Source organism: Oncorhynchus keta, chromosome 34 (genome assembly GCF_023373465.1).
Source record: "Oncorhynchus keta strain PuntledgeMale-10-30-2019 chromosome 34, Oket_V2, whole genome shotgun sequence".
NCBI classification, from domain to species: domain Eukaryota; kingdom Metazoa; phylum Chordata; class Actinopteri; order Salmoniformes; family Salmonidae; genus Oncorhynchus; species Oncorhynchus keta.
The window spans coordinates 55,784,935-55,926,343 of NC_068454.1; the positions used below are offsets into that span (position 1 = coordinate 55,784,935).

General features: G+C 43.1%; 9 protein-coding genes and 1 long non-coding RNA gene across 18 annotated transcripts; 4 read left to right on the forward strand and 6 right to left on the reverse strand.

Moving 5' to 3' along the window:
• Positions 1-5,936: 5,936 nt before the first annotated feature.
• Positions 5,937-7,808, forward strand: LOC118367307 (nuclear receptor subfamily 0 group B member 2-like). The gene is made up of 2 exons (XM_035750632.2): positions 5,937-6,786; positions 7,048-7,808. Exons 1-2 carry the CDS (start codon positions 6,255-6,257, stop codon positions 7,287-7,289), a joined length of 774 nt encoding a protein of 257 aa, XP_035606525.1. The 5' UTR covers positions 5,937-6,254; the 3' UTR covers positions 7,290-7,808.
• Positions 7,809-13,649: 5,841 nt separating this feature from the next.
• Positions 13,650-19,842, reverse strand: LOC118367309 (keratinocyte differentiation factor 1-like). Its single transcript, XM_035750633.2, has 4 exons — positions 19,541-19,842; positions 17,887-19,007; positions 17,472-17,549; positions 13,650-14,520 (listed from the first exon to the last, which is right to left on the reverse strand). Exons 2-4 carry the CDS (start codon positions 18,986-18,988, stop codon positions 14,432-14,434), a joined length of 1,269 nt encoding a protein of 422 aa, XP_035606526.1. The 5' UTR covers positions 18,989-19,007; positions 19,541-19,842; the 3' UTR covers positions 13,650-14,431.
• Positions 19,843-32,286: 12,444 nt separating this feature from the next.
• LOC118366527 (trophoblast glycoprotein-like) lies at positions 32,287-36,305 on the reverse strand. Its single transcript, XM_035749145.2, has 2 exons — positions 35,098-36,305; positions 32,287-34,361 (listed from the first exon to the last, which is right to left on the reverse strand). The coding sequence occupies exons 1-2, from the start codon at positions 35,355-35,357 to the stop codon at positions 33,347-33,349; spliced, it is 1,275 nt and encodes a 424-aa protein (XP_035605038.2). The 5' UTR covers positions 35,358-36,305; the 3' UTR covers positions 32,287-33,346.
• A 498-nt stretch (positions 36,306-36,803) lies between these two features.
• Positions 36,804-40,085, reverse strand: LOC118367310 (transmembrane protein 222-like). 2 transcript variants are annotated; one of them, XM_035750635.2, is made up of 6 exons: positions 39,697-40,085; positions 39,354-39,438; positions 39,202-39,233; positions 38,985-39,081; positions 38,619-38,749; positions 36,804-37,227 (listed from the first exon to the last, which is right to left on the reverse strand). In XM_035750635.2, exons 1-6 carry the CDS (start codon positions 39,807-39,809, stop codon positions 37,140-37,142), a joined length of 546 nt encoding a protein of 181 aa, XP_035606528.1. In that variant the 5' UTR covers positions 39,810-40,085; the 3' UTR covers positions 36,804-37,139. The 2 variants fall into 2 exon arrangements, with proteins under 2 accessions (XP_035606528.1, XP_035606527.1); XM_035750634.2 differs by having other exon boundaries at positions 39,354-39,474; positions 39,697-40,046.
• Positions 40,086-41,030: 945 nt separating this feature from the next.
• Positions 41,031-56,130, reverse strand: LOC118367312 (WD and tetratricopeptide repeats protein 1-like). 4 transcript variants are annotated; one of them, XM_035750639.2, is made up of 16 exons: positions 55,987-56,130; positions 52,516-52,651; positions 52,218-52,301; positions 52,054-52,100; positions 51,841-51,952; positions 51,546-51,733; positions 50,569-50,751; positions 50,010-50,104; positions 49,646-49,761; positions 49,356-49,428; positions 48,877-48,970; positions 48,534-48,704; positions 48,051-48,286; positions 47,615-47,783; positions 43,588-43,780; positions 41,031-43,108 (listed from the first exon to the last, which is right to left on the reverse strand). In XM_035750639.2, the coding sequence occupies exons 2-16, from the start codon at positions 52,579-52,581 to the stop codon at positions 42,905-42,907; spliced, it is 2,031 nt and encodes a 676-aa protein (XP_035606532.1). In that variant the 5' UTR covers positions 52,582-52,651; positions 55,987-56,130; the 3' UTR covers positions 41,031-42,904. The 4 variants fall into 4 exon arrangements, with proteins under 4 accessions (XP_035606532.1, XP_035606534.1, XP_035606533.1 ...); XM_035750641.2 differs by lacking the exon at positions 55,987-56,130 and adding an exon at positions 53,458-53,635; XM_035750640.2 differs by lacking the exon at positions 55,987-56,130 and adding an exon at positions 53,394-53,441.
• Positions 56,131-56,744: 614 nt separating this feature from the next.
• Positions 56,745-74,296, forward strand: LOC118367311 (centrosomal protein of 85 kDa-like). 2 transcript variants are annotated; one of them, XM_052494112.1, is made up of 13 exons: positions 56,745-56,894; positions 58,752-58,883; positions 63,707-64,509; positions 67,943-68,076; positions 68,519-68,636; positions 68,782-68,967; positions 69,143-69,295; positions 69,563-69,717; positions 69,933-70,048; positions 70,185-70,237; positions 71,641-71,748; positions 72,056-72,299; positions 72,767-74,296. In XM_052494112.1, exons 2-13 carry the CDS (start codon positions 58,766-58,768, stop codon positions 72,928-72,930), a joined length of 2,352 nt encoding a protein of 783 aa, XP_052350072.1. In that variant the 5' UTR covers positions 56,745-56,894; positions 58,752-58,765; the 3' UTR covers positions 72,931-74,296. The 2 variants fall into 2 exon arrangements, with proteins under 2 accessions (XP_052350072.1, XP_052350073.1); XM_052494113.1 differs by lacking the exons at positions 56,745-56,894; positions 58,752-58,883 and adding an exon at positions 60,832-61,067.
• Positions 74,297-93,266: 18,970 nt separating this feature from the next.
• LOC127915145 (uncharacterized) lies at positions 93,267-96,865 on the forward strand. The gene is made up of 3 exons (XR_008090334.1): positions 93,267-93,406; positions 93,602-93,628; positions 96,567-96,865. It is a non-coding gene; the product is annotated as an uncharacterized LOC127915145 (long non-coding RNA).
• Positions 96,866-114,148: 17,283 nt separating this feature from the next.
• Positions 114,149-121,231, forward strand: LOC127915146 (PILR alpha-associated neural protein-like). Of its 3 annotated transcripts, none has more exons than XM_052494114.1 (7): positions 114,149-114,239; positions 114,817-114,875; positions 115,167-115,582; positions 116,188-116,266; positions 118,675-118,818; positions 119,228-119,328; positions 119,661-121,231. In XM_052494114.1, the coding sequence occupies exons 2-6, from the start codon at positions 114,865-114,867 to the stop codon at positions 119,286-119,288; spliced, it is 711 nt and encodes a 236-aa protein (XP_052350074.1). In that variant the 5' UTR covers positions 114,149-114,239; positions 114,817-114,864; the 3' UTR covers positions 119,289-119,328; positions 119,661-121,231. The 3 variants fall into 3 exon arrangements, with proteins under 3 accessions (XP_052350074.1, XP_052350075.1, XP_052350076.1); XM_052494115.1 differs by having other exon boundaries at positions 119,254-119,328; XM_052494116.1 differs by lacking the exon at positions 119,228-119,328 and having other exon boundaries at positions 114,152-114,239.
• A 1,914-nt stretch (positions 121,232-123,145) lies between these two features.
• Positions 123,146-134,010, reverse strand: LOC118367315 (COP9 signalosome complex subunit 7a-like). 2 transcript variants are annotated; one of them, XM_035750643.2, is made up of 8 exons: positions 133,842-134,010; positions 132,382-132,504; positions 132,121-132,196; positions 131,025-131,113; positions 128,854-129,056; positions 128,431-128,536; positions 127,466-127,635; positions 123,146-123,723 (listed from the first exon to the last, which is right to left on the reverse strand). In XM_035750643.2, the coding sequence occupies exons 2-8, from the start codon at positions 132,502-132,504 to the stop codon at positions 123,684-123,686; spliced, it is 807 nt and encodes a 268-aa protein (XP_035606536.1). In that variant the 5' UTR covers positions 133,842-134,010; the 3' UTR covers positions 123,146-123,683. The 2 variants fall into 2 exon arrangements, with proteins under 2 accessions (XP_035606536.1, XP_035606537.1); XM_035750644.2 differs by having other exon boundaries at positions 132,382-132,553; positions 133,842-133,985.
• Positions 134,011-136,770: 2,760 nt separating this feature from the next.
• LOC118367577 (C-type lectin domain family 4 member E-like) lies at positions 136,771-140,998 on the reverse strand. Its single transcript, XM_052494117.1, has 6 exons — positions 140,671-140,998; positions 139,815-139,925; positions 139,223-139,354; positions 138,445-138,596; positions 138,105-138,226; positions 136,771-137,606 (listed from the first exon to the last, which is right to left on the reverse strand). The coding sequence occupies exons 1-6, from the start codon at positions 140,756-140,758 to the stop codon at positions 137,444-137,446; spliced, it is 768 nt and encodes a 255-aa protein (XP_052350077.1). The 5' UTR covers positions 140,759-140,998; the 3' UTR covers positions 136,771-137,443.
• Between the last annotated feature and the right edge of the window lie 411 nt (positions 140,999-141,409).

Consider the following 141,409-nt stretch of genomic DNA (forward strand, 5'->3'; position numbering starts at 1 on the left):
ATCGCTGATTTGCGATCAAATGTCCAGGTGTTTCAGATCAGTGCAGAAATTGAGATGAGAAGAGGACCCCACTTAGGCTTTTAGGCTGCATCCCAAATTCCCTACCCAGAACCCTGAGCAGTCTTGATGAGATGGTCATATTTGACAGGTTTTGTCCCTCCAACGTAGACTTTGGAACAACGGGTTACTTGCTTATTTGAATCGATGAATCACAACCTTATTTTCCACAAGGAAGCTCTGTGTAAAACGTAACAACATATGTCATGCAATGCTGTGAAAATCAATCTCTTTCTGAGTTCCTTTGTTACTACTGTCTTGCCCTCGACACAACTATTGTAGAATAGCTGTAGGTTATCACAGTTCAGCAACCTGGAGATGACAAAGAGGAAGGCCTCTCCTTGGCCTTGAACTCTGCTTTTATGGCAGTATTTTTGAATTGGAGACAATAAAGTGAGAAATATAGGTGGCTTCTGGGTGCTGACACACCAAGTGACACAATTCCACTTCAGCCTGAAAAGTCTAGATAATGGGGCTGATGAAATGCACAAGGGTCTCTCAACTTTGAATTCAGAACCCTTCAGTAAGAGTTTAGGATACAGGTCAAATTAAAATAGAGTTGGAGAAATAAAATGGTGGCAACGTATACGTCTCCAAAACTACAGCAAACTCTTGAGGAATTGAAACAAATATTTGTATTTCCCATAAAACTGAATTAATAGTGAAAATAAGAAAAAGCACACGAAAAAGACTAGTCATCCAAACAGTGAAGCAATGAAAATCACATCCTTTTGTAAGCGTCATGATATACACATACTAGACGGTGTCAGAGGAAGGCCAAAAACTACCAAAAGACTCCAGTCACCCAAGTCATAGACAGTACTCTCTGCTACCGCACGGCAAGCGGTACCAGAGCGACAAGTCTAGGTCCAATAGGTTCCTTAACAGCTTCTACCCCCCCTCCCCTGTATATATCCTAATTATTGTTATTATTATTATTATTTTGTAAATATTTTATTTAACTCTATTGTCTTAGAACTGTATTGTTGGTAAGGTCTACCTGTTGTATTCAACGCGTGTGACAAATACAGTGTGATTTGATTTGATATTGGCCTCCTGTACACATTTGAGGGAGCTCCACGTCCAGTTGGGAGTTCGACATGCTGTCACGAGGAGGCGACGTCACCGACCGGGTCTGGTGCCCACAAGAACGTTGACTCGTGAACCTTTGTGACATGTATAGTAGATCAAGGCCAATAAGAGTTGTGCCCGTACACACACCGAGTTAGACAGGAAGGTAATTCCCCGCTCTAGAACTCAATGACCGTGGTAGCAGAGAGGAGAGATGCTGCAGTTTACTATCTATTCCTGTGCTTAGTACGTGATGTTGTTCAGGGGAATTGAATATGACAAAGAAATATACCACGATAATTACAGTTGTATAGTATGGCAATAATTAAATTCTTGGTGGAACTGCGCAATAAACTTCCTCACGGGAAAAGTTCCAGTAATGATTGCTATCAAATGTTTCTGTTTTTCCAACACAGTATAAACAGTGTAACAAGCTGAAAGTAGAGGCATTAGACATTGGCTGGGGTGTATTAAAAGCAGTGTGAAAGCAATAAAGCATGTCAACAACTTGTTGCAAGGACGTCACCGCAGGTGACAGCGATGGCCATTGCGTCATACGCCTCAGAGCAAATGTAGCACTTTAGGGGTCTTGTTCTCCAAAGATCGAAGAATGCAGCCCTTACGACATTCTTCCAGAATGAAGGACAGTGTTTGCTTTTTTTTTTTTTTACTATCTCTACGGTGATAAGCGTCTGTCCTCCGTGCCCGTCTCAGACTGCTCCTCGCCTCAATAAAAAAAACAGCCTTATCAAAGGCATTTACAACTGCCAGCATGCCTCACGATTTACAATACCTGGATACTTGGCCTGGGAAGTGGAGACCTGCATGTCTGACTATATCCCTGTAGAGAATGTATCTGGCAAAATATCCCCATGTTTCCGTTAAACTAGCTAGTTACACCCTTGAGAATACAGATGCATTACAAAAGAGCCCTAGGAGACGACGCAATACCGATCTCACACCTCCCTGTGCAGACCGTAACAGGTTATTGCCAGAGAAATGTTGTCTGTCTTAAATTCAGTTGCCTTTTTAGCCAGTTTGCCTCTTCCTCCTTACTCAATAAGGGATTTATATCTGAAATTATGGATTTCAAGTCAGACGCACACCAATTATGCACACCACTCCACCAATGTATTTCAGCAAACCACATCTTGCATCAACCACATGTTGCGTGAGCGCTGGCCTCCTGTGAGCTACTCAATTTGTTATGGGGGAGAGGTTGAGGTGTTTGGCCTAGTGCGAGTGGCTGAACCAGGCCGGATCCTATTTCCACACCTTCCTCCAAAATCCCCCCAGCCAAGTCCATGGGCCTGTCACACCCTGACCATAGTTTGCTTTGTATGTTTCTATGTTTTGTTTGGTCAGGGTGTGATCTGAGTGGGCATGCTATGTTATATGTCTAGTTTGTCTAGTTCTATGTTTGGCCTGATATGGTTCTCAATCAGAGGCAGGTGTTAGTCATTGTCTCTGATTGGGAACCATGTTTAGGTAGCCTGGTTTGTGTTGGGTTTTGTGAGTGGTTGTCTCCTGTGTCAGTGTTTGTACCACATGGGACTGTTTCAGGTTTTCACGTTTCTTGTTTTTGTAGTTTATTCATGTATGGTTTCATTATTAAAGAACCATGAATTATAACCACGCTGCATTTTGGTCTGCCTCTCCTTCACCGGAAGAAAACCGTTACGGGGCCAAATCCCCTCCCCTTCTGAAATTCAGGTCGAGGTGTACCCCAACAAAATCGGGATTCATCCAAATAATGATGCAAACAGTGATGAAAAAAAAACAGCACACCAGTAGAATAGTTCTTCATAACCCTCATATCCCACAGATGTAGCATGTTGATGTTTTTCCATCTGTTAGGAGAAACTACTCAAAATACACCAATGGGCACCGTCTCATGTCAGAATTGTGTGACTAAAAGTGGAAGTCATGCAAGCATTCAGGGGACTGGTGATGCCATCGGCGACCTGCACCTGCAATATCTGTATTGCAGTAGTTCAGCTTATGACCTTGACCGTGACAACTTTTAGCAGGAAATCTCTGATTTAGACATTTTGATAGCTATGAAACTGTATTTGACAGCTGAAAAAGTGTATCAAAGACTCTAGCTTGATAAAATATTCTAAAAAGCATAAAAGATATTGAAGCAATAGTGTTGTGGTAACCAGGGTCCCCCTTACTACGCCTCCTTACCCAAACACATGCAGTGCATTTGGAAAGTACTCAGACCCCTTGAATTTTTCAAAAAAAAGTTTACATTACAGCCTTATTCTAAACTGGATTACATATTTTTACCTACACACAATACCCCATAATGACAAAGCAAAAAAAGTTTATTAGAAATGGATGCTTATTTATTAAAAAAACAGAAATACCTTATTTACATAAGTGTTCAGACCCTTTGCTATGAGACTCAAAATTTGAGCTCAAGTGCATCCTGTTTTCGTTTATCATACCTGAGATGTTTCTACAACTTGACTGGAGTCTACCTGTGGTAAATTCAATTGATTGGACGTGATTTGATATATAAGGTCCCACAGTTGACAGTGCGTGTCTGAGCAAAAACCAAGCCACGAGGTCGAAGGAATTTTCCGTAGAGCTCCGAGACAGGATTGTGAGGCCCAGATCTGGGGAAGGGTACCAAAAAAATGTCTGCAGCATTGAAGGTCCTCAAGAACACAGTGTCCTCCATCACTCTTAAATGGAAGAAGTTTGGAATTTAAGCACTGCATCACGTATGGAGGAAATCTGGCACCATCCCTACGGTGAATCACGGCGGTGGCAGCATCATGCTGTGGGGATGTTTTTCAGCTGCAGGGACTGGGAGTCTAGTCAGGATCGAGGGAAAGATGAACAGAGCAATGTACAGAGAGATCCTTTATGAAAGCTGCTCCAGAGCTCTCAAAACCTGAGACTGGGGCGACGGCTCACCTTCCAACAGGACAACAACCCTAAGCACACAGCCAAGACAATGCAGAAGTGGCTTCGGGACAAGTATCTGAATGTCCTTGAGTGGTCAGCCAGAGCCCGGACTTCAACCCGATCGAACATCTCTGGAGAGACCTGAAAATAGATGTGCAGCGACGCTCCCCATCCAACCTGACAGAGCTTGAGAGGATCTGTAGAGAAGAATGGGAGAAACTCCCCAAATACACGTGTGCCAAGCTTGTAGCGTCATACCCAATAGAACTTGTGGCTGTAATCGCTACCAAAGATTCTTCAACAAAGTACTGAGTAAAGGGTTTTGAATTTTTTTATGCATATGCAAACATTTCTAAAAATCTGTTTTTGCTTTGTCTTTATGGGGTATTGTGTGTAGATTGACGAGGAAGAAACAAATGAATCCATTTTAGAACAAGGGTGTAACGTAACAAAATGAGGAACAATTCAAGGGGTGTGAATGTATGACACATGCTCACATCCTGTCAATTTATCAGACTAATAAAGTAATCCGCTTATCTGGTTCAAACCTCTGTACTAGGCACTGCAAAGATAACAAACCATATCCACCAATTTTTCACATTTGTGTTTTTTCACAAATTAAATCATGGCATGGAGTTGTTCAATGACAGACGTATAAAATCGATCACTTGATTGTTTAAGTCCAGAGAGGCAAATTTCCCGCTAATCCTGTTTTTTTTTTGCAAAGCTCTTTAAATATATTTACATACTTTAAATGGTTGGGTTAGTTGGAACCAGAGACGGGATCTTGTTGTCTTGGTCTTGAGATCACATGACGCCACGTATGGTAAATGTGTGAATGGTCTTTTCACTGGGTCTGGATCCCAGCATCAATGTTCAGGTCTAGGTTGGGACCTCAGTTCATGGTCCCAGACCATAGTTTGTCTCTCGACTCATGTGGTCAAGATATCTCCTGTCAAAGTTACAGTATGTGACTAAAAGTAGTGACACAACACAAACGTGTCAGGGCACCTTGCTTTTTGTGGGAGCTGGGTCTCGTTTTGTGGTCTTGCTCTGGGTCTCGTTCTGGATCTTGTTTTTTTCCCCCCACATTTGAACTGGTCTTGGGCTTGTCAGGCTCTCGATACACTTGGTCTGGGTTTCAGTCTCAAGAGTTTGGTTCTTGGTGTGTGTGTGTGTGTGTGTGTGTGTGTGTGTGTGTGTGTGTGTGTGTGTGTGTGTGTGTGTGTGTGTGTGTGTGTGTGTGTGTGTGTGTGTGTGTGTGTGTGTGTGTGTGTGTGTGTGTGTGTGTGTGTGTCTCAAAAGGTTGTGTATTGGTTTGGTCTGGGTCTGGTATTAATTTGAGTCTGGGTATCGAGAAGTCTGCCGGCCAGATTTGCCCAGAAAATTCACATTGATGAGACAAGCTTCTGAGTCAGTGTGGAATATATGGTGGGGACACATGGGTGGGATCAGAGTTTAGGGCAGAAGGGCTGTAGCTTCCAAATCCTCACTGAATTACAATATGTTTCATTATTATTTTTCTTCACTAATTCCGTCTGTCATTCCTGGCATTGTACAAAACACATTTTTTAAGCTTTTGTTCAATGTAAGACGTAATGTAACATTTTTATCCTAGAAATCCATTCGGTTATGCAGGCCTATTGGTTTAGGAATATTTAGCTCTTGTAAGTTTGAACTAAACTTAGTAAAAAAAATAAAAAGTTCTGGTTGGGTACATCGATCAAGGACTTAACTGACAGGTCAGTGCTCCCTTACCTGTTTACGTTGGCCCATGTTCAACTTAGGTGTGAGCTGGCAATGAACGGAGCTATATACAGAGTGCTTGAGTACTCCCACAGTCCTTGGTAGCTTGGTACAGCCTGGGGTAATGACCGAGTCACACAGATTAGGCTCACCCCGCCCAATATGGATATGCTCTTTCCTTTGGTTTCCATTGAGAAAACCTTATCTGCTCTTTAGGGGACGCCGTCAGTCGAGTTGTCTGCTCTTTAGGGGCACTTTGTTTTTCACCGAGGGAGTATTGACAGGTCAAGGTGCACAAGTTTAGCTCAGTGGGATGTCCTTATAAATAGAAGCATGGTGCAAGGCATCTGCACAACCACACACCACCTCAACAAGAGCCTGTCTTGGTAGGACAAGAACATTTGAATGTATTTCAGGTTTTCATCTTGTTTTTGAGAGTTTGTTCTGTATCTCATCAAAAAATGGATAACGTATGTCAATGTACAGATTACAATGATAGGCAGTCAAATGCTATCCTTTACAACATCCTCAATCGAGAAAATGACAAGTCAAGCCACAACAACCCGAACTACAACTTTATGCCTCGTAGATGCAACTGTGAGATGCGACGGACAGTGTGCTTGAAAAGTCCAGCAGAGATTTGCCAAGAGGCATCGGGAGTGTTGGTGAAAACAATTCACTTTATGAGGAACTTACCTGCTTTCAACCAACTCCCACTGAACGATCAACTGTCGCTCCTCCAAAGTTGCTGGGGGCCACTCTTTATTTTGGGTCTGGCCCAGGAAGGCATGAACTTTGACGTCGTCGACACCCCTGCCGATAGCATGCTGAAAAGAATCCTATTGAATTCTCAAGAGAGCTCAGAGACGGAAAGAGAGCAGCCCACCTTGGCCGGTGTGAACAAACTCAAGGCATGCCTCAAAAAGTTCTGGAGTCTGGATTTAAGTCCAAAGGAGTACGCATACCTCAAGGGCACCATGATATTTAACCCAGGTGAGGTTTGCCTTAAAGCTTCAATATTTCAACCAGTCAATGGAAATGCATGTTCGGTAGGGATTTTACCTCCCCGCAGCTGCATGATAATCCAATAAACCTCCCTACATACAGAATTCAAAACATCAAATAACTCCAGCGAATCCAGCTGATCAGTAGGTTTACAAAAAGTCTATTGCAATGTCATATACAACTGAAAAGTACAACGGTGCATAAAGCGTAGCTTGTCCACTCATGATACATTTCTGTCCTCCTCAACAGATGTGAAAGACCTGACGGCAGCTCTATTCGTGGAGGATTTACAGCAGGAGGCCCAGCACGCTCTGAGGGAGGTGGTCCAACCGCTCCACCCCGCGGACCGAGGCCGCTTCGCTGGCATCCTGCTCGCGGCCTCCATGCTCAAGACCATCACACCCAACCTCATCTCCGAGCTCTTCTTCCGTCCTGTCATCGGCCAAGCAGATCTACTGGACTTCCTGGTCGATATGCTCTTCAGTAGGTAGCTTACTGTAGAGCTGATGTACAGAGACCTGATATAGTTTCCCGCTGTGAGGGATATTGAGCCCCCCAGGACTGAGTTGGAGTGCCTGCTCATGTGGTGAAGAGTTTGACAAATAAGTGCTCGTCGTAAGGGGAAACAAAATACACGTGTATTCTTTATTCACAGTAACACTATCGCTGATAGGTTTTCATGTCTGACCAAATAGGAAAATATTTTTTTTCTCAAAAATGTGACAACAGTTTGCTATTGTTTACATCCAACTAATGAATGAGCAACATTTACTGTATATTAGCAACATTTTTGGTAGAAAATTGAGGTCACAATGTATAACAGACATTTTACTGGTTATATCAGACAGGATACACTCCAGTCTACAATACACATTCCTTAAAACCATGGATATTGTGCAGAATACTGTTTAGATACATTGTTTGTTTTGTGTAATGATTGCATGAGTAATGTAAATCACTTCTGGGACTGCCCCCAGAATATTCTTTCTAAATATATTTTTATACAATTACTGTGTTATGTCTTTACAATTTGGAATATGGTTTGCGAGATAGGAATACGAACAGAATTAGCCAAGCCAAAGGAGCCAGGGGTCCAGGGCAATGAAGCAGGACTGACGAGACGAGGGACTGGGGACAGGGACCAGAGTCAGAGCGGACAGAACTGTAGCAGAGAGAAAAGCAGAGTCCAGCTAGGGAGAGACAGGCACAACAGGATAACAAGCTCTACGCAGGAACAAACACAGACTGACTGAACAGAGCCTACAAACTGGCAGCGTGGAAGTGGCAAGGTGGAGTATTTGTAGAGTCCTTGATTATGGAACTGTTTGCAGCTTGTGGGGAGCTGCTCTGCCTCCAGCACACCTTTCTCCACTCACACAATCGCATACACACAGACAGAGAGAGAGAGAGAGAGAGAGGGAGAGAGCACTGGGGGAGTGGCGGCAGGTCAGGGAGACAGGACGAGAAGTAGAGGGCGTGGCAGGAGCAGATGTAACACTTGGCTGGTGGGCAGTGACATATTTCAAACCTTACTTATTTAAGTCAGATGTTCATGCCATCCATTGTGTGGATCCTGCTTGAATGCGTTTGGAGGCCACATTTCCAAATGAATGGGAAAGATTGGCACCATCACTCATTCGTTTTGGATTTAGGCCTGCAGATTTCTCCTGATGCAATAGAGGGATCTATTAAACAAATAGTATGCGCTCAAGGTAACTTTTGACTATTCAAATCTGAGCAATATTGAGGTTATGAGGTACTACAAGGTTTTCCACAATATAAACTGAACAAAAATATACATGCAACAATTTCAAAGATTTGAGTCACAGTTCATATAAGGAAATCAGTCAATTGAAATAAATTAATTAGGCCCTAAGCTATGGATTCCACATGACTGGGAATATAGATATACATCTGTTGGTCACAGATACCTTAAAAAAAAGGTAGGGGTGTTGATTTGAAAACCAGTCCGTATCTGGTGTGACCGGATGCCTCATGCAGCGCGACATCTCCTTCATGTGGAGTTGATCGGTCTGTTGATTGTGTCCTGTGGAATGTTGTCCCTCTCCTCTTCAATGGCTGTGCGAGGTTGCTTAATATCGTATGCTGAAACATGAGGTGATGGTGGCAGATGAATGGCACAACAATGGGCCTCAGGATCTCGTCACGGTATCTCTGTACATTCAAATTGCCATCGATAAAATGCAATTGTGTTCGATGTCCGTAGCTTATGCCTGCCCGTACCATAACCCCACCACCACCATAGTGCACTCTGTTCACAACGTTGACATCAGCAAACTGCTCGCCCACACAATGCCATACACACTGTCTGCCATGTGCCCGGTAAAGTTCAAACCGGGATTAATCCGTGAAGAGCACATTTCTCTAGTGTGCCAGCTGCCATCAAAGGTGAGCATTTGCCCACTGAAGTCGGTTACGACGCCAAACTGCAGTCATGTCAAGACCCTGGTGAGGACGATGAGCATGCAGATGAGCTTCTCTGAGACGGTTTCTGAGTGTTTGTGCAGAAATTCTTCAGTTGTCCAAACCCACAGTTGTATCAGGTGTCCGGGTGGCTGGTCTCAGATCATCCCACAAGTGAAGAAGCGGGATGTGGAGGTCCTGGGCTGGCATGGTTACATGTGGTCTGCGGTTGTGAATCCAGCTGGACTTACTGCTAAATTCTATAAAATGGTAGATAAAATAGCATTTGTTTCTGTGGCAACAGCTCTGGTGGACATTCCTGCAGTCAGCATGCCAATTGCACACTCCCTCAAAACTTGAGACATCTGTGACATCGTGTTGTCTGACAAAACGGCACATTTTTTATTATCCCCAGCACAAGGTTCACCTGTGTAATGCTGTTTAATCAGCTTCTTGACATGCCACACCTGTCAGGTGGATGGATTATCTCGGGAAAGGACAAATGCTCCCTAACAGGGATGTAACCACATTTCTGCACAAATTTTGAGATAAATAAGCTTTTTGTCAGTATGGAACATATGAGATAATCTATTTCAGCTCATGAAACATGGGACCAACACTTTACATGTTGCCTTTTTATTTTTGTTCAGTGTACTTTTACACACTGAGGCCCAAATCCTATGAGACAAAAACAACTCTTTCATTGACATCAATGTATGATTTTTTTATACAAAGTTAAGTTAGTGGTCCTTCTGTAGCTCAGTTGGTAGAGCATGGCGCTTGTAACGCCAGGGTAGTGGGTTCGATTCCCGGGACCACCCATACGTAGAATGTTTGCACACATGACTGTAAGTCGCTTTGGATAAAAGCGTCTGCTAAATGGCATATATTATTATTATTATATTAAGTTCATGTAGCTTCCTGAGCCCCAGGCATAAAACCACCTTAGACTGGGTCAGTGGTATTTCCATGCAATCCCACTTGTGGAGCTCAAGTTCAGATATCACCCTGAAAAACAGAGAGCTTGAAATAGCCCATTCCCCCATACAGAATCTTTCCAGATCCTTGATATCCTCGCCCGCGCTTATGGACTGCCCTCTTCAATTCTAAACACAGGTTTTCAATGGGGTTCAAGTCCGGACACTGAGATGGCCATTGCCAAATGTTGATTTTGTGGTCAATTAACCATTTCTTTGTGGATTTTGATGTGTGCTTGGGGTTATTGTCTTGCTTGAAGATCCACTTGCTGCCAAGTTCCAGCCTCCTGGCAGAGGCAACCAGCTTGGTTGAAGCAGAAAGTTCCTGGTACTAAGTCAAGTTTGTGATGCCGTTGGCCTTAAAAAAAGAGACCCAGGACCAGTGGAAGCAAAATAGCCCCAAAAAAACAGTGAAGATCCACCACCATATTTTACAGTAGATATGGGGTTATCTTCTGCATATGCATCTTTCTTTCAATGCCAAATCCACCACTGGTGTGCGTGGCTACGGAGCTCTTATTGTCATGTAATCTGAGCATAGCACAGGTTCCAATTGTCGTTTAGCAAACTCCAGGCATTACCGTTTGTTGTTTTACCTGAAAGTAGAGCTCGTTGGCCACGCACACCAGTGGTGGGTTTAGCGTCAAAAGAAAGGACGTCACGCTTCCTGCTTAGCGAGTACCACTTCCTCCTGATTGGGCTCAAACCGAAGCGCGAACCCAGGACCTCTGATAAAGACTTCACCTCTTTATAAACAATGTTTTTATAGATTAGATGTGTTTATTAGTCACATGCACAGGGTGGCAGATGTAATTGCAACTACGCAGGTCAAAAAGAGAAGTGAACGAAACAATACAAATAATAAATCATATATACACTGAGTATACAGTACCAAACATTAGGAACACCTTGATATTGCTTTGCACTGTGTTGACAAGATATGACCTAAGTGTAATTTTGTATTTATATTTATTATGGATGCCAAAGCAGCAGCTACACTTTCTGGGGTCCCGTCAAAATGAAGGCAGTTATATACAATTCAAAACATTACATTTCACAACGCATTGGTAATAGAAGTGACTGTGTGTGTATGTGTTCACAGAAACATGTATGGAGCCAGCACATGGAGAAACTTCCAAGAGGATTTGACTGACATGCATTGTACGGGCAAGACCTGGCATAAACATTTTACTAGACACAACTTTGAATTGTATTGTCTTTTTTTTAAAATATTATGGAATGTAATGGTATCAGTCAATATGGGGAGGGAGAAACCCTGTGTGTTCTGCACCAGGATCAGGTAACTCCTGTTGTATATACGGAATACCACACAGGAAGGCATGACCACTCCGACAGGCTTGCCAAGGTAGCCCCATTACCACCTGACAAAATTGTCGATAGGCACAGTACCTGTATTGGCTGGGAATGACAACAAAAGATGCACACTTATATTACATTTACATTTAAGTCATTTAGCAGACGCTCTTATCCAGAGCGACTTACAAATTGGTGCATTCACCTTATGACATCCAGTGGAACAGCCACTTTACAATAGTGCATCTAAATCTTTTAAGGGGGGTGAGAAGGATTACTTTATCCTATCATAGGTATTCCTTAAAGAGGTGGGGTTTCAGGTGTCTCCGGAAGGTGGTGATTGACTCCGCTGTCCTGGCGTCGTGAGGGAGTTTGTTCCACCATTGGGGGGCCAGAGCAGCGAACAGTTTTGACTGGGCTGAGCGGGAACTGTACTTCCTCAGTGGTAGGGAGGCGAGCAGGCCAGAGGTGGATGAACGCAGTACCCTTGTTTGGGTGTATATTAGCAGAACACTGCTTCTACGGTATTAGGTAAAGCGTTGTTATTCTACATGGGCCTCTTTTAATACAGTTGAAAGTTATCAAAACACTTAGTTTAGAACATCCACCTAAATTCAGCAATTGCATTCTTCTCATATTACCCTGTAAGCTACTGACCTATCCAAAGCTTCCTCCGGCACCTCACCATACATATGACTGTATTTATTAAAGTCAACCTGCAGGAGGTTTGTTTGCGATTGCGTGGTGAGAAACGGCTACGGTCAAGGTTCTGACAGGTAGGTGTGTCTCGGTGTAGCAAGGACAGACCCGAGAAACACCCGTACCAACTCGCGTTTGGCTTGAGTCATGGCCCGCCACCACCTCTTCAGGAGCAAAGCCAAAAACAAGGCCAGATCAGCAGGTGCATTTCCTCTTTCAGCCTGGAGCAGGGCAACCATTTTCAGTTATTTGTGGTACGCTGCTCCCTCCTGTGGTGGCCATTTAAACTGACACCAGGGCAAGAAGGGTTCGGCTGTCACCTGCATTAGGTTCATGTTTTGAAACACCATACAATTCTTCCAAACAATCATGCGCACATGAATCGAGATAAAACTCCATGACACATCAAATCTGTTATCCACCGCAAACATGGGCTCTGTGTACACTTAGTGAAACACGTTACCACATAAGTCTATTGAAATATGTCAACATCCAAGAGATATTCTCTGTGCCACTCGGTTTAGAGAAGGTACATAATAATGTCATGTGACCGGGGTGTGAGGTGTTAATTGTGAAACCATTATTTCACGATGCCTCACACAGGTAGAACTGGAATGCAGAGGGGGGGGGGCAGAGAGCCAGGGAAAACAGAAATGAATCTCAGAGCCTTCGGGACACAGAGAAATTCTCAAAAGCAGGTTTTCGTAGTGCTCCCCTCTGCAATGAACTACTCAGGACAGACAGCAGGATTTGATATCCTTTCTTTTGTCAAGACCAGTCAAACGAGTTCCTCCTTTTTTTTCCGCTGAGGGCGGAAATAGACTGACGACACACTGACCCGGGGTGGGGGCTGACAACAGTAATGAGAGAGACGGGGAGAAAGAGATAGAGAGGTGCTGGATAAAGTAGCCCAACAACATTGCACAAACATGTTGCTGTGACAGGGAGAGCAGGCAAAACTAGAGTTTAGGAGTAGTTGGTGTTGAAGGAATAAACAGCGATGCCTGTTACCACATTACATGGGAAGATTGAAAGCTTGACAATAAATGACCAGCACAGGCTTTTTAAAAATGTAGTAGACTTACATTAGATCTTTTTAACCTTCTTGCTGCATAGCTGTCCATTAACATATGATCAAATGACAAATTAGAGACGAACCCAACAAACGCACCATCCCTAGTGTTCCTCAATAACACACATCTGTGTAAACATAAGCAGCACAAAGTAATGGAAGACCCAACGGACTGAATCCATCCTTGAGATCTGTGTTTCACTCAAGCGTTGGTGTCAATGGAGATTGTATGCACAGATCAAGTTAGACGCAATTCAATGTGCATACCGAATCCCATACTCTATTAGATTTAACTATATTATCATATATTTTAGATTAACAGAGTTCAATTAAAATAGTAGCAAGTTGGCATAAAAAGGCAAGGGTATTCATTGCTTTTTTTATTTTTATAAAAATGTACCTATACATTGACCAAAAAAATAAAAGTAAAAAAATGCCCCTATTCCAATTTCGAAAGAGATGTTTAGACAAACCAAAAACACAACGTTCACATGGAAAAAAGTTTTGTACAAAGTTGACACTGAAAGTAAAGTATGAAGCTAAACTTGCTACTGGGTCCAAATGGTAGGGTGCCCTAACACACTGTCACACACACACACACACACACACACACACACACACACACACACACAAAAACAGGGACGGTTATGAGTTAGGGTTCAGTCACTTGACTGAGAACGGAGTTAAAAATGCATGGAGTGATTTGTGTCTGCTAGGAGTGGCAAGGCAACAACATAACTGGTATAAAAACGTACAATATAGCATGCAAATACACAAAAGTGTCCATAGTTTCTTTCCCGTAAAAACAAAAAAAATCCCCTTGTTTTTTTTCCAATGTTCAGATATGTGCCAATTGGGCACCTGTAGACTGGTGCCACCATCTCACCCTTCCAAGCAGGCCTCCCTCACAGACGGTTCCATGGTTTGGAAGGACATGCTGATTCCACACCAGAGAAGAGATGACTTCAATAGTCCCACACTTAAGAGCCTCTCTGTCATTATAGGATGTCCTATTAGTTCCAGGGAGGCAAAATGACGGCGTTGGAGGAGCAACATGTCCCACTGTCACACAACAGTCGGCCCCAGTTCGATTGAGGCCCTTGAGAACGTCGTGCCCTGGACGTTGGCGTTGACCTTGTCATGACGTTCAGAGGACGTGCAGCAGTGGGACTCCTGACGAGTCCGCCTCTGTGTCATGCTGGTAGGGAGAGTAGGCTGTAGCTGAGCTGGAGTCAGCTAGGAGGGACAGAAGAGAGAGAGAGAGAGACATTCACCAGTCAGTATTTGAAAATGGACAGAGACTATTAAAAAAAAAAAGGTATAGAAATATTTGAAGTTACCACTTTAAAATGGTTACCGGACCACACAATACCTTATGGACCAGGTTTCCTGAACACTGGTTAAGCTTCATCCTGGATGTAAAAGCTACAGATTCTCCATTGAGTATTTTTATTTACAGGACTAGGTTTAAATGTGTCCGGTAAACTGTCCCTTCATCAAATAAAAGACAGAAATGACATTTTGATAGCTGATATCCTGGCACACTCCCACAGATGCATATGGTGTGAAAACACCGCAATGTTCCTCCATTCAAACGGCACTGTAACAAGACTCCCCCCATCGTACAACAACAAAAAGCTGTAATCAGAGTTACTCCCCAAATTCCATAAAATTTACAGTCACCTGATACGCTGCCCGAGGGGGGCGATATGCACCGCCACTACCACCTACCCAGAGCATATAGGGAAACTGAGGTGGGATGCAAGGGGTGTATAGGGTGGCAGAGGTGGTATAATAGCCAGGGGAAAACAGCACACGGAAAAAGGAGGAATGCGAAAGGCTTTCCTTCTCCAGGAGTCACGTCAAAGCAGTGTGCCACTGGTGATCAGAGAGAAGGTTAGAAAATTCCTGCAGCTGCACTGGGCACTAGAGCTGCGTTGAACAGAGCCCCTCAGCTACCATGACTTAGCGGAACAGTCAGTTAGGCCAGAGGTTAGGCCTACTACCTCTGTTGCCGCATGGAAACCAGGATTGTGTTCATTAGGCCACGCAGACAGAAGCGTTTTGCGACGGAAAATGAGCGTTTCTAATTGGAACAAGTCTAGCTAGTTCTTCCCTGTTCCAGTCACTTTTCTGCTGTTTGGTGCCTAAATGAAGACTGCCCAGGACATGTAAAGAACCATTCCATGAGCCGCAAAAAGGAAAGAATGTGTTATTGTTCTAAAAACATGTATTGGATCAGGTATCAGGTATTTCCAGTGTAGAAAAATTACACAGATGCTACAGAACCCACCGAACTGTAAATAGATGCTGGCTCAGATTCAAGATATACAGTGCATTCAGAAAATATTCAGACCCGTTAAACTTTCCACATTTGTTACGTTGCAGCCTTATTCTAAAATCAATCCGACCTCCCCCCTCAATCTACACACACACACACAAAGTCCAAAATGACAACTGTTTTTTCAGAAATGTTTGCTCATTTATTTAAAAAAATTAAAAAATTAAAATCACATAAGTATTCAGACCCTTTACTCAGTACTGTGTTGAAGCACCTTTGGCAGCGATTACAGCCTCGAGTCTTCTAGGGTATGACGCTGAAAGATTGGCACACCTGTATTTGGAGAATAAATCCCATTCTTCTCCGCAGATTCTCTCAAGCTTTGTCAGGTTGGACGGGGAGCATCGCTGCACAGCTATTTTCAGGTATCTCCAGAGTTGTTCGATCGGGTTGAAGTCTGGGCTCTGGCTGGGCCTCAAGGACATTGAGACTTGTCCCAAAGCCACTCCTGCGTTGTCTTGACTGTGTGCTTAGGGTTGTTGTCCTGTAGGAAAGGTGAACCGTTGCCTAAGTCTGAGGTCCTAAGCGCTCTGGAGCAGGTTTTCATCAAGGATCTCGCTGAACTTCGCTCCGTTCATATTTCCCTCAAGCCTGAATAGTCTCCCAGTCCCCACAGCTGAAAAACATCCCCACAGCATGATGCTGGGACTACCATGCTTCACCGTAGGGATGGTGCCAGGATTCTTCCAGATGTGACTCTTGGCATTCAGGCCAAAGAGTTCAATCTTGGATTCATCAGACCAGAGAATCTCGTTTCTCATGGTCTGCGAGTCTTCAGATGCCATTTGGCAAACACCAAGCAGGCTGTCATGTGCCTTTTACTGAGGAGTAGCTTCTTTCTGGCCACTCTACCATAAAGGCCTGATAGGTGGAGTGCTGCAGAGATGGTTGTCCTTCTGGAAGGTTCTCCCATCTCCACAGAGGAACTGTGGAGCTCTCTCAGTGACCATCGGGTTCTTGGTCACCTTCCTGAGCAAGGCCCTTCTCCCTTGATTGCTCAGTTTGGCTGAGCGGCAAGATCTAGGAAGAGTCTTTGGTGATTCCAAACTTCTTCCATTTAGGAATGATGGAGGCCACTGTGTTCTTGGGGACCTTCAATGCTGCAGACATTTTTTGGTACCCTTCCCCAGACCTGGGCCTCGACACAATCCTGTCTCAGAGCTCTACGAACAACTCCTTCCACCTCATGGCTTGGTTTTTGCTCTGACATGCACATTTCAACTGTGTGACCTTATATAGAGGTGTGAGCCTTTCAAAATCTTGTCCACAGGTGGACTCCAATCAAGTTGAAGAAACATCTCAAGGATGATCAATGGAGACAGGATGCACCCGAGCTCGATGTGGAGTCAAATGGCAAACGGTCTGAATACTTGCGTAAATAAGGTATCTGTTTTTTTGTTTTAATACATTTGCAAAAATATCTAAAAACGTGTTTTTGCTTCGTCATCATGTCGTATTGTGTGTAGGTTGATGAGGAAAAACATTGTATTTAATCCATTTTAGAATAAGGCTGTAAGGTAACAAAATGTGGAGAAAGGGAAGGGGACTGAATACTTTCTAAATGCACTGCATCTTATACAGTACAACATCTATGGTATGGGGAACTACAGGGTCTTGATACAGTAGTAGTCTAAACACTGTAAAATAAGTGGCAAACAATGTTACTGTAGGGGCAGGTTTGGCCTAGTCTAGGGCACGTTTTCAAAAAGCATCTCAGACGAGTGCTGATCTAGGATCAGGTACGCCATGTCCATATAATCTCATTCAGTATGATATAAAATAAAAAACTGATCTTATATCAGCACTCCTACTGTGAGACAGTGAATTCAAGTCCAGAAGTACTTACTTCTTCCACTGTAGTACCTCATCTTCCTGGCTAGTTCGTCCGACTGTGTCAGCTCTGACACTTTCACCTCAGGCTCCACTGTGGTAAAAACACAACAGAGTTACTCAAACATAGATGTATATGAATGAATGAATAGAAAATGGAGACTCAATGATACCGAAGAGGTGAGACAAACAAACACTAGCGCACCAAAAGCATTTCAGCAGAGTAATCTATGGTTTCGGTATGCAACATAAACATGAAGTAAGAATAGGGGAAAACTGGGAGGTTAAATGGGAAAGTAATGTGGAATAGAAATCATTGTTGGATTTTCTGACTTAAATTGAAAGACAAAACTGTCACCCTTTATTCCCTCAATACCTGAAATGCACTAGTTATTTTGAATGGATACAGAAATGTAGTAACCCTCTCTTACTCTCACTGCTGTTAAAGGTGTACGTCATGGTTTCATTGCCACTGTCAGGAAGGAGGGTCCCTCGGTCGTTCCCCTCGTTTGCTCGCGGCTGCTGGTGCACTGGCTCCTGGGCCTTGGAGTTGGAGTTTTTGTTCCTCTTGCCTTTGCGCGTGCTGATGCGGATGACGCCGTGCACCAGCCTGCACTCTGCCTCCTGCTGCTCCAGGTTGTAGTCCTGAGCAATGCTGCAGATCAGCTCGCTGATCTCATTGGTCTTCCTTGAGAACGACGAGTCAGACGTGCACTTGGCCAGTTGGTCGATCTGGTGCAGCGCGTAGAGCTCTAGAAGTTTCTTAGTGATGAGCGAGTCAATGTCCGTGCCGCTGTCTCTCAGGTCGTCCAGATCCAGGTCCTCCCGGGAGTAGATGGTGCTGGTGTTGCTGACGGGACGCTGGCTGTCGCCCTTGCCGCCTGTACGCGTCCGCTTGGGGCCCGACGATGATGTGGGATAGACCACCGTCTGGCCCCCGATGCGGACGTCCTTGTAGCGGAAGCTGTCACTGGGAGGCAGCTTGGAGGGCTGCTTGGAAGGCTTGATGCTGGACTCCAGAGGGATGCCGCAGGTGGGCTTGGACACGGACATGCCGTTGGGGGGGTGGGGCTGCTCAGGGTCGGCCTTGCTGGGGTGTTCCGTGGAGCTCTCGTTGTTGGCAGGCAGACAGAGATCCCGGCTGCTACAGAAGCCACAGGTGAGGACACAGCAAAGGAGCGCCTTGCAGCCACTCCAGCCCATAGAGGCACACGAGCCACATGCATTTGTGCTCTGGGGGGAGTCTGCTGAACCAGGGATGAAGCCCAGTGTCTCTGACCCCCGCCCGTTGATGTGTCGTGTCGAGGGGGCTCCTCTGCGGCCTTGCTGCCCTTCAGAGTGACGGGTGTGGTCGCCATTGTACTGTTCCCGTGTGTTGTGGTCGGCATGGGCGTCCTTGTAGGACTCTTGGCTGGCGGTGCGGTCTCTAGAGATGGTGTGGCCCTGCTTGTAGCCGTCAGCCCTGGTGCCGTGTCCCCTGTGCTGTTTGTCGTAGCGGGACTTCTGAGGAGCCCCTGTGCTGTGGCCAGGCATGGCTCAAAGCTCCCGGGACCTTTCAATGTGATAGGAACAATGGAATATGGGCACTTTATAATAGTCATATCTAAACACAGTAATTATTATGCTTACTAATCAGCTCTTTGCCAGTCACAGTCACATTAATCATTTCCTGTTGCAACAAGTAGACTATTGACGCCAAACATTGAACTAATACTGCATTTTGAGATAGGCTACTTGTAGGCTACTTTAAAGATACATGTTTTAACCATCATGCAACTGGAGAGAATGCCATAGGAAAAAGTCAAATTCTGATATATTTCAAGTAAATCTAAATCGCTTATCAATTTGGCCTGTGGAACTGTCACAACGACTTTGTTATGGATACATTTTCCGTGCGTGCATTCGGTCTATTTTGATCGGGTAGGCAACCTTTGTAGGGTAAAGAAATTGGGAAGTTTTAAATAATGACTTTTCTAAACACAATTAACATGTCATATCTCAGATCACTCTGTCAGGCTTGAGTTTAGCTTGTTCGAAATTAGGATACGCTTCTTCATATGGTGAACATTTAATTAGTCAACTTACCGCATAAATCGCTTGGGTTACTTTTGTTAGCTCTTGACGCCGATAAAATTACGGAAGTCCGTACGGAAAACGTTCTTTCTTCGGATCGAGTTTGTGTGTATCGGTTTCTCAACTCTCCAACTGTGTTTTCTTCACAGCAAAGTCAACCGATTTCAAGACATATAGCTAGCTACCAACCCTAACCACTGAAGACTAAACTCATTTTGGTAAATTCCACAGTGATCTGCTCCTTCGTCTTCCCGTGTAGGTTATTACCTGCGGCTACAGGTAAATCCAAATTCTACAACACCCACCCACAGGGAAGACGTGACGATCAGAAATGTTCATAATAAAAGTCCCCCACGTAATAGTAGAAAAGTGTCAATAACCTGTATTTCTTCATAATATATGAAAATAATTGTCTAAACATGAACAATATTCATATTGTTTCATATATAAATTACATTTGCAATACGTGTGTTTTACAACATGTTCCAATGTCAAATAAATACCCCCAATGCAGAGCACTGGACATGAAATATTATTGGCGTATAAAACAAACTATTCAATGTGCCAGAGGAAAAAATATTGTAGGGAATACTCTATAGGGTCTGTAGAAGGTAGGCTATATATGGTGTCTTTTCATGGGGCGCTAGATAATATAGAATATTGCTGGTCTTTGCTCCAGCCATTCCATTGTTTTCCATTGGAAAACGATTATTTGTGCCGATGTTTCATTTTTAATTTTTGATTTCAGTAATTGTAGTGACCGGATTTCACCAGAATCCCAAAAGTTATTTATGCGTTGTTCAGATAATATGTTTCTCAACACTGGTGTATCTACCTGAGTGGCCAAACAGCGGAGGTGTGCACCTTAAATGCAGCATTATTATGAAATTACAATGCAAATGTCTCCCTCTATGGAGCTAATATATATTAGATATAGATATATATTTATGTTTATATATATATGTCTGAAAATGTATGATGTCAAAAATGTACTACACAGTAAGGATTCTACTCTTGAATCTTTCCTGCAAATAGGCCTACCCATGAGAACGTTTTGAAATGCCTACCATTTCCCTCCGAATGGACCCTCTCCCATTCATTTATGAGTCAATGTAAACACACCATTATCTGGAGTGGTATGCCTGAACCTGAATCTGACAAAACATTTCAGTGTATCCTCGCTTATTTCGACGTCAACCTCTCCCGTGACATGCTGCTCATCTAATTAAGTTTTGTCATAGAGCTTAATATTTCCTCATCTGATAAACCTCTACCACAACTTTCTGTGTGGGTTGCACCAACATGGATTAACTCTTAAACTGGGTTAAATCAAGGTTTATCTATTCATCTTGTTGCACCAAATGTTAAACCTAGTTTTAAATGAATCCTAGTTAAAGTAAATCCTTCCTCTAATCTAAGTTTAGTTTTCACTTTAAACCTAGATTAATTTTAAGCCTGTTGCTCAATGAATCAAAAAATATATATAAACTTAGATTGGAGATAAATTCTAAACTGCCACTTGAGGTGGTTTAACTGATCAAATGACAGCATATCTACTGTGGAGAGTTCCTATTGAATTGGAGTTCATGATATGTCCAACCTTGGTACGAATTATGATTTTATGCAACATGCTGTAACGGGCCTGATAACGGTAAGATTGTAGTGAAGTAGCATTAATGTTAGTTATAATGTATCATTATACACAGTACATTTGAAAGTGTTAAATCAACATGTTAAGTGTTAAATTTAACACTGTCAGTGAGTACATATGGTCCCAATCTACACAGAGTAAAAAGTACACTGAAAAAAGTGTTACATTTCTAGTGTTCATTCAACAAAAAGTTAACACTGCACTACACTACTACACTACTATTCAGCCCCCTTAGCGTTTTTCCTATTTTGTTGCATTGCAACCTGTAATTTAAATAGATTTGTATTTGGATTTCATGTAATGGGCATACACAAAATTGTCCAAATTGGTCATTTTTTATAACTTATTTCAAAATACAAAATAAAAAAACGGAAAAGCATATGCATATGTATTCATCCCTTTGCTATGAAGCCACTAAATAAAATCTGGTACAACCAATTACCTTAAGAAGTCGCATAATTAGTTAAATAAAGTCCACCTGTGTGCAATCTAAGTGTCACATGATCTGTCACATGATCTCAGTATATATACACCTGTTCTGAAAGGCCCCAGAGTCTGCAACACCACTAAGCAAGGCGTACCACCAAGCAAGCGGCACCATGAAGACCAAGGAGCTCTCCAAACAGGTCAGGGACAAAGTTGTGGAGAAGTACAGATCAGGGTTGGGTTTAAAAAAATATTTAAAAGAGCACCATTAAATCCATTATTTAAAAAATGGAAAGAATATGGCACCACAACAAACCTGCCAAGAGAGCCCCCCACCAGGCAAGGAGTGCATTAATCAGAGAGGCAACAAAGAGACCAAAGATATCCCTGAAGGAGCCGCAAAGCTCCACAGCGGAGATTGGAGTATCTGTCCATAGGACCACTTTAAGCCGTACACTACACGGAGCTGGGTTTACAGAAGAGTGGCCAGAAAAAAAGACATTGCTTCCCAACCCACTGGTGGCACCTTTTTTCTTTCATTTGTATTTTTCCATAAATAGGAAGTGCATCCTGCATGACTTCGCTCACATCGGGACCTCGTTCCCTCTTATGTTTAGTTTCATTGTTCACCGAACTATTCACAATATTTACACGGGCCAACTTTATACACACTCTTCCCTTTATCTACTATCGAGCACCTCAACAGTTGAGGACTGTAGCCTAGTTGAAGGGCTCTTCTAACCCCTACCATGAGATTCACCTGTTAGCAGGTAACCCCAAAGTAAAGGAGACAGAAGGCCAATACGCGGATAAGGTCCAGGTCACAGGGCCTTGCCATCAAGAGATGGTGATTATAGCGGGCAAGAAATCCTGTCAACAAGATTAAGTGGCCAGGGCACCACAGAATAATACAAGTGGTTTACCCAAGGTCAGGAAGGCTGAGCAGTAAGGGAGTTTGGATAAGAGGCGCATGCAAGAGGCCACAATAGTGAAAGGGTTCAGAACACAGGACCCCACCATTTAAGAATGGTGATGAGAATACAAGAAAAGTGTAACGCATTGATTGATAACCAAGGTGCAAACAACACTGAAATGGGCTATGTATACCTGATTAAGGGCATAAAAGATTTAAAAAAAAGATAAAGATCAGGTGGAGGCCATGTAATAATGGAGGGCTGTTAAACTACACAGGTCTAACATGCTGACCAGACTGGACATGTCACGTGCGCGAGTGTCGCAAAATAAATGTAGAAATCCAAGTTATTCAATTATTGCACCCACACTGCTGGGCGCACCAACGAGCGTCTGCGATGCCAAGGGCTAAAATAAAACTCCTTTCTATTTCTGGCGCAGATCGTGCTGCAAATCCTGCCTCTCCCATCTCGTCATTGGTTTATAGAAGCAGATACCCTCATTGGTTATACCCACGTGGGTGATTGAAAGATTAACTGTTTTGCCGGTCGTCGTGGTAATACCATGAAAGTGTGGATGCGATCACCATATAAGTTCAAAGATGAAAAAGCCTGGAAGGAGGAGAGATGACTAGAAACGATTCGGTTGGCATTTATATGTGTGGATTAATTGTCGGAGTAGAGGACCGCGTGAATTTCAGGTAAAATAACAACTCAATGTTTATATCCCAGGACAAATTAGCTAGCAACAGCAAGCTAGCTAAATAGTACAATTTAGCTAGCAAGTGCAAGTTAACTATCTAAATTGCCATACACGTTTAATACATTTCGACCTGTCCCCAAATTAATGTAATTGGATATTTTAACCTGAGTGTCGTGATTGCATTTGGTTTAGGGGGACAAAATAAATTTACGCACTATAGCGCACGATGGCGCACACGCGCAGCCGTTTTGGGTTCCGTGTAAGCTACAGGACCTTACCCTCTAGTGCATTGCAAAGTGAGAGGTTAAAGGAGAGATCAGGATGCACTTCCTGATTATAGAAAAAAATAAGCAAACACGTTTGGTGTTTGCCAAAAGGCATGTGGGAGACTCCCCAAACATATGGAAGAAGGTACTTCTTGGTCAGATGAGACTAAAATTGAGCTTTTGGGGAATCAAGGAAAATACTATGTCTGGCATAAACACAAAACCTATCATCACCCCGAGAACACCATGTTTTTCATCGGCAGGGACTGGGAAACTGGTCAGAATTGAAGGAATGATGGATGGCGCTAAATACAGGGAAAGTCTTGAGGGAAACCTGTTTCAGTCTTCCAGAGATTTGAGACTGGGACGGAGGTTCACCTTCCTGCAGATCAATGACCCTTAGCATAGTTATGCATGCTCAAGTTCAGTTTTTTTGTCTTATTTCTTGTTTGTTTCACAATAAAAAAATATTTTGCATCTTCAAAGTGGTAGGCATGTTGTGTAAATAAAATTATACAAACCCCCCAAATATCTATTTTAATTCCAGGTTGTAAGGCAACAAAGTAGGTAAAATGCCAAGGGGGTGAACACTTTCGCAAGACACTGTAAACCATGTTGGTGCAACCCATCCTCTGTCTCTGAGTGGTACTATTCATTCCCAATATCTTGGGTGTCTGAGATTTGATTGAGCTGCACCACTAACACGTCCTTATATGAACTCTTGGCTCTTGGAGGAAAATCAGAAGCAAGTTCATTACCCTCAAAAGTCTATACACTTTGCATATTTAGTTGGCAGTCTGAGGGTCTTCTCTGAGCAGTTGAAATTCGCCTCATTTAAACTCTCCACAGTCAATAGGTTTTGAACCTGAGCCTCATTTACATTCTCTGTTTGTACTATTTTGTTAAATCTCACCTTGTTGTCACTAGCAATAGAATGTATACATGTGTCACAGTCATACAGATATGACAGCCCGTCATTGTTGAAGTCTTTGAAGCAGTTGGCTTCTTAACAAATCGCCTGCTAATAATCAGTATTTGGCACCACCATTAGCGCAAGGCAAGAGTGCATTAAAGTCGTGTATGGAATGGCGTTTTATTTCACGCTAGGGTAAACAACAAAAAAGTGTTAAGGGTTTTGTTTTTCCAACTGATATTCAACACAAAAAAGTAAATTAATTCATTAATTTAACATGCAGGCATTACAACAATAACCAGCAGGCTGTTCGACACAGCCCCCTGAAAACTGAACATATTTGGTTAGTAGAACCCCAACTGGGTATCGACCACCCAAGTTTATCTGAGACAGGTAATAACATTTTCTCCTTACCAGTGTGTGGTCTAGCAATGACTAAGATATGAAATCACATTAATATGCTTTTGGGCCACATACATGGCTGACAGTGACAACATAACATGCTAAAAAGGTAGCTGTCCATGGTGCTGATATATGTCACACTGTTCAAATGTCAACATAAAGCTTCCTAAAGCTTCCTTTAAGGACTGTAGTGAGTAGACTGGACCCTGGTTTGATCAATCATTGTAGAGTGCTATATTTGTACCGTACAGTGTCCAGGCAAACCACATTAAGCTGTTTGACCACAGTAAAAGTCCAGCAATACTCCGTATTATTCAGAGCCCATGAAATGACACCCTATAGATTCTACTGAGCCTGCTAAGTATTCCCTACAGTACTTTTACTGCAGCACCTAGAAAGGTTTTTGCTCTGTAAAGCCAATATGTACTCCATATACAGTGATTTGCATTGTAGTCAATGCAATGGGTGGAGGAAAAGTCCAGTAATACTCCGTATTATTCAGTGCCCCATGAAATGACTCCATACAGTTGAAGTCAGAAGTTTACATACACTTAGGTTGGAGTCATTAAAACTCGTTTTTCAACCACTCCACAAATATCTTGTTAACAAACTATAGTTTTGGCAAGTCGGTTATGACATCTACTTTGTGCATGACACAAGTCATTTTTCCAACAATTGTTTACAGACATTATTTCACTCATAATTCACTGTATCACAATTCCAGTGGGTCAGAAGTTTACATACACTAAGTTGGCTGTGTCTTTAAACAGCTTGGAAAATTCCAGAAAATTATGTCATGGCTTTAGAAGCTTCTGATAGGCTAATTGACATCATTTGAGTCAATTGGAGGTGTAACTGTGGATGTAGGCCGCTCAGCAAGGAAGAAGCCACTGCTCCAAAACCGCCATAAAAAAGCCAGACTACGGTTTGCAACTGCACATGGGGACAAAGATGGTACTTCTTGGAGAAATGTCCTCTGGTCTGATGAAAAAAAATAGAACTGTTTGGCCATAATGATCATCGTTGTGTTTGGAGGAAAAAGTTGGATGTTTGCAAGTCGAAGAACACCATCCCAACATTGAAGCACGGGAGTGGCAACATTATGTTGTGGGGGTGCTTTGCTGCAGGAGGGACTGGTGCACTTCACAAAATAGATGGCATCATGAGGGAGGAAAATTATGTGGATATATTGAAGCAACATCTCAAGACATCAGTCAGGAAGTTAAAGCTTGGTCGCAAATGGGTCTTCCAAATGGACAAGGACCCCAAATATACTTCCAGATTTGTGGCAAAATGGCTTAAGGAGAACAAAGTCAAGGTATTGGAGTGGCCATCATAAAGTCCTGACCTCAATCCTATAGAACATTTGTGGGCAGAACTGAAAATGTGTGTGCAAGCAAGGAGGCCTACAAACCTGACTCAGTTACACCAGCTCTGTCAGGAGGAATGGGCCAAAATTCCCCCAACTTATTGTGAGAAGCTTGTGGAAGACAACCTGAAACATTTGACCCAAGTTAAACAATTTAAAGGCAATGCTACCAAACACTAATTGAGTGTATGTAAACTTCTGACTCACTGGGTATGTGATGAAAGAAATAAAAGCTGAAATAAATCATTCTCTCTACTATTATTCAGACATTTCACATTATTAAAATAAAGTGGTGATGCTATCTGACCTAATAAAGGGAATGTTTACTTGGATTAAATGTCAGGAATTGTGAAAAACTGAGTTTAAATGTATTTGGCTAAGGTGTATGTAAATTTCCGACTTCAACTGTATATACTTTCAACAGATCCTACTGATGATTTCCTACAGTACCTTTCCTGTGGCACCAAGAATAGTTTTTGCTCTATAGGCCAATATGTATTCCATATACAGTGATTCACATTGTGGCCAATGGAATGGGTGGAGTAAAAGGTCATTAAGGTCACTCCGTATTATTCAGAGGCCCATGAAATAACACCATATATAGATTCTACAGACCCTACCGAGTACTCCCGTCCCCACTTTTACATCGGCACAAATAATCGTTTTTCCTTTACAGTGCTTTATATGTACCATATAGTGTCCAGGCACACCATTTTAAGCTGACCATAGTAAAAGTCCAGCAACACTTACTATAACCTACCTGTTTGTTCAAACTCATCTGATTTGTATTCTAGGGACTTTACTTGGTAAGTAGACTGGACCAATCAATCGTTTGTTCTGTACATTGCAATTTGTTTGTACAATACAAAAGAAATACTGTTACTTTTCTTAAACATCACATTTTAAAATTGCATTCTTCAACAATATTACCAGTAAATAAACTAGAATAATACTATAAAAATAATGGTATTTTTATAATTGTAATTGTAGATTTATTTACTAGTAGGCTATTATTATGTTCTTGATATTAATTTACTTAAGCTCCAACCATTTCTCAATGTGCTCCACCTTATAGTTTTCTTTATCTTATATAAAGTAGTAATTCTCTTTAGTTTATATTTTCCTCCATGTAGTTATAATTTTACATTTTGCACTATGCAAAGCTGCAAAAAAACATGGACTGTTATTTTGAAGGCAAAACCAGAAAACCGGAAGTCTAAATGTGGATCGTCTCGGGCTAGTTTTGTTGCCATGATGTTCATCACGGAGTTTCTAAACCCAGAGGTGCAACATTGTGAAGTCAATGAGAGAAGTGAGACATTCTTCCTTAGTTGATAATTTTATTGAAATCTAATGGCACAAACTAGATTTGAGCCAACGTCTGTAGAAGTTGGGCATGTTATTACTCCAACCTCGTGAAAGTGGAAAACTGACACGTTGCCATTTTTGTCAAAAACGACTTTTTATCGAAGGAGTGTCTTTGATTTTTGACGACCTGCACCTGCGCAGTTCGGTGCCAGACGACAGTATAGACCTGATGATGTGATTCTATGCATGAGTTTAGCTAGCCAACATCGCCTACAAGTGTGATCAGGGATTTCTATTAGAGAAGCAGTTTTAGCCCATCTTCATATTGTAGTCTTTGCGCTAATGAGGTGAAGTCCACAGTATATGTCATGATACCCATAGACCTAGCGGTCAAACAGGGAAATGTTTCAATTGTTTTTCCACAATTCACTTTTCCCATAGGGGATTTTATTAACACTTAAAATAAGGGCTGTGTTTCCTGTAGGTTTACCATGGTGTGAAGTTTTGATAACTGTGTAAATCCCTCTAGGACAAGGTTACTTTGATCAATATATTCACCTGTATTTACCTCCCAAAAATTAAATGCTAATTAGCTTCTCATGTGGCTACCATAAACTACAAATGCCATGATGATCTGGACGAGACTGCCGAATCAAGGCAAAGGTAAGAATCTCTGGATGAACTATCTGTTAGCTAAATGTAGTAAAGAATAAATTGTCAACATTTCTTAAAAAAATGTACAATTCTGTGAATTGTCTTGTGCAACTTATAAATTGACACAATACCTGTTAGCAAAGGTGTCAGTTAGAAATGTGCAGGAGCTTGCAAGGATTTGTAGTTTTGCATGATGTGTACTTCGACGCAAATTAGCATTTGAGTCTGAGAGTACAGAAAGCTGAAAATATTGATAAGTCACCTTGTCCAAGGGAGATTTGTACGGTAATCAAAACGTCACGCCAGGGTAAGCCTTCACGAAACACAGCACTCCTTTTAAGCATTTCTAAAATCCCCTATTAGAAAAAATTAACGTGGAAAAATGATTGGAACCCTTTCCCTGTTTTCTGGCTTTCTTTGGCTCCCCTCATGTAATTCTGAGCAAAATAACATTTCAAAAGGATTTGTAGTTTTGCATGATGTGTACTTCGACGCAAATTAGCATTTGAGTCTGAGAGTACAGAAAGCTGAAAATATTGATAAGTCACCTTGTCCAAGGGAGATTTGTACGGTAATCAAAACGTCACGCCAGGGTAAGCCTTCACGAAACACAGCACTCCTTTTAAGCATTTCTAAAATCCCCTATTAGAAAAAATTAACGTGGAAAAATGATTGGAACCCTTTCCCTGTTTTCTGGCTTTCTTTGGCTCCCCTCATGTAATTCTGAGCAAAATAACATTTCAAAAATGTGTGGGGAATTTTCATTGTTGAACATAACACCCTGTAAAAACACCAGGAAATCAGCTCCAAGTGATTTTAACATTTGAAGACACGGGATTGTCTACAAATGTAAGCTAGGTTTGAAATCATGATGTTCTTGCTGTCAATTTGCAGTCTCAAATCATATCTTATTAGTCACATGTGTCGAATACAACAAGTGTAGACCTTACAGTGAAATGCTTACTTACAAGCCCTTAACCAACAATGCAGTTTTAAGAAAATATAACAAAAGAGCAGCAGTAAAACAACAATAGCGAGGCTATATACAGGGGCTACCGGTACAGAGTCAATGTGCGGGGGGCACCGGTTAGTGGAGGTAATTAAGATCACATTATGTCCACTTTATTTCACTGCCCTCGTATTCAAGCTCCAAGTCCGTTTCCGCCGTGTGTTGGCCACCAGGCGGAAATCTATTCATGACATATTTATCATCCAGTAGTCGGCGCAATTTGCAAAGTATTTGACCAGAGATCTGCTGATATGAGTAGCATCAGAGATATGGAACACCCAGTGTCACTTGAAATAAATACATAGCAGTCGAGACATAATTAAACGTGGAAATGAGATAGATAAATAGAAGATGCAACACAAAAATAAATATCCTAGACTGATCAACTGGAAAAGAAATGTTGAAATAGAAAATAAAATACACAAATACATAAATAGATAGATATAATGAGGATTATACATGGAAATAGACTGTTCAATCATTTTATTCATTTCATTTCCTTTTATATTTTATTATATTGAAGGTTTTCCTTATACTATTCTAATCCTAATGCCTCAAACAGTTTTTTTTAGAAGTAATTTAAAACCTCAAATTTAGCACACAATTTAGTGCAAACAAAAAGTATATTTTATTATCAAAAGTCGTATTAAAAAATGTCAAATCAGAATGAATGATGCCCCATATTGGTAATCTAGATAAAATACTATCTAGTATAAAAGGTCTTGAAATTCTGACCCTCGATATCTAAGGCTTTTCAATCATCAGTAGGTTGGTGAGTGACTCCCCTTATTTGTGGGGCCCCTCTTTATGGAGCAATGGGAGGTTGATGCTGGTTTGACTTCCCACTCAACTCTATTCTGCTTCTCCTGTCCATCAAACTCTGACACGTCCAATATCTGAGGAAGTGAAGAAAAACACATGGCTTAAGTCTTGGTTGGAAACAAAACTATATACAAAGTGCAGTTTTTCATTCATCTTGTTGCCCTTCCACTGGGCTCACATGTCAATTTAATGTTGGTTCAACAGAATTTAATTGAAATGAAGTAGAAACAATGTTGATTCAACCAGTGTGTCTCCAGTGGGTTGCTACCTAAGTATTGTGCTATCTTATAGCCTTTCAAAGACTTACTCATACCCCCAGTGCCCTTCACATCACTGTACCAGTAGAAGCCATCTGAAGCTGGTCAGGCCTATGCCACCCAACACGCAGAAGATCTGTCCAAATGTGTGAGCAGAGAGGCCCAAAATACACATCTTTCAGCCTCCTTCCTTCTTTCAACACTCCCATTGGCCTCTCCAACCTTCTTCCTCCAGACAGCTCTGCTCGATCCTGCACTCTCCCCACTCCCAAGCTCAGTTAGTCGGGTAAGAGGTTCTCCAAACATGGCTCCAAACCTGGGTGTATAAGCATCTTTGATGGTATGGCGAGATCTTTATCCGATGGTGGCCTGTGTCATTGTCCAGTGTTTGTAGATATTTCTCAGAGCTGGCTGTGTGTCTATGTTGATAGGAGGGGTGCTGGCCCATTGCTTCAGGATCAAGGGTGGCACCAGGGTATCACAAACTGCCTAGAAATCTGTAAATAAAAAAACAATACTGACAAACTTCATTTCGGAGGCAAACGTCAAAGTCCCCCCTCAGATGATTTGTGATGTTCCTCTTGTTTGATTGGACTCTTGGAGTTGGGTTGTTGTGGTGCTGCCATTAAGTGGCCTATGGTTTGACAGAAGGCAACATGTCATCCCTTTGTTAGTTATGTCCATAGAATTAGTGATCTAATTATATGGTCATGTCCAACAGAGACACAGTAGACTCATACCAGTAGAGGGCACCCTCATACATTTGACCCAAATTGGTTGGTTTCCTGAAGAGTTAATTTTTCTTTTAAACCCTGGCATAAACCCACTATAGGAGCGAGTCACACAATAATAGCAATGCCTCAGCCTAAAAGTAGCATTAACTTTTGTATACTTTTCACTTTACTGCATTAAATAACTGATGAGAGTGGAGCTTGCTGGTGTCAAACAGCTGCCTGGCAAATGTTGTTGGTGTGGTGAGGCGATCTTATTCCTTGGTAAAATGGTGAAAAGGAACGGTTTCTATCACATTCAGTGTCTGTCATAGATTTCTGTTTTCAATTCAAAAAGCATAGAGCAAAACATGGGCTCATCAGTCACTTAATACCATTGAAATGCTTCCAGGTCACGTTTGTTTCGAGCATACGAACCTTATATCTCCTCTCCTTTGTTTTGTGCTGACTTTCTGTAGGTTATGCCCCTCTCTTCCAACAAATAATGAGTGAGCCGGGAGGAATGCGCTGCCTCTTCTGCTCCATGAGCATGTAATCAGAGGACTGGCTTTGACCTTACTCAGTGCATGGTGAATCCCAGCCCATTTACTGTCTTCAGTAGAGTGCATGTAAGACCATGCTGGGGTTATTAATGATAGCCAGCGTTTCCAGGTGTTTTAGAAATTCTGCATGTGCGCACCACGTCCTCCGTACACCTCCATCATTTTGACAGCGGCTGAGGCCTGTGAGACTAGTGTATCAGTGCAATACGTCACCTGCCTTGGGATGACTGCGCATGTGTAATTTTAGCTGAAGATACCACTTAATAAATGACTAAGATGGACTCAACATCCTTGGGGGAAAAAAAGATCTGTAAAACGATTTGCACTTTACGTTACTACAACAACATATCAGATATCATTCAGTGCTATATCATAAGATCACTCAAATATGCTTACTGAATAGATAAACTCACACAGACCAGAGCCAGTTGCATTGTGGTGGGGATGAATATCTACTGTCAGTGCTGCTTTGATCAATAGCGATCATTAGGTAGAAAGTCCTGCAAATAAAGTCGCACACAGGATAGAGATGCAACACTGCCTGCAGAGCCAGCAGGTGCAACTGTTTAGCATCCATCATCTTGTTCCATTTTCCCCCTACAGACACACTTAATCACCTCCCTTTTCCCCCCCATCTGCGATAAGCAGGAGAATCACACTAGCACTACACTTAGTAACAGAAGGGGGGCAACGGGAGAAGTGTCATTCCCAAGAGTTTCCTGTAGATTTGTAAAGTTAATTTAAGAGTAAATGGAAACTTACTGCAAATGTGATTTGGATAACATTTTGGAAAAAATGGTTTATTGAGCAGCACAAAGGGGTTTTACAATTGTTTCATTTAAATTATCTTACTTAACACGGGTAAATTATGCACATGAGTTTATGCACCACACGAGATCCTGCTTCATCACTTCAATACCATGTCACTTCTGCACTCTGGAAATATGTGCCCTTTCTTTCTTGCCCTGTCACGTCTGGTTACAAAGTCAGTTAAGGACGAAAAGATGACTTCGTGCAGTGTGGAATCATTCAATCTTCCCAAAAGAGTAGACATTCAAGGTTAGTTTTGCAGTCAAGACCCTTCAGATAGGCAATATTGCTTTGGTTCCATCTAGATATGTCAATAAGACCCACAAAGTATACTAAAATAATACATACAACACCAAAGACAGATGGCAACTTGGTTAAATCTATGCAAGTCAGTAAAATTGTGGCCACAGTAAAAGAGGTATCAAGGCTATGCAGGTACAATGAGCCCGGCTGTTCACACTTAAAATAGGCTCTCCATTAAATAGCATAACTGTTCTGCAGTTTTATGCTTACATTCGTGATGTAATTATATTCAACACATTGTACAGAAATGCATGACACAGATAAGTCCCTCACAAATGTGAGCAGGGTTGGGCAGAAACTGATTATATGTCATCTGATTTTTCAAAAATGTACTTGTAATCAGTGTTACCAGCAAACAAATATTGTAATCAGATTACAGAGAACAAAAACTAGATTATTACTTCTTGGATTACTTTCAAATTCAGAAAGGATGTTTTCTGTTTTCTCAATTACATTTAATTCAGCATTGATAAAAGCACAGGTTTAAGTTTGTTCCACCTGAGCGAGTGTCACAGACCACAAGTCAGAGACCACATGTGTGTGTTGATCCTTTTTTGTCTACTTCTAATAAGGGGAAAGTAATCCGATTACATTACTGAGTTTGGGTAATCCAAAAGTTACATGACTGACTTACAATTTTGGACAGGTAACTAAACTGTAACAGATTACCTTTAGAACGTAACCTACCCAACCCTGAATGCAAGTTCACTCCAGTCCAGTTCCATTCCAGGGAATGTGGAATCACATATCCACCGAGATGGAGCCTGGCTTGACCTGTGTGTCTGAGGAGATCTGAACTAAACAGGTGTCAGTGGGTAGCTGTGATAAGCGGTTATCTGAGTGAGCCTGTCCAAAACTACCGTTTGTCGGTGGCTTCTCTTCGACTCTGACGTCTTTTGAGAGGTATTCCCGGCGTGGGTCAGTATCGATCTCATAGCGGTGTTGATACCCCTCCAACACATCATGGCAGGCATCTCGCGTCTCCACCACCCACTTTTTAATACCTTGCCGGTTGAGGTAGAGCACAAAGAGGAAGACCATGCCCACAAAGCCCAGCACCAGACCCAGGAGGACGTAGGAGGTCTGCAGGGAGAGGTCGCCCACCTCGTCTCTGATTCCGACCAGAGGTGGTGAAGTGACATGGCATCCGATAACTTGGACCCCGAGCCCTTGCAGGGGCCTGTCCTGAAACTCCCAGGGTGAGGCGCAGGTCAGGGCTTCTGCATCCCCCACCTGAGCCCGGGAGCTCTTGAGCCACACGGCAAAGTCTTGGATCTCACATGTGCAGACATAGGGGTTGTGGCTCAGCAGGATGCGGGGGGCTTGCACCAGCCTCTCAAGCTCCCCCAGAGCATCGCTTCCGAACACCCTGAAAGAGTTGCTGGTCAGGTCGAGCAGCTCCAGGCGGCGCAGGCCAAAGAAGGTGCCGTTGTAGACTGATGCTAGGGAGTTGTTACCCAGGAGGAGGTGCTGCAGGCCGGGGAGGTGGGAGAACATCCCTGGGGGTAGGAAGACCAGGCAGTTCCCAGAGAGGTCTAGGCTAAGCAGCCCTCCTAGGCCTCCCCAGCGCAGTGCGGTGGTGAGATCAGTCAGTGAGGTGTAGTTATACAGGGAGCGGCTGAGGTTGAGCTCCTTTAGAGGACTCCCTGGGATGTTGAGGGCTTCAGGGTGGATGAGAGCCAGATGGTTGCAGCTCATGTCCAGGTAGCGCAGGTAAGAAAGGGTAGAGAAGCTGTGGGACGCAACCTGTGTGATCCTGGGAAGACAGATGGTCCATGTTTACAGTCCCCAAACCGATTATTGGACTTAGAAGTAATGTTTGCGGAATTGTTGTCATGCTCAAATAGAGGTATCTAAATATTTAATAAATTGGAGTGAAGACATTCAGGAGAACATGGAAAAATAATTTTGTTGTAGTTTAGAATCTTAACTCAAAGCTTCAGAAATGTATAGGCAAGTAAATACAAATGCATATGTCTCAATCGTTGAAAATGTTGAATCTCTGCAACGGCAAGAATACAATACCCTTTATTTTATTTATATATATTTTTTCTACCGCTTTTTCTCCCCAATTTTGTGATATCCAATTGGTAGTTACAGTCTTGTCCCATCGCTGCAACTCCCGTACGGACTCAGGAGAGGCGAAGGTCGAGAGCCATGCGTCCCCCAAAACACGACCCTGCCAAGCCGCACTGCTTCTTGACACACTGCTCGCTTAAGCCGGAAACCAGCCGCACCAATGTGTCGGCGGAAACACTGTACAACTGGCGACCAGAGTCAGCATGCTGACGCCAGACCTGTCACTAGAGCGCGATGGGACAAGGACATCCCAGCCGGGCCAAACCCTCCCCTACCCCGGATGATGCTGGGCCAATTGTGCGCCGCCTCATGGTACTCCCGGTCAAGGCCGGCTGTGACACAGCCCGGGATTGAACCCGGGTCTGTAGTGACGCTTCAGAAAACAATTATCTTTGATGAGAATATTTACTCACCCATTGTTGCTCAAAATGATGGTGGTGACATTTTTCAGTTCTTGAAACGTCTCTGATCCAATTCTGAATATATTATTTCCTGTGATGATCACATTCCTTGTGTATCCTGGAATATCTTGTGGTATGGCTCGAAGGTCCTTGGAGACGCATTTCACTGTGCGCGTGTCAGCAAAGCATCGGCAGCCTGATGGGCATTCCAAGCACTGGTGGAGCGCACAGAGTAGCGCACCAAAAAGTACAATAATCACCAAATTATGCATAACTCAACATAAAAGTTATAAACTGATAAATACCAGAATATGCAGAAGGTGATGATGGTGAGTCATATTACGCCGTATCATGCACATCAAGGCGTAAAAAAACCTCAGATTCCGGTATGAGGTGTTAGCCTTTCTTTAGATGGTGCCGAAAGAAACCCCAATGGTTTGTGTCTGCATTGAGTGAGAAGGATGTTTCATCTGCTGATCAACAGGACCGGCGAATTGTTAGCTTGAGTTTAAATACCGGCGCAGAATCAAGGAGAGGAATAACAGTGAACGTATTTTAAAGGCACAGACGCTAATAATATTATACTACGGTACACAGAAGTCGACCTCTGTGGTGTCTTTTGTGTGATATTTAACAGTTTATAAACAATAAACAAGTAGTCTATGCATATTATGTAGTCTATGCATACATGTATTTATATTTGTTCCAATAAATAACAACACAAAACAGAGGGTAGTGCGCATTGCCCGTTACATATAATAATTTGGGCGGTGCATATATTTGTCCTGCTACACACAAGTGTGTAATATAAATAAATAAATAAAAATGTTAACTCCCCTGAGACACCCGCAGTGAGTGGGGGTCACGGACAGGGTCGCCATTGTCCAGCGCCCCTGGAGCAATTAGGGTTAAGTGACTTGCTCAAAGGCACAGCGACAGATTTGTTTTTCACCTTGTGGATCCGATATTCGAAACCCAACGCTCTAACCTCGAGGCTACGTACCGCCCTCAATAACAGGCAGTTAAAGACTCCAGCCATCCAAGTCATAGACTGTTCTCTCTGCTACCATAAGGCAAGCGGTACCGATGCATCAAGTCTGGAACCAACAGGACCCTGAACAGCTTCTACCCCCAAGCCATAAGACTGTTTAATAGTTTAGCTAAATAGTCTGGGTAGTTATTTGGTTAACCATCTGCATTGACCCTTTTTGCCTCATCACATATGCTGCTACAACTGTTTATTATCTAGCCTGTTGCCTAGTCACTTTATTCCTAGTTATATGTACATATCTACCTCAATTACCTCGTACCCCTGCACATCGACTCTGTACTGCTACCCCATGTATATATAGAAAGGTTAGCGTTACTCTGTGTATTTATTATTACCTTTATTTTATTTCTCTCTGCATTGATGGGAAGCACTTCACTGTTAGTCTACACCTGTTGTTTACAAAGCATGACAACTACAATTTGTTTTTACTTTACTAGCCTGTATGGTATAGCCTATTGCCCATAATTACTGTAATTCTATCAAATGCTTGGTCATGATTATGTACTACTGTACAGTATATTAACATTCCTGAGCATGTTGCTTCAGAAAACTTACAGTATTGCATGAGCAAATACTGTCTGATAAAATGCAGTAAACAATTACAAAGCAAAATGATGTTGAGTTGTTATTATACTGGTTAAATGGGGTTCAGTAAAAGAGACCAGTATGAATTTATGACCATAAACAATATATTTACGTTCAAATTCTTGTCATTTAGCAGACGCTATAACAGTTATTTGTGGTTATGACTATCCCAAGCCAAACATTCATTTATACGACATTCCTTTCTGTTATCGAGTAAAAGGTACTTCAAAACAAGCCAGAACAGCTGGACATAACTGCCCTCATGAGACCCTTTCTGATGGATGTCGGAGAGTGTGGATATTAGTACTGCACAAAGAAGTGTCCCATCGGAACATTCCCCTTCATTCACTTTCATGATTACAACTGAGCAGGAAAAGCCCTTGTATTATCTCTCTGCTCCTCCATCTCCCTCGCGTGGTCAGTGCAGGTTGAGTGTTAGGATGACGGTTACGAGGGCTCCAGTCAGCATGAGGAAGGGCAGCCAGGTCTTGAGGAACGACACACAGCTAGGGAAGGACAGAGAGAGAGAGAAAGCACAGTGAGAGTAGTAATGACAGTCATTAAATCTTCAGCCGTCGGTCAAAAACACATACTCTAAGACATTTAATCTATAATGCCCTACAAAGGCAAAACGCAGGAACTACACTTTGTTTTGGTCAAAATTGAGTTAAGACTGAAATCAGGCTTTGTAGTATCTGTTTTATCTTGTGACAAAGTGACCTGGACCAATTATGTTCTGTTTCATAGAAAGTTTGAGTTAGAAGTTTGCAGTAACTACAAAATCCAAGTAAAATAAGCAGTAACTGAAGTTACTGCACTTGGGCTTTGTTCCACCATGTTGACTGTAGTTACCCACTCTGCCATACAAAGAGCAGAGAAACTGAGAAAAATGTCTTTAAACTTTTATTTGTTGTCCAGACAAATATGTTGTAGGTAGATAAGTGATAATGCACTGATGTAGTATCTTATTCTGACGTAATTTTTTATGCATTCAACCATGACCCCTGATTTGACCTAATATCAAATAAATGACCATTCAAAGTCAAACAGAAAAACAACAAAGAGTGTTGGATAAACACATTTAGATTGTAGAATCTACACAGTCATATTTTTTCATTTAGATAAAAATATTCAATGTGATGAAACAGTCCTTACTTTATGGCGGGAAAAATGCTTGAGGGTCGCCTTTGCCTTTTGTAGGGCAGTATACAGGGACAGGTAAGGATGTGCAGCCAGTTAAATTTCCCCGAAGCCAGGGTAATTTACACAGGGCACTGAGGGCAGACCAACTCTCTTATCTCCCAGAGGTTTACCCCTCACTCCCTCCCTCCCCGTCCTCTACCCTGTCCTCCACCCCTGCCCCCCCGATCCAGCAGTGGGAGCCCCAGCAGAGAGTTGATGTGGTGATGCAGGGGCCACATCTGGCAATGATGAATTACACGCTGCCCCACTGTTGAAGGACGTGGCGCCCTCGGACAAAGCAGTGACGCCAGCTCCCTATGTGGGTCGGGGGAGAATAATGAGGGGGTTTCTCAACCGCATATGTTTCCCCGTGTCTGGAGCACCTCTGTCCCTCCTGCAGAGCGTTGCCAGCTGCCAGCTGCATGCTTGCTTGTTCAGACTCGGGGATGCTGTTTTGCAATACAGACCGGTGTTGCATAGTTTGATTCTGCCCATTTCAGAAGCATGTCTGATTCTACTTCCACACCAGTTAGTCAAATGATCCAGAGGAAACTCACACACACAGAGTGATTGGTCAGTCAGAATGATGCTTTGTGAGTGGCAAGTATTGTCGTACAGAAGGTTCCGTGTTCACGCCTTGGTTAGGACAGGAATGAGCATACTCTGTGACATAAAGTAGAGTACCTCTTCATTGCATGATTGCATGGTAACTCACCTGACATGGCTGCCATGGATAAGGGTCTGCAGGCATAGGTTGACCATGTTCCAGGACGTTCTGTTGTCGTAGCGCATGAGGTTGAGGGCCCGGGCCACGTGGGAGTGGCAGTTATCACAGCAGAGGTTGTGCTACAAGAGACAGAGGAAGAAGGCTAGTCAAGTCTAACTCTAGGCATTTTTGTCACTATCGCTCCAATGGGCCTTTACAATAACTGTACAAAACATGTACATATTTACCCTTTGCAATATGCCTTATGAATATGAACCTGAAGATGTTCATTAGAACCTATAAAATAAATACAATTCCACTACTAGACCTTCCTGTCTGTCGTCTGTCTTATTATGACACTGTCGATGTTCATACCGGCCTGCATTTGTACTCCTCCGATGCATCGTGCACTGCTTTGTCCCAGGCAGCTGAGCCAGTGCCACACACCTTATCAATATCAAGCTTCCAGTACCTGTTAAGAGACAAGCAATGCTGCAGATACCTTACCACATAACCGCAATGCCTGCATGTCAATTTTGAGCACAATACGCCAGGCCTAGCTCCAAGCATTGAATGAACAAAGCCAACTTACTTTGTTGGTCTTCCAAAGGCCATATTATCTTCCTGAAAGGAAAGATGGGAAATCTTGAGGAACTATCACGAAACAGATGGTCCAATAATATTAGGCTTATGCACATAAAGCTGTAGGCCTACTGTCATAATGCATGATCTGCATATACTCACAGACACTAAGTACGATCCAGCGAAGTCTCTTATCACGCCTGCAGAAGTACAGATCCCCATGTGACCAATGAAGGGGAGCAACCACCTGAACAAAAGAGGTACAGCACTGTATTGGGGGGTCCTGGGAATAAAGAGTGCGCGTATATTATAAGGCATCTAACAGTATGGGCGTTTTAATTCCAGCCCACATAGTATTTGGAAATTTACTAGCTATAATGCAAGCTAAAACGATGTGATAAACATCACTGGTCATGTAGGCTATCAACATGATCTGTCACGTAAATAGTGTCTCCATTTCAGATGGTGAGAACAAAAGGAAACAATCGGAAAAGTGGCTACTCACGACAGTATTGGAATAGGTGTCCAAACGATACAATAAGGATAACGGCTGTTTTTCCGGTCTAATTTTTCGAATCCGCCGTGATAATTAATCATTATGTCCGCCTCCTGCGCCATCAGTAATTTGGCACTCTGACGTAAGCCTATGGCTTCTAAACGCACAGCTCAAAAATGGCGGCCGCGTTCCAGGCCGTCTGCAAAGCAGTCACGCACCAAATATTACAAAGCCAGCCTGGATATGAATTAAATGCCAAATGCAGACGTTTTTAAATCAATATCAAATAATTTCTCGGCAAAAATTACGTAAATTGGATTTCCATTAAAATTGGAAAATAGCCTTTTTTTTTTTGCAAAAAACTACTTCTCAAAGGTCCAATGTTAAGAAGCCGAATGTGGTGGTCCTGGGCTGGCATGGTTAATTAAACGTGGTCTGCGGTTGAGGCCGGTTCGACATCCTGCCAAATGTTCTAAAACGACGTTGGGAGGTAATTTATGGTAGCGAAATGAAGATTCAATTCCATGGCAACAGCTCTGGTGGATATTCCTTTTGTCTGCATGCCAATTGCACACTCCCTTAAAATGTTCGATATTTGTGGCATCGTGTTGTGTGACAAAACTGCACATTCTGGAGTGGCCTTTTATTGTCCCCAGCACAATGTGCATCTTGTCATACTTGAGTAAAAGGAAATATTCCTTAATATAAAATGACAAGTGAAAGTCACCCAGTACTATACTACTTCAGTAAAAGTCAAAGTATTTGGTTTTAAATATACATAGGTATTGAAAGTCAATGGAATATCTAAAATGTACTTAAGTATCAAAAGTAAAAGTATAAACCATTTAACATGTCTTATTTTAAGCAAACCAGACAGAACTGTGTTATTGTTTTATTGACAGATAGCCAGGGGCACACTTCAACACTCAGACATAATTGACAAATTAAGCATTTGTGCTTAGTGAGGCCACCAGATCAGAGGCAGTAGGGATGACCAGAGATGCTCACTTTTAAGTGAATTGGACCATTTTCCTGTCAAAATGAAAATACTAGTTTTGGGAATCAGGGAAAATGTTTGGAGTAAAAAGTACATTATTTTTATGAATGTAGTGAAGTAAAAATTGGCAAAATAGTAAAGTACAGATAACCCAAACAACTACTTAATTAGTACTTTAAAGTATTTTTACTGCGGAATGGGTAGTTGTGGACCTGTGTGTAGCCTGTGTGTAGCCTATTTATGCACCTGGAACAGTGTGCAGGTGGAAAACATTAGTAATACAATCCAAATCATCATTACCCTGGTTAAATACATGTCGGAAGTGAAACAAACTCAAGACAAGTGGTTCAACAACATTAGACCTCTTTTATTTTTCTCTTGCAGCAAACTTTGTCGTGGGATTTTTCCCAAAGAAAAATAAACATAAAACATTTCTTAAATTATTTTTTAACAAAAGAAATTACACATGGAAGCCTAGTGTTAGAGGACTCCATCCTTAGGTTTTCTTTGAACCCACGTCATCAGTGAGCTGGTGTTTTGCTGGTCGGCTAGAGGACCAAGAGGCTCATTGTCTAAATTTGCCATTTACAATGTTAACTTTAGACAAAATCTCATAAGTAAAACTCCAACTGCAGCAGAGGACTCATGCTGGGTCCAAAGCTACAGGAAGGGAAAAATCCCTATTCCATTCTTTGCCCCAAAATGTTCTGGGGAAAGCTGAAAGTGCTTGTATAGGGATCCTGAACCCCAAAAGCCACCAAATGGATTGCGTCTACGAAATTGTCTCTATGCCATGCATGAGTGTTATTAGGACTGGTGGTATTGCCCTAGGATAGTGAAATACCCTTCTCTCTTCATCACTTTCCCTCTCTCTGTTCAGAGCATCACTTTCCCATAATTCCCTGGTTTTCCAGAAATACTGGTTGGAAGATTCATGATTTCATGCTTATTCCATCCGGATCCTGGTTATCTGCCAACCGGGATATCTCGTAAAAACTGGGAATTTTCTGGAAATTACCAGAATTGTGCAACCTTAGGACAACAAAGTTCGACAGATTCTGACCAATCAACACCTGACTATCAATTAAATCAAACCCCTTAAACTAAACCCCACAACCCTTCCGGCTCTACATCGTTATCAACAAATGACAGAGGAGCAAATGTCTAAGTGTTGGAGAAAATGTGCGGAGCTACTGCTTCAGTTTGACAGCTTTGTCTTAACCTACATAATAAAAGTAAAAGGGAAACATTTTGCATACCTGTCAATAAAATAGGCATATAGAGCGACAAGAAGAACTTCAATAGAGAAAGCAAATGCAACATGGATCCTTGGCCATTATTTACTCTTAAAACTTTTAACAAATGAAGATAAACTTTTTTTGTTGTTGCCAGACCGAGTTTAAAAGAAACGCACAATCCTAACAACACATTTAAGTTGAGTTGGAGAAACACTTCTAGACTTCTAACACTTAAAGTCAAGACTTCTTCTGCTCTGTTCCTGTTGACCAATATTCCAACAACTTTAAAAAAAGGACTGTAAATCAAAAACTTTAGGTAGAGACTTTCAGAGCTGGAGAGGGGCTGAGAGTGACCTCTTATACTCCAATTGAAAAGCCCACTAGAGATGAAACAAAGCAACTTCCTGTGGCCTCAAGTCTCATCCTCCAATGAGGACACTGACTATTGGGGCCTCGCTTTGACCTCTAACCTCTGAGCCGTCTGCAGGCTACACTACCAGAGGCCTGGGGCTTCTGCTTGTAGTGTTTCCCTCCAACGCACTTCCTCTTGGGGAGGGTTTAGAAGTGGTTGACTCTTAGCTCATAGTGAGAGATTAGGGAGTGATGGAGTACTCTCTTCTTTAGTGTATAGGCCCAACACCAATGTTGTTGGTGTTCTTAAAAGGGGTGAAAGGTCGTTGTCGTCACCCCCGTGGAATCCCCTCGCCAAACTGGTTTCCTCCAATCCTGCCTCGGGATGTGGTGGAGGAGGGCAGTGCATAGTGCAGAGCTGTGACATGACATTCACTCGATGTTGCTTTCGTTTTAGAGGGGCAAATGAAACATTGACAAACGGAATATCTATGGTGCTTTTTCCCCCTCCTCACAGACACACACACAGACGTACACACACACAGACAGCCTCAGGGTTTGGGAGGGGGTAGGAGAGGAGTGCCTTGCATCCTGCTGCCTCCATACTGTATGTGGTGTTGGACCTGCTAGTCTAGCTGGGCCGGCACTGCACCTGGCCATCTGAGCTGTCCTCATCGTCTGAGCCCTCTGGCCCACGGCCACTGAGGCCCGTGATGCGGTAGCCCATGTTGAGCAGCATGACCTCCAGGGGGTCAGCATTCATACGCCGCTGGTTGGCTGCAGCGGCGCCCTCCATGTCCTCCACCACGCGACCGTTCCCACTCTCACTCTCCGTCTGGATGACAGAGGGGAAAAGGATAGAGAGACAGAAAGGTTAAAAAAAAGGGTTAACTTCTGGTGTTTTGTAAAGTCAGACTTTTTTTCCCTTCTTATTATTATTATTATTCTTTTTTTTTTACATCTGACTATTACAAAGGAGGCCATAGGAAAGGATAGGTCATAGTGCAGCCTCAATTGTGACAATCCAATAATCAGATGTACAATTGTTTATTTATTGCGTAATCCTTGATAGTTTTTAATGCATGTATTGGCAGTAAACATTTTTTAATCATCAATCAAACATTCAATCAAAGAATCAATCATGTCGGTGATTGAATGGATTGCTTTTTAAAATGCATCAACTCTATGTATAGTGTCCTTGGTGCTGAGGTGTGTTTTTACATCCTGTTTCTTGCTGTATCTAGCCTACTATTCCACACAAAAGAAGTTTGCTCGTGGGGAAAATGAAGACATTTGAATAATGTTGTTAATGACCTCTGGCCTGGGGTTCCAGAGCCGCACCACAGGGTCGATGCCGCTGGTAGCCAGGAAGCAGTAACTGGGGTGAGGCTGCAGGCAGTTGACTATGGACTCGTCCCCCTGGAGGATCCGCACCAGGTTAGCAGTCTCCTTCTCCCAGATGAAAAAGGAGCCATCGTCGGAGCCGCTCACAATGTACTGGCCTTTACTGTGGGTGGGGGATTATACATACACTGAACAAAAATATAAAACGCAACCATTTCAAAAGATTTTACTGAGTTACAGTTCACATAAGGAAAATCAGTCAATTGAAATAAATTCATTAGGCCCTAATCTATAGATTTCAAATGACTGGGAATACATATGTTGGTCACAACTTTTTTTTTTTTTTAAGTAGGGGTGTGGATCAGAAAACCAGTCCGTATCTGGTGTGACCGGATGCCTCATGCAGCGCGACATCTCCTTCATGTGGAGTTGATCAGGCTGTTGATTGTGGCCTGTGGAATATTGTCCCACTCCTCCTCAATGGCTTTGAGAAGTTGCTGAATATTGGTAGGAACTGAAACACTGTTGTACACGTCGATCCAGAGCATCCCAAACATGCTCAATGGGTGACATGTCTGGTGAGTATGCAGGCCATGGAAGAACTGGGACATTTTCAGTAATTGTGTACAGATCCTTGCGACGTGCGTTATCATGCTGAAACATGAGGTGATGGCGGCGGATGAATGGCACGACAATGAGCCTCAAGATCTCATCAAGATCTGTGCATTCAAATTGCCATAGATAAAATGCAACTGTATTCGTTATCCGTTGCTTAAGCCTGCCCATACCATGACCCTGCCACCCTATGGGGAACTTTGTTCACAACGTTGACATCAGCAAACCGCTTGCCCACATGACACCATACACATGGTCTGCAGTTGTGAGGCCAGTTGGACGTACTGCCAAATTATAAAAAATGGAGGTGGCTTATGGTAGAGAAATGAACATTTAAATTATCTGGCAACAGCTCTGGTGGACATTACTGCAGTCAGTATGCCAATTGCACGCTCCCTCAACTTTTGACATCTGTGGCATTGTGTTGGTTGACAAAACTTCACATTTTAGAGTGGTCTTTTGTTGCCCCCAGCACAAGGTGCACTTGTGTAATGATCATGCGGTTTAATCAGCTTCTTGATATGCCACACCTGTCAGATGGATGGACTTTCTTGGCAAAGGAGAAATGCTCACTCAGGGATGTAAATACATTTGTGCAATTTTTGGTTGTTGAGAAATACGCTTTTTGTGCGTATGGAACATTTCTGGGATCTTTCATTTCAGCTCATGAAACATATGACCAACACTCTACATGTTGCGTTTATATGTTTGTGAGACAGAGAGAATGAGAGTGAGAGAAGCAACTATTAGACCTTGTTTGATACTGCACACAGGTGGCAGAGACATTTCCGTAACATTTCATTTGAAGGGTACTTAAATAAGGATGTCATAACGCATTCATAATCAAAACATAAGCAGTACATGAGCATTCTTTCACTCTTATGTCAACTACCCCAATTTGACACCTTATGAACTGCTCATGAAGTTCTTCAGGAGGCACCGACGTTTCTACAGAACATCATGTTTTTTTCTTCAAACATCTAAAAAATAAATTACTACACGCTTACAAAAAAAGTTTGGGGTCACTTCGAAATGTCCTTGTTTTCCACAAAAACATGAAATGAGTTCCAAAATGAATAGGAAATATAGTCAAGACGGTGACAAGGTTATAAATATATTTTTTTAAATGAAATAATAATTGTGTCCTTCAAATTGAGCTTTCGTCAAAGAATCCATTTGCAGCAGTTACAGCCTTGCAGACCTTTGGCATTCTAGTTGTACATTTGTTGAGGTAATCTGAAGAGATTTCACCCCATGCTTCCTGAAGCACCTCCCACAAGTTGGATTGGCACTTCTTACATACCATACGGTCAAGCTGCTCCCACAACAGCCCAATAGGGTTCAGATCCGGTCACTCCATTATAGACAGAATACCAGCTGACTGCTTCTTACCTAAATCGTTCTTGCATAGTTTGGAGCTGCGGTTTGGGTCATAGTCCAGCATCTTTTAGTTTTTCTGCGTCTCATGAATATTCTTCTTTGTAATCCGAACACCTCAAACTTAGATTCTTCTGTCCAATCTTCCTCTGTCCAGTGTCTGTTCTTTTGTCCATCTGGCCAATAAATATTTTTATTGGCCAGTCTGAGATATGGATTTTTCTTTGCAACTCTGCCTAGAAGGCCAGCATCCCGGAGTCACCTCTTCACTGTTGACGTTGAGACTGGTGTTTTGCGGGTACTATTTAATGAAGCTGCCAGTTGAGGACTTGTGAGGCGTCTATTTCTCAAACTAGGCACTAATGTACTTGTCCTCTTGCCCAGTTATGCACCGGGGCCTCCCACTCCTCTTTCTATTCTAGTTAGAGCCAGTTTCAGAAGAAAGTTATTGTTTCTGGCCATTTTGAGCATGTAATCAAACCCACAAATGCTGATTCTCCAGATACTCAACAAGTCTAAAGAAGGCCAGTTTTATTCCTTCTTTAAATCAGCACAACTTTTTCAGCTGTGCTAACAATTGCAAAAGGGTTTTCTAATGATCAATTAGCCTCTTAAAATGATAAACTTGGATTAGCTAACACAAAGTGCCATTGGAAAACTGGAGTGATGGTTGCTGATAATGGGCCTCTGTACACCTATGTAGATATTACATTAAAAATCTGCCGTTTCCAGCTACAATAGTCATTTTCAACATTAACAATGTCTACACTGTATTTCTGATCAATTTTATGTTATTTTAAATGGACAAAAAAAGTGCTTTTCTTTAAAAAACAAGGACATTTCTTAGTGACCCCAAACCTTTGAACAGTGGTGTATATACAGTGCATTCGAAAGTATTCAGACCCCTTTCCCTTATTTTGTTACGTTACAGCCTTATTCTAAAATGGATTAAATAAATCATCCTCAATCTACACACAATACCCCATAAAGACAAAGCGAAATACCTTATTTACATAAGTATTCAGACCCTTTGCTATGAGACTCGAAATTGAGGTTAGGTGCATCCTGTTTCCATTGATCATCATTTAGATGCTTCTACAACTTGGAGTACACCTGTGGTACATTCAATTGATTGAACATGATTTGGAAAGGCACACACGTCTATATAAGGTCCCACAGTTGACAGTGCATGTCAGAGCAAAAACCAAGCCATGAAGTCAAAGGAATTGTCCGTAGAGATCCAAGAAAGGATTGTGTCGAGGCACAGATCTGGGGAAAGGTACCAAAACATTTCTGCAGCATTGAAGGTCCAAGAACACAGTGCCCTCTATCATTCTTAAATGGAAGAAGTTTGGAACCACCAAGACTCTTCCTCGAGCTGGCCGCCCAGCCAAACTGAGCAATCAGGGGTAAAGGGCCTTGGTCAGGGAGGTGACCAAGAACCCAGTGGTCACTGTGACAGAGCTCCAGAGTTCATCTGTGGAGGTGGGAGAAAATTCCAGAAGGACAACCATCTCTGCAGCACTCCACCAATCAGGCCTTTATGGTAGAGTGGCCAGATGGAAGCCACTCTTCAGTAAAAGGCACATGACAGCCCGCTTGCCAAAAGGCATCTAAAGCCCTTAGACCATGAGAAACAAGAACATTTCCAAAAACCTGTTTTTGCTTTGTCATTATGGGGTATTGTGTGTAGATTGCTGAAAAAACAAACAATTTAATTCATTTTAGAATAAGGCTGTAACGTAACAAAATGTGAAAAAGTAAAGGCGTCTGAATACTTTCCTGAAAGCACTGTACTCTCCCAAAAATGGAACGGGGAAACATAACCAACGTTACAGAATGCAGTGTCTTCTTCAGGGTTGACTATACGTTTAGTCAGCACCTCGACAAAAAAGAAATGTGTACGTCAGCTCATGCTTTTTACTTTTCCCTTACAGGTCAACAACTAATATTAACAGTGTTTTTAGAATGTATAAGTTATCCGTGTCTAAAATGCTCCACTGACCTGCCAAAGAAGTTGGCCTCCTTGATGTCTGTGGTAGTGTTGCAATGACCACAGTAGCGGTGTTTGTAGTCGTAGCTGCGCTCTCTCAAGACGACCTCGTCTTCCGGGATGGACTCCTTCCTGTTGAACGTGTGGAAGCGGATTGAGCTGTTGCCCTTTTTGTCCTCAGCTGCAAAACAGACATGACATGGAAATAAATAAATAAAATAATTAAACAAACAATGAATGATATCAAATCCATACACTAATTAACACGGTATTCATTTGCATAATCGCCCTTGTGGAATATATAAGGTATTTTGAATTGAATCAACATGTAAAAAAACACATTGTAAGTCAACGTGGAAAGGTGACGGAAAAGTCAGCCAAAAACCACACTTTATTTTTTTGGGGGGAAACAAACGATTACCCAACATCACCATTAAACCCTTCTCACCAGAGTCCATCTTGGAAAAGAGGGCGGCCTTGATATCCTTATCCAGGGCGTCGCAGGCGCTGCTGTGGGCTTGCTCGGGGAACTTGCCCTTGAAGTCATCCAGGCACTCCAGAGCCTCGGCCACGTACTTCAGCTCAAAGAGGCAGCGCGCCAGCCGGAAGTGGGCCTTCAGGTGCCCAGGGTTGAGGGACAGGGCCTTCAGACAATCCCTCAGTGCATCATAGTGGTCACCGTCCCTTGGGGAGAGAGAGAACACATCACACACACAACCGTATATACCACACAGTCACACACACGTGTACCACCATAGTGGTAAACTGTTTTAAACGCAATGAAACAAGGACGTTATACCTGAACTCCAATGTTTTCTTTTTAGCTCCAAAACATTTTGCTACAGTATGCCCTACTGAACATTACCATTTTCTGTAATAGGAGAAACACAGAAGGAGAGTAAATGAGGCTAGGGGTTAACTAGATGCCTACCACTTGCGCTTCATGTAGGCGGCGGCGCGGTTCCCGTACAGCATGGCGTTGTGGCTGGCCTCGTGGATGCCCAGACTGTAGAACTGGATGGCCTGAGTCCACTGCTGCCGCGCAAACGCATCGTTTGCCTGCTGCTTTATCCGCTCCAAGTGAGGCGGCAGCTCACCAGAACTAGGGAAGAAAGGTGAGAGGACGACACGATGAGAGAGTGATGAGAGAGAAACTAGGGATGTCACTCCCCATAGCGTAGTGTTTCTAGAAATACATTAGGGCTAGGCTGTTGCCAAATGTAATATGTGGGTGAAAATGAACGATTAAAATCAAACATGAGAAAAACAGTTACCCAGAGAAGACTTTGCTTTCTGCAAATCGAAGTCGGCTGGCTGGCAAGTGAATTCCATTTGACACACCGTTGGTTGTCTTTCCATTCTGAACATCTGTTGGGATATCACCCCATACAGTTCTGGGCATTACAAAGTTGTACTGCAGCACAGTAAAGAACGTTTGCCGAAAAGTGAAAGTAACTGCACTGTCAGGAACATTTTTCAAAAATGCATTTCATCACATGGGTTATTGTCAAGTGATTGATAATGACCTTGGTGGTTGATGTCACCCTCTGAGAGAGTAATTTGTCACATAGACAATGTACATTGCTGCTGCAATATTTAATGCCCAGATCTATATATAAACTATGGGCAGACTTTTAGCAAGCAACTACCCTCCTCCATATAACTCATTGGTCATAAATAATACATACTGTAAATGTCATTTTAATGACAAAATACTGTAGTAAGCTTTGGGCGATTTCCATAATCATAATACCTGTTGATTGACACTTTTTGGGAAGCAGATAGGTGTACGGCTTCTGTTTGAACGTCAAGTCAAATAGATACACCTGCAGACAAGAGAAAACACATTCCTGGCAAAGTTACCCTTTTGAACCAACCACAGGTAATCATCAACTTTAATGATTTGGTTTGAGAGTTAAAGTAGTATGCTTGTTGGAATTCAAACCTGACAATCTGAGAAAGAGATTGATTTTTTTTTTGCCTAGTGGGCTGACCTGGAGGTTTGACCTAAAATAAGAGTTTAACTTCTAAAGCCGCCTTTACCTGTTCCCCTCCCATGTTAACTAGCAGCTCGGTGCCATCGGGGCTGAAGGTGACATAGGTGGCCACTAGGACCCTCAGGCGGTTATTGTAGTCAGGGAGCTTCACTGGCAGGTGCCCTGAGGCAACGGAAACAAGGAGAAGAAGTTGGGTGAGAGGCATACAGAATCACCTTACCTGTCCCACTAGTTTAGTTCCACATATTGTAAATGACTGCGTTATAAACGCACATATTGTCCATGTGTGTTTTTACTGTTTATTATAATACATTGTAGATACTGTATGGGCTTCATAGAAAATGTTCACAGCTGTTTCTTATTAATACATTTTGTGCAATAAGCCAAACCATACGATCACACACACACACCTGCGACATAATACTGCCCCGCTCCGTCTGGGATGGGCTTCTGCCTGTCGCAGAATGTGTGCACTCCTGCCGATGTGCTCTGACTCGCAGACTTCCTGTGAATGGGAGTGGAGGAGAGAAACATAAATGATTACCAAAAACACTCAAAGCTGAGAAAATAACATTGGTATGACTTATGATAGCCCAGAGTAATATATGCCATTTGGCAGACGCTTTTATCCAAAGCGACTTACAGTCATGTGTGCATACATTCTACGTATGGGTGGTCCCGGGAATCGAACCCACTACCCTGGCGTTACAAGCGCCATGCTCTACCAACTGAGCAGTAGGGAGACATATTGGACGTTCTATCCAGCAGTCATGCATATTCCTTATGTGATACAAAATTAAAAACTATTCAATTAAACACTGAAATTTGACAGTCAAGCAGTGAGAGCGAAATCCTAACTTCAGATTTGAGATGTCTTGGACTTTCAGGTAAATTATGTATTGACGCCAATGGAAAAATGAGCCACAAGCGTCAATCTCAAGTTAGGATTCGAGCCCGACTACTACACACCTGTGGTTGTGGATCATGCGCATGTCATAGAGGCGTACAAAGGGCCCGTTGGCCCCCACTGCTAGGTAGTTATTATTTTGCGGGTTGACAGCCAAACACTTGGCCTCCACCAGCTGACCACAGTATTCCGTCAGGTCGATGAGCACTTCTGAACGCTTACTGCTCTCCCTCAGGTCATATTGCCTAAAATAGTAGAAGAAAGCACATCATGAGGACATCAATCCTCTCCAGAGAGTCAGAACATAGCTCTTTAAAATATTGTTTTGAATTCTAATCAAATACTAGACTTTTTGGCAAGGTTTAATGGCAAGGTTGAATTAAAACTGCAATTTGTGTCCATAGCCAGCTTGCTCAAAAATAAACAACTAACTACTATACTATGTACGTGGGAGCCATATTTTGAGGTTGTAGACGACTGGTTGGGTTAGTCAAAAAACAAAAACACAAGCCACTATTGAAACATTGGCCCTTTGAGTCATAAGCAGCGGCGGCAGTCAGGCAGTGACGTACTATAGCGAGAGAAGGATACTAACTTCCTGGGTCTGAGCTGAGCTATGAGAACCATCGCCTGAAGCCAACCATGCATCTGCAGTAGCCCACAATATCCACTGCACACCTGAGCTTCGAAGGGTAGTTAAAGGGTATTCTCTGGAGATACAATAACCTCCAAGACAGGGTGTGTGATGGAAGTACTGCTGGAGGCATGTGGCCACAGAGACCCAGGGAAGAAGTCCCTGGGAGAGCCAAGGAACTGATAGGGAATACAGCTTGAGGTAAGAAAGGGGCTCATGGCATAACACTTCCATTCCAATCTTACTGTTTCACGTCATCTTTTCACCTTCGATATTCTACTACAAGCTAGTAGAAATAACATGATGCATCTGACAATGTATCTGACGCAGTGTCACCTTAACCAATGAACATCTTTGGATGCAACAAGGATGCTCCAATGGTTAGCTAGCTACTGGGGCTCTGACCTGATGATGCCATCCTCCGCAGCACTCCAGAAGATGTTAGGCCACATGGGGGCTGTAGCGATGCGCTTGACGCGGTTGGTGTGGTCGGAGAACATGTGGATGGTCTCCTTGACAGACACGTCATGTACGTGAACCTTGGTGTCCGCTGCACCCGTCACAAGGATACGGTCACCTGAGTGAGGGAGAAACTGAAAGAGGGGGACGGGAAAAACAAGAGGATAAAATAAGAAACTATAAGAAAGAAGCTTCATTTCTCCACACACAGACTTTCCCATCAAGCAGTTTCTGTTTTTACCTTCACAGAGAAGATGTTTGCTGCATGCCCTGTGTGCATAGTGGTGAGCTTCTTGTGTTTGAAGGGGTCCCAGATGATGCAATGTTGGTCATCTGAGCCCGATGCCAGCAGACTGAATAGAACAAGAATAAATATTACAGATAGGCCAACATAAAATGTAGAAGTGGTAAATACGGTCATTAAATAGAACCCTGCTTTCAGCTCAGGACTTACTCTCCCCGTTCGTTCCATTCCAGGCAGTTCACACACCCAGTGTGGCCCTGTTGACATAACAGATACGGGCTGTCAGATTGGCAAAGACGTTAATGCTGTATGTGCACACACACACACACACACACACACACACACACACACACACACATATATATATATATCACCTGCAACTCTGCCTCCAGTCCAAGTCTATTGATGAAGGGGTCTGTGACATGATACTGCCTTTGGAAGCCCAATGCTCTCTTGTCCTACAGACATTAAGGCAAATCATCACCTGTCTCTCTCCAAAATCTCCTGTCTCACTCTGTCCGACATAAATAAAGCATTTTTGGTGAATACTAGTGTTTATTGTTGAATAGATTGCAATGCAGATTGCATTTCAGGGTTGTTAGCATGGGCAGTTTGTTTGGGTAAAAGAGTACAGTATTTCATAAAAACAAGGTCTTAAAACATTGGACCCACCCTGATCTGCCTGTGCAAGATGTCTCTGGTGATGTTCACAGCAGACATGGCCTCACAGCAAGTCATAGAGCACGGACTAGAGGTGCAGGGTCCAAGGGTCAAAGGTCAGATAGCATCTGCAGTCTCTAGGAATGGGCTGCAATTTGAGAAATAGAACAGAACTGACATCGCACAAAGAACAAGCTTACTTAGATAGGATTAATATGTAAACAGAGATGTTTGTTTCTCTACTAGGTACATCAGTCAATGGACACTGGAGTAATGTACACCTAAATTGAAGAGGGGTTCCTAAGTGTTTGAGGTTTAAATACTGAAACATAACTGTTAGCTAACTAGAACAACAACTGGTTATATCTCTGCTAGCCAAGTGGTGGTCTTCAGATAACCATGTACACACAATTCCTTCCTAATACTAGCCATTGCGACTGGTGATGTTTACATTAGCCAAATAACGTTAACCGTAGCTAGCTGGATTAGCTGCTGGGATGCTAGCTACCAATAATAACAAGCCGTATACGTAGTGACAGCAGGCTGGGTTGGCCTCCCAAAAAGACAGACATACAGCTCCGTCACCGCAGATATTTCTGACATTCCCTAAAAAAAGCCTGGTACCTGTGTCGTCTGGCATTCAACTCGAAATCGTTCCCAATCTTTGTCCAAGTTTCCAGATAACGACAGCGCCTGCTCAGCTACAGTAGCTAGCTAGCTGAGCTAACGTGAGATGATTTATTCAAGGAACAGGGAATTCTCAATGCTCTAGTTCTCTATCTAGCACTTTAGCTACTCCTTACCAATGGAAGTCAAACTGTAACAAGAGCGCTTCATATGAAATATTTTTGGTAAAAATGTACAAGTGTTGACTGTCACTGCTTACTTACATTGGTTTATCAACTGACTGAACCCTCCCACTACCCTTACGTGAACTAGCTGACGTGAACTAACCTTTGGATATTAATTTTAGGAAGAGAATTATGAGTACACCGCTCTGTGAATTGCACCGCTGTTTTTCTTCCGTTGCGCGACTGTACTGTTGAGTGACAGGTCAATTAGACAAATGAAAAAGTTGCAAAGTTCCTTAGAACGTTTTTTCTTTTTTTCCAGTGGTGTAAAGTATTTAAGTAAAACATACTTTAAAGTACTACTTAAGTATTTTTGGGGGATATCTGTACTTTACTATTTATATTTTTGACAACTTTTACTTCACTACATTTCTAAAGAAAATTATATAATTTTTACTCCATACATTTACGTTACATTTTAAATGCTTCGCAGGACTGAAAAACATCCTTGATTATCCCGAATGCCTCAAATCTGGTGGACTTGCTAAACACAAATGCTTGATTTGTAAATGATGTCTAATCTAAGTGTTTGAGTGCCCCTGTCTATCCATAAATTAAAGAAATCATGAACATTGTACATCTGGTTTGGTTAATATAAGGAATTTGACATTATTTATACATTTGAAACTTAAGTATATTTTAGCAACTGCATTTACTTTTGATACTTAAGTATATTTAAAACCAAATACTCTGACTTTTACTCAAGTAGTATTTTACTGTGTGACTTTTACTTTTTACTTGAGTGATTTTCTATTAAGGTATACTTTTACTCAAGTATGAAAATTGGATACTTTTTTCCATGTCTGTATTTTTCGATTTATTAACCTAATATGAGATTGCCAGTGACATTCAGCACTGTTTTCCTGGTGAGATGTATGAAGGAGTGGGGCCTGTGGGACAAAATAATGAATTAATAATACATTTATCCTGAAATAATTAATAAAATAATAGATACATATATCCTGATACATATGTACATGGTCTTTCATTACTCTCAATCATGATATTACTGCATGTCAGTGAGACTTGTCCAGTTGCATGGACTGGTCCAGTGGTTATTGACTGTACGTTTGCTTATCTCATGTGTAACTCTGTGTTGTTTGTGTCGCGCTGCTTTGCTTTATCTTGGCCAGGTCGCAGTTGTAAATGAGAACTTGTTCTCAACTGGCCTACCTGGTTAAATAAAGGTGATATAAAAATATAAAAAATAAATAAATGGACAATTGTCTCGAGGTGGAAAGCACCTGTAGACATTCACTAGTGCTCACTGTTGTATCTACACTATGATATCAGATCAGTGCAGATGAGGAGAGGAAGCTGCTTTCGAGTATTGACTTTTTGAAATAGAGAAGCAAAGAACTCGGCTTTGTGGAAGTCACAGGCGAACCTTGCTGCTTGTGCAATTAACATAACAACCAAAGAGGTAGTGATGGATTTCCCCAAACTTCTTTGCAGCTTCTATTTATTACAGCTGGTGGTTTGTCTTGGTCAGGCAAAGTGTTCCGTTCACAAGCTGGAGACAGGCATCTAAGGGTAAGCGCCCATTCTATGAATGTTCAACTTCTTTCTTAGAGAAATTCTGAATGTGTTATTTAACCCTTGGCAAAGCTTGGTACGGAGGCTTCTTCTACACACTGAAGAAGGCATAGTAGCCAAAACACGTACGTATGTGCTTTTAATTATGCTTGTGGACATGACAAGATCATAAAGGCATTAACTTGCACCAAAAAATGAAGAGTGACATGGTATTTCTTCAAATATGAACATTTGATCATGAATAATCCAAAGACCACATTCCAAATGTTTGTACACCTGTTTTCACCCAGGCAGCACCCTCTGCCTCTCATTCTATGATCGATTTGTCGTGCCATAAAATGAAACTTATTTTTTCTTCTTCTTCTGTGCATGTCAAGAAGTCAATGCCATGGTTCTGGAGATTGTGTGGAGACTATTGTCACCAGTGCAGTGGAGTCTGTGTCTTTTATCCCTTCTCCTGCTTCTCATAGTATCAATGTTATTATGTGCGATCCGTTCAAAAAGGTAATACTTCTTCCTGTATTATGGCCCTTTATGAGCATTTATTTGGGTATTGCTGATATCCTGTCTGCATTTTCCATTACTAGAAAGACATCCAGGTTGTCATTGGCTGAAATGGGACCGATCTCTGGTGAAAGGGTCAGTGTACAAAATAATGTCCCATTCACCTTACCAATTCATTTACATGACCATTTGCTGTTGTTTGTGGATGTCCTGCTCCAGAAAATAGTAAATAAGTTTTTATTTAATGTAAAGCTGGAATTCAAATGTATGGAATGATCAAACTGAACTGAAACCAATGGCTCCCTCTACTGGTACTTATATGATTGCTCATTGCAGCCTCCAGATTCAATTGAGGTCACAACCTCAGAACTAAGGAAGAACATCATTGGACCAGCATCCTCAAAAAGAAAGTCAACCCAGTCCCAAAGAGAACACAGAGGTTAGAGTCAGTTGTTCATCACACTTGCAGTTGGACATGTTTCCCCACATCACACTCAGCTCACTGTTTATGTTTCACTCTGTGCAGGGTCTTTCCCAGGGCAGGACACCCCAAGTCCGGTGAAGAAGGCTTTGAGGCAGTTGCCTCCCTTACCTGAGCTGGAGAAGAGCAATGTCCGACGACACAGCAGCTACACTGGGTCCGTAGTGTACGACGTTGTGGCCACAGAGGTCTGTAATCTATGGCCCACTACAGACAACCAGGCTTCTCAACAACATACAGCAGACTACAGCAACCACCTGGAGGAGGAAGATGAAAAGGGGGAAATTCCGTTCCCTGTCTATGCCAAAGTCAACAAAACCAAAGTTTGCTCGAACTCATCAAGACGTTCACCACTGTATGCCAATGTGAACAAGACTAGATCCCGGACTGTGAAATCGGAACTACTGTTCTGCAGTGACTGATAACAAGTCAACACTGTGACTGACATGTCCTACAAATGCTAAATACTCTACTATGTTTTACGCCAAAAGCTTATTTGAGATAAATGCTTCAAATGCCAATCTGATTCATGTAAACGGATGACAAGTGTAATCCAATAGACAAGAGGAGTAAAAAGTATCACTCACTCACAGAGCCTAATTCATCAAGTTGTTTTGTACTTTCTGAAATGTTCATATGCGTTTCTTATGTTGCTTCCCAGGCCCACAATGCTGCAAAGACACATGAATGACTTCTGTTGTAATTTACTTGAGTCTCAAGACAAATTAAATTGGTTTGCTCTATGTTCAATAATTCTACTGCATAATCTACCAATTCTATTATAATCAGATCTAGACAAATGGAACGTTCCCATGTCTCCATTCTATTTTTAAATGGGCGGGACTCTGAAGTTGCTAGCAGCTTGTGGTGTTGTTTGAGTCAAATCCGAGACGGTTAGCTAGCTAAACTCTAGAACAGCAGCTCTGGCAAAGGAGAACGATTTCTTGAGAGCGACCGAAATTACACGTGTGTTAATCTCGGCACACTCAAGCCGTTCATTTTCAAGTATTGCAGAAAAGGTAGGTTTTAGGTGACGGAAGTTCTGTTAAGCTGTCGCCATGGGTTGCTAGCGTTACTGATAGCTAATGTTATGTCATTAACGCAACTTTGTTAGCTAGCTTGCGTTGTTATTTGTATTGAGCTAACGTTAGCTAGCTAATTTGCTAGGCTATGCAGCCGACTAACTTTTAGCTTTTTATTAAACAAACAAGCTAGATAACTAACAAACACAATTGACATGTAAGTTAGCCATCATATTACAGTTGCGTTAGCTAGATACCTACTGTTACCTAACTATCTCGTTAGTTCAAGTTGGGGTCCGTGGCTATTCTTTCCCCCCGCATTGAAGTTAACATTTTAAATGGGTAGGGTTTAGTGAAAACACGTCCCAAGAATCCCGGATAGCACTGACCGTGTTCGCTTGGTAACGTTATTTAGCTGACCAATAGCTAACTGGCATAAGCTATATCTAGGTAGATGGTTAGCTACACAGATCTCGCTTTCTAACGCAATCAGAGCGAGAATCGTCTGTTTTCCAGTCATGTGGGCTAACTTCAACTGAAATATGGGATCTTCAGCAGATGCTATTGAGTGTTTCTGATACAACTGTGTAACATTCCCCTCGCCCCCTTGGCTCTTAAATTCAGTTTAGACTCTCTCACACCCCTCCATTAAACCACTCAAGCTCCCGTTATGTAATTTCGAGGTGTTTGTTCTTGCCAGCACAGTTGGTCTGTGTTTGCCCAGAAATACTGTTCCTGTGGCTCTACTTTGTGGTCTCTTGAGCAATTGCTGGGTTATTATATAACAAGGGGGAGGGAAGGCTTGTGATTTATATCTTCCTATACTGTTCTTCAGTTCACATTGCTCTAGAACAATCTGTGCTATTTGTCCACTCAAGGAGCACGTTCAGCAGGACACAACATTTTGAAACGCTCAGATGTAAATATAGTATGTAGAACATATTATGGCATTTCTATCTGCAACTGAAAGTGGCCCAGAATATCAGATGTTCCAAATATCACTCTCCTTTCTTGATAGGTGACATTTATTTTTAATTTCACTAGGCAAGCCAGTTAAGAACAAATTCTTATTTACAATGACGGTCTAGGAACAGTTAATGGACAGAACCTTGGCAGCTCTGAGATTCGATCTAGCAAACCTTTCGGTTACTGCCCCAAAGCTTTAACCACTAGACTACCTGCCTGACGTGAGTGGAATGACCACCTCAGAGATACATGTTGTCTAAGCAGACAGGTAAAGTTTACCGTATGCTTCCCAGTCTAAACAGTTTGCGCCTATATTATGACATTTTGGTCTTTGGCAGGTTTTTTCCTTGGCTGTTTGTGCACACAATGTGTGTGTGTAATATATAATATTTATTTATTTATTTATTATAATTTTTTTAGCAAGTTCAAGTTTTGTAGCTGAAGTCTACGCCCATTCGTTGGTGATCGGTCAACAGTACTACTCCTAGTAGTAGTGGGAACATGAAGTGTTTGTCAAACCACAAAAAAAATATGTCTAAGATGTCCTCTGAAAAATCATCAAAATGACTGACAGTTTTCTTGATTTACCTTAGATTATTAAAGACTATTTTGAGTGTTTCTGGCAATGTTACTACTACGGTGGCTCAAGTGGGACAAACAACAATATTGCCTTGTTTTTTTTTTCTTAAGCAGAGGTCTTTAGGGAGTATGAGAACACACTCGCTTCGCCTAACAAAGTTCTGCTAGGAGCAAACAGAACCTATGTAGCTATGAGGATGCCTTTAGCCTCCATCAAAATGAAGAGGGGGGGGGATACCTGCTTGTCGTGAAATGCTATTAGTGTCACCTTGTTGATGGTTGTATTTTTCCCACATGTATGTGTTTCAGCTGGGTTTCCTGACATGGAGTGGCAGACGCCAGCTGTGTCTGAGAAGTTCCAGAGCCGCTTTGGCCGCCGGCCTGGGACAGCGGACAGTGGGGACACAGGGCTAGGCGTCACCCCATCTGACAGCACAGAAGGTGAGAACGTTCACTCTTGCTCTGACTTCCTGGCGTGTACTACCATAACACCCATGCTTATTATGCAGCACTGTGGTATAGCTCAGTTCTGTTACACCCCCCACACAGCCGTACACGGTACACACTGTTCTCTATGTTCACCGTGGTGCGTAATGTTAGTTACACTGCTGAGTGCTGACTAGCTCACAAGTTTAATGTCTTATAAAAGTTAGCTTTTTGTTCAGATTGACCCCTGTGTATGTCAATTTGAAATGCCTTAGTTCCAGAGATGCCAGACATTCATAGAGTTGGAAAACGATTATCAGGTGTATGAGGTGATTGTCAGGTTTATTGGCTTATCACAAAGCTGTTGTCAGATCAGCACAAATCAAGGTACGTGTTACTCGCTGGACTTAAGTTTAAGTCATTTTGCAGATGCTCTTATCCACAGCGACTTACAGGAACAATTTGGCTGGGGGGGATTCGAACCAGTGGCCTTTCAGTGACTGGTCCAACCAACACTCTTAACCGCTAGTCTACCTGCCGCCCTACCTACCATATCAACTTGACAGCAGTCGATGGGAATGAAAAGGAGAAACCCACAGGAGGTTGCTGTTTCTCTCTGCGACTGTTATGTTTGGAACAAGGGGTCGGGGGTCAGCATCCTCTGTTGTTGAGTACAGCCTATTTATAAGCGGGGTGATGTGCTCAGGAGATTTACAGGGGTAGATTATATTCCTTACCAGGTGGCTCTGCCAAGCTAATTGAGGGATAGGGGGGGTGGAATGCCAGGACTGGACAGCTACATGGAAACACTGAACCCTTGCCCCCCTTCTTTGCTGAGTGATACATGTAATGGTCACAGATTAGCTGCACCTGATGTGGTTTAAATGAGAACATAATTTGGGAAGTACTAAGACTGGAAGTGAATGTACTGTCTGTATGCCCTATTGAAGGTGAGACTGGTGTGCTTTAGTAGTAGTAGTAGTGTGTGTGTGCCTGTGGTAAGCCTACTTGTGATTCTATAGTACATTTCCTAATAATTGGGTGTGAGTCCATTAAACTATTGTAATCACGCCATGCCATCTGCATTCATAATTGAACACCTAAAAGGAGAATTGCATTTAACGAGACATTGCAACTGTCAAGCAAGCTAGTGCAGCTGATTTCCCCCTGTGCTGTAACTGATAACAGTGCTTAGCAACATGAGTCTTGACTCCCTTACTCCAGTCTAAACTGTCAAAGGAAGGGGTCAGTGTGGACATAGTTGTGTCAGAGAGTTCAAAGGTCAGTCTGACAGGTCATCCTTCATCGGCACTGATGCGTTGTTTTGGGGGCTCTGGATGAAGTTGTTTGGTTTTTGTATCCTACAATCAGGGGCATTCAATCTAATTGTCTATTTCTATTTGTGATAGATGTATGTTTTGGTCACAGTTACTCCGGTACTGCTGGAGTAGCATTTTATATTATGTCTTTGCCGAATTAGGTTTTGAGTGAGTTTACAAACCATTACCTGCTGGAGAATTAACTCTCAACTTCAATTCCACATAGGCCTAGTTTGTTCTCCCTCAAAGCGTCAGAGCAGTTTGGACTTGTCCTAGCCAGACAGACTCATGAATCAGTCGAGCCTTGAGGGCACCTGAACGTTTAATTTGAAGAATGTTTTCACTGGAAGAGCCTCTGTCTTTGCCAGTTCCATCCCGTTGTGTGCTCACTAATTGTTATTTTCCCCTGCCATTGCTAAGCAAGTCTCTGTTCAAAATGAGGTGTGTTTTTTGGGGGAGTTTTTTTTTTTTTTTGCCTCCCTCACTGTTTTTAGTCTCGCTTTTGGGGTGTACGCATGTGACGTACGCGGGAAGGTGCTTAAATAAGCAGCCAGCACGGATCACTCTGTAACCTGAGAGTGGGGCTATAAATACCCCTAACCTTTCCTGCCTGTGTCTGTTTGTGTGTGGTTGCTCCGAGTGCTGTACAGGGCAGCCTGGCTTGGTTATTCTCTAGGACAATACTCCCTGCTGTACAAGGCCTTCCTGCCTGCGACACTACACTGCTGTCAGCCTAGAACCTTCAAGCCTCCAGAAAAATGCATTGGAAGGAATTAGGCAACCGCATTAAACATCTTGCAGCTGCAGCTCACCCCTTCCACTGGGCTGTTAAATGTCACAGTTAATAAGACGTTTCTCCCAGTGTCGGAGTGAGTGCCAGGTGAGCAGTGCTGTCTGTTTCTCTTGAAATAGCTGAAATGAAATGGGGCTTGTGTGTGGGGTCTGCTGTCACACAGGCCCAGTTGTTTTTTTACTAGTTTACCAGTGCTTTAAACGCTGATGTTTCTTCATTTGAGAACCAATGTGTCTAACGGTTTCCATTTCAAAATATTGCTTTGTAGCTGTTATCACACAATCAAAATGAGGTGCTTCTTTGGTGTGTAGTCTCATGATCTGAGGTTAGGCTATTTGCCTGTCTGTTCTTGTATGTGGTAAAGAGGCTGCAATGGGTTTCTCGGTTCGTGAATGAATGGTCTTTCTGTTGGCAATGAAATAAAATCAAACACGACTGTCTCTAAGGTTTATTTGAATTAGTCGCTGCCCTTTTTAAATGCATTGGGATGGACCAGGGATGACCCCCTGAGACGCATGTTCTAGACCTGTTACTTTTAAGTTTGTTTTTTAAAATTGTTGCAACCCCCATTACTAGCCTGTTCAACCTCACTTGTATTGTCTGAGATTCCCAAAGATTGGAAAGCTGCCGAGGTCATCCCCCTCTTCAAAGGGGGTAACACTCTAGACCCAAACTGCTACAGACCTATATCTGTCCTACCCTGTCTTTCTAAGGTCTTTGAAAGCCAAGTTAACAAACAGATTACAGACCATTTCGATTCCCACCGTACCTTCTCCGCTATGCAATCTGGTTTCAGAGCTGGTCATGGGTGCACCTAAGCCACGATCAGGGTTCTAAACAACATCATAACCGCCGTCGATAAGAGACATTACTGTGCAGCCGTATTCATCGACCTGGCCAAGGCTTTTGACTCTGTCAATCACCACATTCTTATTGGCAGACTCGACAGCCTTGGTTTATCAACTACTTCTCAGACAGAGTTCAGTGTGTCAAATCGGAGGGCCTGTTGTCCAGACCTCTTAACAGTCTCTATGGGGGTGCCACAGGGTTCAATCCTCGGGCCGACTCTCTTCTCTTTGTGTACATCAATGATGTTGCTCTTGCTGCTGGTGATTTTCTGATACCTTTATGCAGACAACACCATTCTGTATACTTCTGTATACCCCTCTCTGGACACTGTGTTAACTAACCTCCAGACAAGCTTCAATGCCATACAACTCTCCTTCTGTGGCCTCCAACTGCTCTTAAATGCAAGTAAAACTAAATGCATGCTATTCAACCAATCACTGCCACGCACCTGTTCGCCCGTCCAGCATCACTACTCTGGACGGCTCTGACTTAGAATACGTGGACAACTACAAATACCTAGGTGCCTGGCTAGACTGTAAATTCTCCTTCCAGACTCACATTAAGCATCTCTAATCCAAAATTATATCTAGAATCGGCTTCCTATATCGCAACAAAGCATCCTTCACTCATGCTGCCAAACATACGCTCGTAAAACTGACCATCCTACTGATCCTCGGCTTCGGTGACGTCATCTATAAAACAGCCTCCAACACTCTACTCAACAAATTGGATGCCGTTTATCACAGTGCCATCCATTTTGTCACCAAAGCCCCATACGCTGCCCACCATTGCGACCTGTACGCTCTCGTTGGTTGGCCCTCGCTTCATACTCGTCGCCAAACCCACTGGCTACAGGTTATCTACAAGTCTCTGCTCGGTAAAGCCCCGCCTTATCTCAGCTCACTGGTCACCATAGCAGCACCCAGTCATAGCATGCGTTCCAGCAGGTATATCTCACTGGTCACCCCCAAAGCCAATTCCTCCTTAGGTCGTCTTTCTTTCCAGTTCTCTGCCTCCAATGACTGGAACGAACTGCAAAAATCTCTGAAGCTGGAGACTCGCATCTCCCTCACTAGCTTTAAGCGCCAGCTGTCAGAGCAGCTCACAGACCACTGCACCTGTACATAGCCCATCTGTAAACAGCCCATATATCTACCTACCTCATCCCCATACTGTATTTATTTATTTATCTTGCTCCTTTGCACCCCAGTATCTCTACTTGCACATTCATCTTCTGCACATCTACCATTCCAGTGTGTAATTGCTATATTGTAATTACTTCGCCACCATGGCCTATTTATTGCCTTAACTCCCTTATCTTACCTCATTTGCACTCGCTGTATATAGACTTTTATTTTGTTCTACTGTGTTATTGACTGTTTTGTTTATTCCATATGTAACTCTGGTGTTGTATGTGTCGAATTGCAATGCTTTATCTTGGCCAGGTCGCAGATGCAAATGAGAACTTGTTCTCAACTAGCCTACCTGGTTAAATAAAGGTGAAATAAATCAAATCAAGTTGAGTTGGCTACGGTCTACTTACTAGTTCTGTCAGCACTAGCGGTGTCACCTGACAGGCAAAGTCGGCCACCCACTGACCCCAGTCACGGTGTGTAGTATGCTTTACATCACCATCTGAAAATAGTGTGGCTGGTATTGGGTAGGTACATCATACCAGCTCTCTGTAAAGGAATCTTAAGCCAGAGATTGTTTGGAGAAAGGAAGAGTTGTAGAATAAGGCCATTCACTGAATTCAATGCCACCCGAGTGGCAGTTTTGTTCACCACTTCCCAGTGAAAGCAATGTACCTTTTTATTGTTACTGAATGACTGCTGCTTCAAATTCGTAACCAAATCCAACGGTTTTTACCCCTCCAGATTTCTGCAGTTCCAGCAGCAGCCCCTCGTTCCAGCCCATCCGCAGCCAGATTCCCATCCCCACTGCCCATGTCATGCCTTCCACGGCCGGACCACCGGCCTCCAAGCCCCAGCCCTGTTCCCAAGAAGATTCCCAGGCTTCTGCCGAGGCACACAGGCCCTCCTCGGGCTCCCGAACCTCCAGTGGAACCTCCAGCTCGAAGTCGTCCTCCCTCTCCAAATCAGCCTCTTCCCCCAACCTGGACATGGCACAAGACGGCATGGGGGGAGCCGACCCCGCCGGACCCAAGCCAGACTGCTTGAGCCGCTACCGCAGCCTCGTGAACGGACTAGACCACTCTTTGTTCCCCTCGGGGGACCACTCTTGCATGGAAGAGGGCCAGAGGTTCGACATGCCTGCCATGGAGCCCACAATGAACCAATCTGCCCTGCTGGCGGGCTACTGCCCCGACGTCCGACTCAGGCTCCAGATGACCAGCCTGGGGGTGACTCCCGAGTGCAGTGGAGAAGCCTACAGGGGTGCCATGGAGCACTCGTACAAGGCTCTCCCCGAGACAAGGCCAGGGGTCCCCGGAGCTCCAGACCCCTACAGCCAGAGGAGCAGCCAGCCCAGTGGAACTGTGGCTGGGTCAGCAGGTGTGTACCCCAGCTCTCTGTATCTGCAGACCCAGGCTCTGTTGAGGGAGGCCAAGGCCTATGAACCCATGCTGCAGGAGAGATGCAGCGAGATGCTCAGCTGGCAACAGCAACAGCAGCACAAGCAGCAGCTGGAGAGTCTCCGTGTGCAAGTGGAGCAGATGCAGGTGAGCTGAGCATTTAGACGTAAGAACAGCTAGCGTAAGACTGACCCATTTCACTCTGGAGTACACATGTAGTTAACATTAGACCTGATCACAATTCCCATGTTAGGACAACAGAAAACATTTTATGTGAGTAAAGTGGTTGAATGTTGCCAAATTTAGAGAAGATGGCTTCCTTTTCTAAATTGTTGTATTTATTTTAGCTTTAATATTGTAGCTTCCATCAGTGTAATTGTCTGCATCACTTCCAACCCCCCATATATTATGTTGCATATACATACTGTCGTGTCATTGGCATCCTTAAAACTGAAGACTTATTTATCAAATAACTCTCTAATTATTATTATTACACGATTAAACTGAGTAATCATGTAACTGTAATTAACTAGGAAGTCGGGGCACCAAGGACAATATTCAGATTATAAAGTTATATTTTTCCTAATATAACTTTCAAATATTTTGATATCTGATCACTTAGTCTTCTGATTAATGAATTATTATTTAGTTAGTCTCATTCCAAATGTCGTAAATTGTTGGTTATCTGCACGAACCCAGTCTTCACCGAGTCATCCATACATCAATTGTCTTAAAATAATTTATTTACTAAGTAATTCACAGAAATGCATCACACAAGCAAACAAAATAGATATTTTTACAAAGAAATGATAGGGGGATGTGCCCTAGTGGGCTAAACCGGTATGGCGGCTTGTTAGACAGTGATAATTGAAATGCTAATCCTTTGCACATGAACACTCACTCATTTGGGAACAATTGCAATCAATATATTTACGCTCAGTGAGTCGTCGGGGTCTCTGTTGAAAAGTTTGTTTCTGTTGGAGAGTCTGTCCGCTCTCGCTCTGTGTGTGAATGACAGTCATTCATGTCGTTATAGAATAGATGTTTCGGCGGTTGTCTTCGCGTTCAATGATACCGAATTCCTAGCTGCAGGCTAGTAATTAATATCAAAGACTTGATCTTATTTTGACGGTATCGATCGTCTAAGAGTTTAACCACGTGGTATGGTTAAAAGATTCATCCATCTACTCAAACTTTAGTTTTATGGTCTCTACTCAAACCTTGGCCCTCTCGTGGTAAGCTGGTCTGCAACCTTTAGCTATCTCGTAATTGAAGTAAGCTCGGTCTCCTCTCAAACCTTGGCCCTCTCGTTATCGAGGTAAGCTGGTCTGTAATAGAAAACCCGAGTGGGGGTGTTATTTGGAAGAGCAGAAAAGGGCCTGTCCCAGGACACCAGACCATAACTGTGCTCATGGGCGGTCCTCTGATTTAGTTAAACTCCAAAGGGAATTGGAGTTTCCTTCAATAAAAAGCCCAAAATCACATTACACGATTTCACAAACAGTATGATCCTCACTCATCTTATACAACAATTAGATGTAAGCCCATATCTGAGGCTATTGTATAAACAACGTTATGGTAATGTGGCTGTATTGTCTACAATGAGTTTCACAAAATTGTACCAAACGGACCAGTTCGTAGCTGCATTCTTCACCGATCTTTTATACGTTCTCCAGAACATAAATACTGTTCGGACCTCCAGTTCTGTGAGGTGGAAGAAATTCCTTTGTTCTCTCTGAACTCACTCTCTCTATACAGTGGCCATGAGGAGATCATCTCCTCCAGGAATTTACAACCTGAGGTCGCAGCAGCCTGAGTAGGAGACAGAGAGAGGGGGGATGGTGCTCACTGTACTCAAAGAGGGCAACGTCATGACAATACACACACACTACCAGTTAGAAGTTTGGACACACTTACTCAAGGGTTTTTATTTATTTTCTACATTGTAGAATAATAGTGATGACATCAAAATGGAATAACACATATGCAATCATGTAGTAACCAAAAAAGTGTTAGACAAATCAAAATATATTTCTTCTTCAAAGTAGCCTTCTTCAAAGTAGCCACCTTTTGCCTTCATGACAGCTTTGCACACCCTTGGCATTTTCTCAAACAGCTTCACCTGGAATGCTTTTCCAAGAGTCTTGAAGAAGTTTTCCTTCACTCTGCGGTCCATCTCATCCCAAACCATCTCAATTGGGTTGAGGTCAGGTGATTGTGGAGGCCAGGTCATGTGAGGCAGCACTCCATCACTCTCCTTCTTGGTCAAATAGCCCTTACACAGCCTGGAGGTGTGTTGGGCCATTCTTGTTGGAAAATAAAATTATAGTCCCACTAAGCACAAACCAGATAGGAGCACATATAGCTGCAGAATGCTGTGGTAGCCATGCTGGGTAAGTGTGCCTTGAATTCTTAATAAATCACTGACAGTGTCACCAGTAAAGCACCATCACACCTCCTCAATGCTTCATGGTGGGAACCACCCATGCGGAGATCATCCATTCACATACTCTGCATCTCACAAAGACACAGGGGTTGGGAACCAAAAATCTCAATTTTGACCAAAGGACAGATTTCCACTGGACTAATGTCTAATTCTCGTGCTTCTTGGGCGAAGCAAGTCTCTTCTTATTATTGGTGTCCTTTAGTAAAAAATAAAGAGAAACCCTTGAATGATTAGGTGTCAACTTTTGACTGGTAATATATATATATCTCACACACACACAGTGGTGTAAAAATCCTTTAAAGTACTACTTAAGTAGCTTTTGGGGGTATCTGTAGTTCTGTATTTTACTTTACTATCTATATCTTTCACAACTTCTCCTTTTACTTCACTACATTCTTAAAGAAAATTGTGCTTTTTACTCAACATTTTCCCTGACAACTAAAAGTACTTGTTACATTTTGACAGAAAATGGTCAAATTCACGCACTTATTAAGAGAACATCCCTGTTCATCCCTACTACCTCTGATCTGGCGGACTCACTAAACATGTTTTCTTTGTAAATTAATGCGTTGTGTTCCTGGCCCTCCATACAAAAATAATTGTGCTGTCTGGTTTATATAATATAAGGAATATTGAAATGAATACTTTTACTCAAGTAGTACTGGGTGACTTTTACTTGAGTCATTTTCTATAGAGGAATCTTTACTTTTACTACAGTGACTTGTGTACTTTTTCCACGTTTGTGTATTTATTACGCTACCACCCCTCCCCCAACTGGAGCAAACTAGTGAATAACAACGCTTAGACCCTGTATTTCCAGCTTATACATACTATATATATTTTATGGACATATTTTGCTTGCTTTTAATCCTGGCCTTCCTCTCCCATCTAGTTCTGATGTCCATCTGGTTTGATTTCTATTTGGCATATCTTTCAAACTGCTCTTTCCAAAAAGTTCTTAACCTATATACGTTTTACAGGCACAGTATGTTTTACATTTTAGTTATCTTGCTATTAGTTGTTATTAGTCACAACCTTCAGCTACATTCAAACCCTCCTTGGTTATAAGGCTGTTGGGTATTCTTTATAGTTGAGTCGGACATCGGACATGTCCAATACATTGTGTGTGTGCAGATGATGACTGCTGGAGTGGGCCAGTACCCTGCTCTCTACTCCACCTCCTCCATGCCACCAGAGACCAGGAAGTGGGAGGCGGCGATCAAAGCCAACGAGAGCATTCTGAAGGAGAAGGAGCTCGTCATCGAGAGGTACACGCCTATTACTTCAGATTGAAAAGGTTCACCAAACTCACTTCGGCCTTGCTTGAACAAAATAATCAGGTGCACGACTGCTGGATAATCCCAAGAAAGTATTCCTTACCCTAGGACACTGCGACTGGTGACTGACTATCCAGGAGAAAAAGGAAAAAGTGCCTGCGTTGATCAGTCTTTTTTTTTGTGGGGGGTGTGACAGACAAACAGGCTTATGTTCTGGCGCAGCGCGCCTTTATCAGAGCCTTGGGTAGGCTGAAAGTAATCTCTGATCCATGAAGACGCTCCTTTAAAGTGTCCTGGGGTAAGGGATATCTAATAACCTACCTGGAAAAAAACAAATATTTTCTATACACTTCCAGCGGGCTGTGTCAGGGAAGTGTGTGTGTGGTATCTGACCATATCACTGGTGTTTTACTCTGGGCTGTGTTGTTTGTAGACAGAAGCAGCAGATGTCTCAGCTGGAGCAGCGGCTGCGGGAGAGCGAGCTGCAGGTCCACGGAGCCCTGCTCGGCCGCGGCGCTCCGTACGGCGATATTTGTCTGCTCCGACTGCAGGTGAGCGAGCAGAGCACACTCGCACATCCTTTTACATTTTGTCATTTAGCAGACTCTCTTATCCAGAGCCCCACACACACACTTCATGGAGCTGAAACTGCATGACCATGGATGACCTCGAAGTCTTTCCTGTGTGACCTTCCAGGAGGCTCAGAGGGAGAATGCCTTCCTGCGGGCCCAGTTTGCAGAGCGCGGTGACTGCGCCGCCCAGGAGAAGGCGGAGGCAGAGCGCCGCCTCGGTGCCGTGGAGGCGGAGACGCGGCGCCTAAACGATGCGCTGAGGGAGACCAGCGAGAGGCACGCCGAGGAGCTGAAGAAGCAGGAGGAGAGGGTGAGAAGTCGGGCCACAACATCACACTGCTACATTGATAGTCCAGTTGCTAATTACATAAACTGATTCCCTTTTCGAATTGCATAACGTCAGTTATTTCATGTGACTAGGTGTCGTGTTGCAGTCGGGGAATTTTTCTATTTATAAAAAGTGACCGTTATTCCATACTGTGTAGATTCGCAGCCGGGACAAGCACATCAACAGCCTGAAGAAGAAGTGCCAGAAGGAGGCAGAGCAGAACCGAGAGAAGCAGCAGCGCATCGAGACTCTGGAGCGCTACCTCGCTGACCTGCCCACTATGGAGGACTACCAGGGCCAGAGCAAACAGGTCAAAACCAGCACAGACTGCATTAAACACACACATACCTTCATCTCACTCAACACAACTACGTCCTACCTCATCAAAATGACTGGGTGTTTATGGTCACGTTCCAGGTCGTCTTTTTATTGCCGTCTGGCGATTTTAAAAATATATACATATATTTTTTGTGTTCACTATCTCAGGAGTCTCATTAATAAGATGTATAAATCGTCTGATTTGCCACACGCGAGCGGGCCGTGAGTTTAGTGCTGACGTGTGTGGTGTGTGTTTTAGCTGTCGGAGGCGGAGCAGCGGGCGTCCCAGCTGCAGGGCCGGGTCAGAGAGCTGGAGGTGTGTCTGGAGGAGGGTCGCTCACACACCCGGGAGAAGGACACCCAGCTGGAGGAGCAGAGACGCCGGGAGAGGGAGCTGCTCACCACTGTCACCAGGTACACACACACACACCAATCTAAACTCGACGCTATGGTTAGAAAAGAGCAAACTCTCTGAGCTATCTAACCAGGGCCAAGTATTTTACTACCACACACACAGCTTTACACTCATTCTGAAATGATTGCATTCCAGGTGTGCATGCACGCCTACTCGCATAACCTACGCTGTTTGTATAATGACCCGTTTTGGTCATTTTGTTTTTGTGTGTCAGTTTACAAGAGCGTGTGCAGGAGGGCTTGGAGGACGGGGCAAGGTTACCCTCCCTGGATGTGGAAATACTCAGAGGGGAAAACGGCAGCCTGAGAGAGGAACAGCAGAGACTTAAAAGGTCAGTCTTTTCATCTGGTTCCTTCCTTACATTGACATTTTCACCCGGTACATTACATTGTGAAATGTTTCTCTGCTTTTTGTGGTTGTCGTCTCGTGCTGGTTCTAAAACGTTCCCGTTCTTCTCTTCTTGTCCAGGTCCTAGAGAAGCAGCTGAGGGTGATGGAGAAACTGGGCGCCCAGATCGTAGTACGTGATACGAATTCAATCAGTTCACACCTCGGATGATACAGTGGGGCAAAAAAGTATTTAGTCATCCACCAATTGTGCAAGTTCTCCCACTTAAAAATGAGGCCTGTAATTTTCATCATACTTCAACTATGACAGACAAAATGAGGGGAAGAAATCCAGAAAATCACATTGTAGGATTTTTTTTATGAATTGATTTGCAAATTATGGTGGAAAATAAGTATTTGGTCACCTACAAACAAGCAAGATTTCTGGCTCTCACAGACCTGTAACTTCTTCTTTAAGAGGCTCCTCTGTCCTCCACTCATTACCTGTATTAATGGCACCTGTTTGAACTTGTTATCAGTATAAAAGACACCTGTCCACAACCTCAAACAGTCACACTCCAAACTCCACAATGGCCAAGACCAAAGAGCTGTCAAAGGACACCAGAAACAAAATTGTAGACCTGCACCAGGCTGGGAAGACTGATCTGCAGTAGGTAAGCAGCTTGGTTTGAAGAAATCAACTGTGGGAGCAATTATTAGGAAATGGAAGACATCCAAGACCACTGATAATCTACCTCGATCTGGGGCTCCACGCAAGATCTCACCCTGTGGGGTCAAAATGATCACAAGAACGGTGAGCAAAAATCCCAGAACCACACTGGGGGACCTAGTGAATGACCTGCAGAGAGCTGGGACGAAAGTAACAAAGCCTACCATCAATAACACACTACGCCGACAGGGACTCAAATCCTGCAGTGCCAGACGTGTCCCCCTGCTTAAGCCAGTACATGTCCAGGCCCGTCTGAAGTTTGCTAGAGAGCATTTGGATGATCCAGAAGAAGATTGGGAGAATGTCATATGGTAAGATGAAACCAAAATATAACTTTTTGGTTTGAGGACAAATAATGCTGAGTTGCATCCAAAGAACACCATACCTACTGTGACGCATTGGGGGTGGAAACATCATGCTTTGGGGCTGTTTTTCTTCCCCAAAAATCACTGCTCTAGAGGAGATATGCATGGAGGAATGGGCCAAAATACCAGCAACAGTGTGTGAAAACCTTGTGAAGACTTGTGAAAACGTTTGACCTCTGTCATTGCCAACAAAGGTTATTATAACAAAGTATTGAGATAACTCAAGTTTATTGACCAAATACTTATTTTCCACCATAATTTGCAAATTCATTAAAAATCCTACAATGTGATTTTCTGTTTTTTTTTTTTCCTTATAATTTTGTCTGTCATAGTTGAAGTGTACCTATGATGAAAATTACTGGCCTCTCATAATTTTAAGTGGGAGAACTTGCACAATTGGTGGCTGACTAAATACTTTTTTGCCCCACTGTATCTCTATGAGTAACCAAATGGACTTAGTAGCCATGCCTAACCCATGTCCAACCTCTGACCTGTCTGTAGACCCTGGAGGAGCAGGTGTCCCAGGAGGAGAGCAGCTCCCATGCTATGAGAGAGGAGGTTTGTTCTAAAGAGCAGGGGCTGCTCCAGCTCCGCACAGCCATGAAGGAGGTGAGATGGTAGGACAGGACTACACGGCTACTGGAAATAATGCTCTGCTCCATGTTCTGATGGGGAATCCTCTTGAGAGCCCCAGAGTTCATGTTCTGTCCTAATGCATAAAATGATGAACTGGACAGTAGGTTCAATTTCAATAGTTATTCATTAACCATGACATTTTGGGGTGCTGGAACTGTCCATTGTATTTTACATCTATGATGATTCTCCAGCACCCAACAATTTTAGGTGTAGAAACACGGAGTTGAATATGTTGCCTATTTCTGTCATTCTTAACGGTGTTTTCTCTGCGTATTCCCAGCTGTCGGCCCAGAACCAGGAACTAATGGAGCAGAACCTGACCCTCCATGAGCGTCTGGAGGACTCTGAGAGGGTGAACCTGGACAGGACGTCGTCCTCTCTGCGGCCGGCCGGGGCCCGCCTCACCCAGCGTCTCCATGGGGAGATGGCCTCGTGCCTCTGCGACCTGCGCTCCCTCTGCAACGTCCTGACCCAGCGGTCACAAGGCCGAGACCCCAACCTCTCGCTGCTGCTTGGCATTACATGTGAGTGATGGCCACTGCAGGGTTTAGTAGCATTAAAAGAAGGCTGCTGCTATTTTTCACTTAATCCTGAAACGCTGATCAGTTGTAGCTTGAGCAATGGTAAAAGATGAATGTTTGATCAATTTAAGTGTTGTCGCCACAGAATACTTCCAGCGTTGTAATGCGTTGTCGCCCTACGTCATACTTCCAGGTCTGTCACTTATCTTTTGAATGGTCTTGATGATTGTATCATCAATTTCCTGAAAGTGTTGGTTTTTTAAGGTGTGTGTTTTTTTGGGGGGGTTGATGAATTTACTTCAGCCAGATGACTTATGTTCTTGTGCTGGAAACCATATGCTCTACATTTTTGCCCGTTGAAGACCATTCAAAAAGCCTAAAGTTATAAAACGACAAGGCTCCATTCTGAAGAGAAGGGGGGGAAAAGAAAACTTTCATAGTGTGTAGTAACTGTTTTTTCTTCACCCCAGCTCCCCCGCCCATGGCAGAGCAGGTGGAGGATTGGCTGAGTCCTGAGGTCCTCCAGAGGAAGTTGACTGAAGCACAGCAGCTGCGTCATGACGTGGAAGAGCTCCGCACCACCGTCTCAGACCGCTACGCCCAGGACATGGGAGAGAACTGCATTACCCAGTAGCCCCAGCTGCTAGCCTGTCTCTAAAACAGACTGAACCGTCAGGCTAATTGGTTAAGGCTTCCATGTTGGCCTTGCTTCTTCCATACTCCATTGAGTATGAAATGGAATCTCATGTTGGCCCATTGGGGACGGAATCCTTGATCGGGTCATGCATTTCAGTCAAAGGGCTTATGGTGAAAGAGCTGTTCTCAAACCAGTGTGTGTTTTTTGTTTTTATCAATGTTTTACTGATACATTTGTTTCTTTGTGTTGTCAGAGGCCCTCCCTTCTTTTTATGACACACATGGATGGGGTTGTTGTCTTTTTCAATAAATAACACTATTTTATTATTTAAATCTTCCCTCTGGGGAAATAATGTTGGATGTGGTTGACAATCAACTGAAAATATTTAAATCTGTTTTTGAGTGATTCAACAGGAAATGTTACTAACCCACATTTTTTTATTTTATTTAATGGCGTATTTGTAGCATAAGACTCTGGCATGTGGGTGGCTTTTAACAGTGGTAGGGCTAATACTGAAAAGACATTCTGTCAGCCTTATAACAGAGACTGTTCAGAGACCTCTGTCCCGTCTGTAAATTATGATTTTATTTTAATGTTAGCAGATGTTTCTCTCAGGTAGTGGGCTTGCTTTGCTGTTCAATCGTGCCTGTCTGTGCTTTTGTTGCCATCACCATGCAAGCCAATATACTCCCAGGCAAATTTGCTAGTGGCTTTCTTTCTCTCAACTTGACTTATTTTTGGTGTTTCAGCCGACAGAGCAACTCAATACATTCCTTAAACATTGCTTCATGGGTTGTCCTCGAAGAAGATATGTCAAAGCTAGTTATGGGGGATAACGGTCTGTGACGATGTGGACTGAAGCCATTTTTACACACTCAACAGTATTTGTGGGACTGGTTGTTATGGGTCTGTTTACTCTTGCAGAGCGACATACTGTAATCTAACAGGTGAGTCCCTGTGCCTACTTTGTCCTGATACACTGTTCACTTTGGTGCCCTCATCTGTACTAGCAAAATGCTATCTAATAGCAAGAAATGTTTGGTTTCAAATGAATAACATAACTAATGGTTGTCAGAATTTTGTCATCAAAAATAATGTGACATGACTGACCACTAACTTTATTCTAGTTTGTTTCAGTGGTCGAAGAGCAAAAAGAGTTCATTTATTGCTGGAATGTCACGTCAAATGCTTTCCTTCAGTTGATGAACATCATGACACTAACTTGGGACAGACTTGTCTAGATGAGACTGAGTTCTCATTTGAGCTTTAACAAAGTTAGACAACTTGCCTTATGTCATGTTTTTATATTGAATTTATCCTTAATTGTATTTACACTGAAATAAAGTTTGTTTTCAATAAGTTGGCTTGGCGATCTCCACGTGGTGAATTGTAATTTAATTGTTATAAAATCTTTCCATTTTAAAAGGTAGTCAGCGACTATAACGTAGCTGCAGTGGGTACATTTTCCACAGCAACTAAGATGATTGGTGCGCCAGGCTAAACGTCTGCTGTTTTGATCCCTTTGGCTACGACAAAAGAGCGTGAAGAGAGCCCATGCCCATGTGCAGCACATACTGTGTGTGTGTGTGTGTGGACTGTGAGAGCAAAGTCTTGCATCTGCGGTGCTGCTCGTGCACCGTTATTTTGTTATCTCTACCTTGTAAGCAGTTATGGTTCGAGGTGAATTATCAGCATCAATAATTATTGCAAGTATTCCTATGGAAATTAGGATTGTTCCCATGTCATGATGATCCTGAAAAGGATAGTTCTGTATGTACGTGTTGGCACCCCCTAGTGTGGCATCCCTATGAGATCTGAATATACATGCTTATGAAAGGAGAGCAACAGGGCGATTGTTGTTCTGTCATTGAGGTGGGCCTGGCCAAGTCCTGAGCAGCATTGGGAGTGAGCCCACAGGAGAGGAGTGTCAGTCCTCACTGTGCCAGCGCTGTGGGAACACTGATGATGTCATATGCTGGGGACTCTGTCCATCTGAAGTTATGAGGAGGGAGAGAGTTGATAGTGATGGCACTGGGCTTTCATAACATGTCAAACAGACAGATGTGACTTAGTTCTGGTATGCAGATTGTCACTGATCATTTGGACAAATTGCGATTTCCCCAGTTAGAAGAGTGGATACTTCACTAGCCTCGTTGGTACATTTTCTAGCACGTCTCCCCCGAGAATATATATTTTTTTCAATGTAGTAGGTGGATCAGCTTTAATATTGCAAATAGAAGCCACAATCAATGTAATTGTCTACATTTACTTTGGGGGGAAAAAATATATATATATATATATATATATTACCAGCCAAAAGTTTGGACACTTACTCATTCAAGAGTTTCTTTATTTTGATTTTTTACATTGCAGAATAATAGTGAAGACCAACTATGGAATCACATAACGAAAAAGTGTTAAACAAATCAAAATATATTTTATATTCTTCAAAGTACTCTTTGTGTTGATAACAGCATTGCACACACTTGGCATTCTCTCAACCAACTTCACCTGGAATAATTCCAACAGTATTGAAGGAGTAAGCACAAATGCTGAGCATTTGTTGTTCTGCTTTTCCTTTTGATCCAAAACATAAAGCAAAATCTACAATGGAATGGTTCAAAAATAAACATATCCAGGTGTTAGAATGGCCAAGTCAAAGTCCAGACCTGAATCCAATCGAGAATCTGTGGAAAGAACTGAAAACTGCTGTTCACAAATGCTCTCCATCCAACCTCACTGAGCTCGAGCTGTTATGCAAGGAGGAATGGGAAAAAAAATTCAGTCTCTCGATGTGCAAAACTGATAGACATACCCCAAGCGACTTACAGCTGAAATCGCAGCAAAAGGTGGCGCTACAAAGTATTAACTTAAGGGGGTTGAATAATTTTGCACGCCCAATTTTTCAGTTTTTGATTTGTTAAAGTTTGAAATATCCAATAAATGTCGTTCCACTTGTTGTTGATTCTTCACAAAAAAATACAGTTTTATATCTTTATGTTTGAAGCCTGAAATGTGGCAAAAGGTCGCAAAGTTCAAGGGGGCCGAATACTTTCGCAAGGCACTGTATATGTTATCCTTCAAATTAAAAAAAATATATATAAAAAAATATATATATAAAATAATAAATATATATATATATACATACACGCAGTTGAAGTTGGAAGTTTACATACACTTAGGTTGGAGTCATTTAAAACTCGTTTTTCAACATTTCTTGTTAACAAACTGTAGTTTTGGCAAGTCGGTTAGTACATCTACTTTGTGCATGGCACAAGTAATTTTACCAACAATTGTTTACAGATTATTTCACTCATAATTCACTGCATCACAATTCAAGTGGGTCATACATTTACATACACTAAGTTGACTGTGCCTTTAAAAAGCATGGAAAATTCCAGAAAAGGATGTCATGACTTTAGGAGTTTCTGATAGGCTAATTGACATAATTTGAGTCAATTGGAGGTGCACCTGTGGATAAATTTCAAGGCCTACCTTCAAACCCAGTACCTCTTTGCTTGACATCATGGGAAAATCAAAATAAATCAGCCCAGACCTCAGAAAACAAATTGTAGACCTCCACAAGTCTGGTTCATCCTTGGGAGCAATTTCCAAATGCCTGAAGGTACCACGTTCATCTCTACAAACAATAGCACGCGAGTATGAACACCATGGGACTACGCAGCCATCATACCGCTCAGGAAGGAGACGCGTTCTGTCTCCTAGAGATGAACGTACTTTGGTGTGAAAAGTGCAAATCAATCCCAGAACAACAGCAAAGGACCTTGTGAAGATGCTGGAGAAAACAGGTACAATTATATCTATCCACAGTAAAAACGAGTCCTATATCAACATAACCTGAAAGGCCACTCAGCAAGGAAGATGCCACTGCTCCAAAACCGCCATAAAAAAGCCAGACTATGATTTGCAACTGCACATATCGTACCTTTTGGAGAAATGTCCTCTGGTCTGATGAAACAAAAATAGAACTGTTTGGCCATAATGACAATTGTTATGTTTGGAGGAAAAAGGGGGAGGCTTGCAAGCCGAAGAACACCATCCCAACCGTGAAGCACAGGCGTGGCAGCAACATGTTGTGGGGGTGCTTTGCTGCAGGAGGGACTGGTGCACTTCACAAAATAGATGGCATTATGAGGGAGGGAAATTATGTGAATATATTGACGCAAAATCTCAAGACATCAGTCAGGAAGTTAAAGCTCGGTCGCAAATGGGTCTTCCAAATGGACAATGACCCCAAGCATACTTCCAAAGTTGTGGCAAAATGGCTTAAAGACAACAAAGTCAAGGTATTGGAGTGGCCATCACAAAGCACTGACCTCAATCCTATAGAACATTTGTGGGCAGAACTGAAAAAGCGTGCGCGAGCAAGGAGGCCTACAAACCTGACTCTGTTACACCAGCTCTATCAGGAGGAATGGGCCAACATTCACCCAACTTATTGTGGGAAGCTTGTGGAAGCTTGTGCTACCTGAACCGTTTGACCCAAGTTAAACAATTTAAAGGCAATGCTACCAAACACTAATTGAGTGTATGTAAACTTCTGACCCACTTGGAATGTGATGGAATAAATAAAAGCTGAAAAAAATAATTCTCTACTATTATTCTGACATTTCGCATTCTTAACTGACCTAACTGACCTAAAACAGGGGATTTTTACTAGGATTAAATGTCAGGAATTGTGAAAACTGAATAAAAAAATATTTACATGAGGTGTATGTAAACTTCCGACTTCAATTGTAGGTGTGTCCAAACTTTTGACTGGTACTGTATATTTTCAACTGTGCTGCTATGTTTCACAAAAAATCTGAAACTATATACATTTTACGGACACTATATATTTTACATTAGTTTTCTTGTTTTTTTGGTGTTCTTTTTAGTCCCACCATTCAGCTACCCTCAACCCCTCCCAATATAAATATTTGAACACCATCTAGTTTTGATTTCTATTTGCCATATATGTTTCAACTGTGCTGTGACGTTTCAAAAAAGTTCAGAACCTTTCTATTCTCATAGTTTCTACAGATTGTAAATCAAAGAGAAACATTTTTGCGAAGAGTATTATTTTATACAATGATCGATTGTCAATGACTTTTCAGATCACCCAGTAGTGCTATTTGCAGAGTTCACACCAGGTACAGTCGTGTGAACATTTCGGGCACCCCTCTGAGGCTGCATAAGAATTTACTCTGTCGTCACAGAAAATGATCACCGTGGCATGCCATTCATTTTCTAATAAAAGCTGAGTACTGGGGTATTGTCCAGACAAAGATTTTTAGTGTAGCAATATTAAGTTGTATGAAATTAAATCAGATGTGAAAAATAGGCTATGAAAAAATGTGCGCACCCTTGTCATTCTGTTGATTTGAATACCTGTAACTACTTAGCACTGATTAATTGGAACACACAATTGGTTTGGTGAGCTCATTAAGCCTTGAACTTCATAGACTAGTGCATCCAATGAGAAAGGGTATTTAAAGGTGGCCAATTGTAAGTTGTTCTCTTTGACTCACTCTCCTCTGAAGAGTGGTGACATGGGGGCCTCAAAACAACTCTCAAATGACCTGAAAACAAAGATTGGTCAACATTATGGTTTAGATGAAGGCTACAAAAAGCTATCACAGAGATTTAAGCTGTCAGTGTCCACTGTGAGGAACATAGTGAGGAAATGGAAGACCACAGGCACAGTTCTTGTGAAGGCCAGAAGTGGCAGGCCAAGTAAAATCTCAGAGGCGAAGGATGGTGAGAAAGGTCAAAAACAGCCCACAGACCACCTCCAAAGACCTACAACATCATCTTGCTGCCGATGGTGTCACTGTGCATTGTTCAACAATTCAGCGCACTTTGCACAAGGAGAAGCAGTATGGGAGAGTGATGCGGAAGAAGCCTTTTCTGCACACACGCCACAAACAGAGTCGCTTGAGGTATGCAAACGCACATTTGGACAAGCCAGATTCATTTTGGAATAAGGTGCTGTGGACTGATGAAACAAAGATTGCGTTATTTGGTCATAACAAGGGACGTTATGTATGGCAGCAAAAGAACACAGTGTTCCAAGAAAAACACTTGCTACCCACAGTAACATTTGGTGGGGGTTCCATCATGCTATGGGGCTGTGTGGCCAGTGCCGGTACTGAGACTCTTGTTAAAGTTGAGGGTTGCATGGATTCCACTCAATATCAGCAGATTCTTGGGAATAATGTTGAAGAATCAGTCACAAAGTTGAAGTTATGCCAGGGCTGGATATTTCAACAAGACAACGACCCAAAACACTGCTCAAAATCTACCCGGGTATTTATGCAGAGGAAAAAGTTCTGGAATGGCCATCCCAGTCCCCAGACCTGAATATCATTGAGAATCTGTGGGATGATTTGAAGCGGGCTGTCCAACCATCAAACCTAACTGAATTGGAGATGTTTTGTAAGGAGGAATGGTCCAAAATACCTTCATCCAGACACTCATTAGAGGCTATGGGAAGCGTCTAGAGGCTGTTATTTTAGCAAAAGGAGGCTCTACTAAATATTGATGTGATTTTTCTATTGGGGTTCCCAAATGTATGCACCTGTCTAATTTTGTTTTGATGCATATTTTACATTTTCTGTTAATCCAATAAACCCAATTTCACTACTGAAATATTACTGTGTCCATCAGTTATTTGATAGATCAAAATGAAATTGCTGATCCAAACACCCAATTATTTATAAATGGAAACTGTCAGGGGTGCCCAAACTTTTTCATACGACTGTAAATTTCCTGAACCTGTGACCAAAAACAAGCTACATATGGACAGTACCAAAATAAATGATGTAATGATTATGTCTCTTCGCAGCAAAATCTGACGAGCTGGGATGGTTGATACAACCATCCTATACAGTGGCTTCGGACCCCTAGACCTTTATCCACATTTTATTACGTTACAGCCTTATTCTAAAATTGATTTAATTGTTTTTTTCCCCCCTCATCAAACACAATACCCCATAATGACAAAGCAAAAACTGGTTTTGAAATGTTTGCTAATTTATGAAAAAGAAACATGTCACATTTACATAAGTATTCAGACCCTTTACTCAGTACTTTGTTGAAGCACCTTTGGCAGCAATTACATTCTTGAGTCTTCTTGGGTATGACCTGTATTTGGGGAGTTTCTCCTGTTCTTCTCTGCAGATCCTCTCAAGCTCTGTCAGGCTGGATGGGGAGCGTTGCTGCACCGCTATTTTCAGGTCTCTCCAGAGATGTTCGATCGGGTTTAAATCCGGGCTCTGGCTGGGCACTCAAGGACATTCAGAGATTTGTCCCGAAGCCACTCCTGCATTGTCTTGGCTATGTGCTTAGTGTCGTTTTCCTGTTGGAAGGTGAACTTTCGCCCCAGTCTGAGGTCCTGAGCTCCCTGGAGCAGATTTTCATCAAGGATCTCTCTGTAGTTTGCTTTGTTCATCTATCCCTCGATCCTGACTAGTCTCCCAGTCCCACCACTGAAAAACATCCCCCCCAGAATGATGCTGCCATCAGCATGCTTGGATGGTGCCAGGTTTCATCCAGACGTGATGCTTGGCATTCATGCCAAAGAGTTGAATCTTGGTTTCATCAGCCCAAAGAATCTTGTTTCTAATGTAGTCTTTAGGTGCCTTTTGGCAAACTCTAAGCAGGCTGTCATGTGCCTTCTACTGAGGAGTGGCTTCTGCCTGGCCACTCTACCATAAAGGCCTGATAGGTGGAATGCTGCAGAGATGGTTGTCCTTATGCAAGATTCTCCCAACTCCACAGAGGATATCTAGAGCTCCTTCAGTGACCATCGGGTTCTTGGTCACCTCCCTGACCAAGACCCTTCTCCCACAATTGCTCAGTTTGGCCAAGCGGCCAGATCTAGGAAGAGTCTTGGTGGTTCCAAACTTCTTCCATTTAAGAATGGAGGCCACTGTGTTCTTGGGGACCTTCAATGCTGCAGAAATGTTTTTGGTACCCTTCCCCAGATCTGTGCATCGACACAATCCTTTCTCGGAGCTCTACGGACAATTCCTTCCACCTCTTTTTGCTCTGTCAACTGTGGGACCTTATATAGACAGGTGTGTGCCTTTCCAAATCATGTCCAATCAAGTTGTAGTAACATCTCAATGGTGATCAATTGAAACAGGATGAACCTCAGCTCAACTTTGAGTCTTATTTTGCAAAGGGTCTGAATACTTATATTTTTAATACATTTGCAAAACTTTATAAAAACCTATTTTTACTTTGTCATTATGGGGGTATTGTGTGTACATTTTTTATTTATTATTCCATTTTAGAATAAGTCTGTAATGTAACAAAATGTGGAAAAAGTCAAGGGGTCTGAATACTTTCAGAAGGCACTGTATATAACATTCTATTGGTTGCAATAATTTTGTATAATTTAAATTGAAAAACTATTAAGTTTTGAATCTGGTGTCGTTTCGTGTATCAGTTCATAAACCATGTGCCTGGTACATTGAAAATCTCTTCGCAACTATTTTGCAATCTGTATGGCACAGCTGTCAATTTGTTGGTCCTTAAATGAAACTGGTATACTTTTTATATATCACAATTTTCTTGAACCTATTTTGGTTGTTAATGCAGGGTCGACAGACAAGTTCCTTACCTTCTCCCCCTTCCATTTGCCTCTTCCAATTTTGCGGTATGCAAGATTTTAGTTCTGGGTGTCCGAGATTAACATGACCCAAAAGTCACTGTGACTAAGATGAAGTACTGTGAACCTGATGGACTTCCTGGGCAAAATACTCTGCACAGCATTTTGTGGTAATGGCTCCCAACCCACCTGTGCTTGTCCAGATACTGGTGCAGGTGACCTATGGTCTCTGAGAAGTGCATCTTCATGATGTAAGTGTGCTCGCCATCCTCTGACTTTACCCTCAGTGTGGTGACATCACGGGCCGAGTCGGGAGGGGGTCAGTCTCATGCAACTCCAACCTAAGTTAGAGTAGGAGACAGCAGGTTCATAACCCACATTAGCAAATGTGTGTCCCTCTTCCAGGGTCTCCTCTGTCACAAGGTCCCACAAGGCCCCCTAGTGGTGGAAGTGAAAGTATTGTGCATAATTCTAGACACCTGCATACCTCTCTTTCAAGGCCTGTAGCACTGGTGTGTCTATGAGAGTCACCGCATGGCTGTTTGGAGCATCAGAAGAGCCCTAAACACAAGACACGGGCATGTACTAACGTATAGTATACTCACATTCATCATCTACAGGTATCAGCAGAAACATGCAACAGATCTCAGTCTCACCTGTAGACTGGCTTTCACTGAGTCCCTGATGTCAATCACTCTACCAGCCTTCACCAACACTTTGGGCAGCCTGTTCAGCAATTGGTCCATTGTCAGTGTTCTGCCTGTGGCTAACTCAATGTTCAAGTCAGAGCAAAATAGTCTTGGGGTGAATCTCAAGTGACATGCATATAGTTGAACCAAATTCAAGTATCACTTTCAATTATTTCACTGATTCCTTGCGTCCACTCCCCTCGCCTCCTCAAAGAAGATCCAAGGTTTCTTCCCATCTCATGCATCTTCAGGAGGAGACAAGGAGAGAGGAGTCGAGGAATCCAAAAAAACACAATTGAGATTCCACCCCCTGCAGTTGGTGCAACTAGAGTGTAAAGTGTAGCACATGTTTTCAGGAACAAATTGAAGCGATACAGAGGGGACCAACCGGGTATCTGGGAGACGGCACAGTACGCGTGTTCTCGTCTGTCTGTTGATTTCTCCCCCTCTGTGCATCCAACAACAGCCTGCCCCATCCCAGGGAACTCGGCCCACGGTCGCCTCTCTTGGAACTCCTCCTCTCACCCGTCGTGAACCTGTGTACACCGAAAGACGACGTGCCACTACCCACCACATAACAAACAGGAAATACATTGTCCGTGTAGTCCGTTTTCCTTACCGTAAGCACATTTGAAATCCACGCATGCACACAAAGCACGCACACACCCGAAACGGCACCCCATCTGCACACCTGTCCTGTAGGTCAGAAGGGAAGTATCCGTGCATCGCTTCTTGCATGCACTGCTGTAAAGTCATGTGCGGCAGGGTGTCAGACACACTGCAATCTGAGAGAGAGTCAATATATAGAAACATTTAAATCAGAGAATCTTCAGTGAAAATGTATCTAGAGCCATGCCTGGTTCAAATATCTTGTCTGCTTCAGTGCCTGGTCTAGGTAATGTTGTACTCTCTCGTAATAGCCTTAACAGTAGCTGATTTGGTTCTGGGTGCTGAGACTATGTACTGACTAGCCAGTTAGAGTGTAGAGAGTATTCCCTGTACAGTCTCTGTCTGTACCTGTTTGCTGACTTCCTGGTAAGAGCGGAAGGGCCAATTGAACATGAGGATGCCATTGCTGTAGAGCCTTAGTGGAATGAGGTGCTGCTGGGCCAGCTATGCTCTTCTGGACGTGACCCTGACGAAGGACTCTCCCTCCCCAGCCAGTATGTTCTACTGCTGGATGTTCTGGAGCACCAGGTCAAAGTTCATCTGGACGTTTCTCCTGGCCACAGAGGTCTCTGCAAAACACAGGCCACCATAATAAGTGAATGCATACTTGAAGACATTCTGTTTGAAAACCATCCGGGCATCACACGCGCACAGCTCTGTGAAACTTTACTGCTGCATTGAAAGAACATCAAAGTTGTGACAGAAACCACTCATTGGGGTTGTTTGGCAACTGCTTCGTACGGTTGGAAATGACAGTTTGAAGATGTGATTTGATTAGGTTTCACTTCACGTGTATATTGAAAGTCAGGCCTAAGGTGAGGATTAGTGGGTTACTGAGTACTGGGGCTGCCTGTTACGGAGGGTGTACTGTTACAGCGTGTTCAGATAGAAATGTATCATGTAGAAAGAATATGATTGTCAGAATAGGGAAATCTTAGCAGCTCTATTAACTGCTTTTCAGTCACTGCAGGCTTCCCTTTATGGTCTCAAACTGGTCTTGAATGTACAAAAAACTCAATTCATGACCTTTACCAGAGCTAGAACTCTGCCAGAGAACGTTAGCGTTGTCACATCAGGTGGCTTATCCATTGAAAAAGTGTCATCCTACAAATACCTACATATTTGGTTGGATGACAAGTTGTCCTTTAAAGATCATGTGGATAATCTTGTGGCAAAGTTTACTTTGAAATTGGGTTTTTATTTTTGTAATAAGGCTTGCTTCCCACTTATGGCTAGAAAGAAGCTTGTTCAGGCCACTTCTCTCTCTGTAATTGTAATTGTAATTGTAATATGGTGACTTGTTGTATATGCATGCAACCACCTCTGTCTTACAGAGACTGGACTCTGTTTATCATGCATCCTTGTGCTTTATTACAAATGCCAAGTCACTCACTCATTGCACATTGTACCAAAAGGTAGGTTGAACCTCACTTTATATGCGCAGAAAGATACATTTGTACTGTATGTGTTCATCTACAAAGCCCTTTTGGGTGAACTCCCTCTTTACCTCTGTAGTCTGGGTCTCCTTCACCCCCATCAGTTACCATACCCGGTCTGCTAGATGGTTGCTACTTAAAGTCCCCAGGACACTCACAGTATTAGGCAAGACTGCCTTCTCTCCTTGTGCACCAGACGGATGGATTAATCTACAATCCATGCTTCATCTAGATATGTTAGTGCCCCTGAATTAATTTCAAATATTGACGGGAGACTCTGTTACGGAGGAGTGTAAATGCTTTTTGTTGTTGTTGCCTGGATCATGTTGTACTGTACTGTTGTATGTTTTAATTATGTAATGTATTGATTGTTGCTGCCTTCTTGGCCAGGTCTCCCTTGAAAAAAGAGACTCTGGGTCTCAATGGGCTTTTCCTGGTTCAATTTCTATCTGCACCATAAGGTTCAGCACTTAATACCGCCCTGGTTTCTTTACCTGGCTGCCACACCCCTCCCTCAGAGCTCTGGGTCTGCTCAGCTTCCTTTACTTCCTGTTGTGTTGAGCTCCTCTCCGCACCCCACCCAGATCATGCCGTAGTCATTCAGAAACCACTGGGTGGTTAAAAAACCCACTGTGAGTTCAAAATAAAAAAAACTTTAAAGAGGTGAACTAAACTATTTAGAACAGACTTAAAGATGAGTCAACCACCACAACTCAACGTATAACTATGTTATACTGTATGTAGAAAAGTTCAAGTCTAAATTGGACAAGCACGGACTAAGATATATTGTGAATCACACAGACACAGGTTCGTGCTTCCACGGCTTTCAATACAGTGCGGCCCATCCATGTCTGTGCAATGTACCAAACTGTTTAGCTGAGGGCCGGAAAAAAACATTGCAACAAAAACATTGCTCCGTTGTATCACCATGGCGATGAGAACACTGTATCAGCCTACATTCTATAAATATACGAATACTAGACCTACCTACGTGTGCTGTGACTGGAGCTCTGTGGTTCTAGAACTGTATGAGATATGCGATAGGCTGAAATAACTGTTTCCCCGTTTTGTTATGTTACAGCCTTAATCTAGAATAGATGAAATGGCTTTTTTTTCTCCCCTCATCAATCTACACACAAAACTGCATAATTACAAAGCAAAAACAGGTTTTTAGAAATTGTAGAAAATGTATAAAAAATATATCACATTTACATAAGTATTCAGACCCTTTACTCAGTACTTTGTTGAAGTACAATTGGCAGCGATTACAGCCTCGAGTCTTCTTGGGTATGACGCTACAAGCTTGGCACACCTGTATTTGGGGAGTTTCTCCCATTCTTCTCCGCAGGTCCTCTCAAGCTCTGTCAGGTTGGATGGGGAGCGTCACTACACAGATGTTTTCAGGTCTCTCCAGAGACGTTCGATCAAGTTCAAGTCCGGGCTCTGGCTGGGCCACTCAAGGACATTCAGAGACTTGTCCCGAAGCCACTCCTGCATTGTCTTGGCTGTGTGCTTAGGGTTGTTGTCCTGTTGGAAGGTGAACACTCACTCCAGTCTGAGGTCCTGAGCGCTCTGGTGCAGGTTTTCATCAAGGATCTCTCTGCTCCGTTCATCTTTCCCTCAATTCTGATTAGTCTCCCAGTCCCTGCCACTGAAAACATCCCCACAGTATGATGCTGCCACCACCATGCTTCACCGTAGGGATGGTGCCAGGTTTCCTCCATACGTGATGCTAGACTTTCAGGCCAAAGAGTTCAAGAGTGATTATGGGGTTCTTGGCACCTCCCTGACCAAGGCCCTTCTCCAACATTTGGCCGGGCGGCCAGCTCTAGGAAGAGTCTTGGTGGTTCCAAACTTCTTCCATTTAAGAATGATGGAGGCCACTGTGTTCTTGGGGACCTCCAATGCTGCAGACATTTTTTGATACCCCTCCCCAGATCCGTGCCTCGACACAAGCCTGTCTCGGAGCTCTACGGACAATTCCTTCAACCTCATGAAGACATGCACTGTCAACTGTGGGAGCTTATATAGACAGGTGTGTGCCTTTCCAAATCATGTCCAATCAATTGAATTCACCACAGGTGGACTCCAATCAAGTTGTAGAAACATCTCAAGGATAATCAATGGAAACTGGATGCACCTGAGCTCAACTTCGAGTCTCATAGCAAAAGGTCTGAATACTTATGTAAATAAAGTATTTTCTACAAACATTTCGAAAAACCTGTTTTTGCTTTGTCTTTATGGGGTATTGTGTGTAGATTGATGACAAAAAAACAACAATTTTAATCAATTTTAGAATAAGGCTGTAACGTAACAAAATGTGGAAAAAGTCAAGGGGTCTGAATACTTTCTGAATGCGCTGTATACCGTATATTCTTTTGGCGAAACATTTAATGGGTAGTTGCAGTAGCTACTTACACTGCTACATGGCAAAAAAAAGTCATTAACTACTGAAAAGACTACGAAGATTTGAATTTCGGTAAACTGCCATCAAGCTACTGCAGAATGTAGGTACATGACTATTTCAATGACATAGTGGAACTACTCCCAAACACGGTCTGTTTTCAACTCGACAGCACAACTTTGGAAAATATGTTGCTGTTTGAGGAGGTCTCTTATTACCTCATCATACAAACTATAATAAATATCTTGTCATTCAAAATATGAGAAGTCTCTTGTCAAGCAAACTATAAGGAACAAAGGTCTACTATGGAATACCGATGCAACATCCACACATTCACACATTTGGTAGATTTTGTGTAGAAAACATTTACCGGCACCATTTAGCTACTGCTCACACATACTGTAGCAGGAATATGTGTAGACTTAACACTTGTATGACAGGCATCCTGTATGTACAACTTCATCAGCACTTTGTGGTTGAGCTTTCCTTTAAAATGCATGCTTTTGATTGGGTGTTGCGGAGGATCACAGAGGTCGATGTGGTTGAGGTCGATTTCAGATCTAACCAAAACCCTCGTCTTGCTGGAGGTGTTCACAGAAGCTGGATGCAGAGTTGTTACAGGTTTTCCCATCGTTTTCCCATTAAGCGTGTGCTAAATTACTCAAATGTAATGTACAATGTCATTTCTATGTCTGAAGGTGTGTCGTACTTGGCTCCCCTTGTGGTCAACGTCCAGGGCTTGGGGTCTTCACCTTGGTCTCCAGCAGGGTCAGCCTCTGTATCATGGAGGGCATTAGCTCAAAATCACTAAGGGGTGCACCTGGAGGGTTCAGTCAGAATTCACCAGATCAGGCAGCGTAATACCTGTATAATAAAGGCTACTGTACAACACTCGGCAGATGTTTTTTTTCTCCAAAGCGTCTTAGGTACAGTGATGCATACATTGTTACTGATTCTGAGAACACTCTGATTCAATGTTACTGTACATTATCAGAAACTCAAGCTGGCTTTTTTTGAAACCCACATGTGCCCACAGTGCTGTAGTAGGAAAACGAGACACTTTTTTTTTGTGCTGTCCATGCACACAACATACTAATCTAACAACCACGCATGAGATTTCCAGTGTTATCTAAATTGTATGTGCTCACTGCACTTATTTTGAACATGGTTGTGGTTGTGAATATTTCGGCACAGGGCAAGTTGCAAGGACATCAAAGAAACATACGAAAGGAGTTGCTTTTCCTTTGTTTGGCGGTATATTTCAGTTGTCGTGGTTATTTCGTTCTCACTTTTACTTTGTCACTATTATAAATTGCATGAGTTATGTTACGGGTCTCATTACCATCCCCCCTAGACTGTCGGGCCAAAAGGGATTCGTAACACCAGGTTTTTAAATAACTATATTCAGAGGCAGCATAGGTTTCAAATCATTGGATATCTCATAGTTAGACTACAGCAGGATTCCCCAACTGGCGGCCCGCTGGACGAATTCGGCCCGTGGGTGATTTTATCTGGCCATCCAAGTTTTATGAGCAATAAATAATACTAAAATGTTTTTTTTACATTTTTGTTGTTGGTCATAAACGACTAAAAACATCAGCAAATCAGCTCCAAGTGATTTTCATTTTGGAAATCTATTCCAAAGTATTCCCACACACCATAGTGACAAACGTAAGCACGGTTTGAAATGATTATGATTAGTAAAATAGTATATGTTCTTGTGGTCAATTGTAACGATCTGGGTGTAGTGGGTGCGAAGTCAGGCGCAGGAAGCAGAGAGTTCAGGCGAGTGCTATTTAATGCACTAACGGCGAACATAAGCCACTCCACGAAACACAGGGCGCACACAAACCAAATGCCCCAAACACGGGGACTTAAACAGTCCAGCAAAACCCCACGAAATGGGAAACACGTAAACCTCATTCGTGCACACAAGTCACACAAAACAATCCTGCACAAAGAGCAGGCGGGCCTCTTGGTAATTATAGCCCGACTAATCATCCTAAACACAAAACAGGTGAAACCAATCAACAGAAAGGGGGGAAAGGATCAGTGGCAGCTAGTAGGCCAGAACAGGAAGGGGAGCCACCTTCGGTAGTAGTCATGACAGTACCCCCCTAACACGCGGCTCCATCAGCTCGCTGACATTGGCCTCGAGGGCGGCCCGGAGGGCGAGGCGCAGGGCGCTCCGGGTGAAGGCGATGGACATCCCTCAACAGTGACGGGTCCAAGATGTCCCCCACCGGTACCCAGCACTTCTCCTCCGGTCCATACCCCTCCCAGTTCACGAGGTACTGCAGGCCCCTCACACGGCGTCTCGAGTCCAGAATGGCATGTATCGTGTATGCCGGGGACCCCTCAATGTCCAGAGGGGGTGGAGGGACCTCGGGCACCTCACCTTCCTACAGGGGACCAGCTACCACCGGCCTGAGGTGAGACACATGAAACGAGGTGTTAATACGATAATAGGAAGGGAGTTGTAATCTATAACACACTTTGTTTATCCTCCTCAGGACTTTGAAGGGCTCCACACACTGCGGCGCCAGCTTCTGGCAGGGCAAGCGGCGGGGTAGGTTTCGGGTTGAGAGCCAGACACTGTCCCCCGGTACAAACACGGGGGCCTCACTGCGGTGTCGGTCAGCACTCCTCTTCTGCCGTCCACCGGCTTGTTTGAGGGATTCCCGGATGGCTCTCCAAGTCTCCTCCACCGCAGGAGCCTCGGTCTGAATCGGATGCCATGGTGCCAGGGCCGGCTGGTAGCCCAACACACACTGAAATGGCGATAGGTTCGTAGAAGAGTGACGGAGTGACGGAGTGAGTTCTGGGCCAACTCCGCCCATGCGACGTACCTAGACCACTCCCCTGGCCGGTCCTGGCAATATGACTGCAGAAACCTACACACCTCCTGGTTCACTCTCCCCCCGTAGTGCCGGAAGACGTGGGTAAATAGCGCCTCCGCAGTCTGTAGGGCTGTAGGGAGACCGGGCAATGGGAGGAGACGGCAGGACTTAGAAAACCGATCCACAACAACCAGGACCGTAGTGTTTCCCTGAGACGGGGGAAGATCGGTCAGGAAATTCACTGACAAGTGAGACCATGGCCTTTGTGGAACAGGGAGGGGCTGTAACTTCCCTCTAGGAAGGTGCCTAGGAGCCTTACTCTGGGTGCACACCGACAGGAAGAGACATAGAACCTAACGTCCCTAGCCAAGGTGGGCCACCAATACTTCCCCCTGAGACCCCGCACTGTCCTCGCCACACCAGGATGACCTGAAGAGGGTAGGGTGTGAGCCCACCGAATCAGTTGATCACAGACACCAAGCAGCACGTACTTGCGACCAGTTGGACACTGAGGAGGCACAGGTTCCACCCGTAACGCCCGCTTGATGTCATTTATTTACATTTTACATTTAAGTCATTTAGCAGACGCTCTTATCCAGAGCGACTTACAAATTGGTGCATTCACCTTATGACATCCAGTGGAACAGCCACTTTACAATAGTGCATCTAAATCTTTTAAGGGGGGTGAGAAGGATTACTTTATCCTATCCTAGGTATTCCTTAAAGAGGTGGGGTTTCAGGTGTCTCCGGAAGGTGGTGATTGACTCCGCTGTCCTGGCGTCGTGAGGGAGTGTGTTCCACCATTGGGGAGCCAGAGCAGCGAACAGTTTTGACTGGGCTGAGCGGGAACTGTACTTCCTCAGTGGTAGGGAGGCGAGCAGGCCAGAGGTGGATGAACGCAGTGCCCTTGTTTGGGTGTAGGGCCTGATCAGAGCCTGGAGGTACTGAGGTGCCGTTCCCCTCACAGCTCCGTAGGCAAGCACCATGGTCTTGTAGCGGATGCGAGCTTCAACTGGAAGCCAGTGGAGAGAGCGGAGGAGCGGGGTGACGTGAGAGAACTTGGGAAGGTTGAACACCAGACGGGCTGCGGCGTTCTGGATGAGTTGTAGGGGTTTAATGGCACAGGCAGGGAGCCCAGCCAACAGCGAGTTGCAGTAATCCAGACGGGAGATGACAAGTGCCTGGATTAGGACCTGCGCCGCTTCCTGTGTGAGGCAGGGTCGTACTCTGCGGATGTTGTAGAGCATGAACCTACAGGAACGGGCCACCGCCTTGATGTTTGTTGAGAACGACAGGGTGTTGTCCAGGATCACGCCAAGGTTCTTAGCGCTCTGTCCAAGTCCACCTCCCATACCACTGGTGCCACCAGCCTTGAGGCTGGAAGGATGGGAGTAGGATCGGTGGGCCGATCCTCCGTGTCATGGAGACGAGACAGCGCGTCGGCCTTCGTGTTCAGGAGCCTGGTCTATAAGACAGGGTGAACCTGAATCGGGTGAAGAACATGGCCCACCTTGCCTGACGCGGATTCAGTCTCTTAGCTGCCCGGATATACTCCAGATTCTGGTGGTCGGTCCAGATGAGAAAAGGGTGCCTAGCCCCCTCAAGCCAGTGTCTCCACAACCTCAGGGCCTTTACCACCGCTAACAACTCCCGGTCCCCCACATCATAGTTACGCTCCGCCGGACTGAGCTTCCTCGAAAAGAAAGCGCAGGGGCGGAGTTTCGTACCCGAGCGCTGTGGTAGCACGGCACCCACCCCAGCCTCGGACCTGTCCACCTCCACTATGAATGCTAAAGAGGGGTCCGGGTGCGCCAAAACACGGGGGCATCTGTGAACAGCACCTTCAACCTATTGAAGGCTCTGTCAGCCTCTGCCGACCACCTCAAACGCACCGGTCCCCCCTTTAACAGTGAGGTAATGGGGACCGCTACCTGGCCAAAACCCCGGATAGCCCGACTAATCAGCCTAAACACAAAACAGGTGAAACCAATCAACAGAAAGGGGGGGAAGGATCAGTGGCAGCTAGTAGGCCGGTGACGACGACCGCCGAGCGCCACCCTAACAGGAAGGGGAGCCACCTTCGGTAGGAGTCGTGACATCAATTTGCAGTCTACAAATGACTTGTAATATGTTCTGTCCCCCTGGCGATCTGCTCTAGAAAATAATCTGCTTTTAAATACCTTAATTCCATAGCTGCAAATGGATTCTCCTTGAAAGGCACTCATCTCTTATTTGAGCAAAATTAGCAATCATCAGTAACGCAAATAAACACGGACATCCATCTAATTGCAATACGTTTTGTCTTGGAAAAGATCCACTTTGTTTTCTCTCGAACATACCCTTGATGATTCATGGGCCCAGGAAGAGGAAGCTGTCGGTTTTTCCCCAACATTGAAAGTGGTGAGCTCATCTCCTCACATTCATTAAACACTAGGTTTCGATAGGATGCACAAATTGGCTAGCAGACTAGTTTACAGAGGTCATTTTGTGATTCAACAATGAATGTAAAAAAACACAATAGTTATGAGCACCTGGCTGACATTGACATGGTTGACATGCAAGCACATAGCAGCTAAAAACACTAAAGAAATGTCCTGAAAGTCTAAACTTGGTTCAGTTATTAGACTCAATAAACGAAAGTAACTTTTATTTGCCGTGCAATGAATTTAGAAATAACTTACAAGTGACTGGCACTAGATTCTGTAGGTTGGAATACTATTACTAAATGATTGTTTGGAGTTCATTGCGATTGGTAACGTGGATCGTGATATTTCAGTGGCTCGTTGCTGGTTCCAGAATTCAATATACCCTCTTTCCCACCGTGAAGAACCCGCCAAAGGGATACGTTGTAATTGAAAGTGATACATTGTAATTCAAAGTATGTGTCACGATCGTCTTAAGGAGTAGACCTAAGCGCAGCGTGGTTAGAATACATTCTTCTTTATTAATGAAGAACACGAAGAACACTTAAACAAAAACAACAATTGACCGCTATATAAACAATGTGCTAACGTATAACATAGACAATAACCCACGAAATACCCCAAGAAGATGGCTGCCTAAATATGGTTCCCAATCAGAGACAACGATAAACACCTGCCTCTAATTGAGAACCAATCTAGGCAACCATAGACCTACATAAACACCTAGATGGACACAACCCCATAAATCTACAAAACCCCTAGACAGTACAAACACCCTAGGTGAGACAAAAACACACATACCACCCTCGTCACACCCTGACCTAACCAAAATATATAAAGAAAATAAAGAATACTCAGGTCAGGGCTGAACAGTATGACATTGTCATCAGCCATCGACAAACCTTGACATAAAATGAACGATGTATCCAAACACCAGTCTACTTTTATTTCAAAAGTTGTCACACGCCTAGCCCTAGATCAGAACACATACTAGGCCTGCTATACAAAACATAACAATACAATACAATAACCTACAATGCACTGCAACACAATACAATAAATAGGCTATCGACCTATATGGAAAAATAGAAGAATAGAAACATATCCATATGTTTCATTCGTGCCAAATAATTTGTAGGCCCTTATTAAAGTTAATTTACACTGCTCATGACTGTAAAACAAACGTCTGTTCTTGTGCACATGCAGTCATGGTGCACACACCCCTTTCAGACCCATCCTCTTCTAGCTGAAATAAACACAGATACACTGTTGCTGTTCAGAGACTCAACCCTCTTCAACATGAACAAAGCTCTGGTCTGTGCTGTCTTCATCTTGCTGGTGCTTTCTGTGTTCACAGAGGCCATGGAGGGGAATCCTATAAACCCAAATGGCAAGGTAAGAACCAAAATATCAGTATTAGTAAACTATTAAGTAGAGATTAAACATATTAATTGTAGAGTTCAGCAGTTGTATACATATCATCAATAGCACTAACTTGTGGTGATTCGTTTCCAGGTATTGTGTTAACATATAGGTAACAGCCTAAAGTGTGGTGAGATGTCTAAAATGGTCCTGTCTTTCGTCTTTCAGGTGAATGCAACCAGCGCCACAGGCAAGGTATTCCCATTTTTTACAAATTGACTGAGCTAATCGGTGAATTGGAGATAGAGAGGGGAATTGTAAACTAAGAAAGTGTCTATAGGCCTACTCACCATAAGGGTTGTTCTTGAATTGCGGTGCTATTTGGGTGTGGCATTTTGGAGAAAAAAAGGAACTTAATTTTTCTCTATTTTTTAAATTAAATCTATTGGGTACATCTTCCCATTTGTAAATGAACTAATATGGTAGCTTAATAATGACTTTTAATCATGTTTTGCTATTATGATAACATTGTGTCACCAGCAGGACTAGTTATACCAGTGACGGTAACTCCAATGGCAACATTTTGGTAATTGAGGATTTTCGAAAATGGAGGGCACAGATGCTCAAATCTAGGTCATTAAACCTTTAAAAAATAATTGGCCAAAGTGTTTTTGATTCATAATTTTGCTCACAGTGTAATTTCCCTTCATTTAACATTTGTAACACCAATTACCCTATTTAGACACACAAAATGATCAATGGAATCCTCAAATGTATGAGATACTAAAAGGGCGTGATTAGCTAATAATTGTATTTAATATAGACCCTTCCAGTGCAACACTTTTCCACTAGAGGTCAATGCAAGGTCCTTGTAAATCTTTGTAATGAGTGATTTTCAAGGGAGTTACACCAATGGGGATAAAACTTAGGGACACATATTATATTTGTAAAAATAAGAGTAATTGTAATAGCCTGTTTTGTTTTTATTGATAAGTACAATATACAGTTGATGTCAGAAGTTTACATAAACCTCAGCCAAATACATTTAAAATCAATTTTTCACAATTCCTGACATTTAATCCAAGTAACTGTTTTAGGCCAGTTAGGATCACCACTTTATTTTAAGAATGTGAAATGTCAGGATAATAGTAGAGAGAATGATTTATTTCAGGTAAATTCTGGCCCATTCCTCCTGACACAGCTGGTGTAACTGAGTCAGGTTTGTAGGCCTCCTTGCTCGCACATGCTTTTTCAGTTCTGCTCATAAATATTCTATGGGATTGAGGTCAGGGCTTTGTGATGGCCACTCCAATACCTTGACTTTGTTGTCTTTAAGCCATTTTGCCACAACTTTGGAAGTATGCTTGGGGTCATTGTTCATTTGAAAGAACTATTTGCGACCAAGCTTTAACTTCCTGACTGATGTCTTGAGCTTCAATATATCCACATAATTTCCATCCTCATGATGCCATCTACTTTGTGAAGTGCACCAGTCCCTCCTGCAGCAAAGCACCCCAGCAACATGATGCTGCCACCCCCATGCTTCACGGTTGGGATGGTGTTCTTCGGCTTACAAGCCTCCCCCTTTTTCCTCTGAACATAACAATAGTCATTATGGCCAAACAGTTGGAGCAGTGACTTCTTCCTTGCTGAGCAGCCTTTCAGGTTGTTTTACTGTAGAGAAAGATACTTTTGTACCTGTTTCCTCCAGCACCTTTGCTGTTGTTCTGGGATTGATTTGCACTTTCGCACCAAAGTACGTTCATCTCGAGGAGACAGAACGCTTCTCCTTCCTGAGCGGTATGACGGCAGCGTGGTCCCATAGTGTTTATACTTGCGTACTATTGTTTGTAGAGATTAACGTGGTACCTTCAGGCGTTTGGAAATTGCTCCCAAGGATGAACCAGACTTGTGGTCTACAATTTTGTTCTGAGGTCTTGGCTGATTTATTTTGATTTTCCCATGATGTCAAGCAAAGAGGCACTGAGTTTGAAGGTAGGCCTTGAAATTTATCCACAGGTACACCTCCAATTGACTCAAATGATGCCAAATAGTCTATCAGAAGATTCTAAAGCCATGATATCATTTTCTGGAATTTTCCAAGCTGTTTAACTTAGTGTATGTAAACTTCTGACCCACTGGAATTGTGATACAGTGAATTATAAGTGAAATAATCTGTCTGTAAACAATTGTTGGAAAAATGACTTGTGTCATGCACAAAGTAGATGTCCTAACCAACTTGCGAAAACTATAGTTTGTTAACAAGAAATGTGTGGCGTGGTTGAAAAACGAATGAATGACTCCAACCTAAGTGTATGTAAACTTCCGACTTCAACTGTATGTAATGCTTTTGTTAACTTTATAGAATACAAAAAAATTATACATAGATGAATAGCTTTAAATCCCCCAAAATATGTCACGATATCTGTACTTTAAACAATGCATAAACATAATGTTTTGCATTATAAAGCACTTGCAGTATATTTTATGACTGATAAACAGTCCAATTTAAATAGATAACATGTATAATGTGTAACTATTTGTCATTTTGAAGTGTTTTTGTGTGGATGTGAATGACACCGCAATTCAAGTACGACCCATAAAGGGTTATTCGGCTGTCCCAGAGAACCCTGTTGGGTTCCAGGTAGAATCTTATCACCAAAGGGTTATTATAAGGTTATACCATGGTTTGTTGGGTAAGTTGGGTTTCACATTGGTTCTACATCGGTTCTACATGGAGCCAAAAAGGGTTCTCATACAGGGACAGCGGAATAACCTTTTATGATTCTAGATAGCCCCTTTTCTAGGAGTGTAGAAATTCAGTTCCTTCTCTCTCTCTCTCTCTCTCTGTCTCTTTCTCTCTCTCTCTCTCTCTCTCTCTCTCTCTCTCTCTCTGTCTCTCTCTGTCTCTCTCTCTCTGTCTCTCTCTGTCTCTCTCTCTGTCTCTCTCTGTCTCCCTGTCTCTGTCTCTCTCTCTCTCTGTCTCTCTCTCTCTCTCTCTCTCTCTCTCTCTCTCTCTCTCTCTGTCTCTCTCTGTCTCTCTCTCTCTCTGTCTCTCTCTCTCTCTCTCTCTCTCTCTCTCTCTCTCTCTCTCTCTCTCTCTCTCTCTCTCTCTCTCTCTCTCTCTCTCTCTCTCTCTCTCTCTCTCTCTCTCTCTCTCTCTCTCTCTCTCTCTCTCTCTCTCTCTCTGTAGGCATCCGGGACAAGCACCTTGACACTTCCGTTTTTGCTGCAGTTGGGGCTGATGGTTGCACCTGCCTTACTTCAAACTCTGCTGTAAGCACTTGCTATGCTCTCCTTCCACAAGACTCTGCGGAACTTCTGCAAGAACGGGGGCAACAACATAGCAATAGCTTCAATGACTAGGCCTACTATATTTACCGGTACTGTAGACCCAAGCTGACCCATTTCCATGATTGAACACTGTGAAATTCTTAACCCAAATGATCTTGTAATAACCATACAGATACAGAAATAAATTTGTGTATCTTACACTCTTCTTGATATTTTCTTTCTCTGTCTGATAGATGGAGCCATGTGCAGACTATGCCTATGACCTATTGTTGGCTAGGGATAGGCTAGGCCTTGAAAACAATTACAAAACGTTGATAGTGCTGGAAAACTCACAGCAGGACATAGAAGAGACAAGATGTCAAATGAAAAGCAATACCTCCACCTGGTTTCAAAAATGCTTTCACACATACACTATAGAAAGTCTATACACCCTTGAACATTTATTTATTTATTTGGCATTACATAGTGGGATTGAATTATATTTAATCATATTTGTTTTTGCCATTGATCTACACAAAATACTCAATAATGTCAAAGTGAAAAGAAAATTCTACACATTTGTATAAATTAATAGAAAATGTATAACTAAACAATAGTTGTCACATAAGTATTTACCCTCTTTGTTTAAGCAATCCTAAATTAGTTTCGAAGTCAAATCTGGGGCTACTCCCGAGTGGCGCAGGTGCTTGAGGTGTCACTACAGAACCGGGTTCGATCCCAGCCTGTGTCACAACTGGCCGTGACCGGGAATCCTATAGGGTGGTGCACAATTGGCCCAGCGTTGTCCGGGTTAGGGGAGGGTTTGGTAGGGGGGCTTTACTTGGCTCATCGCACTCTAGCGACTCCTTGTACCGGGCCGTGCGCCTGCGGTTTGGCTGGTCATGTTTCGGGAGGACGCGTGACTTGACCTTCGCCTCTCCCGAGCCCGTTGGGGAGTTGCAGCGATGAGACAAGATCGTAATTGGATATGACGAAATTGGGGAGAAAAACAAGTCAAACGTAACAAATCACATACTAATAAGTTATATGGACTCACTCTGTGTGAAATAATCGGATTTTTGAATAACTAGCCCTTCCTCTGTCCCCCATACATACAACATCTATAAGGTCCCTCAGTCAAGTATTGAATTTCAAGCACATTTTCAACTAAAAAGACCAGAGGGCTATTCGAAAGCCTCATAAAGAAGAACAGTGATTGGTAGGTGTGTAACAATAACAAATCAGACATTAAATATCTCTTTAAGCACGGTCCAGTTAATAATTATGCTGTGGATGATGCATTAAACTACTTAGACACATCAAAGATGCAGTCGACCCTCTGAACTGAGCTGCAGGACAGGAAATTAACTGCTTAGGGATGTCGCTATGAGGCCGTTGGTGATTTTAAAACAGCTGCATAGTTCAATGGCTGTGATGGTAAAAAAGAAAATGAGGATGGATCAACAGTATTGTATTAACCTAATTGACAGAGTGAAAAGAATAACACAAATATACAGACAAAAATATTCCAAAACATGCATACAGTATGTACGCAACAAGACACTGAAGTAGTACTGCAAAAAAATACACTGCAAAGGAATAAACATTTTGGCCTAAATGCAAAGCCTTATGTTTAAGGCAAATCCAACACAACACATCACTCAGTAACGGCCTCCTTATTTTCAAGCATGGTGGTGGCTGCATCATGGTATGTGTATGCCTGACATTGACAAAGACTGGAGAGTTTTTCAGGATGAAAATAAATGTGATGGAGCCTGCTTCAGTCTGCTTTACACCAGACTGGGAAAGGAATTCACCTTTCAACAGGACAATAACCTACTACACAAAGCCAAATCTACACTGGAGTTGCTTACCAAGAAGACAGTGGATGTTTCCGAGTGGCCAAGTTACAGTTTTGACTTAAATCTGCTTGGCAAGACTTGAAAGTTGCTGTCTAGCTATGGTACCCAAAACCTTGACAAAGCTGGAAGAATTGTGAAAAGAACAATGGGCATATATGGCACAATACAGGTGTGCAAAGCTCTTATGAGACGTATCCAAGAAGACTCACAGCTGTAATCGCTGCCAAAGGTGAGTCTAACATGTATTGACTCAGAGGGTGAATACTTATCTAATCAAGGTATAGTAGTGTTTAATTTTTCATTAATCTTAAAAAATATATCACATTTTTCTTCCACTTGGATATTATAGAGTATTTCATGTAGATAGTTGCCAAAGGGGATAATTAGTCTAAATATTTTTTTAATCCTACTTTGTAAAACAATAACATGTGAAGAAATCCAAGGGTATTGTAGACTTTTATAGGCCCTGTAAACAGACTAGACATACAGTGTGGCAAAACAAGTATTTAGTCAGCCACCCATTGTGCAAGTTCTCCCACTTAAAAAGATGAGAGAGGCCTGTAATTTTCATCATAGGTACACTTCAACTATGACAGACAAAATTAGAAAAGAAATCCAGAAAATCACATTGTAGGACTTTTAATGAATTTATTTGCAGATTATGGTGGAAAACAAGTGGGAGAACTTGCACAATTGGTGGCTGACTAAATACTTTTTTGCCTCACTGTATAAATGAAATCAAATTTTATTGGTCACATACACATGGTTAACAGATTTTAATGCAAGTGTAGCGAAATGCTTGTGCTTCTAGTTCCGACCATACAGTAATATCTAACAAGTAATCTAACAATTTCACAACAACTACCTTTTACACACAAGTGTAAAGGAATGAATAAGAATATGTACATATAAATATATGGATAAGCGATGGCCGAACGGCATAGGCAAGATGCAGTAGATGGTATAGAGTACAGTGTATACATATGAGATGAGTAATGTAGGGTATGTAAACATTATATAAAGTGCCATTGTTTAAAGTGACTAGTGATGCATTTATTACATGCAATTTTTAATTATTAAAGTGGCTAGAGATTTGAGTCAGTATGTTGGCAGCAGCCACTCAATGTGATGTCAGGGACGGCTGTTTAACAGTCTGCTGGCCTTGATGATCTTTTTGACCTTCCTGTGACATCGGGTGGTCTAGGTGTCCTGGAGGGCAGGTAGTTTGCCCCTGGTGATGTGTTGTGCAGACCTCACTACCATCTGGAGAGCCTTACGGTTGTGGGCGGAGCAGTTTCCGTACCAGGGCGGTGATACACCCCGGCAGGATGCTCTCGATGGTGCATCTGTAAAAGCTTGTGAGTGTTTTTGGTGACAAGCCAAATTTCTTCAGCCTCCTGAGGTTGAAGAGGCGCTGTTGTGCCTTCATCACCACACTGTCTGTGTAGGTGGACCATTTCAGTTTGTCAGTGATGTGTACGCCAAGGAAATCACGATTACTATGGAAGTTATAACAACTAATTATAACAAATGGTGCATATTGGCGTTATGATTGAGCACTTACTTGTTATTGAATTAAATGACTATTTAAATGTTTTATCTCACAAACTGAATTATTGAAGACCAAGTCCCATTCTCATACACTGAATATAAATAATGATTAAGTTATTACACCAAACACTGTTAGGCTAGAACAAAAGGCACACATTGGTACAGAAATTAAATCAGTCACTGGAGGGGAGAAGTGAACGAGGGTAGAAATGAGTGAGCCCATTTATTTCAATGAAACGCTGCCGTGGTATTTGGATTTAGTCAATTAAGTTCCTCTCCATTCCACCTGGTGTCACTGTAAATCAGAGCAATGTCTGTAACCATCCGGCAGACCAGAGAAGATAATAAAGCGCCTGTGCTTGTTTCAGATCTACTACATTGCAGTCGGACTGCGCACAATCACTGATCTACAGAAATCCTCTTGGGTAAAACAACTACTCATTATGTGATGAAGATTAGCGTATCTGCACAGATCCTTGCTCAAATGTATCCCCTCAAACAGGCTATCTACCAGAGGTGGGAACCTTTTCATTACAAGTCACAAGTAAGTCTCAAGTCTTAGCACTCAAGTCCCAAGTCAAGTCCCGAGTCAAGACAGGCAAGTCCAAGTCAAGTCTCAAGTCAAGACCGTCAAGTATCAAGTCAAGTCTCAAGTCCTAAACTTTGAGTTTCGAGTCCTAAACAAGTCATAATGTGCTCTTCACCAAATGTAATACCATTTCATATTTTTAACAAGAGTAATAGTAGATTACATTTACGCAAGTCATGAATGCTTTTAAGAATATCTATATATTTATTACTTTCCAAATAAACGTTATATTTCCATGGAAATACATGGGTAGCCATGAGAAAGAATACAGGCTCCAGACATCACAAGCCAGCTAAAAGAAACTCATGAAACAAGATACACACACTCATAAACACACAACCTCGTGTGATGGATAGCTGTCGGCTATATTAGCCACGACTTACCGTTCTTTCTGCAGCTTCAAATGTCGAACAAAGTTGGAAGTTGTTGTTCCTCCGTCTGTAACTTTCTTCCCGCATGTTTTGCAAGTTGCAATCTGTTTTTTGTTGATACAACATTGTCTTTATATCCGAAAATAATCATTTGGGGTATCATCTTTCCAAGGGCTCCATCTGAATTCACCCACCGACGTTCCTCTGCACTGCCAGGCACAATTTGATTGGCCGCTGTCCAATTCAAACTGTAATCTGTTAAATGAAGAGTTGATGCGCTGCACACTTTAATGCGCTGCACACTTAATATTTGGTCAAGGGGAGGGTATCAAGTCCGGTCGAGTCAAAAGGCTCAAGTCCAAGTCAAGTCACGAGTCATTGGTGTTAAAGTCAAAGTCGAGTTACAAGTCATCATATTTGTGACTTGAGTCTGACTCGAGTCCAAGTCATGTGACTCGAGTCCACGCCTCTGCTATCTACCATTGTTGCCATCAGCGATGAGACACGTCTATGGAAACAATTGACTGTACAGAGAAAGGACAGCAAACTAGTGAAACACGGTAGAAACACTCAAAAAAACAGATGTTGCATGACCCACAGGCCTAGTGAAACATTGTACACAGAATAATCTGGAACAGTTGTTGGTGCTTGTAGAATAGGGGTTTCAGATGGGGGAGGCGAGAAAGCTCCAGAAGAAACTGAGATGGATTGAGCATCTAGAGATCGACATTTCACAATCTCTCACTCCAGAAGAAAGAGTTAAGGCACAGAACACCACCTCACTTCTCATCTTCATCCGTAGTTTTAATACAAGTCGTGCCGTGAGCGCACCGGTGCTTATTCCACAGTCCCGAATAGATTTCCCTTGGTACTAATACTCCCGGATAAGACTGTACTCGCTCCCACGAGAGATCTTGATGTAGCACCTTAATCCCCCAATACCATCTTTGCAGGTTACATTTGACATTATTACACTCTCGATCGTGAGTGGGTTCAATTGAGGCCACTCTCAAAACACTGCAACCTAGCTGGAGCACATCAAGACTGAACAGCTGATCATTAAATCATTTCACCCAAGTGAGAAAGAGAATCATAATCTTGAGAAATATAGTGGTAAACAACTTGCGTTCTCATTAGGTTTTGGCCGAGTTTTAGATGTGGTTTTAGATCAACCCCATCTACACGGGCACTAATTTAATATACCAAATGTAAGCATAACACGATACCCTTCTCTTGTGTCGAAATGTATCATGCCTTTCTAATTTTGATTGAGTGTCATTGTCATAGGGGCTTTGGCAATGAATCGGCATGTAAAAGGAGGGGGGGTGCGTTTATAAACCCTGTATTGCTGATGCTATGAGAGGCTTTGAAGCCACCGGTCGGCCATCTTGGCACTCCCTAGCAGGAGGCCTCCATAGATATGAATGGAATTCTACAGTATTTCAATGAAATATTTCTAGGACAAAGTGACATGTATTAAAGTATTTTTGTTGTTGTAGTGGGGACAGTAACATTAGTACTCGCAAAAAAATATACTTTGTAGATCTTTTATTCGTATTTTTGATGTTTCGCTCACATAATATAATTTCAAAGTATACATTAAGGTGTCTGTAATATAATAATTGTGTCAAAAACGAATGTAAACATTAATAAATACATTTCTGTAGCTTCCAAAATATACTTTTACAATTGAGGAGTGCCAAGATGGCTGCGCGGTGGCGCCCCCTGTCAGTCATTCAGGGTTTATACGAATCGTTGGGGGGGGCACATATCAATAGTCTACAGTGGTCATTTTGTCTCCTTTCCTTCGTCAACTCTGATCTGGAAAGACATAGGATCGGTGACAGTACTATAACGGATGGATGTCTAAGGATGTCTTTTATCAATCCATCTCTTCTCAGATCCGTCCGGATGAAGGAGGGGCGACGTTAGACTATTGCGACGTACCCAGGGAGATTTCTACGGTCGTTGCATGTCATTATTAACCTAAATGATGTTCAAACAAATCTAAGCCCCCCGTCCCCCTGCCCCTCCCCCTCCCCCATCTTCAGGTCTTCAGGAAGGCGGAGCTTCGCACCAGATTGGCTGAACTTCTGCTGCAGCTTTCTGGCCCCCAGCAAACTCCAGGGATTGTGGGAGAAGGAAAACATGAGGAGATGAAAAAGTGTAAGGAAAAAGAGAGAGAGAGGGAGGGAGAGATAGAGGGCGATAGGGGAGATTAGCATCCCTGTTCACAAACTGTAACATTCACTTTGATGCTTTGATCTGGCTTGAGTCTTGCCGACATAGGTCAAAGTCTTTCTTTCTTTCATCCTAATGTATTGGAGTAGTAGAGGGGATAGTAAGTCATGTAGCCATCACTTAGGGATTCCTTCCACACAGTCATGACTGGGCACACTCTCCCAGGGCTTTGGAATATCAAGGGAATACCAGGGGAAATGTCCAAATGTATATTTATGCACTCTGAGATTATACTTGTAATGAAAAGTGCTATAGAAATGTAATAAAGGATTATCATTGTTCGTAAGCTTGCTTGTGTGTCTATGGCTTAGCCTATGTACTGTCCTATATGTCTGTGCACGTGATGTTTTCCTGAATGTGACTGCACTGTCAATTCACTAGGTATTTGGTGTGTCTTTTGATGTTGCTCGGGCACAGTGGAGCCACCTCTGAGGCTCTTCCATCGCACAGTCCCTCTCCTACCAAGATCCCCAAAATCCCCAAGATACCCAAGGGAGAAGCAGAGCCGACAGGCCGACAGAAGAAGACTGGCAGTCAGAAGGAGACGGTAACGAGAGGAGAGACAGGAAGAAGGGAGGAGACGGGAGGACGGAGAGAGACAGGAGCAGGGGGAGAGCAGTCAGAGCTCCTGTCTAGCTGTGACCGACACAAGCCCCAAGGAAAACCAGGAAGGTGGGGTTATCTTTAAACTAGGGTTTGTAAGATAATGTAGACACATTCTCATACTCATTGGTATCTCACAAATGTACTGTGATTGAAGGAAAGGAAATATGGAAACAACTTGGTAGGCTCCCAGAAATCATATCACAAATAGTTTCAATCTGTCCTTCCCACTTGTTGTGTTCATTAGGGCCCATTGCGGGCACACTGTAGCAAAACGCTTCACAACAACAAACCAAAACAACCATTTCATAAGTTCAGATCATACCTACCTATTTCAGTTTTCTTCTGCTTCGTGCCTACTGAACACAAGCCTGATCTGTCTGTTTCTTAAAAACAGAATTAGTTGCACGCTCTAGAGCTGACAAATACGTGTACAGTAACTATTGATCAACTAAGGTTAGAGAAGTGATGAGTCAACCATGGCTGTTTTAGTCTCTCCCAAATGTCCATTATCAAGCCGGAATTCACAAAGTGTCCCAGAATAGGAGTGCTGATCTAGGATTAGTTTAGCCTTTTAGGTAGTACTGAATAAGATTGTATAGACAGATCCTAGATCAACACCTACTCTGAGATGCTTTGTGGGTACTTGCCCAGGTCCCTCCCTGTCTTATTCTTTATGATATTATTATTATTAAAAAAAATATTTAACTAGGCAAGTCAGTTAAAGAACAAATTCTTATTTACAATGACGCCTACACCGGCCAAACCCAGATGATGGTGGACCAATTGTGTGCCGCCCTATGGGACTCACAATCATGGCCGGATGTGATACAGCCTGGATTTGATCCAGGAACTGTAGTGACGCATCTTGGACTGAGATGCATTGCACTCAAGTGTTTTAGTACTATATCTCTTGACACAATGATGAAAATAATCATGGCCTCTAAACCTTCAAGCTGCATACTGGACCCTATTCCAACTAAACTACTAAAAGAGCTGCTTCCTGTGCTTGGCCCTCCTATGTTGAACATAATAAACGGCTCTCTATCCACCGGATGTGTACCAAACTCACTAAAAGTGGCAGTAATAAAGCCTCTCTTGAAAAAGACAAACTTTGACCCAGAAAATATTTTTAAAACTATCGGCCTATATTGAATCTTCCATTCCTCTCAAAAATGTTAGAAAAGGCTGTTGCGCAGCAACTCACTGCCTTCCTGAAGACAAACAATGTATACACAATGCTTCAGTCTGGCTTCAGACCCCATCATAGCACTGAAACTGCACTTGTAAAGGTGGTAAATTACCTTTTAATGGCATCAGACCGAGGCTTTGCATCTGTCCTCGTGCTCCTAGACGTTAGTGCTGCTTTTGATACCATCGATCACCACATTCTTTTGGAGAGATTGGAAACCCAAATTGGTCTACACGGACAAGTTCTGGCCTGGTTTAGATCTTATCTGTCTGAAAGATATCAGTTTGTCCTTGTGAATGGTTTGTCTTCTGACAAATCAACTGTAAATTTCAGTGTTCCTCAAGGTTCCGTTTTAGGACCACTATTGTTTTCACTATATATTTTACCTCTTGGGGATGTCAATCGAAAACATAATGTTAACTTTCACTGCTATGCGGATGACACACAGCTGTACATTTCAATGAAACATGGTGAAGCCCCAAAATTGCCCTCGCTAGAAGTCTGTTTTTCAGACATAAGGAAATGGATGGCTGCAAACTTTCTACTTTTAAACTCGGACAAAACAGAGATGCTTGTTCTCGGTCCCAAGAAACAAAGAGATCTTCTGTTGAATATGACAATTAATCTTTATGGTTGTACAGTCGTCTCAAATAAAACTGTGAAGTACCTCGGCGTTACTCTGGACCCTGATCTCTTTTTTTGACAAACATATCAAGACTGTTTCAAGGACAGATTTTTTCCATTTACGTAACATTGCAAAAATCTGAAACCTTCTGTCCAAAAATGATGCAGAAAAATTAATCCATGCTTTTGTTACTTCTAGGTTAGACTACTGCAGTGCTCTACTTTCCGGCTACCCAGATAAAGCGCCAAATAAACTTCAGTGAGTGCTAAATACGGCTGCTAGAATCCTGACAAAAAGCCTGTTACGCACCTGCACTAAGCGCGTTGCGCACACACATCTGAATACCAACTACTGAGAAGTGCATAGGAAAGGCGTACAAGTCTGAATTTGTCCCTTTGTAAAAAAAAGTTCACACAAGTTCACGTAAAAAAGTTCACGCAAGACTTGGGTGATTATGATGGGTCCCTTTTTTTCAGATGCCGTGTTTACATCTCTCAAAGCATCATGGGAGAAAGCTAAGTTTCGCTTGAGGACGATGGAGGGTCACAGTGACATCATCACCTATGTGGTTGCCGTTGACAACCTGGTGAGGGAGTCATTCTCCGATTTAATAACAGATCTCATAACTGTGAACAATTCAATGAATCACTTTCTCTCTCCCTCCTCCTCTCTCTGTAACTCTGACATGCTAACTTTCTCCTCTACCACTGAGAGCCATTCTCGCCTGAACGGAGTGTTATTGAGCTACTTGAACCTTGTCTGCTCTCACTCTCACGGTCTCTCTCTGTCGCTCTCTCTCTCACACTCATTTCATCGCTCTCCAATGTTCTCGCCATCTCTCTCTCTCTCTATTTCTCTCTCTCTCAGTCGAGACACAACAGTAAAGTCGTGTGACTGTTCCTACGGCAACAGAGCAGCTTGCCCCTCCGCCTGAGTACTGTAGGAGACTAGGTAGGGAATGGATGCACACACACACACACACACACACACACACACACACACACACACACACACACACACACACACACACACACACACACACACACACACACACACACACACACACACACACACACAGAGCTATGCCTTACTATACTAACCCTAACTCCTAACCCCTAATTCTAACCCTAAACCTAACCACTAATCCCTAATTCTAACCCTTACCCTAAACCCTAAGCCTAAAATAGCCTGTATACAAGTGAGGACCGGTTTACTATTCGTGTGAGGACTTCCGGTACTCACAAGTATAGTAGAACGTGTACACACACACACACACGCACGCACGCACGCACGCACGCACGCACGCACACACACACACACACACACACACACACACACACACACACAGAGCTATGCCTTACTATACTAACCCTAACTCCTAACCCTAATCCTAACCCCTAATTCTAACCCTAAACCCAACCACTAATCCCTAATTCTAACCCTTACCCTAAACCCTAAGCCTAAAATAGCCTGTATACAAGTGAGGACCGGTTTACTATTCGTGTGAGGACTTCCGGTACTCACAAGTATAGTAGAACGTGTACACACACACACACACACACACACACACACACACACACACACACACACACACACACACACACACACACACACACACACACACACACACACACACACACACACACACACACACACACACACACACCCTTACTCTCAGTCAGGCATCCTGATTTCAGGCTGTGTAATTATAGTTTTAGTTCATCAGGTCAAATCCACGGAGAGAACTAGCAGCAGACACTCTGGGTTACTCTCATTCTGACTGAAGGAGGGATCATTCCACTACTTGAACTTCTCTGCCCTTCCTGTCTCTCCTCCCACTCTCCCCCTCTCCGTATCTCTATCTCACTCTCTCCAGGTTTTTTCACTCTCCCCAGGCTTACATTGCCAAGACGAGAACTCGGGAACATATCATATTAAATCAATAACAACATGGATGATAATTATATGCATACTGACTATGGACTGTACAATGATAACAACAACACACATCTATACCTTTAACGTGGCGATGGCTACATCATCACTGGATCAGGTTTGCGTGGATGCAGTTTCTGTGGGGGGGTGTACTCAGTAGACCAGGGGTAGACAACCCTGTTCCTGTTGTGCCTCAGGCACTGCATGATTCTGTTCCAACTGGCCACCACTCCTGACCAACTGAGCTAATTGATCAGTTCAGTGATTGCCTACATTCAACACACCTGTTCTTCCAGGTTGGTTAAATCGAAAACATGAAGTGCCTGCGGCACTCCGGAACCAGGGTTGCCTAACCCTGCAGTAGACAGTTAGTGTAGTCAGACTGATAGAGGCAGACGAGAGAGGAGACTCAGGATCACAGGTATTTATGCAAGCCATCAGTAATGTCTGCCAGCAACCTCACTTTCTCTCCCTGACTCTCTCTCGCTCTCTCTTGCTCTTTACCATCCCTCACCTTCTCTCTTTTCCCGTAGTCCGTCTCTCTCTCTCTCTCTCTCTCTCTCTCTCTCTCTCTCTCTCTCTCTCTCTCTCTCTCTCTCTCTCTCTCTCTCTCTCTCTCTCACTCCTCCTCCCTTCACCCCCCTCTCTCTCTCTGTCTGTCTGCAGATGGGGGTAAAGTTCAGACCTGGAGCTGGCAAACCATGGACAACTGTCAAATCCATCAAACCAAACGAGGAGGCTGTGACCTCCCTGCAGGTGGCTGCCATAATCAAGAGCCAATAGTGTCACATTCTAGGCTTTTAAGCCATAGTGCTCCTATAACTATATTTGTGTTCAAACTGAAGAAAATGGACTGAAACTGGTCCAATAACAAACGATCATTTTTGTTTTCTGTTGTGCGCCCCAATGAACATAAACTTGTGTTTTCATCAAGGCCTTGCTGAAATTAAAGCAAATATTTCCGCACATTTGCCAGATCTGTGTGTGCTTTGGCCAACGTAGTTGTTGTTGTCACGCCAAATACATTGGCTGAGGCAGAAACAAAAATGCTGCCTGAAGGAACAAATATCTTGTCCTCCTTATAGGCTACACACTTTTAGGCAGTGTGGAAATAAATGATTTAAAATAAATTATTAAGTTAGATATATAGATTCCAAAGAAGTTCAAAAGAGTATTCAGTGCTCTTTTCCTCGTTCTTCAGTACTTTCAAATATAAATGCATTATATTTGCTAGGATAGAGGATCAGAAATGATCTATACATGTTTGGCTATACATACTTTGTAAGGTTCCTTGGGGACGTAAGCTGTTTAAATACATAGTTTAAAGGTCCCATGCAGCTGATTTATCTCAATATCAAATAATTTCTTGGTAACAATGAAGTACCTTGCTGTGATTGTTTTCAATTAAAATGGTCAAATAGAAACAGAAATGGCTTCTTAGCAAAGAGACAATTCTGTCTGGGAAATGGTCTGAGTGGGGAGGGGAAAACTGAAAACTAGCTGTTATTGGTAGAGAGATTCTTAGATATAAGAGATTCTTATATCTTTCTTATTGGTCTATTAACTAATTTGTCACCATCCCATCAAAACAGGCTGACATTTTTGCCGGCCTTTTCAAACAGCATTATATGGGCATTATCGTAATTTGAGCAATTTCACAGTATTATTCAAACATCATAGTCTGGAAATATATAAAACACAAGAAAATCACGTTTTTGACTGCCCTGGGCCTTTAAGACTTATTACATTTATGTAGTGTTACATGCTCAACACAGTTTGGCCAAAGCAGTGAAAGCACCATCCCCACATTTGTTCAGTAATCATGCAAAACCATGTGAAACCACGTACACACGCACGCAAGCATGCATGCACACAAACACACACACACCGTATCCATGCATTGTATTCAGCCACTGCATTCTGTCTCCATGACAACTGCCCCCTATCTATCCTCCACAGTCCCAGGGTCCCCTGATGTTCAGCAGCTCAGCAGAGGGTGGGGTGTCTGTGTGGGAGGGGCTCTGCACCAACCGCGACCCCCTGCAGCTGTTACATCCTTGGGATGCAATGGTAATGGGCTGCGGGAGTCAGGGAGTTCGTCTGACCCTCAGTCCCCGTGGTGACAGGCTCTCCGTTGCCTACGGCAGAGCCAACCCCGGGATCCTTGAGGATAGGTGAGAAGCAGTGTGTGTGTGTGTGTGTGTGTGTGTGTGTGTGTGTGTGTGTGTGTGTGTGTGCGTGCGTGCGTGCGTGCGTGCGTGCGTGCGCGCGCGTGTGTGTGTGTGTGTGTGTGTGTGTGTGTGTGTGTGTGTGTGTGCGTGCGTGCGTGCGTGCGTGCGTGCGCGCACTATATAGAAGAGCCAGTTTAATACGGTACTGTGCTAGACCTTACAGATCTGTGTACTATCTGATGTTTACCGTTCCGCTGTCTAATCACCACAGGCACCGTGTCCAGGCTAACCAATCACAGCAGCTTCGCTCATTATTGGCTCATGCTTTGATTAGGCAGATGGGGAAAGCACCTTGAACTGTGAGTAAAACTAACACAACTGGTTGTTCCCTGAATATTATGGTACAATTGCCAACCTATAGAGCCACGCTGTTCGTAGAATGCATCGTTCTCTAAATCTGTTTCGGTTTTCATCAACTTTTTTTCATTACTTCTCTCCTTCCCCTCTCTCTCTCTCTCTCTCTCTCTCTCCCTCCTTTTCTCCTTCCATCTCTCCCAGTGTTCTCTCTACCTCAGTGCAGGTACCTGGCCTCGCTGACCTGTGCAGATGCTCTGGGAATCGTCTGCGGGCAGTGGGGGTCACCGCTGGGTCACCGGGGGTTGTGCCCTTGCGGTGTAGGAGCAGCTCCCCAGCTCCAGGAAGCACCTTTCTGTCAGTACTCATCTAGATGGACGAATACTGATCTGATGATTTAAGGATTTGCAGTAATAGAGCTTCTTTATGGGTGCACCTGACAGAAAGTTCACTATCACTCATGTGTCCCTATCCTCACTTCGTCATGTACTGTACGCTAAACCAAGGTCAGTTGAATGGTTGTTGGTTTGTTTAACACGTAGGACAGTGTAGAATAACAGGGAAGAGAAGAGAGTTTCTTCCGAAGCAGCGATGGAACTGGGATTTGATCCCATGCGAGCAGGCTACTGACACACAAATACCACAATGGAAGTACGCCTTCAGGCTTTATCGTGTTTTAATCCTCTGTCATTTTTTTTTAAATGTACGTAATGTTGTCTCTGGCTAGAGCAGCCTGACACTTTTACTTATCAAATCAATTCAATTCCATATTTATGCTGAGGGGGTGGTGCTAAGCATTAGACCACCCCAGGCCACAGTTTAAAGAATATTAATAAAAAGTAATATATACGCAACAGTATAACAAGAACAATATGGAGTGTCGGTGTCTATTTGAGCAATAAGGCACGAGGGGGTGTGGTATATGGCCAATATACCATGGCTAAACTATAAACTGGTTACCAACGTAATTAGAGCAGTAAAAAGTAACTGTTTTGCCATACCCGTGGTACACGGTCTGTCAGCCAATCAGCATTCAGGGCTCAACCCACCCAGTTTATAATGGTGATGTTGTCACAGGGGTGATGTCACGACGAAGCGAGACAATCCATTGGACGCTTCCCTGACGGAATCAGAGGGAGATTCCGAGGAGGACAGTGATGGTGAGGAGTGGGGTGACAGCGGGCTGAAACATACGCACAAGTAATATACAGTTGAAGTCGGAAGTTTACATACACTTAGGTTGGAATCATTAAAACTCGCTTTTCAACCACTCCACAAAATTCTTGTTAACAAACTATAGTTTTGGCAAGTCGGTTAGGACATCTACTTTGTGCATGACACAAGTAATTTTTCCAACAATTGTTCACAGACAGATTATTTCACTTATAATTCACTGTATCACAATTCCAGTTGGTCAGAAGTTTATATACACTAAGTTGACTGTGCCTTTAAACAGCTTGGAAAATTCCAGAAAATTATGTCATGGCTTTAGAAGCTTCTGATAGGCTCATTGACACAATTTGAGTCAATTGGAGGTGTACCTGTGGATGTATTTCAAGGCCTACCTTCAAAATCAGTGGCTCTTTGCTTGACATCATGGGAAAATCAGAAGAAATCAGCCAAGATCTCAGAAAAAAAATGTAGACCTCCACGAGTCTGGTTCATCCTTGGGAGCAATTTCCAAATGCCTGAAGGTACCACATTCATTTGTACAAACAATAGTAAGCAAGTATAAACACCATGGGACCACACAGCCGTCATACCGCTCAGGAAGGAGTCGTGTTCTATCTCCTAGAGATGAACGTACTTTGGTGCGAAAAGTGCAAATCAATCCCAGAACACCAGCAAAGGATCTTGTGAAGATGCTGGAGGAAACAGGTACAAAAGTATCTATATCCACAGTAAAACGAGTCCTATATCAACATAACCTGAAAGGCCGCTCAGCAAGGAAGAAGCCGCAGCTCCAAAACCGCCATAAAAAAGCCAAACTACAGATTGCAACTGCACATGGGGACAAAGATCATACTTTTTGGAGAAACAAAATTAGAGCTGTTTGGACATAATGACCATTGTTATGTTTGGAGGAAAGAGGGGGAGGCTTGCAAGCCCTAGAACACCATCCCAACCGTGATGCACGGGGGTGTCGGCATCATGTTGTGGGGGTGCTTTGCTGCAGGAGGGACTGGTGCACTTCACAAAATAGATGGCATCATGAGGGAGGAAAATTATGTGGATATATTGAAGCAACATCTCAAGACATCAGTCAGGAAGTTAAAGCTTGGTCGCAAATGGGTCTTCCAAGTGAACAATGACCCCAAGCATACTTCCAAAGTTGTGGCAAAATGGCTTAAGGACAACAAAGTCAAGGAATTGGAGTGGCCATCATAAAGCCCTGACCTCAATCCTATAGAAAATGTGTGGGCAGAAGTGAAAAAGCGTGTGCGAGCAAGGAGGCCTACAAACCTGACTCAGTTACACCAGCTCTGTCAGGAGGAATGGGCCAAAATTCACCCAACTTATTGTGGGAAGCTTGTGGAAGGCTACCCGAAACATTTGACCCAAGTTAAACAATTTAAAGGCAATGCTACTAAATACTGATTGAGTGTTCTGACCCACTAGGAATGTGATGAAAGAAATAAAAGCTGAAATAAATCATTCTCTCTACTTTTGTTCTGACATTTCACATTCTTAATAAAATAAAGTGGAATTTTTACTATGATTAAAGGTCAGGAATTGTGAAAAACTGAGTTTAAATGTATTTGGCTAAGGTGTATGTAAACCTCCGACTTCAACTGTACATAGATCAGAAAAACTCAAAGCAACACGTCTCCAAGGGTTTCTACTACAAAAAGCCATTGGTTCAAAGTGTCTTCTTTAGCTCCAGCTGTAGACAAATCTATATAAATCACACCCCAAAACGTAGCTGTAAGAATATATCTAAGTAACTTCAAGACTGATCGCTTTGATAAAGATCCACGGCAAACGCAAACGCATATGTCGGCTCAATCGGAAATTACCTACAGTGAATTTCTTCAGCGCTACGCATTGAATCGAGCCCCAAAGATTAAACATGTCAACTTTTTAAAAGAACATGAAATGAAAAAGGAAAGTTTTCGTCCATTGTTAGCTGTTGCTGTTTTATTTTCTCTAAGGAAATAATCACTATCAACAGGTTCCTGCTATATTCCTAATTATCTATATCATTGTATATCTATATCAATCACAAATCCATTATTCATCCACCGTTAGACACACGTTTAACTATGACTCCCCACGTTACTGTAGATTACGATGATGACAAAGAAGAGGACTACACATCCCAAGATGCATCAGAGTCGGGCTCAACATCGGGGCTTTCGCTGTGTTCTCCAGTGAGAGCCAGTTTCACGCCACCCGCCACCACTAAGCCCAAGACGCTGCGCCTCACAGCATGAAGAGCAATGAAGGCGAGAGGAAGGGAGTGAAGGGGACAGAGGAGAAGGAGAGAGAGGGGGGTGAAGTGTGACAGATTGAGAGAGTGGTGGAAAGAGAGCATACGGAGAGGGAGTGGGTGCGAGCGAGAGACAGATAATTGTCTATGTAAATGTTGTTGTTTCATGTGTGCAATAAAGCTGTCATGCTGTGACCTTCCTGACTCTAAACATTCCTCCTTCATATTGTGGTGTCACCTCGTTTATTATGAACACTAGTTATGCTGCTCATCACCCCACTCAACCTGTCCTTGTGTAAATGAATGTATATTCATTTTCCTCCACCTCTCTGCCGCGCCACTCCCATGGCTTGTCTCAGTTTTTTCGAAACAGAACAGAATACATTTTTTCCTCTGCTCCCAAAATGAGAGTTTTCATGTCATTTTCTGTATCTTCATTATTTACGTTTTTTTTGCTGTCCATTTAATTGAACGAGTTGAAAGCGTAATAAGCATTTCAAATCTCTTTCCTACAGTCTCCCCTCCCTCCGTCCTCCTCCTATTTCTCTCTCTCTCTCTCTCTGGCTCTACATGTCTCTGTCGCTAAGGCAACCAATGCCTTTTCCTACTCGCTCTCTATATCTCCCCCTTTCTCACTGTCTCGCTCATTCCCTCTCTCTTCAGCCAGAGGTAGGCATGTTAACTGGTATCTGTCTGAGTGAATGTGGTGTGAGTGCTGGTGTGACAGTGAGTTATCTGCTGGTGGGTGTTTGTGTGTGAGAGAGAGCGAGCGATAGAGCGTGTGTTCCTGTCTGTGTTTGACTGAGTGACAGTGGTAGTAGATATGAAGTAAATCTTTCTCGAGCTAATAGTAGCAGCATATGGGATGTTGGCTACGTGTGTGCCACGTGTGTGCCTATGAGGAATGTTTTGTGCACAGGTGTGTGCGTGCAAGTCTGATGAGCCAACTGTATAACATGTGGCATAATTAAGCACTCATTTTGGACAGCCAAGACTGAGAGAGAGAGGGAGATGTGTGTGTATTCCTGTACTGCCGCCTATGAGTGTCTGTTAATGTTTTCAATAACAGTCAGTATCAAAAGAGAAGTGAACTATCTCTCTCTCTCTCTCTCTCTCTCTCTCTCTCTCTCTCTCTCTCCCTCCCTCTCTCTCTCTCTCTCCCTCTCTCTCTCTCTCTCTCTCTCTCTCTCTCTCTCTCTCTCTCTCTTTCTTTCTTTCTCTCTTTTCTGTTTTTCTTTCCTCCCAGAGAGAGAGATGATCGGAGGATTGGGGGCTCAGTGAACAGAACAAAGCGATGGAGAGATGGTAAGATGGAGAGAGTGAGCAGATGTTAAGACAGACACAGTCAGACCTTCTGGTTGTATGCATGTTGCATGAGGAGTCCAGTTGGACAATGCATTTGTAATGTTTCTCATGCTCTAATTCTCTTTCTGTCTCCTTTTCTCTCCCACCTCTTTCTGCTTCTCTTTATTTCTGCCACCGTCTCACTCTTCTTTTCCCTCTCTCTCTCTCTCCTTCCTTCCTTCCTTCCTTCCTTCCTTCCTTCCTTCCTTCCTTCCTTCCTTCCTTCCTTCCTTCCTTCTCTCTCTTTCTCAGCTCCATCTCTCCTGTCAAACGACTGACCACCCTCCGCTGCCTTTTCTTCCTCCTGGTTGCCGTGGTGACGCGACCCTCAACCTGTAACCGTGACGACGAGGGCGAGGGGCAGGTGGAGGCCCTCTCGGCCCAGCTGTCCGTCCCAGAACAGGTCACACCCACCCCTATTTGGTCCGTGGACTGGGGCCCCACACTATCCCTGGAGGACGAGACGCATCACATCCTGTCCAGCCAAGAAGCGGACCTGCACCACCACGGCCATGAAGTCCCCACGACCACCGCCGAGGCCTGGCCGCATCATCAGAGTGCACCAGGCAGTGCTTTGCCCCAGGAGCCCCTGGACCTTCTGGAGGCCCCAGATGCAGAGGGAGTGGAGGATGGAGGAAGTGAGCCGGAGGAGAGAGAGCCTGAGGAAGGTGGGCACCGTAGAAATCAGTAAATATTAAAGAAAGAAAGGATTTGTGTTGGTGGGCATGAGAACAGAGTGTTTTGGAACAAAGAAATCAGAAGAACTCTGGGGGCATCAGGGAGTAACTTCAATTTCCGCTGGGCTGGCTTTGTGTGGATGGATGACTGCGTCTTGGTGATGGAGAATGCTTAATAGAGTTTTCTGAACTCACGAAAACAAACACAAAGGAAATGGGTGACATCACACACCAAGCGATGGAATGGATGACTTTATCGGCTCATTCTCTTTTGAGTTGCTTTACTGACAGTATGGTAACTCTCTAAAAGCAGTGTTGTGGTTTTTTTTTTTACATCATTGCAGTTGACCTGGGTTATATTCATAAGGCACCAAACGGAAGAAAAAATTACTGAAACAGGGACGGTCTACCTGGACTTGTCCAATAAGAAACGCTAATTTTTGTTTTCGATTGTAAAACATTTCAAAGAGTTCTCCGTTGCATGCTCTAATGCACATGACCCTGGTTTTCTTCTGTTGTGCTGATTTGATTGTTCCTTCTATTGTTCTGATATCCAACCATGTGAAAGGTAACTCCTCTGTGTGTGTGTCCTCCAGTGGACCCTCAGTTCTACGTCACAGTGACCATCTCCTCTCTGCTCATCCTGACTGCTGTCATCATAACGGTCAAACTCTGGTAAGAATCCTCTCTCTTTCCCCCATCCGTCCACCTCCTTTCTTTCTCTTTCTACCCCTTCTCTGACACATATTTTTTTATGTACATCAGGGAACTTCAACGGTGTTATTTGTTTGAACGTGGGAATGGTTCAAGTCAGATCTAGGTAGCGGGTGAAAAATACCTTCCCAATGTTTAAAGGCTTTCAGAGGTTTAAAGGTGACTCAATTTCAACCACTTGAGGTGTTGATATCCACGACGCTCTGTTGCTACATGCCGGTAGCATCTAAACAGTTTGAGTGTTTTCTCTATTGTTGTCATGTGACGTTTGATGTACCTGTTCACCTATAAAATCAGCTGGGTGTGTGTGTCGTGCATCCTCTAACATGCAATGGAAACACCGATCTCTGGATTGTAGAGCAGGGCTCGTGCTCATCGCTTCAGTTATTCAACAGTGGGAGGTCTCTTCTTTCCACCTGCTCTCTCACTAATTCACTCCTCCTGTTCACCCATTGTTCTCTCAATCTCTTTCCCCTGCTTCCCCTTTCTTACCTTCTGTCACTCTTCATTTCTCTCCCTCGTTCCTGCCTCCCCTCTCTCTTTTCAACTCCCCCCTCTCTTTCTTTCTCTCTCGTTCTCTCTCTCTCTCTCTCTTTCTCAACCCCATTCCTCATCCTTTACTTTAATTTAGCTTCATCGCCTTTCAGTAATGCTGGGTTCTGGTTGATCCTTGATCGTCACATAGCATTCTTATCTTCTGCCCCAGTCTCCTATCACTCCCAGCTCCAGATCCTCAAATAATCCCTCTGCCCACTGTATGCCGATACACGATAAGCCCCATCTCCCTCTGTTGCTCCCTCTCACTTTCTCTTTTATTTCTTTCTCTCTCCCGCTATCTCTCTCTCTCTCTCTCTCTCTCTCTCTCTCTCTCTCTCTCTCTCTCTCTCTCTCTCTCTCTCTCTCTCTCTCTCGCTCGCCCTCTCTCTCTGAAACCTGCTCTAAGTGTTTCTGTGTTTAGCTAACTTAATTAACCTCCAATGTAGGCTGGTTGAAAGTGTGTGTGCTGGCTTTACAGTGTGTGTGCTGGAAACAAGTGTTGTTGGAGTGCTTAATTGGAGCAGCAGCATCTCTCTCTGTGTTGTGTATGTGTGGGCTTATGTTGCAGTTCCAGTATGACTGTAAATATACCTATGGGGTAAATTGTGGTGAGGACTGGAGGGCGGGTTACAGTGGGAATTCAATAGGTGTTTGACGGGTAAAAGTGGGAGATTGAATAGAAGAGAGACCGTATAGAATTTAATAGAATACTGTTGATTGATAATGGAAAAGCAATCGATGCTGGAGAATGTTTCACCATCTGGTGGGATTCCTGGTAATTATCGTGTGTGTGTGTGTGTGTGTGTGTGTGTGTGTGTGTGTGTGTGTGTGTGTGTGTGTGTGTGTGTGTGTGTGTGTGTGTGTGTGTGTGTGTGTGTGTGTGTGTGTGTGTGTGTGTGTGTGTGTGTGTGTGTGTGTGTGTGTGTGTGTCTGCGTGCGTGCGTGCGTAGGTGCGTGCATAGGTGCGTGCGTAGGTGCGTGCATGCATATATGGATAGTTTGCCTGACTGGAACTGCGTGTCTGTGATCTACAGTCTGACTGTGAAAAAGGCTTTGTTGTGTGTGAGTGCTCTGAAGAGCTGTGTGTATACTCTACCTTTGACTCTCACTGTACCAACAACATCATAACTCAGACACGTAATTGGAATAATGTTTCCCCACATCAGCCCTGTATCCCCTTCCTCTTGCTCTCTCATTTTTATCTCTCCCTCTTTCTCTCTTTTCATTCCCCCTTTCTCTTTACCCTCTCTCTCACACCCTGTTTCCTTCACCTCTTTACCCTCTTTACCCTCTTTCCTTCTTTCTTTCTCTCTCTCTCTCTCTCTCTCTCTCTCTCTCTCTCTCTCTCTCTCTCTCTCTCTCTCTCTCTCCTCTCTCTCTCTCTCTCTCTCTCTCTCTCTCTCTCTCTCTCTCTCTCTCTCTCTCTCTCTCTCTCTCTCTCCCGCTCTCTCTCCCGCTCTCTCTCTCTCTTTCCCTCTCTCTCTCTCTCTCTCTCTCTCTCTCTCTCTCTCTCTCTCTCTCTCTCTCTCTCTCTCTCTCTCTCTCTCTCTCTCTCTCTCTCTCTCTCTCTCTCTCTCTCTCTCTCTCTACCTGCTATTTCCACCTCTACCACCACACTCTTTCTTTCCCGCCCTCCCTTTCTCGCATCCTCTCCTCTTCTCCCTCTCGTCTGATAGTGCTTTAACGAGTCAAATGAGTGCATTAACTCTCTCTCAGAGGCGGTGTAATGTTTTCGCTGCAGCTAAATGGCTCTGTCATTCCCTCTTTTCCTCTCACTCACCCTCACTCTCCGTCTCTCTCTCTCTCTCTGTCTCTCTCTCTCTCTCTTCCAGTTACGACCGCAGCTGTTCCCAGCACCCACCCCCGCTTTCCCGTGGTGTGGCCCCCCCCCTCTCTCTCGCCCTCCCTCGTTCCCTGGCTCTGGAGGACAGCCGGCAGACGCTGTACGGCACTCCCTCCTTTACCGACAGGGAGAGGTAATGAGTCGCCTCACCAGAGGCGAGAGAGAGGGAGCGTGTTTGTGTGTGTATTTGTGTGGAGTTGTTAGTACATTGATTTGTGTGTGTGTGTGTGTGTGTGTGTGTGTGTGTGTGTGTGTGTGTGTGTGTGTGTGTGTGTGTGTGTGTGTGTGTGTGTGTGTGTGTGTGTGTGTGTGTGTGTGTGTGTGTGTGTGTGTGTGTGTGTGTGTGTGTGTGTGTGTGTGTGTGTGTGTGTGCGCGCTTGTTTGTCAGTGAGTGGATGGTGTGTCAAGGAGTGCTTGGTGCCTCTCCCTGTATGGTGTACGAGCATAATAATGGTATATGTGCATAATTAGGTGATAGTGTTAGTCTCTGTGGAGTACACAGGCCTGAAGTGTTATGGATGTGAGATGTATGTGTGTTTTAGAACTTCCTCTCCTATGAGTCACACAGCTCTGGAAGCAGTGAGAGCACAATCCATGAAATGATGCTTTTATAGCCGGGGATTTAAAGTTCATTTCAATCAGGGTAATTGGACTCCTCGTTTCTCCTCCTCCTCGTTTCTCCTCCTTCTCGTCCTTTCTACCCCCCCCCCACCCCCCGCTCCAGTTCTACTTTCTCTCTTTCTTTCCCCTACTCTCATTTTCATACTTTTCTTTCACCTACTCCAAATTCTCCCTACTCTAGTGTTATATAATACTAATAATGTATTCTGTTCTCTTTTCCCTCTCCTCCTCCCCTTTTCCAGTTCTACCCTTCTGTCCCTTAACCCTTTTCCTCTGCCCTCTGCTCTCCCTCTCTCTATTCCCCTTCTTCTAGTTCGGCACATACCATATCATCTCTCTCTCTCTCTCCGTCAGGATCCCCGTGGTGAACCTCTAAGGCAACGTTTCTGATTTGATACACATTCCTACGGGATGCGACGGGATGCGATGGAGAACACCGCCAGAGGGTGTGGCCCGCCGTGGTCTTCGACTTATCTTTGACTGTGAAAATGAAAATCAGGGACCCAGGTATCCAGCCATGGCAAAAACCTATTTTTCCCTCCATCCCTTCCTCCCGAAGGAGAAAAGCCCGATCTCATCCCTTCCTCCCGAGGGAGAAAAGCCCGATCTCATCCCTTCCTCCCGAGGGAGAAAAGCCTGATCTCATCCCTTCCTTCCTTCCTGCTGCCATCCTCCTACGCCTCTTTTCTCCACTTTTCTATGGCTCTGTGTCACTGTAGACTGACCGGACCTTCTGCTCTGTTTTATATTCCAGTTGTCTGTACTGCCCCAGGCTGTAGCAGCAACACACGTACAGGTCCCTCCGCTTGATCTGCTTTGACTAATTCACAAGCAAACAGTGTTAGATATCAATAGAACATTTTAGTCCCGCCGGTGCCAAAACCGCATAGCTATATGGGGTTGTTTGGAATATTTCATACAGCTATCTTGTGTAGCTGAACATTAAACTATGATGAAATAGTGGACTTGGTTATTGAAACTCAGTTGAAAGTGAAATATGTGTGTTTATCTGAAACATAGGTGTTCAGCTAGCTGGTGAAGGGTTAAAACAATCCCTGTTTCCTAGGACTGAAGGGGGTATTTCACAAAGCTGGTATGGCAATGTTGTCGCCAGCCGCCAATGTACTTAACGCGACACGGTCCAAAAATCGCTGTTTACTCCCGCTTGGAATGCAAATAGGCCCACTGCAGCTTCCACATTCCCAATGTGTTTTCTGGGTGTTTTTTATTCCCTAAACTATATTCTTCGTTTGTTCCTTTTATTTTCTTGCTTCTTTGCCGCCTCTGTTGTGCATTTGTGAGTGTGTTATCTTGTCTCTGGAGCATGGGGATGGGAAGGGTTTATATATTACTGCTCTATATAGGGTTGGGAAATTCTGTCATTTTCACAAAATTCCTAGGTTTTCCAGACATCCCGATTGGAAGATTCCTGGAATTAGGAGGGAAGGAAATACAGGAATTTTCCAACTGGGATTTCTGGAAAACCAGGGAATTTGGGGGTTTATGAAAATAGTGGTGCAAACAATGTACAATACATGTTTGCATATATCGCAATCAGTACAATCAAACGATACATGTGGTACAATCAATGGTGGTGTCAGGTAAACATAATGGGTATAAATGATACAGTCCAGAAGTAATGAGCCATTTTACCATCATCTGTTGTTTCTGCTCCGACTTCAAAGCTTAAACGAGTGTTTACTGTCGGATCTTAGGGTAATTAATGTACCTGTGCAACTCGACCACCAGCTTTGAGAAATGACCCTCTGGACTTCCACTACACTAGTACACATAGTGTTGTGACGTCATAGGTGACTTGTGTCGTTCTGCATTCTAGTGTTTCCTCGGTTCTCAGTAGCATTCCTGTAGACGTGTGGCTCCACTGTACGATGGAACAACAATAAAAACTCAACACTGGTGTTTTAGCACTGTATTCGGACTGGACTTTACTAGCCAGTGGCTTTGGGACTAGAATTGACAATGTGCGAGGGCCAGCCTTACAGGAGGACAGTGGATGTATCTCAACCGTCCTGAGTTGCCTCCTTTCCTTCATATGTTCTAGGTTGAAGACACCCAGGTTACGACAACCTAAGAATTCCATTGAGAAAGCGTTTGAAAAATCAACAGATTCATGGGACCAGTGCTGTTGCGAACTAGCATCCCTGATCCCTTCGTTTACAATTCTTCCATGCAAAGACATATGGAATATTATAAATATTTTGTCTTCACCTTTATCTCCAACCTAGCATCTGTACTAAACTTTAGGATGAGAAGGAGAAAAGGAGACCAGGAAATACACGAGAGCCATGTGTTCTAATTGTGTTGTTCAAATCCATTAACTTGAGTTCTATTTGGCTTCTACTGCAGATCAGAGCCATATATTTAGATATCAGAGCCATTGTAATTGAAATATAAATATATGGCACTGGTGCAGTTCTACTTCCTGATTATGTCGTCTCTCTTCTTCTAAACGTTATCCTAGGTCAGGTGATGCTTGTCAGGGCAACACTACATCATCCTAAACTTGAATGTGTTTTCACATCTGTAATAAGACACAGGAGAGCAAGCCACTTTACACTTTTGAGACGTACCCATAGAAAATCCTAAATTTACTGGAAGTATTAGCAAGCTGCGGCAGCGTGAGAGAGACCAGAAAGAGATGGACAGTGTCTGCTGTTGCTTTTTCCATTTCCTCTGGGCATTTTAATGATCAATCAAAGTAATTGATTGGCTGAAGACCACTCCAAAGTTAACTACTGGTTGATTATAAGTCCAACCAGCTGACCCTGTAGTATTCCATAGTCTTTGTGTTTAAGGAAGGACACACAGAGTTAGGTATACACATGCAAAGTCACATCCGAGGTTTTACGCACACAATATCCCTCTCACAGCCACGCGTACATAAACACACACTTTTCATTCATAAAAAAATTGTATCTTTATTTAACTAGGCAAGTCAGTTAAGAACTCATTCTTATTTACAATGACGGGCCTAACCCCGTGCAAACCCAGACAACACTGGGCCAATTGTGCGCCGCCCTACGGGACTCCCAATCACAGCCGGATGTGATGCAGCCTGGATTCGAACCAGGGACTGCAGTGACGCCTCTTGCACTGAGATGCAGTGTCTTAGACCGCTGCGACACCTAGGTGACAGCTGCTAGAATTCACAGCACCCATCTGGTAGGATCCGAGCAAACTGTGAAACAGTAAAGCTCAATCACACTGACTGAAATTAACACAGCTATTTATAGCGGGGGGAGAACGAGAGAGAGACAGTAAGGGGGAGAAAGAAAGTTGGGAAGAGGGAGGAAATGGGGTTAACAGAATAGGATCATTTCCCTGTCTCTCCATCCCCCTTTTCTCTCTCTGTGGGTGCCATGGGAGTTAATAGCTACCATTAACGTCATGCAGGATAGGGTTTTTAGAGAAAACAGAGGGAGACTGAGGAGAGAGAACAAAAGACAGCAAGCGAGAAAGAGACACGGACAGGATGAATGTGCTTGTGATTGGGGGGGCAGACAATCCAGACAGGCAATTTTGACGGTGAAATAGAAGAATTGGGCAAAATATAGCGATATCAAATATGAACGCCCTGTGTGTGTGTCTGATGCGTGTATGTGACAGGGAAAATTAGGTGTGTGTGAGTAACCAAGCCAACTGATCACAGGGGTAGTTCCAGCACTCTAATATATTAGTCTCTTTGGGGATAACCTAATTAAGGGTCTGACCTAACACAAGATATCCCCCTTCTGTGAGTTAACATTTAGCTAGTGATGCAACCTCCAGTTGCACTTTGAAGTATGCACAAAAAAACATTAACACAGACTGATACTAAATGAATAGAGGGGGTTCAATTTATTACCAACAATTCATGTCCTGATTTTATACACGTCTCAACTCAATCCTCAGCAGAAAAAAAATACAAACAAACAAAAAGTGTAACACAATAGAATACATCAAATACACACATTCGGTTTCAGTGCCCGTGGCGCTGCTTCTCCCGACAGCAGCAAAGCTCTGCCCAGAGCAGATTACTCTCTGTCTCTCTCTCTGTGTACATGTTAGAATGGGTTTGGGTCTGTGTATATACACAGTGCATATAGTCCGTCTGTCTGGTTGTGTGTACACACCTATCAGAATGGGTGTCAAGTCTATCACTCACTGACAGTGTGTCTGTCGGACTCAGTGTCTGTATATATATGTGTGTGTGTGTGTTTCCGCGCGTGCATGGATGTGTGAAGGTGTGTGTTAATATCAGTGTCTGTCTGTGCATGGGTCACATTATCGGTCTATGAGTCTGTGTGGGTCTATGTGTCTGTCAGCCTGTGTCTCAGTCCGTGCATCTGACAGTGGATCAGCGGGGTCTCGCTGCCTTCAGTTGGACTTGGACCAGATCTTCCCACTTCCACGGAGCCTGAGACAAAAAAACAAAACAGACAACAGTTATTACGTTACCCGAAGATGATGTCCCCGACAAGCGCCCGTTTCTTATAAAGGCCCGGGTATCGCTTCACATTGTAGCAAATAAACGCCAGTCTCTATAACAGACTCGGGCGGGTGTCACAGTGTCATTTCTCGCGACGGCAGATTGCAGCTCTGCTCCGAGGCAATTTCGCACACTGCACCTCGCGCTGGATCAGTGTTTTCCCAAACGCATCAGTAAGCTTTGATTATTTGAATGTAGTGCTAGGGCAAAAAAAACTAAAACATGTACCTCTTGGGGGGGTCCCCAGGACTGAGTTTGAGAAACAATAGTTTACATGGTTGATCCCTACATGTCAGTGAGGGGGGGAAAAGTCCCCTAAATCACAAAATCATTTTTGTTTTACAAATACATGCATGCCTGTGGCTGGTCTAGTGTGTAAGACTACTTCCTGCAGAACACATACACCAACCCAACCGGTGTATTAATCCCGACCCCACCATTAATCTTCATCTCTCCGTCTCCCCACTCATTTCACACTGTCTGAATAATATCTACAGGTCGGAGCAAATCAGGGTATTATATAACAGGTAGAGCATGTCCACAGTCCCCACTTCAAACGGCATTTAAAGGCTTATCTCCAATACACGCCTGTCTTCAATAAACAGAAGAGGGGTATGAGGATGACGTCAGCTTGACGTCGAACCGCCAGTCACCTGTTCGCATCCTGTACAAGAGGGGTATACTACGGTACAAGCTAGATCTACTCCGGGTTTTATAAAGCTTGTCAGCTTCAGTTAGCTTCCCATTCCAGCTCAGCCTTTATCCATGTTACGAAGTTGCAAGGTGGATATTGATCGCGCACCCGCCGCTTACCCGAGCTGAGCTTGTTCATGTCGAACGGCGAACTCTTTACTAAGACAACGCTGAAACATCTATCCGTGGGCTAATCGGTGTCACATTTTCAGTTGTGTCGAAATCAGAATGAAAGAAAAGTTATCTTGCAAATTTAGCAGGCTATGGTGGGGGAATAGGCTGTTAGAAGTGCCGTCTACCTTTTATTACGTATCGTAATGCCGTCTTTGGTGTGCTTATCAAACAACTAGCGCCTTTTACTCGGTAACATATTTGGATTAAGTCGTACAAATGTTTTATTGTGCGTGAAGTTTCAAATGCATTCTGTCATTACTAAACGTGTCCTGTGATAGGTATTTTAACCTTTAAAAAAAATGTACACACAAAAAAAGTTGATGAATAAAATATTTAAAATCAGTCGTCTTCAGCAAATGAAGGGGATGACGACGCAATGTGATTTCATTGGTCCTTAACTCACGGCTCAGACAATATATTCAAATAAAATGAGTTAGCCCCGAGTTAGTCTGCAGAGCATGTTAGTTCTGAAGGATTCTATAGAAATATAGCCACATTCGTGTCACCAGTTATCCCGAGTTACCTCGCCAATTCCTCAAACCAGATTCGTAGTGTAGGGCGCTGGATAAATTAGTTAAATATTCTGGAGGGAAAAAGCTGGCTTTAGCTGGCTAACTCATTGATCCTGCTTTGGAGTATACAGTTGAAGTCTGGAAGTTTACAGACACTTCAGCCAAATACATTTAAACTCAGTTTTTCACAATTCCTGACATTTAATCCTAATAAAAATGGCCCTGTCTGAGGCCAGTTAGGATCACCACTTTAATTTTAAGAATGTGAAATGTCAGAATAATAGTAGAGAGAAATGATCCCAGTGGGTCAGAAGTTTACATACACTCAATTAGCATTGGCTTTAAAATGTTTAACTTGGGTCACTTCCTGAATGATGTTGCTTCAATATTTCCACACAATTTTCCTCCCTCATGATGCCATCTATTTTGTGAAGTGCACCAGTCCCTCCTGCAGCTAAGTATCCACACAACATGATGCTGCCACCCCTGTGCTTCACGGTTGGGATGCTGTTCTTCGGCTTGCAAGCCTCCCCCTTTTCCTCCAAACATAACAATGGTCACTATGGCCAAACTATTATATATATTTTTTCATTTGTCCCCATGTGCAGTTGCAAACCGTAGTCTGGCTTTTTTATGGTGGTTTTGGAGCAGTGGCTTCTTCCTTGTTGAGCGGCCTTTCAGGTTATGTCAATATCGGACCAGCATCTTTACAAGGTCCTTTGCTGTTCTGGGATTGATTTGCACTTTTCGCACCGAAGTACGTTCATCTCTAGGAGACAGCACGCATCTCCTTCCTGAGCGGTATGACGGCTGCGTGGTCCCATGGTGTTTATACCTGCGTACTATTGTTTGTACAGATGAATTTGGTACCCTTCAGGCGTTTGGAAATCGCTCCCAAGGATGAACCAGACTTGTGGAGGTCTACAATTGTTTTTCTGAGGGTCTTGGCTGATTTCTTTTGATTTTCCCATGATGTCAAGCAAAGAGGCACTGAGTTTGAAGGTAGGCCTTGAAATACAACCACAGGTACACCTCCAATTGACTCAAATTATGTCAATTAGCCTATCAGAAGCTTCTAAAGCAATGACATAATTTTCTGGAATTTTCCAAGCTGTTTAAAGGCACAGTCAACTTAGTGTATGTAAACTTCTGACCCACTGGAATTGTGATACAGTGAAATAAGTTGTCTGTAAACAATTGTTGGAAAAATTACTTGTGTCATGCACAAAGAAGATGTCCTCACTGACTTGCCAAAACTATAGTTTGTTAACAAGAAATTTGTGGAGTGGTTGAAAAACGGGTTTTAATGACTCCAACCTAAGTGCATGTAAACTTGCAGCTACAACTGTACGTCCCTGGGAATTTCCCAAATCAGGCAAATCAGTTCCAAATCAGTTCCTGGCTGTTTTACTTTTACGATAGTTGTAACACAACACAGTTATGAACAAGGTCTGTTTATGATGTCCTTTTCACCTTTGGTTTAACTAATTTTGCCACATATTATTGCAGGGATGTTTCGATTACAATGTTGGCAAACAAATGACTATATTACTGTACTACTCTCCTACCACTTCCTGTCACCCTGTAAGTGAATCATAATCACTCCTTTAACTGGAACAGAAAAACTCATCCTGTCATGTAATAAAAAAAAAAAATAAACATTTCCTTTTAGCACCTGAAGCTTCTTAAAAAAAAAAAATATTCACTTCAGTGACATTTTTTAAAATCCAGGACAGATGAGGAATTAGTGTTGTAATTGGCCCAGAAGAGAGAGAGGGTCCCAGGTAGCGCTGTGAGTACCTCTACAAAGCACAGCCTCTCTAGCTAATGAAGATATGCTATGCAGACACACGCACACAGTCACTATTCCCACTTCCACTGGCAGCTGGTGTTTAAATGGATGTTTGTTGTAAAAAAAATGACCAAAATATTACTGTGTTGAAGACGCTGCGAAATGACATGAAACGCAGTGGTTGCGTAATCGATTCCGTGCCATTTGAATTAATCTGAAGCGATTGGAATGTTTTTTGCAACACACAAATGTTTCTTCTTGCCTCGGCTTGAACCACACCTCTGTCGTGACCCTGGAAGGACGAGGTCATGCTCAAAAGGCACCTAGGACTGAAACAGATATTACCTGGACTTATTTTTTGGGTTTGATGCGAAATGTTTAAAAAATGGTTTCTGTTTCTTGCCCTAATGAACAAGACCCTAAGGATAGCCCACCAACATCAAATGGTAACACCTATAAAATAAATAAAACAATGGAAATATGGGATTGACCTACATACCCTTTGACCTTTGAACTCTTCTTGCCCGGTTGCCGTGGTTCCTGAGAGGAGGCGGGGTCTCGTGGCTCGGCCGGCTGGTCAGCATCCTGATTGGATGCGGCTCCAGCGGCGGCGGGGCCGGACGACGGTGAGGCGGAGCTGGCCTTTAGCGTTTTCTGGAGGTTTGACACCTGAGAGAGACAGAGAGATAAGGAAAGGTAAACTAATGAAGTTAGAACAGATGTGCCTGATTCAAACTAAGGCCGACTCGGAATGTACTGGGCCGGCTTGGATATTGTCTTCTTACAAGGTCCTTTCCAGCAGCTATTGTGGATGCATAACCAGGCCAGCCCCTATACAGCCTGGCACTAGTTTGTCTCAGTAATGTAAAAAGCTTAAGGTGTTGTTATTTTTTCTAATATGAAGAGGTTAGAGAGTAACTTCTACCTCAAGCTGGAGAAGACCGACTCAGGAGGACAGAAAAGCCACCTGTGGCCCACAGCCTCAATAAAGACACTGGACAGAGCTCTAAATTGGACACTGAAATAGGTCATTGAGTAATGAGTATACGTTTGGCTTATGGCTTCACCTCTAGCGTGAGTGTTTACTCCAGCCAAAACCTGTCCACAAAAATATGACCACAAAGTGAGGAATTCTTGTATTGAGGTTAATTTTGCCCAACAAAACATTTAATTGCTCATTTGCTATCGTAATGGTTAAGATGTTACGAATGCACTGATGTAAGTGGATACACATGGCATTTCGGTATGTGGCAAAACGACTTTATAACGGAGTTGTGCCTGTTGTTGATATGCGCATCTGCCCTCTCATTAGCTAGAATGGACCCACCTGATCTCACCTCCTCCTGCCTGCCTTCCATCTTTGAGAACATGTATTTCCATTGTTAGAGCTGTCACTCGACTATCTTGTCAACATAATAGATAATCTTCGACTCTACCCAGAGAAAAGTGGCTACTGGTACTAACCTCTGTCTCCACCTGAACTTTGACCTTCAACTGGCTCTCTCTGTATTGGTTGGCTCTGGTTACCTGCTCCTCGATCCCACACAGGACCGCCTCACACCCTGAACACCTGAGAGAGACAGATTATTTAGACACTGATATGAATGATCATACTATCTATTTTATATCCCATTCTATACATCTTATTTATTGCATCTATCATGTCCACTGTTATTTTATTGTTTACTATTTGAATTTGTCTCGTTTAAAAAGCGTGTTGGTCATTATTATGCATCCACTGTAAGAAATGTGTTCTATAAATAAAGTTAAACTTCGTCCCACAAACACACACAGAGCTGGGTTGGAGTCAATTCCATTTCAATTCACGAAGTAAACTGAAATGGCACTTCTAGCACTGCTCTTCGCACACACATATCACTAACTAACCACTCCTGCAGTGTGTTGGCTATGTTGGGCAGCTCATTGGGCCCCAGGTCTCGGCCCACGCTGCAGTCCACCTCCACCTGCTGGTTCCTCTGGTCCAGCTTGCCCTGAATGATGTCACAGTAGACCGCCTCAATCAGCAGGTCCTCCAGCTCCCGCACGTTCTTCAGCTCCAGCTGCTGCAGGAGCAGAGAGTAGGGCAGGCACTGGGGGAAGAGGGAGACAGAGAATGTCAAATTATATTATGTTGGGTCAATAGAAGTGAACAGGCACAGGGAGAGAGAGATGTTGAATATTAGATGCTCTTTATGACGTTAGTGAGGAGGGAGTCGAGCGAGGGTGGTGGGGACAGAGAGAGGGCAAGAGAGAATGTCAAATTCTTCTATCTGGTACAGAGAGGGAGAGAGAAATATGGTGAATTTGAGATGCTCTTTATTACTTCAGTGAGGAGAGAGAAGCGATGATGTAAGAGTGAGGAATGGAAAGGTAAGAGAGAGGGAAATAGGAAGGGAGGGCGGGTCAACATAAATGTACAAAACCATTACATCAAAATAGCTACCAGAGATAGAGGGGAGTTTAAAGTTTTAAAGGGGCAGTGCAGTAAAAAAATGGGTGTAACTTTTATTTATTTATATATTTCCGTACTATGAGGTCAGAAATTCAGAAATTGTGAAAATTATGATGACCTTTGTGTAAAAGCTGTTTGAAAAAAATGCTTGGAATTTCAGCCTGTTCAGGTGGGATGGATTTTCTTTGGGCCAGATCATGATGTCACATTGTGATATGATTATATAGACCAATGACTGTTCATCTGGGTAAGGGAGTGGGCTCTAGACCGTCTTATCAGCCAATCAGGGCGGTGTATGTAAATCTTCAAATTTGTTTCCTAACGCCCACACGATCAAACCGAGCATTTCAAGGGCCAAATGAGGCACGGGGAAATAAATTATAAAACATATATTTTGTAGTTATTTTCATTAAATAAACAGTGATTTATTAGACATAGAGTGATGATTCAAAAATAAAATTACACAGACTGCATGGGGGCTTTAACAAGTCTTTATTGGGCAATTCAAGGATAGATTCACCCATTTTGAATGTTTTTTTTTTGTGCATCTCTGAGCAATGTTCTGTCGATTCCCGGGGTCATGTCATGTTTTCATGTGCATCTGAGCTATTCGCCGTTAAAGCAGACAGAAATACAGCCGGCAAATAACTGAGATACACATGAAAACCTGAAATGACCCCGGGAATCAACATAACATCGAACAGAGGTATAACGATATAACATTTGAACGGGTGAATCTGTGCGTTAAAGGTGTGCCCATACAGAGAGGTTCAATGTGGCATACTTATACTTATGACAGTATCAAAAATAAGACGGGAAGAGAAATACCAGAGAAAAATGGGGGAGGGAGGGAGAAGGGAGAGTAATAGAGAAACAGAGAAATGAATCAATCAATTATTTATTGGGGAGAGTGGAGAAAATGAGATATGGGTGAAAGCAAGGTAAGGAAGAGAGACGGCAGAGGGAGTAAAAAAAGAAAATGAAATGTTGATGGGCTCGAAATGAGAGTTAGATGAATAGACAACAGGGAGCAACAAACACATAGAGAGACAGAGCTCAGAGAAGAAAGGACAGAATACTTAACACAGTATCTAGCCAGTATCTCATAATGATTTCAATCTCAGCCGCTATCATTCTCATCGATGTGATATAAATAAAATTAAACCACATCACAGACAGGCTCTTAACAAAGTCCTTCACAACACAGAGTCATTTATCTTGTCCATGTGTCAGAGTTACAAAGCAAGTTGTCTCATAACCACATCATCAAAATCAAAGTTGAGCAAATTGCTTGCTATTTTTGGTACTGAAGCTTGCTGAGTATTGTTAGAACTACCGTTGTAGGTAGGCTATTAGAGTCCATGGAAACACTGCCAAAATTATTATTTGACCGGCAATAATTTAATAACAAAATAAACAGAAAAACAGGACAAGATAAATCCAGAGAGCGTTTACCTTCAGATTAAATGGAAAACGGATGATGGCTATCATTACATTACATATCATTCTAAATGATTCTATAATTATAATGTGACTGACCCCCATTGAGCGTACTAAATCTAGCAGGGTAAGGAATTTAAAACCAGATGAATGGGTGGAAATCTACCTTGAGATTAGATGCCAGACTGATGATGGAGAGGTGACGGAGTTTGTTCCTCTGGGCTGGGGTCAACTCTGGGAGAGAGGCTGCCCTCTCTGAAAGAATTAACATACCACAAACAGACAAGGAAAAGAAACAGACAGCGAAAGAGCAACAGAAAAGGGACACATTATGACAGGGAAACATCCCTACAAACGAGCGTACAGGCTCTGTCCAGGCAGAAACTGCTGCTGCCTGCTGAATTACACAAGGGAATACAATGACAAATCTTTTGAGTGTGTGTGAGCCTGCGCATGTGGATGCTTTAAAACAAAACAAAAAACTTGAGTATTCATCTGTGCTCCATTTTGCAATTCTAAAAAGCACTACGAAAGTGAATACGGTATGTGTTGACATAACAAGATTTGTATATCTCTCTTCCGTTTTGCTCGTCTCTTATTGAAGTCTTGTTACATAAATGTGTTGCTAAAGAATGACAAGTCCTTTACATATTCCAGTATTTCAAAGGGTATTCAGGATTTCATTGGGCAGTTTGTGAAAATGCAACAAATTACAACCACTACGAATGTCTAACAAAACGTCAGAGAAGTCTATCCCTGGTTGAGTCCCAATGAGCTCACCTTCCTCCTAAAGTGTGCACTTGTTCACTATTCCCCACAAATGTAAAAGCATTGGATTGGTGTAGGCAGGCTAAAGCAGTGATAGTCAACTGTTTCGGCGGGCACCCCATTTCTTCCACCAGAAGTTCTGGGGACCCCATTTTTTTCCACCAGGATTGCTAACGGGAGTTTCCATATACCAGTTCTTTAATTCCAAATCCCCGAAGGAAAGTGAACAAGTGCATACTTCTGGAGAAAGGAGAGGTTATTGGGGACGCAACCTCCGCCGTGCCAAACATTGTCACTTGGCTCCTCGTATGGGGTCAAATAAAGTCTTGTGGTTGACCCTGTAAATGATCGGGGGCTGTGACAACCTACAACATTGATGAGTTGCCTGGCCTGCAGGGCCGATGAGCAGGGAGAGAAATACTGCTAATAATAAAACAGCTCCAGGGCCACTACATGACTTATTCACACAGCACCGCTGCCTGCCACGCTCGTACCTTTATAGTCACAGTAGGTTCCATAGGCGAAGAGGTTGAGTAGCTGATACACTGGAGCGTGGGGGCCTGTCTCCAGCTTGGGATAGAGTAGGAGAAGAAGGTGGGTGGGGGGACAGATAGAAGGGGCTTGTTAGGGTCTCTAGCTATACCACCTCCAGTGAGAGCTGTGCTTTGAGAACAGCTGTGACTGTGTGCTTGTTTGTGTGTGTGTGTGTGTGTGTGTGTGTGTGTGTGTGTGTGTGTGTGTGTGTGTGTTGTTACCTCTCTGACGTTGGGCAGCTCAAGGATGTCTGAGAACACGTAGAGGCCTGGTGTCTCCAGCAGAGAACTTATTGCCTGGGCCAACGCCGGGCCTGAGAGAGAGAGGAGCTGCTCTACCTCCATCTGAGAGATAGAGAGACAAAGAGTGAGTGAGAGTGTGCAAGAGAGAGAACTAGCAAAAAAGACAGAAGGCAAACAGAAGTGGGTAGGAGAAAGACGAAATGAGGATAAGAGAAATAATGACAGAAAATGCAAGACAGTGAGAGAATGGGGGGAGAGAGGGGAGAGAGGAAAGGAAAAAAGTGAAGAGACGTAAAATTGTCTTGAATACATGCTGATCAGCTTCTTTTTAATAGCAAGACAACTTCAATGCTCTGTTAATGTATGCATGTAGCTCTGTCTAACCAAAACAATTACACAAATAGCCCCTGTGGCAAGACTCCAAGTCAGTAATTCAATTTTCCCTCTCAAACTGATGTGTAGGCAAGTGCTTTGAAAAACACCCTTCTGGCCAAAGCCAGTCACAGACACAGATTATCATTTTACATAATTAAATAGGCCTATCTTAATTTGAATATGAAATTTGCCCTACTAAAAGCACTGAGAATTTGAGACCTATCCTATTTGTATTTGATATACTGTGCTATTTGCTGAGAATAATAGCCAGACACCACATGACTTATAAATAGCCTAGCTAGCTACGTAGTAGTAACCTTCCTAGGCTGGGCACTAGGACACTCCATGCCATTGTCAGATAACCATTTGCACACTTACCTACTACTTCACAATGTAGCTATTTAGGTAGTTTATTAAACTCAACTAGTCGGCTACTATAGGCTAGCTTAGGGAACAATGTTGTGGAAAATATTGACTAACATGTAAAATAAGGAATCATGCCAGATCAATTCTATCTGCATCGTTCGACCTACTAAACTTGGCCCTAGTGTGGAGTGTTTTGAGTCAAGTTCATTCAATACTGAGTCCCAGGGCAGGGACCGATTTTCTGACTAGTAGTAAAGTTGGCTAGCTAACGTCACACGGTCTTGTGTATTTTGTTTTATGTCACACAGTCATGAACAACCGATTGCATGCTAGCCTAGAAGGGAGCTAGTTCACTAGCTCTTTGTGGTAGATTTACAATCGAAACGATAATTAAAAACTGTCCCAAAGAATCACAAACGAAAAGATTGCTAAAGTTTGACCAACTGTTGTAGCAAAACTAGCACATAAGAGCTAGCTTACTACAGTATGACTATGAAGAGTCATGCTAGCTGCTGCTAACGTTACCACTACAGCTCGAGGCATGACCGTAAAGCGGTAACGTGAGGCCTCTTCCTGTTTTTCGGTTGTCTACCGACTCAACTCTAACGTAGCTAAATGATGCAAGGGCAACCATGCGATTACCTTTATTTAAAACTAGTTTACACATTTGTCCATAGAAAATAAAAGCAACAAATTACCTTATTGGTAAGCTAACTCAAGTTGATAGCCTGTCCCCCGAATCCCTCAGTTCCGCCGTCAGTGCACGTTTAACAACAAAGGAGAACATCACTGCTCATTGGGCGAAACGTGAAAAGGAGGAGGGGAGTGTTTGTCTTGACTGACAAGGGACTGAACGGACCAGATTGTTGCTTTTAAAAGAGTGCCATCTTGTGGAAAAATAGTATCTTCTTTGATGTGGTTTATCGGCGATTTGCATCCAACGTTATGGTGCATTGCCGCCACCTCCTGTACTGGAGTACTGGAGTACTGGAGTGTGGGCCCGAGACAGGGAGAAACTAAATCATATCTGGCAGCCCCGTTTCTCTAAAAATATATAACCAAATATTTGAGACTATGTCTAATTACGTTCTACTCAATATACTATCTAAACTCATTTTATGTATTCCCTTCTCCCTCACACTAGATATCAGCCTCTCTCTTTGCCTTTGGTACTGCCCACACTGTAGCAATACATGCTCCACGGTCTCCGGTTTCCTGGCAATAATCACACTTTCCTGTTTAATGCTTTCCTATCACTTTTAAGGTCTTATTCAACTGGCTGTGACCCACCCTTAATATTGTACAAAAAACCGTCCTCCCCTCCCCAACTTTCCTCTGTACTTGAAATAAATGCCTGCCCTTAGTATCTCTATTTCACTGTCCCTGCCATCTCTGCACCATCACTGTCCATATCAGGCTCGTTGAAACTTCAACATCAACATCCCCACTAATAAGTGCTTGTTTAGCCAGTACATCAACTGCCTCGTTCCCCTCCACCCCCACATCAACTGGGACCCAAGTAAGTCTTATCTGTTTATTTGCACCTCATAAAGCAGGTCTTGTCTACTACATGAGCTAAATGACTGGAGACTCATCAACACTGCCCATGAATCAGAGCAACTACTCTGTCTGGCTTGACTTCCTCCACCCACTGCCAGGCCAACAGTATGGCCATCAGCTCCGCTGTATATACAGCCAGATGATCTGTAATTAGTTTCCTGACTGCCACCCCACATTCCTGCACTACACATGCTGACCCAGTACTTCCTGTCTTTGGATCTTTTGAACCATCTGTGTAAATGGCCACAGAATCCTGAAACACAGTATTAAGACGTCTCTTCAACAAATCAGATGGATCAGCACCCGCCCTATCTTTCTGTAGTCTCTCCAACACTTCTAGATCAACTACTGGAGGCGAGAGTAGCTAATGGTGGATTTACAGGAATAGCTACTGTTGGACTAAACTCCCTTCCATACAGTTCCATGTCCTTTGCCTGGATATTACCCACCCACCCACAGCTCGTATTCTGTCTTCTCTCATGTTCCCAGCATGCCTGTAAAACCCCTTTCGCAGGATGAGACACCCCATGTCCCTGTAGGTTGACCCAATAATTCATTGCCAGCTTCTGTCTGCTAATCTGCAACGGCATATCCCCCATCTCCACCTGTAGTGCAGCCACTGGGGACGTCCGAAACGCCCCACTACATATTCTGAGTCCTTGTCCCTGTATGACATCTAGCCTTTCCAATGATGTCCGGGCTGCCGAACCATACCCTATACTGTCATAGTCTACTACAGATCAGATCAATGCAACATACATGGACCTCAATGAGGAATGCCCAGCCCCCCACCCCTTCCCCGTCAGACAGAGCATCACATTTATCACCTTCTTACACTTTCCCACCACTTTCTCAATGTGTTCTGCCCAGATCAGTCAAAAAAGAGAGAACAAGAGAATAGAATGAAAGAAGAAGAAAAGTATACCCCAAGGAACATGATGAAGGCCCCAACCCTCTCCAAGTTTCTCCCATATAACCTATAACCTCAAGCGTTCCTCATCTCCCACCTTCCTCCTGACAAAAAAAAAACCCACAGTCTTAAGTTTTCTCTCCAGAGAACCTGAATCCCCACATTAATGCCCACCGCTCAACCTCATCAATTGCTTCCTGTACCTTCCTGACTATGTATGGCACATTTCTTCCCCTCGTCCATAAGGTCCCATCATCTGCAAATAACGTCCTCCCAACATCCGGCCGTACCTGAGAGTAAACATCATTGATCATGATTGAGAACAACAGAGGACTAATCACGCTCCCCTGCAGTGTACCGTTATCCACCAGCTGCCTGATAGATATTTCCCCACCCTCACCAAACAGGAAATCCTTTATCCAGTTGTAATTTCTTCCTCCTACCCCAATAATATCCGTTTTGATGAACAACCCCTCCTTCCACATCATATTATATGCCTTCTCCACATAAAAAAACAACAACCGTCTCCATGTTCGCCTGAGCCTTCCTGACCTCTGCTTCTAAGCAGAACACTGGGTATCCATATCCACTACCCTTCCTGAATCCACTCTGATGCGGCGATAATAGCCACCTGATCTCCAGAAAGTAATTTAGCCTCTCCGTAATTATACGTTCCATAATTTTACATACATGTGATGTTAAAGCTATTGGCCGATAGCTGGTTTGGCCTCGTTGGGTCTTTCCCTGGCTTCTGGATTGGTAACACTACTGCCTCCTTCCAACTACTTGGTAGTTTCCCCTCCTCCCACCCTGTGTTGTACAACACCAAGGCAAAATATTATGTAAGAAACAGTGTGTCTTAATTAAGGAAATTAAAATATGATTTCTAGATTAGAAATACGAATTAAAAGACATAATTTCAGCAAATAAATGTGTTTAAATGTGTAAAAGAAAAATGACAAAAAAACATGAAAACGCATTCATTTTTCAGGCTACATCATTGAACAATAAAACAATGGATGAGCAAAGACACAGGAGAAAGCAATAGATGTTCGCCAAAATCTTTTCAAATTTTTTTTTTAAATTTCCAGTAAAATGTAACATACACTGGAAAAACCCCAGACACAAACCAAAAAGAAACATCAGAGGAAGAGGAATTAATTTGAAAATACAGTTTTTATTGACACGTTAACTGTGACACATTGACACATTTTCATGGTTAGTGCAGCAATACAGTATATTTTGGAGATTTCTGTACAGGTCACACACAAAACAAAAAGCATGTAGATTGCTCAAAAGTAACACAGCAATCCGTTTGGCAAGCAGCAGAGTTGATTAGAGCATCTACCTCCTTGATTGCAGTAACTGATTTACTAAATTGAGTGCATGAATTTAAATTCCCTTTGCAGAAGGTGCCAGATTTGCTAGATGTTTGCATCTGTTATTTTCAGTACAGAATGAACATTTCATGAAACTACCTATACCATAAAACTATCATTCATCTCGTCTTGACGTTCGATATCTTAGTCCTTCTCTTAACCTCTCCTGTCCCATTTTGCTTTATGGTTTCCGAGAAAATACTATGTAATACGCACACTTGGTAGTGTAGGTGAATAAATCTGATCCATAACCGAGTTCAGTTCCCAGTTCGGATGTTTCCAGTAAAAACTGTGATTTCACTTTTATAGCGCTTTTCATTTGCACTAAAACATTTCAAATAGCTTGAAAGACAGAAAAAGGTTTAAGACATCGTTCATGAATACGTGGATGGCGGATCGAGACGAGCGGGAAGTTCATGGCTTCGTTTTAGTCCTGTTTTAGTCCTGTGATTCAGTCTAGCCGGATGGCATCCATCTGACAAATGCGTTTGTAGATGTTGTCACACGGCACGTCAAACCAGGTCTGCGAATGGCTGTCCAAGGTGGCACAGTCTTCCCCATGTGATCCTCCTGACTGGTGATTGTCAGGCTCAGAGCTATACTCATTCCAATACCTGAAAGAGAGACAGGGAGAGAGGAGAGGAGAGAGAGAGAGAGATGGAGAGAGAGAGAGAGATGGAGAGAGAGAGAGAGAGAGAGAGAGAGAGAGAGAGAGAGAGAGAGAGAGAGAGAGAGAGAGAGAGAGAGAGAGAGAGAGGGGAGAGAGAGAGAGAGGGAGGGAGAGAGAGAGAGAGAGAGAGAGAGAGGGGGAGAGAGAGAGAGAGAGAGAGAGAGAGAGAGAGAGAGAGAGAGAGAGAGAGAGAGAGAAGGGTTGAGTGAGAGAAAGAGAGGGAGTAAGGGAGAGAGAGAGAAATAGAAAGGCCAGAAACAAAAGGAGGCAGTTAGGGAAAGAGGTAGAAAAAGAGGGAACAAGAGAATAGAATGAAAGAAGAAGAAGGAAAATAACAATTGAGAAAGGGAGCAAGGGAATGAGACAGTGTAGACAAGTAACTATTTGCCTCCCTCTTATTATAACACGTGATAGTGGATTATTTCGAATGGGCTTCACATACTTGTTTGTCAGTGTTGTGTTGTCCACCCATCTCCAATCCCCTTCCTTCTCTCTATCTGATAGGCCAATCCAGAAGTGGTAGTCAAACCCGCCAATCCTCCGGGCCTCTTTTTCCAGAACGTCCTACAAGCAAGGACAGTTATGGTTACAATGCGTGAAATTTGCATGCACAAATACACACACACACACACACACACACACACACACACACACACACACACACACACACACACACACACACACACACACACACACACACACACACACACACACACACACACACACACACACACACACACACACACACACACACACACACACACACACAGACACTATCTTACATGCTGTTCCTTGCTGTGCAGGATGGTAAGGTGGCTGCCCAGGGAAGTACAACTGTCTCTGCTGCTCGGCCAGTCCATCTTGTCATTGCTGAAGGAGTAACATTTCTCATCTACATGAATCCAGCCCTCAGGACACTCCCTACACTTCCTTACTGTGAGAAGAGGAGAGGAGAAAGAGAAGAGGAGGAGAACAGGAATAGAGAGTTAAAAGAGATGAAGAGGTGAAGATGAAAAGGACAAAGGGAGACAGATGAGTGAATATGCATGGGGAATTAATGTCTTATGTATACTGTATTAGTGCACACTGTAAAGTAACACTGTAATTGATATGGTCATTTGGGGTATTATCAACAGTAAAATACTGTGAAACGTTTTACTGCAGCATACTGTAAATTATGCTGCATTGCGGGAACATTTTGTGGGCAGGGAAAGGATTGCTGTATTTGGAATGGTACTGTAATTCTGTCCCATAGAATACAGTACTGTACCGTATTCTTGGAGCACCAAAAAAACCTTTTGACCACTAGTGGGTGAATGGTATTGTTGTTTCTAGCTCTATTTCTGTTGCACCCTTTAGTGAGAGTGCTGGACCAACTTAACTGGTATGTAGTAGTGCCGCATCAATTTAAAATATATAGTTGACAGATGCCTGTAAGTAACTGTTAACTTCACGGCAACCCCTTTACAGTGCACCATTTCTTACGTGGAATAGTGTAACAGTGAACGACAGTTGTCTAAAGTATCTATCCACTCTGAATTACACTTAGTCCTCCTTCACCTGTCTTTGAGCAGCTCTGGCCCAGTTTGGAGTAGTCATCACAGAGACGGACATAACGTCCTCGAACTGAGTTCAGCTTCAGGGTCAGAGATGCTGCCTCCAGGGGAACACTGGGTAACGGCCTGCTAAACACTGAGAGAGAGAGAGAGAGAGAGAGAGAGAGAGAGAGAGAGAGAGAGAGAGAGAGAGAGAGACAGAGAGACAGAGAGATAGAGAGAGAGTCAGAGAAAGAGAGAGAGAGAGAGAGAGAGAGAGAGAGAGAGAGAGAGAGAGAGAGAGAGAGAGAGAAAGAGAGAGAGAATGAAAAAGAGGAATATATACATAAGTTGGTGTTTCTTTAAAAATAGTGAATGCTCTCAGCGTGTTACAACTACTAAACAGCCTGGGCTGCCAGAGAGAGAGAGGGTCCTGGGAGGGAACAAATTTCACAATTCTGGACTTTTGTTCCTCTTGGATTGCACAACTCCCACAACTATCGTTACCATTCTGCATGCCAAAGAAGGCATGACGAGTGAAAGTAAGGGAGAGGGGGGTGCTGGGTTGGAGAGAGAGAAAAAGAGACAGAGAGAGAGAGAGATTGATGTTTACTCACAGAGTACGCTCAGAGCGATGTTGGCACAGATGGATGCCAATAGACCAATCAGCACAAAAAGGGCAGTCTGACCTCTGAGACACTCTGACCCCCTCTTCAGCTCCTGGGCATCTGATTGGACAGATTACAGCTCAATGCAAAGAGTGACACATTTACATTTAATTTACATTGGAGTCATTTAGCATTTAACTATAGGTAAAGAATAACCACATATAACAGTCATTGCAAGTCAGCAGGTAGCCTAGTGGTTAGAGTGTAGGGGCGGCAGGTAGCCTAGTGTTTAGAGTGTTGGACTAGTAACCAGCAGGTAGCCTAGTGGTTAGAGCGTTGGGCCAGTAACCGAAAAAGGTTGCTGTATTGAATCTCTTAGCTGACAAGGTGAAAAGCTGTCATTTGGCCCCTAAACAAGGCAGTTAACCCACTGTTCCCCGGGAGGCTGTCATTGTAAATAAGAATTTGTTCGTGACTGACTTGCCTAGTTAAATAAAGGTTCAATTTAATATAAAAAAGTCTAACCTTCCTCAAAATAACATTAATCTGTCAAATCAGTGCCAGTAAGAAAATCAGAGTGTGAGAGTTCATTGTCATTCACTTTTCATGCTTCAGAAGTCCTTTGACTATGAACAACGCCCCTCTAATCTATCTGTAACTGTACAATTTTACAGTGGGCTAACATGGAACTATAACATTGTAAAAAAGTGACAATCACTTCAAAAATATTTTAAAGCATTAGCTCTAAAGGATTCCAAAGGAACTGACTATTCCCTAAAGAGATACCATGTCCTTAGAGTTATGGTCAATCTCACACTTATGCACGTACGCTAGTACGCACACACACACACACACAAACACTTACTGTGGTTGTTGAGGATAGGCTTGTTTCCTCTGCAGGATATATCCTCAGTAAACTCGTGTAGACTGGTATAGTTCTCTACCTCCTCCATGGTTGAAGTTTCGTTTCTTCACCAGCTCTTCTCACTACAATCACGAGTTAACTTACTAATACCAACTATTGCACAATCTCCCAACCTTGTAACTAACTGTAAATACAGTTAAAGTTGCAATTCTGTTGCAACAAATTGTTTGCCCAGTATCCTATTAGCAGTGTTTATTTTTGCTCCTCCAGAAATTCACCGGTAGTTCTTATAGTGTTGCAGCAGACCTGCTTGCTCTTGCTCTTGCTCTTGCTCTTGCTCTTGCTCTCTCTCTCTCTCTCTCTCTCTCTCTCTCTCTCTCTCTCTCTCTCTCTCTCTCTCTCTCTCTCTCCTCTCTCTCTTTCTCTCTCTCTCCCTCTCTCTTCTCTCTCTCTCTCTCTCTCTCTCTCTCTCTCTCTCTCTCTCTCTCTCTCTCTCTCTCTCTCTCTCTCTCTCTCTCTCTCTCTCTCTCTCTCTCTCTCTCTCTGAATTAAGTGCCGGATCTGGCAAGAAGGACTGTGTGACAGGGGGATGAGTCAGGAGAGCGTGTGAGTGTCTGTGTGTGTTTTTGAACAAAAACTCTCAAGAAATTGTTACTGAGGCAGGAGTTTGGCAGGAACTGGAAGGAGGGTCTTTCATACTGTGTGTGTTTCTATGAAAAGTACTCAATTTAAGAAATAT

Bases quoted from the DNA above. Each gene is read 5' to 3' on its own strand.
- LOC118367577 (XM_052494117.1), bottom strand. From the start codon at position 140,758: ATGGAGGAGGTAGAGAACTATACCAGTCTACACGAGTTTACTGAGGAT. The intron at 139,926-140,670 runs GTAAGTGTTTGT...CTGTCCAATCAG, and splicing joins GCCTATCCTCAACAACCACA to ATGCCCAGGAGCTGAAGAGG. The intron at 139,355-139,814 runs GTGAGTAAACAT...TCTCTCTCTCAG, and splicing joins CATCGCTCTGAGCGTACTCT to TGTTTAGCAGGCCGTTACCC.
- LOC118367311 (XM_052494112.1), top strand. From the start codon at position 58,766: ATGGAGTGGCAGACGCCAGCTGTGTCTGAGAAGTTCCAGAGCCGCTTT. The intron at 68,637-68,781 runs GTGAGCGAGCAG...GTGACCTTCCAG, and splicing joins TTTGTCTGCTCCGACTGCAG to GAGGCTCAGAGGGAGAATGC. The intron at 69,296-69,562 runs GTCAAAACCAGC...TGTGTGTTTTAG, and splicing joins ACCAGGGCCAGAGCAAACAG to CTGTCGGAGGCGGAGCAGCG.
- LOC118367310 (XM_035750634.2), bottom strand. From the start codon at position 39,809: ATGGCGCAGGAGGCGGACATAATGATTAATTATCACGGCGGATTCGAA. The intron at 39,475-39,696 runs GTGAGTAGCCAC...CTTTATTCCCAG, and splicing joins ACACCTATTCCAATACTGTC to GACCCCCCAATACAGTGCTG. The intron at 38,750-38,984 runs GTATGAACATCG...TGTCTCTTGTAG, and splicing joins AGGAGTACAAATGCAGGCCG to CACAACCTCTGCTGTGATAA.
- LOC118367309 (XM_035750633.2), bottom strand. From the start codon at position 18,988: ATGCCTGGCCACAGCACAGGGGCTCCTCAGAAGTCCCGCTACGACAAA. The intron at 17,550-17,886 runs GTAAGAGAGGGT...TTTTTACCACAG, and splicing joins CACCTTTAACAGCAGTGAGA to TGGAGCCTGAGGTGAAAGTG. The intron at 14,521-17,471 runs GTAAGTACTTCT...TGTCCCTCCTAG, and splicing joins GAGGTACTACAGTGGAAGAA to CTGACTCCAGCTCAGCTACA.
- LOC118367315 (XM_035750643.2), bottom strand. From the start codon at position 132,504: ATGGAGGTAGAGCAGCTCCTCTCTCTCTCAGGCCCGGCGTTGGCCCAG. The intron at 131,114-132,120 runs GTACGAGCGTGG...TAATTCTTTCAG, and splicing joins AACCTACTGTGACTATAAAG to AGAGGGCAGCCTCTCTCCCA. The intron at 127,636-128,430 runs GTTAGTACCAGT...TGTCTCTCTCAG, and splicing joins AAGTTCAGGTGGAGACAGAG to GTGTCAAACCTCCAGAAAAC.
- LOC118367307 (XM_035750632.2), top strand. From the start codon at position 6,255: ATGGATAACGTATGTCAATGTACAGATTACAATGATAGGCAGTCAAAT. The intron at 6,787-7,047 runs GTGAGGTTTGCC...CCTCCTCAACAG, and splicing joins CACCATGATATTTAACCCAG to ATGTGAAAGACCTGACGGCA.
- LOC127915146 (XM_052494114.1), top strand. The intron at 115,583-116,187 runs GTGGGCACCGTA...TGTGTCCTCCAG, and splicing joins GGAGAGAGAGCCTGAGGAAG to TGGACCCTCAGTTCTACGTC. The intron at 118,819-119,227 runs GTAATGAGTCGC...TGTGTGTTTTAG, and splicing joins TCCTTTACCGACAGGGAGAG to AACTTCCTCTCCTATGAGTC.
- LOC118367312 (XM_035750639.2), bottom strand. From the start codon at position 52,581: ATGACTTGCTGTGAGGCCATGTCTGCTGTGAACATCACCAGAGACATC. The intron at 48,705-48,876 runs GTAACTGTTTTT...TTTCTTCCCTAG, and splicing joins GAAAGCAAAGTCTTCTCTGG to TTCTGGTGAGCTGCCGCCTC. The intron at 47,784-48,050 runs GTGAGAAGGGTT...TCTGTTTTGCAG, and splicing joins CTTTTCCAAGATGGACTCTG to CTGAGGACAAAAAGGGCAAC.
- LOC118366527 (XM_035749145.2), bottom strand. From the start codon at position 35,357: ATGCATAATTTGGTGATTATTGTACTTTTTGGTGCGCTACTCTGTGCG. The intron at 34,362-35,097 runs GTGAGTAAATAT...CTGTCTTCCCAG, and splicing joins ATCATTTTGAGCAACAATGG to GATCACACAGGTTGCGTCCC.